This window comes from Phacochoerus africanus, chromosome 2, assembly GCF_016906955.1.
Source record: "Phacochoerus africanus isolate WHEZ1 chromosome 2, ROS_Pafr_v1, whole genome shotgun sequence".
NCBI lineage: Eukaryota > Metazoa > Chordata > Mammalia > Artiodactyla > Suidae > Phacochoerus > Phacochoerus africanus.
Window position 1 is genome coordinate 155,191,198 of NC_062545.1, and position 107,955 is coordinate 155,299,152.

Below are 107,955 nucleotides of genomic sequence, written 5' to 3' on the forward strand. Positions count from 1 at the left end.
CAGGCTCTGTGCCGCCATCACGGTACTGGGAACTGGACGCCCCACAGCTAGTCTGAGATGTATTGGGTTTGACCTCAGGTCTCTTTGCAAAGCCTACATTCTTCTGCTCACAGAGGAGTAACTTGCTCTCTTTCACTAACTAACCATGATGCAGAGGGAATATTATCAATAGCAGTAGCACAAAGTAATGTGGGATGCAGAGGAGAAAGGATGAGCTCTGTCAGGGAATGGCTGTGGGGAAGAGATAGTGATTATCTGCAGGCCCCCATCCATCCCTGGAGAGTGGCCATGTGTTGCTTCCTGGAGTCTTTAGAACAAATTCCCAAGGAAGAACTTAGTACTTACCCGGGCCCGAAGCTCAGGTCAGGAGTCCTGAGAATGTGTGTGCAAGTATGTATTTCCTTGAAAGCTTGAGGTCATCAGGAGAGGGGGAGGTTTATAAATGAAAGAGAAAGAAGACAGTGGCCAAAGGGAGTCCTGAGGGCAGCCTGCTGGGCCTGGCAATGCCAAACCAGGTGAGAAGAGGGAGTGGGCTCCCAGACTGTGTGGAACTTTTTAGAATGGATCATTCTCTGTCCTGTTTTTATGAGCGTATGTGTGTTGAAGAAAGTTCTTTAATTGGTATATTACAGATATTTTGAATGTCTAAATTTAGATCTGCATAACCATTGAGCAGCCAAAGGGCATCCCTACCTAAGGATTTAGCACAACTAATTGAGCCAGTCCACTAAGAAAGGCATGTAGATTGTTCTCAATTTTTATTCTTTGAAATCATGCTGTAGTAGATACTTACATATTTTAAAACACAGATCTTTGCTAAATTTGCTAAATTTATGGTTCTTTAGGATAAATATATTGAGGCCACCTTGCTGGGTCAGAGGATAAAATAAGTCATTGCTTAACTCTAACACATATCTGAAGTGTTAGAGCACATAACAGAAATGCATATCTATTTTTGTTTGTTTTTGCTTTTTAGGGCATATGGAAGTTCCTGAGCTAGGGGTCGAATTGGAGGTGCAGCTGCAAGCCTACTCCACAACCACAGCAATGCCAGATCCTTAACCCACTGAGTGAGGCCAGGGATCGAACCCACATTGTGGTGGATACTAGTCGGGTTCGTAACCCCCTATGCCACAATGGGAACTCTTGAAAATGCATACCTGTTTAAGCTTGCACTCACAGCACCTGGCATTTATGTTTCCATACACTCTTGTAAACAATGATCACTACCATTCCTTTCATTTATATAGTTACATATTTGACATGCAATAATTACTATGTCATTGTTTTAATTTTTATTTATTATAATTGGTGAGACTAAATAACTTTTTACATTTTTCTATTTATAGTCCTCCTGATGTGAATTGATGTTTAACCTCTATTGCTTGTTTTCTATTAGAGTATTTGTGGGATTTTTTGGTCATTGATTTTTAAGTATTTTGTACTTGGAAAACATACTTCTGTCTTGTAACTTTCATATATTCTTCTCCCAGTTGTCCTGCCTTTGGCTTTGTTAGTGTGTGAAATTTGCCATGCCACAGTTTTAAGGTTTTTTGGTAGAAAAACTGTCATATTTTCGCTGGCTTTGGTATATGTATATAAATATATACACACATTATATGTATCAATATATTTTGATATATGTTTGTAATATCCAAAATTTTTTATGTAAAACCAAAATCTACCTCCACTCTCAGGTTTATAAAACATATTCTCTCATTTTAGACTATTTTTCTTATTAAAATTATTATTATATTTGGAATGTGTGCTGCTGTAACCATTGAGTTATTGGTCAGGGTTCTTAATTCTAACTCTCCAATTACTTCTAAGTTGAGAATGAAGCAACTTAAAAGGATAATGGACAGGAGCAGGTCACAGAATGAATGGGTGTGAGTTGGGGTATATTTACCTACTGTATAGGCCGTAATGACAGAACACTTGCTCCACACGGGGTCTGGTGGAGAAATACACTGCATTACATGTGGCAGGAAGGTGTTGGTGTAAGAAGGACAGTGAGGGAAGGTCTCTCAGGTTCCCCAGAATCACATTCAGCACCATTTCCCAGCCTTCAGGGGCTGCCTGGGGATGAGGTTATGAGTGTTCTTTTTTATCTAGTTATATTCAAACCTTAACCCCTAAATATCTGTAATTCTTGGGGTCTGCTTCTGAATTTTCAATTCTTTCATGTTATTACTTTAAAATATATTTTAATATCTGGTAGTGCAAAGTGACTTACTCCATTTTTCTTCTTATAAAAAATGCACTTTTCTGTTATGCATTTAAACAAAGCTCTTGCTCAGTGAAAAAATTTTTGTTTTGTGAACAATCTTACACACAAACCACACTAAGCACTAAAAACAAAAGTAGCCACGTCTGCCTCCCATGGCCTTTGCCATCTCAAGGGTCTCCCCAGCTCGACCTGCTCAAGAATGTAAAAACTTATAAAATTCCAGGCAAATTTAAACATTTTTGAAATGTTTTCCTTAACTTGCTTCTGGCTATAGAGGAACATAGTGTGTTACTTTCATTTATTCGAGACTTATGTTATTTCCTTTCATTGAATTCACAGAGGTGTATAATTACTACAGATTCTTGAGGAACATTTCTATATATTCATCCATACATATGTATGTGCATAGACTTATATATGTGTACTTTTTGCTGCTCTTCTGGATATGACATAAAATAAAGCTATTGAGCCTTATAAAATATTTTGCTAGACATCTCATTTATTCTTTCATCAGTTTTTTTATTTGATTCTTTTGTGTTCTCTATACAATTGTTGATCATCTACAAGTAATAGTAAATTTATAATAACTCAAATATTTACAATTCCTACTCCTTTTTAAAATACTTGTAACATCAGTTAAAACTTCTAGAGCAATGTCATGTGGTGGCATTGGATAGTGGTCATCCTTGTCTTATTTATAAACTTAAGATTCTTCTATTTTTCTTATTCAAATTATTTATTTTATATATAGTATCTTACTATCAGGTTTTCCATTAGTTTCTAATCAATTTTTATTATGCTAATTAAATTTAAAAATCCCTCTTTTTATCAGGAAAACCTATTTAAAATTGTCAAGTGTGGGAGTTCCCGTCTTGGCCCAGTAGAAACGAATCTGACTAGCATCCATGAGGATGCAGGTTCCATCCCTGGCCTTGCTCAGTGGGTTAAGGATCTGGCGTTGCCATGAACTGTGGTGTAGTTTGCAGATGCAGCTTGGATCCTGCATTGCTGTGGCTGTGGCGTAGGCCAGCAGCTGCAGCTCCAATTTGACCCCTAGCTTGGGAACTTACATATGCCACAAGTGCAGACCTAAAAAGACAAAAAAATAAAAAATAAAATTGTCAAGTGCCTTTGGGGCATTTAATAGATTAAGTGATATTTTCTCATGTTAATCATAATTGCTGTTTATTTATTGACAACAACCTGAGACATTTGTTCTTTCCTATCTCTTGCTTTCCGTGTTCAATTCATTGCTTCCTCATGGTCCCTATCCTTCTATTCCCTGTATTTCCCAGACACCAGAGACTGGGCTGGATGCAGGCTCCATCACTTTGGTAAGAGTTCTTCCCAGGTGGTGCTATATTCCTTCTACTATGTCATATCTGGAGTCACCTCCTGTCTGGTTGCACTGTCTTAATGAGGTTAAGGTTGATCAGAGGGCTCTGCTATTGTCAATCACAAGTATATGTCTTTATAAATTTCCCATTAACCTTTCACCCAGTGCTTTAGCATCTGGTAACAATTGTCTCAATCTATCATTTTAATAGGGTTGCCAAATAGTGATTTGAAAATATCTATTTTTTTCCCCACTTTGTAGCAGAATTTTTCTATAAAGAAAAATTTAGGTCACCCTAAAATGCAAATTGTACAGGAAAGGCAGGATAAATGTTTGCTTTTCCCTTTACTTACTATTTGTTAGGATAATGAATTTGTGCCCTGGCCACCTTAGAGGAAAGAGGCAGGAAGTGGTTAGTCTAAGGCTCCATCCAACAATGTGATGATTTTAGCTGTGCTTTCTATTTCTGTCAACAAATAGTAATGTTAGGGAGTGTTTTTACTTTTAAACTGTTGAAAAGGCACTTAATAAGTGTCACTACAAAGCTTGGAGAGAGGACTTTTGTTTATCTCTCTGAGCAGTAGCTTCCCTTCATCCTGCCCCACTGATTTTCGTTGTCTTCACTCTTTTCCTTCTGGTTGGAACCCTTAGAACAACAATTCTCTTGAGGCAAAAGCCAGTTTCATTTGCTTAGGTTGTTATTATCGTTTGTTTTTTGGATTCATTGTTGATCATGTGATGTTTTAGCAATTCCCCTATTTGCTCAGGAAGATCAGGTAGACTCATGTTGAGAAGAACAATTTTGCCTTCCTGGGGCCAAAATATTGAGAAAGCTGTGTCACTTCAGGAGTAGGTGAAAAGCAGATTGTATCAGTTCTTTATATTACAAGCGTTCAAGAGCCCCAAGAAGAAGCTCAACATGGGCCCTACAGAGGAGCAATAAAAGCTGTATCCATCTTTCCTTCCTTAATAATAGCAAAAAATTGATTGTGGGATATGGGTGATGCTGAGGCTATTGATGATGATGTGTGTGTGTTTGCATGTAGATGAAGAATTAGGAATTGATGGTAAAAGAACAATTGAAAAGCCCCTAGTCTATATAAATACGGATTTTTTTTCATTTTAAAAAATTTCATTAAAGTATAATCAATTTACAATGTTGCATTAATTTATACCATATACCAAAGTGATTCAGTTACACACACATCCATTTTTTTCAGATTCTTTTCCCATATAGGTTATTGTAGATTATGGGGTAGAGTTCCCTGTGCTATATACAGCAGGTCCTCATTGACCATCCATTCCATATTCCACAGTATTTTTGCCACTTCCAACCTCGCAATCCATCCCTCCCTCACATTTCCCCTTTGGTAACCATAAGTTTGTTTTCAAAATCTGCCGGAGGCCAGCTCTGGCGGCCAGGGAGCGTACGCCTTTTCCCCGATAGGAGAGGGATGCAGCGTCAGCGAATGTACAATCACGCAGACAGCCTATTTGTCCCTTCTTTCAGGGTGCTGGACTGCTCAAATTTTATTGGCATAAGTGGTTGATTATATAGACAGCTTTTTGCTACAGATTACATCACAGTGTTAAAAGTACATTGGTCAACTATTACATGGTATAGCAGCCATACATCATGTTTTAAGATCTTTGTTTTAACTAAACTTAGTGGGTACAATTTAGGGGCAATTAGGTACAATACATCATGTTTTAAGATCTCTATCTTAACTAAACTTGTGAGTACAATTTAAGGGCAGTTAGGTACAATACATCATGGAAAGGAGGAGACAGTACAAATCGTCCCATGGCCAGCCAGTCTTTACAATTTGAAGAGTTCACAGACACAAGAATTCGGCATTCACAAATCTTGTTTTTAGACTGGTGCTTATCTTTAAAGCATTATGGCAGGGAGACAGTGTAAGAAAATATAAACCAACTTAACTAGATATCACTTAAAAGCTTCTATAACTCATACCTAGGTGTCTTTTGGTCAAGAATAATATATGTCTAACTTCTATGAACCTCATTAAAATCCTAATTCTAAAGTTTACTGTGTAACTAATTAATAGATAAACACTATGTTTTAACTAAGTTGGATTTAAATAGGGGAAAGTCCTTCAGGATGAAAGTCTTATTATATTATTGTTGTAATTTTGTTAAATCACAAATCACCACAGGAAAATAAGAATGGGAAATAAGAATGATAAGTAAATGATCAGGAAAGACTGAGAAAAACTGAATAACAAATGAAATAGCAGGAAATTCTAGGTCACCCAAGAAACAATCCATGTTTTCCAGTGCAAACATGGAAATTGCTTTCCCAGGAAAGCCTTAATTCTTCCCCATCAACATCACAGTAAGAGCTGTGTAACCTGAGGCCTGCACTCGGCTTGTACCATGCAGGTAGGCTTTCATCCTGACCAGAGGCCCACCTTTGCCATGCACCATTCAGGTGAGCTTTTTTCCTGACCAAAAGCTCACCTTCAGCTTGTACCGTTCAGGTGGGCTCCATTTCTTGGTTAAGAACCTGCCTTCAGGTTTTTCTGCCATCAGGCAAGGTCCTTTTTTGAGTCCTTGCATTTTCTCAGCTCCCCGCAAAAATCTGTGAGTTTCTTTCTGTTTTATAAATAAGTTCATTTGTATCATTTTTAAAATTCCACATATAAGTGTTCTCATAGAATGTTCATCTTTCCCTAGGTTACTTCACTTAATATGCTAATTTCCAGCTCCATCCATGTTGCTGCAAATGGCATTGTTTCATTCTTTTTTATGGCTGAGTAAATAGTCATATATATATATATATGTATATATATATATTCCATTATTATATATATAATAACACACACACATATACCATGTCTATTCATTCCTCTGTCAGTGGATATTTATGTTGCTTCCACATTTTAGCTATTGTAAATAATGCTGCAATGAACATTGGGGTGCATGTATCTTTTCAAATTATGGTCTTAAATGATACATTAGACCAGATGGACTAAATTGATATTTATAAAATGTTCCATCTAGGAGTACCAAAAATACACATTCTTCTCAAGTGCACATGGAACATTCTCCAGGATAGATCATATGCTGGGTCACAAATAAAGCTTCAGTAAATTTAAGAAAATTGAAATCATATCAAGCATCTTTTCCAACCACAATGCTATGAGACTAGAAAAAAAATGCAAAAAACACAAACATGTAGAGACTAAACAATATGCTACTAAACCACCAATGGATCGCTGAAGAAACAAAAGAGGAAATTAAATCAATACCTAGAGACAAGTGAAAATGAAAACACAAGGACCCAAAACATATGGGACACAACAAAAGAAGTTCTAAGAGGGATGTTTATAGCAATACAGGCTATAAACAGAAACTAAGAAAAATCCCCCCAAAACAACCTAATCTTACACCTAAAGCAACTAGAGAAAGAACAAACAAAACTCAGAATTTTGAAATCATAAAAAGGAAAGAAAAGAGAAAAGAAGGAAAGAAATCACAAAGATCAGAGCAGAAATAAAAATGAAGAAAACAATAGAAAAGATCAAAGAAACTAAAAGCTAATACTTTGAGTGGGATGGAAATCCTATAAAATTGGAGTGTGATGACCATTTTACACTTATAAATGTAATAAATTCATTGAGTAATAAAAAAATTAAAGCTAATACTCTGAAAAGATAAAGAAAATTGATAAACCTTTAGCTAGACCCATCAAGAAAAAAGGAAGAAAGCTCAAGTCAATCAAATTAGAAATGAAAAAAGGGAAATTACAGCTGCCATCAGAGACATATAAATGATCATAAAGGGCTACTATAAGCAACTATCTGCCAATAAAATGGACAGCCTAGAAGAAATAAACAAATTCTTGGAAAGGTACAATCTTCTAAGACTGAACCAGGAAGAAATAGAAAGTATGAACAGACTGACCAATCACAAGTACTGAAGTTGAAATTTGTATTTAAAGACTTCCAACAAGCAAAAGTTCAAGACTAGATGTCTTCACAGGTGAATTCTATCAAACATATAGAGAAGAGTTAATATCTACCCTTCAGGAATTTCCATGTGGTGCAATGGGTTAAGAATATGACTGCATTGGCTCAGGTTTTTGTGGAAGTGAGGATTCAATCCTCAGCCCAATGGGTTAAAGGATCTGGTGTTGCCATAGTTGTGGCATCAGTCACAGCTGTGGCATCAGTCACAGCTGAAGCTTAGATTCAGTCCCTAGCCCTGGAACTTGCATATGCTGCGAGTGTAGCCATAAAACAAAACAAAGCACCTAAACTTTTAAAACTATTCCAAAAAATTGTAGTGTAAAGGACATTCCCAAACTTATTCTATGAGGCCACCATCACCTTGATACCAAAACCAGAAAAGTCTGGATTTTGTGTCAGGAAAAACAGATTTTTAAACATAGACCCCATGGATGTAAATAGCACATACCATTACAATAGGCTGTGCCTTTTATGGAGAGGTGAGTTGTCTGGATAGATAAAGACAGTTTCAGCCAATATTTGAGGTTCAACTGAAGGATTACTGTGTCATTTTGAGAAAGAGTTGGCCCCAAAGGGGAAAGTTTGTCTTTGGGTTGATTGGATCAAGGCATTTTTGTGTCACTCATTGGAGAAATAGATGAGAAAAAAGGCAAAAAATATTTCACACATTGGACATGGGACAGACTCCAGATTGTAATTAGTGTTTAGATCACATGCTGTGAAACCTAACAGTAGTCATTGCTTCACTCGCATTGAACAAATTTTGATGGAACACCTACCACACACCAGGCACCATGCAAGGCTCTGCGGATGGAGCACTGGATGGGCCTTTATCCCCACCTTTAAGGAATTTATTTAGGTATCATAAGAATTGCAGCAAAAAAAATGGCAATTATAAGGATGTGATATGTTTCGGTCAGGATATAGCTGGGGTTCTTAGGGAACTCACAGGAAGATTACTGAGCCCATCTTGGGGATGCTCAGGGAGAGGACTTTATAAGGCATGTCTGAGCTGAGATGGACTGGAGGGCAGAGGAAGCCCATGTGCAAAGGTCCTGCCCTTCAGAATATCTTCCCCAAGGTCTAAATTATTAGGAAGGAGGATGCGGGTAAGCGAAGTTGTAAGATGTGAGACTGGGAAAAATGGCAGAGTTCAAGTGTGTCTGACCTTGTAAGTCAGTAAGAAGTTGGATGTTCTTTTGAGGATGGTGAGGCATTGAAGGGAGTGACATGAGGCAGGCGGGTGTTTTAGGAAACTTCTTCTGTGCCATAATTAAGTGCCTAAAAGATATTCATGTGATCAAAGGCAGCATTTCATGGTCTTTCCCAAGCTCTCAGGCATACATGTGGTCTGCAGAAGAGTCTGTGACTCAGAGTTCAATGTCCGGGGCAGGTTAGCCCCCAGCAAATGCCTTCTCTTCTGTTGGATGCCGTCTTTTCTCCCCAGTACGTTCATGAATTGCGTGAACTCAACCTTAGCCATAATCCTTCATGGTGGTTTAACCAATAGAGAACCTCTATTGTCTCATAAATTAAAAGAAAGGATTAGCCATAATCCTTCATGGTGGTTTAACCAATAGGGAACCTTTATTGTCTCATAAATTAAACGAAAAAATAAAACTAACTTTGCTGTCTTCTGGAACAATGTAGAAACGATTGTGTGTCTGAAACAAAGCTGACAGACTTGTGGGGACAGTTCTTAGGAAACCACCAACTTGTGTGCTTTTTGTATCATAGAAGAGTAGATTCAAAAATCAAAACTGAAAAGAGTATCTAGAAGGTAGGGTTGAAACATGCTTAGATATGGGCAGAGATAAGCTTCCTGCACTGAAGAGACTTCTGACTCTGAAAGGCTTTGGCAGGAACACAAATGGGGAAGAAAAGGCAAAGTAACCAATTTTGAGTTTTTTTGTGTGTAGTTTCAATTCAGAGTAAGAACATTCACAGTGAAAGTACATCCTTTCAAAATATAGAAGTTTAGAGGGGAAAAGAGAGGGACAGAACTGCATCTGAGTTTGGAATGAACCTGAGTAGCTAAAATGGTAGAGATACTTCTTCAAGAAGCAGGGACACTTCTTGAGTGATTTTAATCCTCCTTAGTGAAAAATTAGTGATTGACTTCAGCTCCGACCTGAGAGAGCTGTGGTGGAGACAGCAGCTCAAAGCCACGCCCTAGGTCTAATGCCCCAGCTTCTCCTGTGGTGCCAACATGGGGCGATTGCCTTGACCGAAAGGGGGTGAGGCAAAGAGGCCGTGATAAACAGGAAGTCCTTAACCAAGACACACACTGGGAAAGGAGCATCAGAGCAAGCAGAACTCTCACATCTCAAGGTTAGTAATCTTCTAGAAAAAAAGACTGGATGTGGCTGAGTTCACACTTTTAAAATTAATAATGTGCAGGGAATGGGGGCTGTTGCTACAACAGGACAACCAGATACATAAGAAGGAAAAGAGCCACGGGGGATAGCTGTAACTTAGCAGAATGTTTGATCACTATAGACCTGTAAGTTTAATGATGGGCATAGTTTAGTAAGAGTGTCACTTAGAGTTCTTTTCTCAGTCTGTTCTTAGGAAAATCTGATAGTATGGGTCTTCTGAATAAGAAAATTGAACTATTTTCCCAGTATCGGGCTATCAGGCTTAACCTGCCTCCCTCCTTCAGGAAAGTCTGAGCAAAGATGAGCTTCAATAATAAAGGTTTGCTATCCAAATATTTATAGCCCTAGGCCAGGGCTGGCAAACTGTTTCTACCAAGGGCCAGAGAGTTAATATTTTCGGTTCTGCAGGACATGTGGGCTCTGATGCAACTCGCCACTGTGGTACAGAAAGAGCCAGAGATGATATGAGGCAGATGGGTTTGTCTGGGTTCCCACTGAACTGTTTCCAAAGATGGGGCAGTGGGCTGGCTCGTTCTGGAGGCTACCACTGGAGCCCAACTGAAGTCTCTACTTTGAATGGAAGTGAGTTTTTATGGCCCCTCAAGAGGTAGTCGAACTCCTGGGGGCATGTCTCTGAAGGGGGCTTGCCCTTCTTTAGAAGGATTCTCTTAAAGAGACCATGGGAGGCACAGAGCAGAAACCTAGATCATGCTGCTCCCACTGGTCTTGCTGGAAGCAGGAGCCTCTGAGCACCTAGGACCTTCCACCAAGGTACCAGTCAGCTCCGGCCTCTGAAAAAAGAGAAGGAACAAAGACCACACAGCCATGACCTTCCCAGTCCCAGTCCCTTGTTCCCAAAGTTTAGTGCAGCCCTCTGATTCCCAGTCCTCTACTTCCCGCCATGTGGGTAGTTGTCTGAGCTGGTGAGGAGCAGGAAGGGACTCCCGTGCACAGGGAGTTTCAGTATGGGCTGAGGAACAGAGTGGAGGCTAGGACCCTCCCCATTTCAGTATTTGTGGATGTGAAGTGATTTCTCTGTGTGCCAGCATTTGGGGAGCACAACGTCTCACTGAGAGCAGAGCAGTGAGGCTAGGAGGTAGAGAAGCTCTTGTGGAATGGCTAGAAGGAAACGACTTGTCTAAAGATGGTCCCCCAGCCCAGATCACCTTGGGGCCCACAGTCAGAGGTGAACTTGTGAGATGAAGTCACACGTCTGTGGTCTGCTGGGATGTGTTCAGCAGCAGAGAAATCCAGAATATTTTGATTAATGCCATCCTTGAGAATGAAGCTCTTTTATACAGACAGCTCTATTAGGAAAAAAACCTCAGGCCAAAATCCCTCATAAATCATGCAGAAATGGCACCTCCACCACAAAAAGAGTTCTGGTGCAGTCTCTGTTTGCCTTGGTTAGATGTTGATAAATAGGGACCATCCTTAGCAAAGTTGCTATAAGCACTTGATCTTCAGCCCCAGGTCTTTTGGCATCTTTCATTCAAACCTGGTAGCTCCAGCTTCCTGAGTTCTGAATGCAGGTGCACTTCTGCTCTCTTCACCGCTTAGCTAGGGTGGCTTCAGATTCCCTGGGAATGCAGGAGTTACTGCAAGTTATTATCAGCAAACCCCCTTTCCCAGAAACCCTCCTACTCCTCCACCCTTGATTCCTTCCTCCCAGGGGAGGCACTTCACTCAGGGCCTGACAGTAGGAGCTGATGAGTAGAAGAGGCTATGTTACAGCTAATGCTGTTAGGGTCCACAATCAGTGACCAGTGTACCATAGCAGACATCTGATTTGGCCCTGTGTCTCCTACCTCTCCACCTGTACAACTTTACCCAGTCCTCACCCTCATTTTTTTCCTCCCCACTTCTCCCCTACCCCTCTCTCATTCACTTATTTTTCTTCCAGTTTTAATGAGATATAGTTGACATGTAGCACTATACAAGTTTAAGGTGTGCAGCATAATGATCTGACTTACATACCTCATGAAATATATCACGATAACCTGAGTGAACACGGATGAAATAGAAAAATAGAAACAGAAAAAGTTTTTTTTCCTTGTGAGATAACTCTTAGGATTTACTCTCTTAACAACTTTCATAGGTAACATAAATCAAGGTTAATTATAGTATCATGCTGTACTTTATATCCCTAGGACTTATTTATCTTATAAATGAAGTTTAAATTTTTTATGTTATAAATCATTTATCTGACAAGTTGGACTATGCTCTTCTGCATTATTTATTTCCAGCTGTTGTCAGAAAGTTGTGACTCAAAGACTGTGCCCCTGGACTCTGGTCTTAGAATATACCATGACACTGTGTATTTGCAGACGAGAGTGGCTGGGGGATTAAGTGATGCCAATAAATTTAAGGCCAACAGCAAAATGTGGGGGCTTCTTTAGTTGAAAAGGCCTGAGGTGAATTTGGACTCCTGCTTTCACTAGCAGTTAATGTTTATTTTTATTGAGGTGAAATTCATATAACATAAAATTAACTATTTTAAAGTATACAATTAAGTGGAAATTCGTACATCCACAGCGTTCTGCAGCTACTACCTTTATCAAGCCCCAAAACATTTTCATTATTCCCCACCAAAAAACCCCTTACATTAAGCAGTCACTTCCCATTTCTCCCTCCTACTACTCCCTGGCAACCAAGAATCTGCTTCCTGCCAATATGGACATACATATTCTGGATATTCCATGTAAATGGAATCCTGCAGTATGTGACCTTTTGTGTCTGCCTTCTTTCACTCAGCATCATGTCTTCAAGGTTCATTCACACTGTAGTGTTAATCAATACCTCATTCCTTCTTATGGCTGAATAATATACCATTGTGTGATTTACCACAATTTATCCAATCTTCTGTTGGTAGACATTTGGGTTGTTTCCACCTTCTGACTCTTGTGACACTATAAATATTGTTCTACAAGTATTTGTTTGAGTACTTATTTTAGTTCTTTTGGGCATAAACCTAGGAGTAAAATTGCTGGGTCACATGGTCATTCTGTTTGACTTTTTGAGGAATGCCAAACTGTTTTCCACAGCAGCTGTACCATTTTACATTTCCACCAGCCATGCATAAGGGTTTCAATTTCTCTAAATCCATGCCAACACTATTATTTTTCTTATATTTAAAATTTTAATTAAAGTATAGTTGATTTACAATATTGTCCCAATATTTGCTGTATAGCAAAGTGACTCAGCCTTATATTTATATACATTCTCTTTAATATTATTTATTTTTTATTATAGCTATCCTTGTGGATGTGAAGTGATTCCCCTGTGTGGTTTTGATTTTTCTTTTCTTTTCCTTTTTTTTTTTGCTTTTAAGGCCCACACTTGTGGCATATGGAAGTTCCCAGGCCAGGGGTCTAATCAGAGCTATAACTGCTGGCCTACACCACAGCCACAGCAATGCAGGATCCAAGCCACATCTGTGACCTGAGCTCACAGCAATGCCAGATCCCCAACCCACTGAGCAAGGCCAGGGATCGAACCCGCATCCTCATGGATACTAGTCGGATTTGTTTCCACTGCACCGCAACAGGAACTCCAAAAGTTTTTAATTTTGACAAAGTCAAATTTATTTTTCTTTTGTTGCTTATGCTTTTGGTGAAAACTAAGATTCCGTTGCTGAATCCAAGGTCATATGAAGTTCTACCCTTATGTCTTCTAAGAGTGTTACCATTTTAGCTCTTATATTTAGGTGCTGATCCATTTGAATTAATTTTATATGTGGTGTTAGCTAAGGGTCCAACTTTCTTTTGAGCATTACTATGTAGTTGTAGTTGTCCCAGCACCATTTATTGAAGAGGCTATTCTTTCCCCATTAAAGAGTTTTTGCACCCTGTTGAAAATCGATTGGCCGTAGATATACAGGTTTACTTCTTGATTCTCAATTCTATTCTCTTGGTCTATATGTCTGTCCTTATGCCAGCACCACATTGGTTTGATTACTGTAGCTTTGTACTCATTTGTGAAATAAAAATGTGTTAGTCCTTCAACTTTTTATTTTTTTCAAGTTACCTTTGTGATTTTATATGAATTTGAGGATCAGCTTGCCTCTTTCTTCAAAAAAGGCCATTGAAATTTTGATAAGGATTATATTGAACCTGTATATTGCTTTTTCCCTTGCAATTTGGATGCTTTTTAAATTCTTGCTTAATTGCTCTGGCTAAAAGTACCAGTACAATGTAAGTAGTGGCGGTGAATGGGGATCAGTTTTCTCACCTGTCATTTGCCTTTTTTTTTTTTTCTTGTGGGTCCATTCCTCGATCTTTTCTAGCAGACGTCTTTGGAAGGGCTTCATTTCCTCCATGGTCTCAACTTCAGTCAGGCAGCCTCCAAAATGAGCAGTCCTGGACCCTCATAGACCTTCTAACCTTAAGGGCAGAAATGGATTTCTCCTTATGCTCCTCTTTCACTTTTTTGCTCTCCTTTAACCCTCACTGGCAGTTTTTATTATAAAGTACCTTCTATTGAGCCAATGAGTATGGGCTTTATTTTCCTAACTGGACCTTGATTGGGACACCCATTTTCCTCTTCTTACTCCCAACAAAAACCTACATGGGTTTGGGTATCCACTTCTTCCACCTCACAGAGACATTATGACAAAACTTAGCCATTCCACTGACAACTATGGCTAATTTAGGGAGTGGAGGTGGAGAAACCAAGTGTAGACTGAGCAGACCCAATTAGTGTAAAGGAAATTATTTACATTCCATGTTAGGAAAACAGGTTTCCTTCCAACCCCCTCCCCTCTTTCTCTACCCTCTCCTCTCTCTCATCATGAGTGATATTCAGCTACCTTTCTAAGAATATAAATCAGATCATATAATTCTAGTGGCTAAAAGCCTCCAATAGCTTCCACTTGCTCTTAGAATTATATCAGAAAGTCGATGATGGCAAACATGATAACCTCACCACATCTATCTACACAATCTAATCTCTTTTCATTTTCTGTCCCTATTTCCCCATAATTGCTCCAGCTACAAGGATTTTTTTAAAAGTTCCTTCCAGAGCTATGAGTATTTACACCATAGACACTTGTCCCAGGAAACTGCTTGGTACTAGAGTAACATATAGAAGCAAGATGCCAAGTTTGAAGGCATCAAGGATGCCATTCAAGACACTTTCAATCCAGACCCAATTTCATTTTTGTCTTTCCCACTCCCTAGACTGCAGTAACATCATTTCTTGAAAATACCCCATGTTGTTGCATATTTATCTCCTCTTCCAATTTCTCTACTTGGAAAGTCTTATTCAGGTTGAAAGTGAACCAGGGTGTGGTGTGCTTTTCCTATGAAATCTTTCCCAAACCTGTTGGAAGGAACTGTTCCTCTCTAGGATATTGTAAAATTTGACCAAATGGCTTGCATAGAGATGATCTAGTTTTATTACAATAATTGTTCCTTTAATCTGCCTGGCCCAATACATTATGCATGACTAAAGAGCAAAGACCATGTCTTTCTCCTGTGCAAATTGTTTCATTGAATTACTTGCAAAACAAGTGAATGACAAAAAGAAATGACAGGTATCTCTTTTTTTTTTTTTTTCGTCTTTTTGCCATTTTCTTGGGCCACTCCCGCAGCATATGGAGGTTCCCAGGCTAGGGGTCGAGTCAGAGCTGTAGCCACCGGCCTACACCAGAGCCACAGCAACACAAGATCCAAGCCGCATCTGCGACCTATACCACAGCTCATGGCAACGCCGGATCCCCAACCCACTGAGAAAGGCCAGGGATCAAACCTGCAACTTCATGGTTCCTAGTCAGATTCGTTAACCACTGACCACGACGGGAACTCCGACAGGTATCGCTTTTGACTATATCACAAAGCCGTCACAGGCACAACTAATATAGATGTGAAAGGTTTTAGAAAATAGAATGCTATGTAAACATAAAGCAACACTGTATATTATTATATGGCCACATTATAATTTTGTTCTGATTGTCATTATTTTGTCTTTCTTTTTACAGCCACACCTGCAGCATGTGGAAGTTCGCAGGCTTGGGGATGAATCAGAGCTGCAGCTGAGGCCTGTGCCACAGCAACAGTAGCACCGGATCTGAGCTACATCTGTGATCTATGGCACAGCTTGTGGCAACTCTGGATCTTTAACCCACTGAGTGAGGCCAGGGATTGAACTCGAATTCTCAGACTATTTTGGGTCCTTAACCCACGGAGCCACAGTGGGAACTCCTGATCATCATTACATTTTTGATTCATACTTCATTTCATATCTCCTGATGAAATGCCCACACTGATACTAATGTTCAGGAACAGACACCTACTGATAAACTTTTGAATGAAATTACATAGGAGGTTCACAGTTGCATTAGGCAGAATTGTGGGAAGCAGTTCCCTTTTCTCAATTTTTACCCACCTTTTATTTCAATCCTCTCATCAGGAACCAAATGCATTCTTACAATCTCTTTTATTATAGAGGCAATTGAATATTTTTATGCTGACATGTTAATGTGTTTCCAGCAAGCTCTTAGGAAACAGAACTATTATTTTACAAGAGAGAGAAGGGAGCAATGAGGAACCTACTATAAGATGTAATCACTGGGGGAAACTGGGTGAAGGGTACACAGATCTTCTCTGTACTATTTTTGCAACTTCTTGTGACTCTATAGTTATTTCAAAATAAAAAGTTTTTTTTAAAAAGTAACAATAAGGAGTTCCCGTCATGGCTCAGTGGTTAAGGAATCCGAGTAGGAACCATGAGGTTGCGGGTTCGATCCCTGGCCTTGCTTAGTGGGCTAAGGATCCAGCCTTGCCTTGAGCTGTGGTGTAGGTCGAAGATGTGGCTCAGGTCCCACGTTGCTGTGGCTGTGGCATAGGCCGACGGCTACAGCTCCAATTAGACCCCTAGCTTGTGAACCTCCATACACCTTGGGTGTGGCCCTAGAAAAAGACAAAAATAAATAAATAAATAAATAAAATAAATTAAAAAAAATAACAATAATGGTAAATTTGTATATGCCCTGAGCCACAATACTTTGGTATCTGGAGGGCCTTCAATTGTCCTTTCATTACCCTGAAGCAAAGGCCTAAGGACAACAAAGAGGTAGAGGTCACAGGGAGGCCATGCCCTGTGGGCTGTCCATGCTGGTGGAGCCACGGGCCCCTACACATGGCCTTCCGACCCTGCTCCAATCTCACATGCTCAGGGAAGACTTCCCTGTTTTTCTGTCTAAGAGAAAACAAGCCACCCCTAGCCCTGTCCCCACTTCTCTGCTTTGTTTTTCTTCCTGCACTTACCACCAAACTATATTTTGTACCTCTTTATTTTAGTTTCTGTGTCCTCCCACTGGACTGTAAATTCCATTATAGCAAGAGTTTTTTTTGTTTGTTTGTTTGTTTTTAATTTACTGTTGTATCCTCATAGCCTAGAGCAGAGTTGGGCACAGAGCACACACTCAGAGAATGTTTTTTCGATGAATGAATCTCTGTGGAAGATGAAAGCTTGACAATAAGCTATTTCCCCGAGAGAGAAGAAATTTAAATCTGCCCATCCTTGTATGAGAATAAACCTGACTTTGAAGCTCAGACCCTTTTCCTGTGTTCATACTTCAGATAAAGAAGACACTGCTGATAGAATCTGAGAGGAAGGAAACATTGCATCGTGCCAGGCTCTGCATGTAACACGATAAAAATTGTCTTTCTATAGATCGGCCTCCCAAACAGGTTCCAAAGATGGATTATCTTACTTTCTTCTTGGTTATTCTTTATGTGTACAAAGGTAACGATAATGTCTTCTTTTAAAGAATTTATTCCTTTTTTAGTCTTACAGTGTGACATGTTCAGAATTTATAATGCTTTTAGTTGGCTTAGATAATTTCTTACTTGTTCAGAAAAACTACAAGTTGAAAATACCAATTATGAGCAGTGGAAGCCTTTATAGACTAAGGTAGAGACTGTTAGCCTTTAGCATGATCTCAGTTTGCTATCTTGCTAGGTCTTAGAAAGATTAGAATAAGCTTAAGATGTCTATTTGGTGTTTTAATCATCAAGTCTAATTGAATTAATGAGATGATGTTTTTTTCAGCTCTATGTGAAGAAGTATTTTGGGACACAACTGTTAAACTTGCTGAGAATATGACCCTAGAATGTGTGTATCCATCAATGAACACTTTAACCCAAATGGAGTGGTTCAAGATCAATATGATGGAGAGAGAGTCCATAGCCATTTTCAACCCTACTTACGGTGTGATTGTGAGAAAGCCCTATGCTGACAGGGTTTACTTTTCAAATTCAACCAATGCCTCTAATGATATGAGCCTGTCCTTTCATAATGCCTCTGAGGCAGATATTGGCTTCTATTCCTGCTCTCTTCATACTTTCCCTCACGGACCCTGGAAAAAGATGATACAGGTGGTTCCATCAGGTAAGTGAAAATGTTATTTAACTTTTTATCCATCTACAACAACTGTGAAATGCTTTATCATATTTTTGTACCATTTTAAATTCCATTTCTTGATTCTATAATATTGTTTCAATATATAATACTAAATAATACTGTGAATCAATTTCATTTTTCCTGAGGTGCTATCATTCTGATTAGAAGAAATGTATTGTGAAGTTGAGTGTCATGGGAGAAAGCACTATTGTCTTAACAATAACTTGAGCCTAGATTAAACTGATGTTGGCAATGTTTGGGCTCAGGAGCCAGACACATCCCTTTTTGTGCTCCATCTCAGCAATATAGTCCTATTTCATTTTGCTAGGCTCAGCGTCTCAACCCTGCATGTTCAGAGTCCTTTCTGTAACACCAAATCTAGATTTATTAGTGAATCCCGGGCAGGGTTCAAGCACTGGCTCCATTTTTTGCTTCATCCAAGTTTCACTAGAAAGGATGCTTCAAAAATTTCAAGCTGTCATTTCAAAAAGAATCAAATGATCTCTTGAGGTATTTTCTGCTATGTCTACCAGTGATTGTGGTTTGAGTTAGTCCTCTCAATAATAGCCACATGGATTGGATATGGTATGTTGGAAAAACTTGGGTTTTACAGCCTTTACTTCTTTCATAACCTCACATCAACTGCTCAATCCCTGGAATATCAGGTTCCTGAGTAGTAGATTGAGTTAATAATACTGTTCTCTTTGTTGAGTGGTTTAGGGATTATACAGATATAGAACTTAGCTCATGGTAGTTAGGGAATGGTAGGTATTATTAGTATTGTCACTATTATTATTTCCTATGATTTTGACACAAAATGACTAATGACAAAATTTTTAAATGTCAGAGAGTGTCTAGGGAAGGAAATAATTTGGAACTCTGTGTTTCTTATCTGGTGTTTCTCAAATTATATCCTAAGTAGACATCTAGCTGAGCACATTATATGCTACCTGATATAGCGCTTTTTCCATATTATAAAAGAACAATTTATAGTATTATATAAGGAGTATCTAATGGTCATGAGGTAAGAAAAATGTCCATGTGTTAGTTTTCCCATTCTCTTTAAGTGTAGCTAAGCTCAAGAATAATTTTGTATATACTGACTGGTGAGACTTAAGAGTGTTGATTAGCAAAATCTCTTTAAATATTTACATTTTAAAGATTCCATTTTGCCACTCAAGATCTCATTTGCTATTGTGTGCAGCCACCTGTCAAATGCTGTCTGCAGGTCTTTAGTAGGGAGTCCACTTTGGATTGGCCATAAAAGCGAAGGAGAGGATAGGCAATAGTCTTATGAATAAGCTATTCAACACATGTCCTGAGCACCATGGCCAGAACAAGATGGGCTTCCCTCCCTGCAAGCTTTTGTAGTTTGGGTCCCAAGTCAGGTATTCGGATCTCTGCCAAAGGACAACCAATTGAAAATAGGTAGAACAGGAATTCCCCTGGTGGCTCAGGGGTTGGCGAACCCGACTAGGACCCATGAGGATGGGGGTTCGATCCCTGCCTTGCTGAGTGGTTAAGGATCCAGTGTTGCCATGAGCTGTGGTGTAGGTTGCAGACGCGGCTTGGATCCCATGTTGCTATGGCTTTGGCGTAGGCCAGGGGCAACAGTTGCTATTGGACCCCTAGCCTTGGAACCTCCACATGCTGCTGGTGCGGCCCTAAAAGACAAAAAAAAAAAAAAAAAAAGAAGAGAAAGAAAGAAAGAAAGAAAGAAAGAAAGAAAGAAAGAAAGAAAGAAAGAAAGAAAGAAGAAAGAAAAGAAAAGAAAAGAAAGAAAGAAAGAAAACAGGTAGAACAGCGATTACCAGAGAGGTGAGATGGAGAACTGGGGATATAGATCTTGGTCAGAGTATAGAGTCGAAGTTATGTAGGATGAATCAGTCTAGAGACCCAATGTACAGCATGAAGGCCACAGTTAATAACATTGTATTGCATTTTTTCTTTTTTTTGTCTTTTTGCTATTTCTTTGGGCTGCTCCCGTGGCATATGGAGGTTCCCAGGCTAGGGGTCGAATCGGAGCTGTAGCCACTGGCCTACGCCAGAGCCACAGCAACGCAGGATCCGAGCCGCGTCTGCAACCTACACCACAGCTCAGGCAACGCCGGATCGTTAACCCACTGAGCAAGGGCAGGGACCGAACCCGCATCCTCATGGGTCCTAGTTGGATTAGTTAACCACTGCGCCATGACGGGAACTCCTGTATTGTATTATTACCAAGAGAGTAGATTTTTGGTTCTCTGATCACCAAAAAAACCAAAAAAAAACAAAAAAATGTGACTATATAAGAAAAGATGTATAAATTAGCTTGATTATAGTAATCATTCCACATATTGTTATGTTGTATATGCCTTAAATATGTACAATTTTTATTGGAAAAAAATGAAAACAGGTAGCTTGACCTCTTCTGAAAGTTCAGGAATGGACTTGGAAACCAGAACTTAATCTGCATAATAGATTGTGGGATCTTAAAAAAGATAAAAGAATTTAGGGTACTCTCTAAATATACTGATTTCTCCTCTTTACTGAAAGCTTGTAATGTGCGAGGAACTTGGTCAGTGTCTTACCTAAGTCTTTTCATTTAATCTCCCTGCACACTTGGATGTGGATGTAACCTTGATTTGCAGGTAAGGACACTGACGGGAAGTGAGTTCTAGTAATCTGTCTGAGTTCTACAACTTCATATGCTTCATATGTGTCCACTGGATAGAGTGACAGCTTGGGGGACAGAGGATTCATCTGGGGCTCTCACATGAGGAGATGTCAATCATTGTTTGTCCTTTTGGCTCTCCCTTACTCTTGAGTTTTCAGCGTAGAGTTGAAGAGCAATTGGACATCTTATTCTGGATAAATGATATTGTTAAGGCAACACTGTTAAAATGTGTGGAGCCAGCATTTCTTAATTAGTAACTAATTTAGAGCATTTAGTGGTAATAATGGGAAAATGTTCTGAGAAGGCTTGGAAGATAACATTGCAAAGGCAGCCCTTCCATGGCAGAGTGTGTGGCGGAAGTGGGGTGGTGAGGAGGTTACTGTAACCCATATGTCTCTGGCCTTACTAGTCAGTTAAAGCAAAGGAAATGCCCTCCCCACCATGGGCAGCCCACTCAAACACTCCACTGACTAACTTTTATTATGTGCCTACTGTGTATGAAGTAAATGCATGTCCTCTTGTTTAATACTTGTAAAACACTGGGCAGGTGGGGTGGGGGGCAGGTAGGGTATCATGTCAACTACTACTGAGCTGAAGAAACTGAAATTCAGGGTCATTAACCAACTCAAGGTTGCTAAGCTGCCAAGTCGTGGCACCAGATTGAAACCAGTCGATGTTTCCAAAAAGCCAGAAATGAGATGAAGGGGACCTTGACTCCAGCAGAGTGAACAAGAAGGCTCCAGGGAGGACCAGGTCATGCTGGACCTTGAAGACTTGGAAGGAATTTTTAAAGATAAACTGGGGTGAGGGAAGGAGAGAAAATGGAGAGAAAGGGCATCTCTGGGGGTGTTGATAGCATGGACAAGGGCACAGGGGAGTCTAAAATTCATGCAGGGGACAGAGAATGGCTCAGGTACTGAAAAATGATGCTTTCATGTAAAAACATGGGAAACTAGGAGACTAGCTTTGCTTGGAAGGGAGGAAATAAGTCCAATTTCAGATGCATTGAGTTGTAAAGTAACCTTTGATCAGCTAGTGGTTGAAATTATGGAATGGCAAACCAAAAGAAAGTTTAGGACTGAAAATATCAGTTTGGAGTAGTCTGGATGGTCAGAAGATGGTTAACTAAGAAAATACTTATGGACGGGACAGAAGCTGAGGCTGTAGCATTAGAGGATGCTCTCATTGAATTGGGGGAAGATTTGTGTTAAAGACTGGAGACGGCATAGGTGTGTGTGGGGAGACCTGAGATGCAGGACAGGTGTGTTATTGATGTGGGAGCAGCGGACGTGCTTCCTCTCTTAGCTCACGTGTATAGTAGAGGTCAGGTACCCAAACTCTCTGTGGTTAGGTGCTCTGTGTTGCTGTATCATATAGATCCTCACTCTTCAATCTTCCATGCTCCAGCCCCTATCTCAGCTTGGACATGGGATGTTCTTCACTCTCTCCTTGTAAAGGTTTCATTCTTTCTTGGGTGGGAGGAGGCTCCATCTTAGATGGCTTTTATCTCTACTCCTGTTAATGTCAATTTTTTGTTTTTCTCTTGCCACTTGCTTTTGTTCTAATATTGGCTTGATCTCAGGTTTTAAATTTTATTTAAAGCAAGAAAGGGGAAAGTAGCCCAGCTCTGGCTTGTAGAAATGCCTGTGCTAATTTGTGGGACCTGAATTCTCTTATCCATTAATTCCCTCATCAAGTCTTCACTGATAACCTACTATATTCAAAGTAATGTTTGTGGTGTGGAAGCTAGAAAGACATGGATCTTAGCTCTAAATGGTATGCAGAGTATTTGGGGAGATAAAAGTTGTGTACTGCAAACTAGTTTAAAACAAAAAATAAGTGCTATTACATTTCAGAGGATAGAATTTACTTTCAACCAGGAAATTCAGGACAGATTCAGTGAAAAGGGAGAATTTGAAGTTTACTTACCTTGAAGGAGGTAAGTCAGAATATTTAGACATGGAGATGAGTGAAGTAGGATTCATGAGAATTGCTTTAAATATATGGAAAAATAGAGAGCTTTGGCTCTATTTTAACCTACTTTGCTTGACTTAATGCTTTGAAAGGCATAGGAATCCATGTATTATGCAATTATATTTTATAATCTATGTTAAGATATCTTCATACTCTCATTTTGGCTTGGGTGTTACCTATGCCAAATTCAGAAGGAAGGGAGAAAACAAGGGAAGTGACACTGGCTTATGTATTAGTGACAGGTGAAAAGTGATGGATGGGGAAGACATCATCTAAAAGGCGTATTTGCCTGTCAAAGGAAATTCCAAAACAGGGCTAAGAGACCAAAGACTCTTTCTTACACTCCTGTTCTAAGGGTCACCAATACATACTGGCATGTTTTGTCCTTGCCAGATTCTTAGAGCTTTTTCCACAAGTAGCATTTCTCTTGTTGTTGTTGTTGTTGTTGTTGTTGTTGTTTTGTTTTGTTTTTTCTTTTTTTTCTTTTTAGGGCCACAGGGGATATGGAAGTTCCCAAGCTAGGGGTAAAAATGGAGCTGCAGCTGATGGCCTACGACACAGCCACAGCAACACAGTATCTGAGCTGCATCTGAAACCTATGCTGCAGCTTGTGGTAATTCAGGATCCTTAACCCACTAAGTGAGTCCAGGAATTGAACCTGTGTCCTCACGGACACTGTGTCAGGTTCTTAACCTGCTTAGCCACAACTGGAACTCCTGTTTTGTTTTTTTTAAGTGATGTAGAAAAATAAGAAAAAATTCTTTCACATCTACTGTTTAAAGATTTAATAAATAATTATTAATAGATAATAATAAATAATATTAATAAGTAATACACTCTCTTAACATCCATTCTGACAAGCTCAGAAACAAGTCATGCAAGTTTCCCCATCCATATAACTGTGTATATGAGTACACATGTATAGACACACACACAATATACATGTATGAGAATAAAGAAGGGTTCTGTGAAATGTTACATTTCAGCAGTTTGTCATTTAAGAAAAAGTATTAAATAGTATCTATAAGAATACTGTAGCCAATCCAGGAAAACAAAACATTTTAAAGGTTTGGAAATCTTACTCCTTAATGAAATAAAATAGCATGTAGAGAAGGCAGATGATAACATGCATTTTAAGACTCAAGGAAAGCAAGGTTATGGTCCCTGCACTTCTCAAGGGTGAAATTAATGGGAGTCTAAAAGTGGAATAGTTACCAGAACCTGGGTCAAGGTTGTTTTTATTGACTTGCTTTCCTTTTGCTAAGCCAGGGAGGAGATGCTTGAGAGCGCATATCACCATGAGATTCAGCTCTCAGGCTTTGGGGCAAAGCTCTGTAATCAAAAATCAAAGAGGAAGAAATAAAAAACAACTCTGAAACGAGGCAACACTGGATTTAGATACAAAATTAAATTCAACTGTTGAATGGCTGGTAAAGTTTAACCTACAGGCACAAATACACTTTCAGGTTTGAGGGAGTAGTTTTTTCTGTTTGTCCATCTCAGTGCACCAGCCTCTCTCCACTTTGCTTCCTCTATACCCTGTGAGGCCCCCACCCCACCCCCAGCCTCGCTCACTTCTCAGCCATGTAGACTTGGTGGAGATGCACTCAGGCCACCCAAAGCAGGGGATGAACCTGGCTGTGATCTTTGCCTGGGATCATTTTGTTTACTTACACAAAACCTGCCCTTCCTTGAGTTTTCTTTCCAAGATGACCATAGCATGGGGTGGGTTTGGGCCACCTGCTAGAGGATGAGCTACAGCTGAAGTGGGGACAGCTGCTCCCTGCGGCCTTGGAGGTGGTCTTAATGCGGCTGAGACGACACAGTTCTTGGTTTTCCTCCTTTAACCCTCAAGTGATCAAGACAACTCGCACCTCTCCTACTGCTCGTGACCACAGCCGTTCTCACCCCAGCGCCTCAGCGGCTGCCGACCACAATCTCTGGAACACGCTTCCTCTGCAGAGTGGGTGCTGCTGGTGTGTGGGTGCGAGTGAGGGTGGGGACTGTGGCTTCTGTGTGAGTCAGAGCCCTTCGGAATAACTGGAACCCGCCCCGCCCCCTCACGCTGATACACTTCCGTGGACTTTCTGGGCTTTTAGATTCTTAAAAAAAAAATTCCTCTCGTGGAAGGTTGAGAGCCACAGCATGGGAGCTGTGTTCACCAGCAGTTTTTCTTGAAACATCTCAGAGGGTTAGGGGTGGGTGTCAGAGACCTTCAAAGAGACCTTACGGGAATGTGCACCTTGACAGATCACCATAATGACTGAGTGTAAAATGGTATTTTTGCATTTTATAAAGCATGCAAAATGCTGGATTTTGCATGCTTTAAAACAAAGAATGAGAGGGAAAATAAATAACTGAAGAAAGAAGGCAAAAGGTCAAGCTTGCATGGCCAGAGGCTTGGGGGTCCCCAGGCTTCTTTCTCTTTGAGCCAGTGCTGTCCTGGGGCGGTATGCTCAGTGTTGATGGCAAGGATACTTGGTCTAAGCTCTGTTTTTGGTTGCTGGTTTTTGTTGTTGCTTGGTTTTATAGGGAGTGGAGATTGGAAGCAAAATGGCTTTTCTGTTCCTTCGAGAACATTTCTGAAGACATTTAAGATTTTGAAATCGTTAAGAATTTTAAGACTATCAGGTCCATCCTTCAGGGATCAATGCGAAATGATTCCCCCAGGCGCCATCTCTTCTACTTACTCCACAATAGTTTTAATTAAGTAACACAGCTGATGGGGCGTCTGGCACTTTCCTTGAGAGATTATTCACAATCCAATAAATCTCAATGTGGGAAAATTTTCCCTGACTTCAGCTATTTAACTAACATACATTAAAAAAAAAAAAAAATAAAGTCTTCATAATCTGCCCAGAGAGAGAGGCCTGTGTTCTATAAAAGATTGATATAGAAAGCTTTCTAAGGATGAGCTAAGATAACGCAATATTCACATTTAATAGCTCTGTAAATAGCCACCTGCGTCATACTTGCTGGTTTCAGTAGGGCCAATAAGATGAAGTGTAGGCATACATTTTGTAAGCATTTATGTGTACCGTTTAACTAGCAGAATACTTTAGAAACTTAACATTCTCGTTTCAGAAAATTACCTCTTAAGAACATACTTGCCTCATTTCTTGGCAGGCAACATGAAATCCTATATGCTATCAACACTGACATTTCCAGAATAGCTTACTGAAGGGTGTGTGTATGTGGAGGATAATTTCCTTCTTGACATATAAAGAAATCAAGACTTCAGAAAAATTTAGGTCATCTACCTAATTCATTCCACTAATGTAGGACATTTATTTCTCTTTACAAACTGTATGCTATGATTGAAAGTATGTATACCATTTTTCATCAGAGAAACAGCCAGGGAAGTTAATATTTGTCTCTGAGACAGAGCTCAGTAACATTAGTGTATGTCGTGAAATGAGATCATTTTGTCTGTCCCATTAGCTTGTGACACCACAATTCTCATGTTATGTCCTTGTTATCTTTTAAGAAACATAGTTGCATATTTAAATAAGTGAGTAAATATAAAGAACTGTTATTTAATTCAGTACTTGTTACTTCTCTTATTTTCCTTAAATCCTAGAAATGGTTCCTAAGAGAATGAACATTTAACAAGATAGAAACATTTCCAGTTACTGGTATTGTGTTTCTTCGAGCTGACACGATGTTTGAATTTTTATTCTTAACACAGTCTGACTATTATATTTTCAGTGAAAAGAGCAGAACTGAATCAAAGGGCAAGTTATTAAACCTTATTGTTCAAATGACACTTCCAGGTGTTAAAGGCTTTTATTGGATGAATGTTGATAACAGTAATTTAAAGAATTGTCAGCCCTTTCCAAATATATTGAGTAGGCATTTACTGTTTGCTGTAAGGAGAAGAAATGAGTAAGATCATTGTTGTCCAGAAGTCTATAATCTAAGAGGAGAGGTATGTACTGTACATTATGTAAACATGTGGATCAATTAACCATGATGCACGGTGGAACTGATAAGTAGCATAGAACAGCCTCAGTGGAGTTGAGAGGTGATGAGATTAATTCCAATTTGGAGGACCTTTAAAGGTGTCTGTACCTTAAAGGTGAAAAATCTGGGTATGAGTCTGGAAAAAAAATGCATCATGTAAAAACCCATAAAAGGGAAATGCATTTGAGGCAAATGAAAAATACATTTGGCCCCAGGCTTAGGGGAAGGGCAGTGGTGGAAGGTCTAGTTGTGAACTTCCTGGGTGGTTAGTAAAGTTTTTAAACAGTGGAAGATACATGTCGGTCAAGATTGCAGCCATTATTTGGAGTCTTTACTCTAGGCTGCATATGAGGTGATTTAGAAGCAGGAAAAAAGAAAGATGGGAGAGCAGGACAAAGTGCAAGGGAGCATGCAGTCCTGAAATGAAGTGGAGGCACTGCCTCCAGTGCCAAGTTCACCACTGCAACCTCCACAAAGTCTGTTTACCTCCCCAAATTATAAATAAAACTCCCCCTCCCTAAGTGCCTTCCTTTTCCATCTTTCATTCAATAGATAGTTACTGATGTCGGCTGTGTGCAGGGGGTCATGTGAGGTTGGGGGTACATATAGACACACACAGAGGTAAGCCAGTGTGAGGACACAGGAGAGCAGCCTCAGAGGGAACCAACCCTGCTGCCACCTTGACTGCAGACTCCCTATCTCCAGAATTGTGAGAATATACATATCTGTTGTTTAAGCCACCCAATCTGTGGGACTTTGCTATTGCTTGCCCTAGCAAACTAATACAGAGGCCCTGATAATAGGTCAGATGAGAGAGGAAAAACATTATACTGAGGCAATGTAAATCGGGATTGTGAAGAGAGGGGGTATATTCAGATAGAATTTCTTTCTGGTGTGCCTTTTGATTTCTTCCCCTCCCAAAGACTGAGAACTTGTATTTTTACAAAGTGTTAGAGCTGCTGGCCTTTGACTCGGAAGCTGCTGGAGCACTGCTCCTGTGCCTCCTGCTTTGTTGTGACCTTGTTCACTAGCCCTCCCTGGTCCTCATTATCTCTCCATCCTAAATCGTTCTTTTCAATGCACACCTTCCATCTCCCCAGAACTGTTTTATAATCGATGTCTGATATTCTTTTTTTTTTAAAGTCATATAGCCTTAACTGTGTACAGGCACTTTTTTTTGTTTGTTTTAATCATTTTTAATTTTTAAAAATCTTTTTAGTGCCACACCCATAGCATATGGAGGGTCCCAGGCCAGGGGACAAATCGGAGTTGCATCCACTGGCCTACACCACAGCCGCAGCAATGCAGGATCTGAGCCACATCTGCAACCTCCACCACAGCTCGTGGAAACGCTGGATCCTTAACCTACTGAAGTGATGCCAGAGATTGAACCTGGGTCCTCATGGATGCTACTCAGATTCGTTTCTGCTGAGCCACAATGGGAACTCCAATGTCTGATGTTCTATATATCAAATGACTCTATTTCTACCATTCATTTTCCTCCCTGCTGCTGATTCCTCCTCTTATTGCTTTATTTCCTTATGTTATTGGCTATTTTTGACTGTGTGCTTCTCACAGCTCTTCATAAGGCATTTCTGGTTGTTCTCTGAGGCACAGAATAAAGGGACCTTCATTCACAAAAGCATCGTCTTGGATTACTTTATGCTTGGGCTTTATGGGGCCCCCTATTATGGGAATTTAGAATAAAAATTCACGTGAATACAGACTTGTGCTTACAACTATTCAAGGATTTTCTTCCTTTCCATAGTCTCCTAAGGATGTGGATGAGAGCAGGTTTACTTCCAGTTCATCATTCCCATGAAGGTGTACCCATCATACATCTCAACAGAAGGGTCTTCTTGATTATCCACCACAGAGAGACCCTGAGCCTTGACACCCATTTCACTTGTTTTGCGTGTGGCTCAGAATCTCAATTCAAGCCTGCTTAGATTGGCCAGGTGGACTCAGGGCAAAAGTGGCTTGCTTCCATGTTCTTACCTCCCTAGTTTCTCTCTTTCTCTTAGATTTTTATTGGCATCTCCTATGTTGTCAGAAATGTGATGCTTTAAGACATTTTAAAACATTTAGCATACATATTTAGTTTTTAATAGGAGGTTTAGTGCTAATAATTGAACTATATATTTTATTAGAAATGGGAATATCTACATTTCTAAAATATAGATCCCACCCCCAAAAACTGTTCTGCTCCAAATCTTCTCATTTAAGTCAGTATCCCCACTTCTCAAAACCATAGACATGATCCTTTGTACCCCATTTCCTCTCATTCTTCTTATCTAAGTGGCTAGTCTTTCAAAGTAAATATCTCATCCATATCTCTCAGCCTATATTGCAAAGCACTTATTTGTCACCTCTGTATTTTTTTTAAAGTTTATTCATCATCTGGATGCTTTTGTGGGAAAGTCTGATCTGAGTAACATAACCCATCAACTTTTCAGAAAAACAATATCCAATGCCCCAGTGTTTGGACTCTGGGCCTGGTAGGACCATATTTCTAGTTATCTATGCTCTACATGCAGGTAAGGGGTACTTGACTTCTTTTGCTCTTGATCACCTCCAGATAAGACATGCAATTGGCTCAGCCTCCAAACTTCTAGGAATGAGCTCAGACAGTGGATGATAGAGGAGGAGAGTTGAGAAATGAAAATATTTCATTTATGCTGGATGTCATGTGTGAAGTAGAAGGAGGATTCAAGAGTGACACCAGGTTTTTACCTGGGGTCCTGGGCAGAGGATCCTGCAATCATTTCCTGAATTGGGGCATATGAGGTAAGAAGAAAGTCTGGATGGGGTTGAGGGGTTGAGTTATGGAATATCTACGGTATGTCAGTAGAGCCCAGCAGGAGGAATATTTGAGTCAGAGACCAAGAGAGAAACTGGGTTAGAGATGTAAACGTGGTGAAGTTATGAGTGTGCATGAGTTTACACACAGAGCTTGGCTGGTGATCTTTTACAGCAGTAACAGTGGTGTATTGAATGTTTACTATGAACCAACCCTGGGCAGGGTTCTAAAGGCTTCACCTGGATTATTTCATTTAATCCTCATGATACTCCTATGAAGTAGATGGTATTATTAATACGGAATTTTGAAAATACATTAAGACAGAGAGTGAAGGACAATCTATGGAGAGTGTAAGGAGGAAAGAGAATTTGGCGCCAAGGGGTTACCTGGTAATAGTGTTAAATGGACATGAAAAAAACTAAGATGACAGGGATGTTATTAGACTGGGAGATGCCTCACTATTTACACCAGAGCTTGCAAACTGGTGGCCCCTAAGACCCACTCCATCTGAGGAGCACATTTTTAGAAAATTGGAGACACTCATAAATATCTGAATGGACTGTTAATATTGACAGCATTTTCTAGGCTGCATTGTAGGTTGCCTTTTTGCAAAGAATACAATCTTAAATTCTTCACAATCCCCACTATTCCCTATTGTTCTACCTGCTGGCTTCAGTCATTTTTTATTACTGAAATTTTTAATGATAATATTTTTTTTTACTGATGATTTTCTATTATCTTCCTGGACTCTCTGGGAATCTGATGTTGCAATCCTCCTCTACTAAATTAAACCTCAATCTTCAAAGGTGCTATTTAAGGCCTTCTAAGATTTGGTCCTTGTGTATATCTCAAGCTTGTGCCTTTGTGCATCCTTGTTTTCAGCCAACATGGGTTAAATTTTAATTCCCTAGACATCATCTATATTTTTGAATTTGGTGTCTTTGTGCCTTTTATTTCCCTTAAATATTCTCTCACTCCATATACTACTCATCTTTCATGTGATGGCTAAAGAAACCTTGCCCCATCCCTAAAATGGAAAACCAATATTTCCTTCTTGACTCCCCCAGATGTTGCTTGTGATTACTTTTAAATTGACTGTATATCACTTTCTTTGTATTCCACCTAGTGGTTACCATGCCAGTTTCTCCACTGGCTCCTCACCCCAACCCCCAGATCCCACCATGAGGATCATACACCATCCCCCTCAATGATCCCATGAGACTTGGACACAGTGCTTTTGTACATAGGAGACTTGACTCAATAAAATATCAAAAAGAGGAGGACTGAAGGGAGGGGCATGGATACTCTCATAGAAAATCATTGGAATTGACCCTTGATGAGTACATATGAAGGGGGTTTATTCCAAACACACCTAAATGGAACAAAACGATCTCTTCTGAATGCCTTCCAGGAAGTGTAAAGTACTTTTCCTGGGTGATAAACAGAGGTTTATAGCTCATTACATATAAAATATAGTTTGAGGTATTTTGGGTGTAGTTTTTTTTCCTCTGAATAATTTAATTATTTATACCTAACTTCATTCTAAAAGATAAGTAGAAATTCTTTCCCACTAAATATATTCTTTCCATTGGGCATTTATTAAAATGTATGTAACAACTTTCCCATATATTTCATAGCTTGCTAAGACACCTTGATAATTCACCCCACTTGTTATTTCACCACAGAATGGTTTAGTGTGGATATATATTAGCACATTATTTGTGAATATATGGTGAGTTTAGTATACTATGTTCATAGAAGCATTATTCATAACACCCAAAAGGTGGAAGCATTGCAGGTCTCCGTCGAGGGATGAATGGATGAACAAATGTGGTAAAGGCCCAATAAATGCTGTTTAGTCTTCAAAAAGGAGGGAAATTTTTACACAGCGTATTATATGGATGAATCATGAGGATAGAATTATAAGTGAAATAACATGGAAAAGGACAAATACCACACAATTTCTCTTATATGAGCATGTAGAGCAGTCATATTCATAGAAGCAGAAAGTATGGTGGTGGTCGTTGGATGTGAGGAATGGGGGAATGGGGCTTATTTAATGGTATAACGTAGAGTTTTGGTTTTGCAAGATGAAAGATTTGGGGATTGGTTGCACAACGATGTGTCTGTACTTAACACTATAGAACTGTACACTTAAAAATGGTGAAGATGGTAAATTGTATGTTATGTATATTTTACAATTAAATATAAATATAAATATTAAATATATGAGTTTACTTATAGGATTAGTTCATGTGAGATTTAACTGGTAACAATTTTTATAAAAATTCTTGCTATCTTTTGTTTTGCTTTTTGTCTTCATGACGGTTAGAACAAAAACGGATTTGTTGACAGAGTACTTTGAGTTCTGGTCCTGCCCTTCCTCCTACTAGTCCTGTGACATGTGGAAAGTCCACCCCTTCATTTTTACTGAGTTTCAGTTTACTCAACTATAGAAATGGGAATAATCATATCTACAATGGAGTTCCCGTTGTGGCACAGTGAAAACGAATCTGACTAGGAATCATGAGGTTGCGGGTTTGATCCCTGGCCTTGTTGGGTGGGTTAAGGATCCAGCATTGCCGTGAGCTGTGGTGTAGGTCGCAGACCTGGCTTGGATCTGGTGTTGCTGTGGTTCTGGCGTAGGCCGGCAGCATCAGCTCCTATCAGACCCCTAGCTAGGGAACCTCCATGTGCCATGGGTGCGCCCTGTAAAGACAAAAGACAAAAAAAAAATCATATATACATTATAGGCAGGCTTGGGGATTACTGAAATAATGTCTGCCAAGCCCTGTGAGGGTACCTGGCACACAGCAAATGCAATGTACATGGTGGTTGCACTGGATTACCTTTCCACATTCCCTAAAATGTTGGACATGTATGTTCTGTGTCAAGACTATTTTCACACACACATAGTAAGCAGCTATCAGATACCAGGCACTCCATCAGGAAGCTGAGATATTACAAAAGGTGAGAGATATGGCTCCTGCCCTCATTCATATTATAGTAGGGGAGAAAAATAGATGTACTCTATCTTAGTATGACAGATTCTCTGGTGGGGAAAAAATGCCAAAGGGGGGCTATTAGAGCCCTTTTAATGACTGTTGTCTTTTCACATTGTTCAGCCTTTGGGCAGGGGTGTCTGACAATTAAGGAGAGATAGGAGTTGGCCAAAGAAGTAGCAGAGTAGGTGTGTCCTCTGCAGTAGGAATGGCGTGTGCAAAGCTCTGGAGAACAAAGAGAGTGTGAGGTATTTGAGGTGGGAGCCCATGATCCTGAAAGGTAAGATATCAGGTGGGGATGGGGATAGGTAAAAGGGAGAAGCAAGCCGGGGCCACACACTAAGCAGCTCTGTGCACCAGGGACAGGGAAGTAATTGAAGTGTTCAACCAGGGGAGAGGGTAGACTGACTACATTGTGGAGAGGAATTTGCATGGAGGGAGCCTGGGCTCCAAGAAGGCTATTTCTGTTAATAAGGGCAGTAGCAAGTGGTTTCTGGACTAGAACAGGGCAATGGGGAGAGAGAGCAGGGCACATGTTTGACAGATATGTAGAAGGTAGAACTGATTGCTTGAGTGGATATGGAGAGAAATTCAGAATGACACTGCATTTCTGAACAGTGGGGAGACTGGGAAGGAGCCAGTTTGGAAAGGGGACTAGGGCTTTGCAGTATCTGTGAATAGAAAGTGGAGAAAGAAGTTCTAGAAGTCTAAGATAGTTGTGTCCATCAACTCTCCACATCACTATCTACTTAGGAAATTCTAGAAGGTGAGTTAGGTGCTCTTTTTCTTTGCCAAGATCACTCTGCAGTGTCCTTTCTAGTTTGTAGCTGGTTCCAGCATATTTTCCCAGTTTTCTAGACAAGAGTGAGCCTCCATGGAGTTAATTTCTTGACCTACCTAGAGTTCCCCTTTTGAATGGTGCCCATTGGAAAGGTACTTGTTCTGAAGCATGGCAGCTGTTCATAAATATCAAATGAACATTTTGTCAAACAAACCAACATCTAGCATTTGCAGAGAAACTTGAATGGAGGCTCCCTGTTCCTGGGAAGCTCATTTTTTTCCAGTTCCTGAGTTAGGTCACATTCTCATCATTTCTTTAGAGTAACATGTCACCTCTCTATTTTAATGGGAAAATTTGGAAATTCCCTAATAGCTTGCTCCATAAAATGGAACCAAATAATTCTTTGTGTCCTTATTCTCATTCTCTTTTAATTCTCTGAAAACTTGTTTGGTATACTATTTTCAAGTGCTATCACATTTCTCTCACTCACTTTCTCTCTCTGATGTATTTTAAAACTTTTTGGCATTTATTTTGTAGTGTTTTGCAGAGATGTTTTGCAAGATGGTTTTCAGATACTCTTTTGGCCTTGTTACTCATTTGTACCTCTGGGCTCCATCACTCTCTCAGTTGAACAGCCTTTTGTTTTTTTGGTTAGATATTCATCCTACTGTGGCACTTTCATTTTGCCAATCTAGCCTTAAGGAGCTTTGTTTTAAGCACCCAGCCCTTTAAAGCTGCAGCACCTATTTTTTCCTGGACTTTCAAAAAGGTGTTTTCCAGTAGTTTTGGTTTCCCCCCCCCCTTTTGGCATTTTTACACTTTCAACTATACCATTAATCTTTTCAACCAGAAAATGTGCATTTTATTATCATTTTTACTTGTCATTATGAAAAATTTCCAATGATTTTTAAAATTTAAATTTTTTTTTTCTTTTTTGTCTTTTTAGGGTCATACCCACAGCATATGGAGGTTCCCAGGCTAGGGGTCAAATTGGAGCTGTAGCTGCTGGCCCACACCACAGCCACAGCAACGCCAGATCTGAGCCTCGTCTGCGACCTACACCACAGCTCACGGCAATGCTGGATCCTTAACCCACTGAGCAAGGCCAGGGATTGAACCTGCATCCTCAGGGATACTAGTCAGATTCGTTTCTGCTGAGCCATGACGGGAACTCCCCCAATGACTTTTTTTTTTTTTTTTTTAAGTTTCCTTTCTGGTTAAAACTGCCTTTAGTCGTTTTGATCACAACAGGTGCTCCATAGTGCTTAACACATATATCTATTAGATTTCACGAGATATAAATTTTTTCTTTTTTTTTTTTCTTTTGTCTTTTTGCCATTTCTTGGGCCGCTCCCGTGGCATATGGAGATTCCCAGGCTAGGGGTCCAGTCGGAGCTGTAGCTGCCAGCCTACACCAGAGCCACAGCAATGCGGGATCCAAGTCGCATCTGCGACCCACACCACAGCTCACGGCAATGCCGGGTCGTTAACCCACTGAGCAAGGGCAGGGATCGAACCGGCAACCTCATGGTTCATAGTCAGATTCGTTAACCACTGCGCCATGACGGAAACTCTGAGATATAAATTTCAATGTGTTTTTAGTTCCTGTAGATTCATGAACCAATTATATGTACAACCTAAATGCAGAGGGTTGATGATTTTCTCAGAGGAAGAATTTAAGATAGAATTCAAGATAGAATATAGATAAATTTAAGGAGTCCACCAGTTTAATTTCCAGTCTTCTCCATTTTGCCTACTATTTTCCTCTAAGTTTTATAATATTGGCCAGAAGGTCTAAAGAACAACCCAAGAAGCTAGCACCCATTTTGTAAAACTTTGACGTTTCTGTAGCAGTTTGCCTATTTAGATGATTTCTGTGTATGCTGTCCTTTTATAAATGATGCTCTATTTATCTTCTAGAAGCATTTTCTTTTGTCCAAAGGCACAATACTCTATTGATTTTTATTGATTAACCTCTTTCCACCCTGAATCAGATGTGTCACTTATATCAAGCTTGTCACTTTCCTGCAACTTTCCCATTAGTCCACTTAATTTTCTTAGTCCTCCAGGATACATGGAGATAAAGTTATGGATTTCTATTGGTCAGTTCCCAGATAAGGAGGGAGATGGAGACTTCACTAGGGAACAGCAAATTTTAGGAAGATCAGAGCTGCTGAGGCGAGGCAGGGAACATTTTGTCAGTGGTTGCTGAGAGATTTAAAAAATCATGTTTAGTGGGTTCTGATCAGTCAAAGCCAATTTCCTCCTTCGTCCTCCAATCCTGCCTTCCTGCAACCTGATCCCTCCTCTCCAACATATGCCATATTTTGCGGGTTTTTTTTTTTTTTTTTACCATTTTTCTGCTTCAAAACTACTCTCAATGCCTCTAACTCTACTATCTCTCATCTTAAAACTGTTCGAGGGTGGAGAAGGGGGTGCTGTGAAGGACTCTCTTCCCAGGCATTGGTTTTCAGCACCATGTGTTCTCAATTTGACCTGGGTCTGAGTGTTTGACTTCAGGAGGTTAGTGCAAAGAAGAGTGTGAGATTCTACTGAAGTCCAGCATTTTAAAATCAAGTCTTAGTCTTTCCAGCATGAATTGTTACTTTGACCTAGTCCATTTTTATGGTGTAAAACACTATAGACACTCAGCAAACACTCAAGGCCTTTCATGCTGACAATGAAATGATTGCTCATTCCTTATTAGGCTTGTATTAATATTTGAAAAATACTATCTATCCTTCTTACATCAAAATTTTAATTTTGCAATATATTTGTCACATCTCCAATGTTATTATAAAAACCTTCTGTCACTTTTCCAGCTTTGTATACACCTTAGTGCTTCATTTAGTAATGATAACTGGTCATTTATCATGGAGAATTCTCTCCCTTCCTTCTTTCCTTTCCTTCTTTCTTTCTTTCCTTCCTTCCTTCTTTCTTTCTTGGGCTGTACCTGCAGTGTATGCAAGTTCCCAGGCTAGGGTCAAATCGGAGCTGCAGCCGCCAGCCACAGCCACAGCCACATGGGATCTGAGCCATATCTGAGGCATACACCATAGCTCATGGCAATGCCAGATCCTTAACCCACTGAGCAAGGCCAGGGATCAAACCCGCATCCTCTTGGATACTAGTCAGGTTCTTTACCCACTGAGCCACAACGGGGACTCCAATTCTTAGTACTCTCTTGAGTGTCATCATCCAAAGATAGAAATAGGATCTTGTTTTTAATTTCCACACATACACACACACACGTGCACACATACACACGCACATATCCAAATCAAACCAAAATCAAAAAACCTAGAGGAAGGACCTCTCTAGGGTAATAAGAACGGAGAATATCATGGAGACAATTTATGGCAAACAGCAGCATTGGATAAAATTTAGAGTGTGTAGGGCATATAATGTTTGTGTCCTTCACTTTGATGTACAGTTCCTTAACTCAACTAATGAGCAGGCAGGTTATGTGAGGTCATATTCGAAAATAAGTTCTATTGAGGAAGGCCTCATGGGTCTCCCCACTGGGCACATGTTGTATTTGATGTTTTCATGGTGGCTCAGTCAGGAGGGAGGGGTCACATGCTTATTAGTGAAGTTGGATGGGGAAGGTGAAAACACTAGTGACCTCTCATCTGTTTGAAAAGCCACTCCTGTCCTGGAGAAGTTCACAGTCTAATGCACAAGATGGTGCATTAACTTCAACAGAGATGTCTAGACAGGACAAATAACAAGGTGAAAACTACCTGTGTGGTGAAGTTGGAGAAGGCTTTACAGATGATCACCGTGGAAGAGGTTTTCAGGGTGAATATAAGTTTTGAGGATTCTAGCAGACAGAGCAACCTGCATAAAGAGATGCAGAGTGTGGTGGACACATGAGGCTTTGAGGGGCCTTCTGAGCACAGAGATTAAGAGCCACAGGTGGACTTGGTGTGAGGTAATGAGGACAGAGAGGTAGAAGAACAGACTGCGCTGGCGCAGGATGTTGAAACTAGGTTTGTGTGGCAGAGAGGGTCACAGTCAGATTTACATTTGGGAAAGACTGCCGTCTCAGAAGAAAGGTGGGTATACATTTCCATATCCTCAGCATGAAAAGCAAAGGCATTTTCAGATTTCTGATTGCAGTGACTGATTGTATGTAGATAGGAAGAGGACAGATGCAGTTGATTCCCACGGCACACGAGAGGTAATGTTTTTATTTAAAGGGCTCCAGAATTGGTAGTTTGTAGACATCAAAATAGGAGCAATGATGTACTCCAAGATATGCCCACTATCCTGGTCCATAATGAGACTTTGCTTCTTTCTATTAAGAAACTGAATCACATTTTGGATTCAAATGGTGACTGTGGCTTCAGTAGCCACAACTTTGTTACCATATTTTTAAAGTGAGAAGGAGCCTAAAATGTAGGATGATTTTGAGATTTAGTGAAACACTTCCTGGAAAGTATTTGTCACTTTTTCACATCAAATTCTAAGTACTGCATACATGTTAAATATTTCATTAATTGAGCAAAATTACCACATCACAAAGAATGCACCGAAGTTGTTTCCTTTTGAAGAAGAAACATGAGTAGCGCTATATAGAGAGTGAGATACAGAGGACCTATATTTCATGAAAGTAAAAGAGAGAAGAGTCAAGATTTTTCAAATAATAGAAGAAAGTGATGCATTAGTAGGACAATAAGGCTGATTGTCTTCAGAGGGCATTCTTTTATCTTGTATCCAAATGGACATTTGAAAGCAATAGGGGTGTATTTTCTGTGGGAAATTCCTGTGTTTCAAAACACATGAAGTGAAGGTTCATAAATAGAACAGTGAAGGACAAAGAGATTTGGCCCCCTTTTATCAGAACCAGTGGAGGAAGGGAAATAAGTTCATTTGTCGTATCTTCCCTGAGGCAAGCAAGGCAGTTAAGATCCTCTTCTGTGTTTTCCAGTTTGGGGGTTGAGTTTATGAGGAAAGAGTGAGCTCAGTAGCAGGTGATGTCAGGGGATAGTTCATGTTCCTCGAGGTAACTACTGATTCTTTTGGGAAAGAACTTCATTTTTAAAGTCCTCATGGAATATCAGTATATTACCTATCTTGTTACTAGTACTTATGTACCAGTTAGGATAAACAGTTCTTTTTGTTAGGCTCAATGGTCCTGCCCTGCATTGTTGAGCAAAGTAAGATAAAAATATGCTTTGCAGAATGCCATTTACTTCACACAGAGATAATATGTTTTATCTCTTCACCATTTTTTTATTCTTAAATCTTAGATAATCTTCTTGCCTTCAGTTCTTTCAAAAAGTATAGTCATGGTGTTTCTTTTGCTACCAGACATTGTTTAAAGGGTTTTATCTACCTTCTGGACAATGCATTAAATATTGTGGTGAAAATGAAATGTTTTGTATTTTGGGATAAAATTCTCTGGTTCGTGTCTTCCTCAAAATATTTTAGATATTATATTTTAGTCATACGAAAGTTCGTTTTTTTCTCCTGTATTTGAAAACATTTCAACAGCTTTTCTGGAATATTTGAATTGCTTGAGTTTCCCCAATACTCTTCCTTGCCTTGAGCATGAGGGAAAAAACAAGGCCGCAGACAGCGTTGGGTCATCCTTGAGAAATGAAGAGGCAGATTAGCTGAGATGATGTTCTTTGATGCAGTGGTTGAAGCCTCTACCGTCAAAACATTTACTGTGTAAAGTTTCAACCAGTTTTGTATGTTTGTTCTTTTCTCTTGTTTTGGTTCCAGATCTCCCAGCAGCTACATGGTTTCCCAAGTGCTCCTTCATCTTTCAATTTCTAGGCTCTGGACAGGCTCTCTGCCACCTTCTGCCTCCTCCGATTGCTTCCTGTATCTACAGAGGACAGCAGTCCACTCATGACTTTTCCTCAGCATTGCATCTGCAAAATTAAGTGTAAGCATACATTAAGTGTTGCAGGCCATTTTCAAGATTTGAATCCAGGGCCTCTTGGCAATTAGCTCTCTTTTGCTTCTTTTTAGAGTGAATCCAAACTATTTTTTTTTTAATTTTTTTTTAACCTAAACTTCCCCCTGTGATTTCAAAGCATAGTGAGCAATGGATGAATTATCACACTGGAGACTCAGTCTTTGAACATTTTCAATGACTCTTTTTTGCCAATAAGTCATATAAGGAATTAAAGATATGTTTATATACAAAACTCAGGGCTTACCTGATGTTCTAAATGATGAAAGAGAGATGAAAACAACAATTTGGGAAGTTCCCACTGTGGCTCAGTGGGTTAAGAGCCCGACTAGTATCCAAGTATCTAAGAGGATGTGGGTTCAATCCCTGGCCTTTCTCAGTGGATTAAGGATCAGCATTGTCATGAGCTATGGTGTAGGTCACAGACACACCTCAGATCTGGCATTGCTATGGCTGTGGCTTAGGCTGGCAGTTGCAGCTCTGATTTGACCCCTAGCCTGAGAACTTCATATGCCGTGGGTGTGGCCCTAAAAAGAAAAAAAAATGAAACAATTTGGGAAAGTGTACTCAAACTATTAAGAAAAAATTGGTAAGAAAACATGTAAATCCTTCTGTTTTATTTTTAAAGTCAGCAGCTATATGCAGAGCATAGCTTAGAAGTAGCCCTGTGAAGGAAGAGGTAAATATAGGTTAAAACATGGGCATATGGGAGTTCCCGTTGCAGCTCAGCGGAAATGAATCTGACTAGCATCCTTGAGGACTCAGGCTTGATCCCTGGCCCTGCTCATTAGGTTAAGTATCCAGTGTTGCCAGTGAGCTGTGGTGTAGGTCGCAGATGAGGCTCAGATCTGTCGTTGCTATGGCTGTGGTGTAGGCCAGTGGCTACAGCTCTGATTCAAACCCTAGCCTGGGAACCTCCATATGCTGTGGATGTGGCCCTAAAAAGACAAATCTAGCAGAGGAGGAAGAGTCATACAGAAAAGCTCGCCGGAAGATTCCCCATAACTCTAGAGGCCAGAGGCAGCAGGCAGGGGAGGGATGGAAAGAAGGAAGATGCTGAGGGAGGGAGTAACCCCTCCTGGGGTTTATAGGCAAGACCAAGCCAGTGTGATAGACGTGGGGACCCAGAGTGAGCTCAGGGACCAGGCGAGCGGTGGACCAAAACTGAAGGTTGGCAAAACCCAGCCAACTCTATTAGGTCTTCTAACGTGTGCTCCGAAGTTTAAAGTTCACCACAAAGGCTTTGGGGATGCATTCAGAAATTTTAAACTGGGGATTTACAGGGCCAGACTTGTGTTTTACCAAGATTGTTCTGACTATGTGATGGGGAGATGGATGGAAGTGAGATGGGCGTGAACAGGGAGAGTAGGTCAGCTAGTGCTCTGACCCAGGGTAGCAGGAATAACAGGAGCAAGCACCACGAGGGAGATGCAGAGGAGGGAGCAGGTTTAAGGCTTCAAAGGAACAAGAGTGACAGAACTTGGAGGTGAGTTAGATGAGAGGGGCAGGCAGGGGAAAATTCAGTCAGGTTCCAGTCAGGCAAGATGGGGATGCATTTACCAAGATAGAGGCCGTCCGGAGGATCCTGTGTCATGAAGGCTCACAAGTTACATGCAGAAAGTCGTACTGTTATTTTAACATCTCTTAAAGCAAACTCCAGACACTAATAAGTGCTCATTGTGTACATGTATTGTGTGTGAAACCCTTCCCCGAGGTTCTCTACAGATGACTCATTAGAAAATATTATTTTGTTTGACTTTTGTCTACAAGTCAAGAAAATCTATTTTTGTATTACTCAATGAATCAAACATATCACTGTTTCTGGTTGAGATGGTAAATGTTTTGAGTTATGGCTTTCTGGAAGACATTTTATTTCATCCAGATTAGTCTGACAGCCTAATTTTTTCCTTTTATTTTTAATTTTTTCATAAGATGTATTTTATTTTTAGAGTTGAAATAATATTTGGGGAGAGGGAAAGTAGGGGTGGGTGAATGGTCAATGTCATACTTTATTATTCCCTAGACCTTGCATATTCTTAAAATTGGCTTTGGTTTATTTATCTCTGGCTTCGTAAGTAGCTATACACTAAATTAATCCTTTCCTGAAATATGCAGTGTGGTTTTGGGTTTATTTGTGGTAATCACAAACAACTCGCAAATCATCCCCTTGGTGGTTATTTCTGGTTGCTTAAGCTGCCAGCAACTTATTTACTTAGATGCCTAATTTAAGCCTATGAGTAAATTATTTTTTGTTGTTGAATACAATTGAATCTATTGACAGGCAAAAAAGATGCTTTATTCTCCTGTTGTTTTGCACAGTATACATCTGAAATGAAATAGCGTAACTGTGATAAACCTCACCTTGATTGAAGCACATTGGGATATATTAGTAATCACTACCACTGGCTCTGATTCAGATCCCCAAATTTTACAGCTTTTTGTTTTGTTTTGTTTTTAAAAGGCAAACCCATAAATGTGATAAATGTAACTCCAAGATAATGGAGTTAGGAAGCCATCACTGAAGGCAATTTTAGAGGAAAATGGAGAGTGTAAAATGATGACTTTAATATATTTAAAATTATGGAGGTGGAAATTAAATTGCAGACTTTGGAGAGAAGTGTGTATCGTGCAAGGAAAATAGAAGTCACCCCTAGTTTAGAGGAAGAGTTTATAGCAAGATAGAAAAGCCAGGGAGGTGGCAAATGCAGAGTTTAGATATAACCATTTCAATTAGTTTCTGCATTTAAAAAAATGACATAGCAATAGGACATACAAATTCATAAACAGCATATTTACCTGAGCTCTTCTCGCTTCAAACAGTGTCTTTGGGAACTAATTGTAATATGAAAAAGAATTTTGTTTCTTTTTCCCAGTTCATCTCTGCTTCTACTGTTGACAAGTTTAATGCAGCTCTGAGATGAATTCTAGCAAATGGGGAGCCAAGGCACAGCAGAAGGCACCCAAGGTCTGATTAGTGACGTCAACAGTGAATTCATGTATTAGATTAAAAATATATCACACAGGCTTTTTGGTCACTTACTAAAATGTCCATACATGTCTCTATATTTCACTTATTCTGCTACTAATAAATCGAAGCAGTGATTCTAAACCTTATTAGATTCAATGTTCTCTTTCATTATAAATCCCTTTAACAATTTTGAAATCATATACATAGATAATAAACCTACCTATGCATACACTTTCAAAGGAATAAAAATAATGCCTAATGTATAATTTCCAGAAGTAACATGGAATTAGTTTATAGTAAGATAGTCTATATTTTAACATATAGATTTTGGGGCTTTATTATGTGAGAAGGCAAAATAAAGTGATAAAATATGCCCACTTTATTTAGAATCACAATGAACTACAACTACACATGCCATAAAATGTGCAGTCGTCCTGAGTGTCAGTGTCACCATGATGCTGTTTTCAAAATGAACAACTCCTGGTGAAGTTCTGATATTTCAAGGTGAAATCTTTTCCGATTTAAACAGACCAGGAATAGAATTCCTAAAAAATCAGAAATATTTTGTGGGTCTTTTCTTGTATCAATGTATTTTCATATGAGTCAGGATCTCTTGCATTATTAATTTTAATTCCTTTGAAGGTTGTTAGGTTATGGCTCAGAACTCAAACATCACCTTAGTAGGTCCTCAGTTAATGCTTGTTTGTATGTTGGTTACTTTGGACCATGAACATTCCTATTTTATTGAGAGTAACAGAATGACAGTTGAATGCAATCTAAATGCTTTTGGTTGTCATTCTCAATTAGAAGAAGGGTCAAAAACCAAAAAACAACAATAAAAGAGGGTCAAAAACTATAGTCTATCTTGCCCTTCATTCTTTTTCTAATTTCTTTTGGTAGAAATGCTTTCTGAGGGAGCTCCCATCATGGTCAGCTGTAGCAAAACCAACTAGTATCCATGAGGACACAGGTTTGACCCTTGGCCTCGCTCAGTGGGTTGAGGATCTGGTGTTGCTGTGAGCTGTGGTATAAGCTGCAGATGCAGCTCAGATTCCACATTGCTGTGTCTGTGGCATAGGTCAGCAGCTGCAGCTCCAATTTAACCCCTAGCCTGGGAACTCCCATATGCTGCAGGTGTGGCCCCGAAAGGCAAAATAGCAAAAGAAAAGAAAAGAGAAAAAGAAATGTTCCCCTAAAAGAGCAATATGCAGGACCTGGTACAAATACTGGACTCTGCAGGTCTTCAGTGTGAAAATTTGGAGCCTGAAAGAGCCATTGCAAGGAACTCCCAACCACAGGTTCAAATCAGAATTAGAAAAGTAATATGTATTTCTGGGTCCATGAACATGATGTATATATTGATAAATTTATACATTGTGAGTTTCATTTTGATGGTAGTAATGAACTTAAATTAAGCTCATCTGGTTCTTCCCCTCATTGCCAATGGCACTAATATGAGGTGGTTGACTGGAAGCAAAGAAGATCTCATCAAACTCCTTGGAAGGCTCAGGTATGCAGTGGCTCTCAAGACATCTTAACACGTGCTCACTTAACACGCTAAGGGCCCTAGAGTTGTTTTGAGTGTGTTATACGGAATGTTTTTGTAGAAGTGTAGGATTTCAGAACCAGAAAACTTCTACTTCCTGACATAATATTTACAAGTCCAACTCTTGCACAGTATTATAATTTAGGGACAATTTTGATCATTGCTCCGAAATAATGCTAAGAAAATATGATCACAAAAAGACAGCTTTCAAATTTTGGAAATGTCTGTAAAAACAATGCTGTATTTTCCCCAACTTACTTTGTTTCCCGAAACTTCATTAGTAACACTAGGAATTATAGAGAAGGACTGGGATGCCAATTTCTTCTTCCCATGCTTTGAAAAGAAGCATTGTCTCTCCTTCCCTTTTCCTCCTATGAGGTAGACTACAACCTTCTAGTTCTTCTAGCCTGTCTGAGGTTTCTCCTGTTTCCCTTGGGCTGGTCCTTTGTTTGATGACAAAATTTGGCATCAGGCTCCTACCTGAGCCCTGGGAGAAGCATTCTGCATCCACAGTGGCTCTTCCTGCTTCCAAGATCTGTGTTGGCTAAGGGACCACAACCTTCTCCTTCTCAACTATCATTGGTGCTTACCCAACTCTTGGAATTTACTGGTCAGTGCTCTTAGGTTGTCATTCCAAAAGCAAGATAGATGTAGATTTGCCAGTTTTGCTCTAAGGTGATCTGTTTTTTAAAATATCTACTCTTTAATGTATAAGTTTAGATTAATGAAATTCCAGGTTTGCTTTAGGCAGTTTTCTCACTGTTATGGGCTTTATGTTGGCACTCGAATTAAACAACACCACACAATACTTGAAATTTAAGTATTCAAGTATTTAGACTTTAGAAATTTTGCTGTTATTTTCCAATTGTGGCCAAGCCAGTGTTTTTACCACTTTGGGAAATGAGAAATTTAAACAACAGCATAAATGATCTGTGACCTGTGACAACAATAAATCCTTTAAGCATATTTGTCTCCTCAATTAAGAACTTGTTTTTCATTCAAAGCTCTGCCACCCTATTTTCTAAAACGTTGCTACGTTAGTTTTTCTTTCTGTGATATCTTGGTAATTTTTCAGATCTCTCTCTCTGTAAGACAGGGAAGAGACCTTTCTGGATGTAAGTAAGATGTTGCTGATGGAAGCTGGGCCAACCATGAAGGCACATCTTCAGAGACAGCACGCACCTCCTCTGTGCAAGGGTCTTTGTCCATTAGGGGTAACCTTTTCCTCTGTTTCTTCTCCTAAGAAGAAACTCCCTTGGTCTGGGAGTACCCTGTCCTGTTCTGGTCGTAATAAGCTAGTGAATGGAACTCTTTTTTGAGATTAGTTCCTGAGGTGCTCTCCATCTGCTGGCTTCTGCTTGTGCTGTATGTGCTGACATGGACATATATTGCATTTGTGATACAAGTGATAAGTTCAATTCCTGCCTCTCCCTTACTTTTCTGGCCTTAGATTCATCATCTATAAGATGATGCTAATAATAAGGTGTGTGTGTGTATATATATATATATATATATGCATATATATACACATATATATATACACACACACATATATATATGCTATTGGATTGTTGTAAATGCTAAAAAGAAATAGTATACTTAGCACAGTGATAAACAAATAAATACTGTAGAAAATATGGCTATTATTATTATTATTATTAGCTCAGACCCAGAGATTAGATCATTACGTCCTTCTTGATAGGGCTCAGGAAATATGGCCAAAATGCTCAGAAAATCTGGCTGACAATTATAGCCTCAGTGGGGAGGATTTTTTTATTCAAAATTTTAAACTACATATTCTAGACATCTCAATCTCAAAATTTGTAGAGTTTTATTTACCCTTTTTTAGTACTAAAGGAACTGCTCTAAGCAGAAAAGGAAAAACCATAATTAGAAACAAGAATATTAAAAATGAAGATGCTCTCCATCTGCTGGCTTCTGGTAAAGGCAAAGATAATTTAAAAGTAGGAAATCACCCATTGACAAATATGATATCTAAACTAGCAAGCATGAGAAAAGGAGAGGACAAATGAAGAACATTGAAAGTGCATTTGAAATTAAGGAGACCACAAAGGGAAGGGAACCATAAAAAAAAAAGACAACTTACAGAATGGGAGAAAATAGTTTCAAATGATGCAACTGACAAGGGTTTAATCTTTAAAATATACAAACAACTTATACAACTCAATGGCAAAAAAGCCAACAACCCAATGGAAAAAATGGGCAAAAGACCTGAATAGACATTTTTCTAAGGAAGGTGTACAGATGGCCAACAAGCACATGAAAAAATGCTCAACATCACTAATTATTAGAGAAATGCAAATCAAAACTACTATGAGGTACCACTTCACACCAGTCAGAATGGCCATCATTCATAAGTCCACAAATAAATGCTGGAGGGGTGTGGAGAAAAGGGAACGGTCCTGCACTGTTGGTGGGAATGTAAATTTGTACAACCAGTATGGAAAACAGTATGGAAGTACCTTAGAAAAATATATTTAGAACTACCATATGACTCAGCAATCCCACTCTTGGGCATATATCCAAAGTGTTCTTTGAAAAAGACACATGTACCCACATGTTCATTGCAGCACTATTCACAATAGCCAAGACATGGAAACAACCCAAATGTCCATCAACAGATGAGTGGATTAAGAAGATGTGGCATATATGCACAATGGAATACTATTCAGCCATAAAAAGAACAAAATAATGCCATCTGCAGCAACATGGATAGAACTAGAGACTCTCATGCTGAGTGCAGTAAGTCAGAAAGAGAAAGACAAATGCCATATGACATCACTTATATCCGGAATCTATTATATGGCACAAATGAACATTTCCATAGAAAAGAAAATCATGGACATGGAGAACAGCCTTGTGGTTGCCAAGGGGGAGGGGGAGGGATGGACTGGGAATTTGGGGTTAATAGATGTAAACTATTGCCTTTGGAATGGATAATCAAAGAGAACTGGCTGTATAGCACTGGGAACTATATCTAGTCACTTATGATGGAGCATGATAATGTGAGAAAAAGGAATGTATACATGTATGTGTGACTGGGTCACCTTGCTATACAGTAGAAAATTGGCAGAACACTGTAAACCAACTATCAGGGAAAAAATGAAAATCATTATTAAAAAAAAAAAAGAAGAAGACCAGTGTTAAGACACAATCCACATATAGATGGATATACCAAAATTTAAGGGGAATCAATAGTCAAATAACTGTAATGGTTACATAAAAAAGAAAAACCAAGCCAAACATAACACTAAACATGGTCATCTGGAGTTCCCATTGTGGCATAGCAGAAACAAATCCGACTAGGAACCATGAGGTTGCAGGTTCGATCCCTGGCCTTGCTCAGTGGGTTAAGGATCCAGCGTTGCCGTGGCTGTGGTGTAAGCTGGCGGCTACAGAATTGATTGGACCCCCTAGCCTGGGAACCTCCATATGCCGTGGGTGCAGCCCTAAAAAGACAAAACTAACTAACTAACTAACTAACTAACTAAATAAATAAATAAATAAAAATAAACATGGTCAGCAAATTGCAAGAAAAGACAACAAGAAGAGGAAGGGAAGAAAAAAGACCCAAAATAGCAATCTCCCCAATTTTTTAAAAGTAAATGACAATAAATACATGCTTATCCATAGTTACATTGAATGTGAATGGATTAAATGCTCCAAGCAAAATAAAAAGACTAGCTGAGTAGATTCAAAAGCAAGACCTATATACATGCTGTCTACAAGAGAGCAACTTCAGGTCTAAGGACACATACAGACTTTAAGTGAGGGAAAGGAATAAAATATTACATGGAAATGAAAAGTATAGAAAAGCAAGAGTAACAATACTTATATCAGGAGCAGCACAATATATAAGACAACTACCTACAGCCATAAAAGTGGAAATTGACAGTAACACAATAATAGTGGGGGACATTAACACCCCATTTACAGCAATGGACAGACCATCCAGACAGAAAATCAACAAGGAAACATAGGCTTTAAATGATACACTAGACCAAATAGACTTAACTGATATCTATAAAACTTTTCACTCAAATGCAGCAGAATATACTTTCTTCTTAGGTGCACACAGAACATTCTCCAGGATACATCACATCTTGGGCCACAGATCAAGCCTTGATAAATATTTTTTTAAATTTTATTTTCCCACCGTACAGCAAGGGGATCAAGTTATCCTTACATGTATACATTACATTTACATTTTTTCCCCACCCGCCTTGATAAATATTAAAAAATTTGCAGTTCCTGTAGTGGCTCAGTGGTTAACAAATCCAACTAGGAACCATGAGGTTACGGGTTTCATCCCTGGCCTTGCTCAGTGGGTTAAGGATCCGGCGTTGCCGTGGGCTGTGGTGTAGGTCACAGATACAGCTTGGATCCCGTGTTGCTGTGGCTCTGGTGCAGGCTGGGGCTATAGCTCTGATTGGACCTCTGGCTTGGGAACCTCCATATACCACGGGTGTGGCCCCAGAAATAGCAAAAAGACAAAAAAAAATTGAAATTATTTCAAGCATTTTCTCCAATCACAATGCTATAAGACTGGAAATAAACTACAAGAAAAAAAAAAAACAGCAAAAAACACAAACTCTTGGAGGCTAAACCATATGCTACTAAACAACCAATGGGTGGCTGAAGAAATCAAAGAGGAAATTAAAAGCTACACAGAGACAAATGAAAATGAAGATACAACAATCCAAAATCTATGGGACACAGCAAAAGCAGCAGTTCTAAGAGGGAAGTTTATAGCAATATAATCTTATTTCAGGAAAGAAGAAAAAATGCAAATAAACAACCTAACCTTACACCTTAAACATCTAGAGAAGGAAGAACAGACAAAGTTCAAAATTAGTAGAAGGAAAGAAATCATACATATTAGAACAGATATTAATAACATAGAGACAAAGAAAACAATTGAGAAGATCAATGAAACCAAAAATTGGTTCTTTGAAAAGATCAACAAAATTGATAAACCATATGAGTCTTGATAAACCAGATTCACCAAAAAAAAGAGGCAGAGGTCTCAAATCAATAAAACTAAAAGTGAAAAAGGAGGTTATAGTTGACACTGCAGAAATACAAAGGATCATGAGAGACTACTATGAGAAACTCTATGTCAATAAAATGCACAACCTAGAAGAAATGGACAGATTCTACACAGGTACAACCTACCAAGACTGAACCAGGAAGAAATAGAAAATATGAATAGACCAATCACAAGTACTGAAACTGAAAATGTGATTTAAAAACTTCCAAAATACAAAAGTCCAGGACCTGATGGCTTCACATCTGAGTTCTACCAAACATTCAGAGAAGAGTTAACACCTCTTCTTCTGAAACTTTTCCAGAAAATTGCAGAGGAAAGAACATTCCCAAGCTCATTCTATGAAGCTACCATTACGCTGATACCAAAACCAGACAAAGATACCACCAAAAAAAAAAAAGGAAAATTAAAGGCCAATATCACTGATGAACATAGATGTGATAATCCTCAACAACATATTAGCAGACCACATACAAATATACATTAAAAAGATCATACACCATGATCAAGTAGGATTTATCCCAGGGATGCCAGTATTCTTCAATATCCACAAATCTATCAATGTGATGCACCACATCAACAAACTGAAAAATAAAACCATGTGATCATCTCAATAGATGCAGAAAAAGCTTTTGACAAAATGCAACACCCATTCCTGATAAAAACTCTCCAGAGAGTGGACATAGAGGGGAACTACCTCAATATAATAAAAGCCATTTATGACAAATCCACAACTAACATCATTCCCAATGGTGAAAAGCTGAAAGCATTTCCACTAAGTTCAGGACAAGACAAGGATGTCCTCTTTCACCAATGTTATTCGACATAGTCTTTGAAGTCCTAACTGTGGCAGTTGGAGAATAAAAAGAAATGAAAGGAATCTAGATTGGAAAAGAAGAAGGAAAACAGTATGGAGATTCTGTTAGAATAGAATCTAAATAGAATTTCCATTTGATCCAGCAATCCCTCTCCTGGGCATCTATCCAGGGAAAACCATGACTCAAAAAGATACACATACTCCAATGTTCATTGTAGCACTGTGTACAATAGCCAAGACATGGAAATGACCTAAATGTCCATCGACAGAGGAGTGGATAAAGAAGAAGTGGTACATATACACAATGAAATATTACTCAGCCATTAAAAGGAAAGAAATAATGGCATTTGCAGCAACATGGATGGACCTAGAAATTGTCATGCTAAGTGAAGTCAGATAGCAAGACACCAACATCATATGGTATCACTTACATGTGATATCTAAAACAAAGACACGATGAACTTCTTTGCAAAACAAATATTGCCTCACAGATTTGGAAAAACTTATGGTTTCCAAATGAGATGGGTTGGGGGGTGGGGGGATGTACTGGGTGTCTGGGGTGGAAATGCTATAGAATTGGGTTGTGTTGATCGTTGTACACCTATAAATGTAATAAAATTCACTGAGTAATAAAAAAAGTGATTTAAGAGACTTAAAAAAAAAACTATCACTGTTTGCAGATGATATGATTCTATACCTAGAAAATCCTAACAACACTACCAGAAAACTATTAGAGCTCATCAATGAATTTAGTAAAGTTGCAGGATACAAAATTAATAAACAGAAATTGATTGCATTTTTATATACTAACAAAGATCAGAAAGAGAAGTTAGGGAAACAATCCCATTTACCATTGCATCAAAAAGAATAAAATACCTAGGAATAAATCTACTTAAAGAGACAAAAGGCCTGTACTCTGGAAACTGTAAGACACTGATGAAAGAAATCAAAGAAGACACAAATAGATGGGAAAATAAACCATGCTCTTGGATTGGAATAATCAATATAGTCAAAATGATAATACTACCTAAGGACATCTACAGATTCAATGCAATCCCTATCAAATTACCAATGACATTCTTTACAGAACTGGAACAGAATATTTTAAAATTTGTATGGAAACACAATAGACCTTGAATAGCTAAAGCAATATTGAAAAGAAAAAACGGAACTGAAAGAATCAGGCTCCCTGACTTCAGGCTCTATTACAAATTTACAGTCATCAAAATGGTATGGTATTGTCACAAAAACAGAAATACCCATCAATGGAATAGGATATAAAGCCCAGAAATAAACACAAACACCTATGGTCAATTAGTCTGTGACAAAGGAGGACAGACTATACAGTGAAGGAAAGATAGTCTCTTCAATAAATAATGTTGGGAAAACTGGACAGCTGCACATAAGAGAATGAAATTATTACATTGTCTAATACCATACACAAACTCAAAATGGATTAAAGGCCTAAATGTAAGGCCAGACAATATAAAACTGCTAGAGGAAAACATAGGCAGAACATTCTTTGACATAAATCACAGGAACATCTTGTTCGATCCACCTCCTAGAATAAAGACAATAAAGACACGATTAAACCAATGCGACCTAATTAAACTCAAAAGCTTCTGCACAGCAGAGGAAATCATTAAAAACAAACAAAAAGACAACCCACAGAATGGAGAAAATTTTTGCAAATGACTCAACTGACAAAGGTTTAATCTCCAAAATACACAAACAACTCATACAGCTCAACAACAAAAAACAAACAACCCAATTGAAAAATGGGCAAAACCTAAATAGACATTTCACCAAAGAAGTCAGATGGCCAGAACTCACATGAAAAAATGCTCAACATCACTAATTTTTAGAGAAATGCAAATCAAAACTACAGTGAGGTACCCCTTCACACCAGTTAAAGTGGCCATCATTAACAAATCAACAAATAACAAATGCTGGAGAGGATATGGAGAAAAGGGAACCCTCCTACACTGTCAGTGTGAATGTAAATTGGAACAACAACTCTGAAAAACCGTATGGAAATACCTCAGAAAACTAAATGCAGAACTACCATATGATCCAGCAATCCCACTCCTGGGCAAACATCCAGACGAAAATTTCATTGAAAAAGATACATGCACCCATGTGTTCATCACTACACTATTCACAATAGCCAAGATATGTAAACAACCTAAATGCCCATCAAAGGATAAATGGATTAGGAAGATGTGGTACATATAAACAATAGAACACTACTCAACCATAAAAAAGGACAAAATAATGCTATTTGCAGCAGCATAGATGGAACTAGAGACTCTCATACTGAGTGAAGTAAGTCAGAAAGAGAAAGACACCATATGATACCACTTATATGTGGAATCTAAAATATGGCACAAATGATCTATCTACAAAACAGAAAAGATCCTGAATGTGTAGGACAGACTCATGTTTGCCAGTGGGAAGGGGGAGGGAGTGGAATAGATTGGGAAACGGATTAGAGGATGAAAACTCTTGCATTTAGAGTGGATGGGCAATGAGATCCTGGTGTATAGCACAGGGAACTATATATCTAATAACTTATGATGGAGGATAATGTGAGAAAAATAATGTATATTATGTATTGCTGGGTCACTGCTGTACAGCAGAAATTGACAGAACACTGTAAATCAATAATAATATAAATTTTAATAAAAAATGAAAAGTTTATGCCAAAGTTGTTGCCTCCTTATCTTAATCAATAAGTAATTAGGGGATAAATAAATGAAACCAGGAGACCAGGCAATCTGAGAAGCAGGTGAGGGTGGTGAGAAGAGCAGATGCCTTGGATGAGATAGAGCTGAGAATCCTGGCTTCATTTTGAGTGGCAATGGGTGATTTACCACACCTGCAAATTTATCTTTTATAACTATCCCAAATTTCCTTTTAAGTCCACAATAAATGACATGGGGACTCCTTGTTTCCCTCGTGCTACCAGTTCTGTCTCTTTCCTGCCGGCTTGCTTTTCTGGACACATCTGGTGATTTCAGCCACATTCACACTGGCTTTTCAGTATTGTTATATCTTTCATTTTAACTTCGTTACAGCTTGAACCAGGTCATTTCAGCCTCTCCTACCTTAGAAGGTTGTGAGAAATAGTGTCATTCTTGATGTGGTTGGAAAAACACCTGGAGCCCTTTGGAGAGAAGGTATGAAAGCTGTAAGTACCACAGGCTGGCTGGTCTCAGCCATGTGCCGGAAGCCATGGCTCCTGTGTGTGCTTCCACTTGTCAAACTTGGGAGTAAAGAGCCAAACTTATGAGCGACCTGGACTGCAAAATAGTACCTTAGCTTCCTGGGATCTTCCACTAAATTTATAATATGTTGGCCTCAGAGATGGTTTCGAATCCATTTATTCCATAGCATTTGTTGAGCATCTTCATGGGCCTGGCATTGTGCTGAGATCGAAGCATATTAAAGACACACTGTCTAAGGCATGGATAGTTTCAGAGGGCAGGAAGAAAGGACAACAAATAAAAGACAACACAATAGCAGATAGGGAAGTAAAACATAGGAGCATGTGGTTAGTTTATCTTATGGCGATCCTCCACTTAGATGGTGTCACAGTTGAGTTTTGCAGGATAAGTAGTGATTTTCCTGGAATGGGGTGGAAAGAGGGTGCTAAAGCCATTCCAGGAGAAGAGATGGACACTGGAAGATTGTAAAAGTGAATACTGTTCTGGGGCAACTAGAGAGTGTGACACATTCTAGCAGGAGATGAGACTGGAGACAAAGGCAGAGATAAATCATAAAGGATTTTGCTAGATAATGTGCATTTTGTCCTGTAGCAGCAGCAGGAAACACCTGAACCTTTTAAAGCAGAGATGTGGCATGACGTGCATTTTTAGCCACATAGGTTTGGATGCAGTGTAGATTGGAGGAAAAAAGGGCTAGGATGAGAGAGAGCTTTTCTGAATAATCCAGTTGAAGAAATACAAGGAACCCTCTGGCAAGTCTGTCTCATATTTTCATTCTACTTTTTTAAAAAGTCATTCTGTGGGGTGTGGGGGGATGTGCTTGGGCTGTGGGATGGAAATCCTGTGAAATCAGATTGTTATGATCATTATACAACTACACATGTGATAAATTCATTTGAGTAATTAAAAAAATGAAAAAAAATAAAAGTCATTCTGTTGTGCAGATTTCTTCAATAAAATGTTTTACTCCTATAGATGAAGTAAATAAATTACCAAGTATTTCTTGATTGTCAAATATGTATAACATACTTTTTTTATTACTCAATGAATTTATTACATTTGTAGTTGTACAATGATCATCACAATCCAATTTTATATGATTTCCATCCCATACCCCCAGTGCATCCCCCCACCCCCCAAACTGTCTCCTTTGGAAACCATAAGTTTTTCAAAGTCTGTCAGTCAGTACCTGTTCTTCAAAGAAGTTCATTGTGTCCTTTTTTCAGATTTCACATCAGTGATAACATGTGATGTTGATGTCTCATTGCCTGACTTGTAAGGTGTTTCCACAGATTAAAATAAGGATGATTTATAGTGAAATTACATTGAAAACTTTTGGAACCTGGTGGAGTAACGAACAACAAATATTTTAAAGGTGATTTCTGCTTCCAAGGGGCTCAGCATCATTGAGAAAAGCAAGACATATACACAAAAATAGGAAACACAGCAGTTTCTATCTTGCAAGTGTAGTAATTTGCTACTCTTTAAATAGACATGTGGAATGAGAGTAGGAGCTTTCGGACTCCGTGGCTGAGAGGTTGCTGTGGGGAGTGGTGAGCTGGCCCTTGAAGGGATGATAAAATCAAACAGCAGAAGAGTTTTTAATCAGCTCCAACTATGTTCCAGAAGAAGGCTTTTCCACAGTCTCCTCCCTGCACACTGGTATAAGCTCCAAGTAAAATTTGGTAAAGTTCCAGAATAGTGCTGTCCTAGGTTGCAGTCCCTGAGAAAGGATGGGTATGACATGTGAGGTAGTATTCCAAGGAGAGCCTATTAGGGGAACTGGGGTGGGACAGGAGGGCCAAGTCCAAGGATACTCACTTTAGTGCTTCTGGCCAAGCTGGCGAGGTTGTCCTGATGGGGTCAGAGGTCCTCACCCATGTCAGTCCCTGGGTAAGGGACCCTCTAGGTGTGTAGATTCCCAGGCAAAGTAGTTTCAGCCACCTGGGCAGTCCCCCAGGAATGGCAAGTACTGGGTGTTAGAGGGAATCACAAGGGGGTTGGTGCACACACAAAGATCAGAGGGGTCATGGGAGTCTGCATGGAACAATGACATCAGGTGCACATCAAGCACAGCCCCTTCTCAGCTTTACAAGGTCCGCTGCATTGCAAGGAATGTTCAGGGCTCATTACTTGGAGAGACCCAGGCAGAGGACCAGAACTTTCAATTCTTCCCCTTTATCATTTGCTTTTATCCCTTAGAGAGAACACAAACGCCTGAAAGTCTAAGGCCCCAGGAATCCCAAGCTTTCCCCAATGATAGGCAGATGCAGCTTAAGAGAGTTTTCCTGAGTAAAATAGAACTTATATTCATATTTTCAAAAGAGAGCTGTAAGAGTGAATTTTCAGCTTGCTTTTCTTTAAATGCTGTTATTAACTGGAGATTCTTGTAATGCCAAAGGACATAAAAGGGCAGTAAATTCCCCTTTCTTTATATAAAATGTCTTCTGTTTCATAGATGAAGGCTTCTGGATGTAAAATTTTGCAGAAATTACTTTCTAATTTCTCAGAGACATTTTAATTGGATAACAATCACATTGGTAACAATCATGAACCCCTGATTTTTCTGAGCAATATGTTTTAAAGACTTGGTTTTACAATTCAGTTAATTTTTTACATCTTTTCTCTTTATGGCAGTTGATGTAGAGAAGTCCTCATGCATGTGTTTATATAATGTGTGTGTGGTGCATTGCAGGAATGTGTGTGTTGTTTCTCCCCCTGCCCCCCGGCCTTTTTTGTCTTTTTAAGACTGCACCAGTGGCATATGGAGGTTCCCAGGCTAGGGGTCCAATCAGAGCTGTAGCTGGCAGACTACGCCACAGCCGCAGCAACTCGGGATCAAAGCCGTATCTGCGAGCTACACCACAGCTCACTGCAACACCAGATCCTTAACCCACTGATCAAGGCCAGGGATGGAACCTGCGTCTTCTTGGATCCTAGTCAGATTTGTTTCTGCTGAGCCACGGCAGGAAATCCTGCCCCCCGCCTTTTTTAACAATATATCAATTGCTTCTTAGCTACTTTTCATATGTCGTTCATCAGAATTCTTTTTTATTTTTTTCTCCACACAAAACCAACTGGAAATATTAAAGAAATGTAATGAAGTAGATACCAAAATAAATACTGCAAATAGTGACATGGCAGGAAGTGTGTGATGAGGAAGGAAACTGAACATGGGGCAGATGCTTTAAATTCATAAAGCTTAGTTAAATACTTTGCCTTCTGTGTCCTCAGATTTTCTTTGGACAAATAACTTTGCATTTATTTGGTCAAATAATCTTTGGCAGATCTAGGTGAGGCCAGACTCTGTCTTTAGAGAATGGCTTTCAGCAGGCTAGGAACCAAAATCATACTTTTCCATCCTGGGGTTCTATGGACATGGAGCTTGAATAGGCAATTTCTAGAGGCTATGTTTGTGCAGTGGTGTGGTTATGTGTCTCTCCACCCACTCAGAACTGTGCCTTATTTTTCTTTTTTAAAAATTGAAGTATAGTTGATTTACAATGTTGTATTAGTTTCTGATATACAGCAGAGTTATTCAGTTTTATATATATATGAAAGAATATATTCTTTTTCACGTTCTTTTTCATTATAGGGTTATTAATAGACATTGAATATAGTTCCCTGTGGTATACAGTAGATCCTTTTTGTTTACCTATTTTATACATAATAGTATGTATTTGTTAATCCCAGACTTTGAATTTATTCCTCTTCCCATCTTTTCCCCTTTGGTAACCATAGTTTGTTTTCTATTTCTGTAAGTCTGTTTCTGTTTTGTAAACAAGCTCATTTGTATAATTTTTTTTAAGATCCTGCATGTAAGCGATATCATATATTTGTATTTCTCTGCCGAGTTAGTTATGATAATTTTAGTATGATAATCTCTAGCTCCATCCATGTTGCTGCAAATAGCATTATTTCATTCTTTTTTATGGCTAATATCCCATTGTATATATGTACCATGCCTTCTTTATCCATTCATCTGTCAGTGGTTGCTTCCATATCTTGGCTATTGCAAATAGTGCTGCTATGAGTATTGGGGCACATGTATCTTTTGGAATTAGAGTTTTCATCTTTCCCAGATACATGCTCAGGAATGGGTTCACTGGATCATATGATAACTGTTTTTAGTTTTTAAAAGAACCTCCATACTGTTCTCCACAGTGGCTGTATCAATTTAGATTCCCATCAACAATGTTTCAGGGTTCCCTTTTGTCCACACCCTCTCCAGCATTCATTATTTGTAGACTTTTTGATGATGGCCCTTCTTACTGGTGCAAGGTGATACCTCATTGTGGTTTTTGATTGTATTTCTCTAATAATTAGTGATGTTGAGCATCTTTCCATTTACCTGTTGGCCATCTGTATGTCTTTTTTAGACAAATGTCTTCTTAGGTCTTCTGACCATTTTTTGAGTGTGGTGTTTGTTTTTTTGATGTTGATTTTTATGAACTGTTTGTATATTTCAGAAATTAAGTTCTTGTTGGTTGCATCATTTGCAAATATTTTCTCCCATCCATAGTTTGTCTTTTCATTTTATTTATGGTTTCCTTTGCTGTGCAAAACCTTATAAGTTAGATTAGGTCCCATTTGTTTATTTTTGCTTTTATGTCTTTTGCCTTGAGAGACTGACCTAAGGAAACTGCTACAATATATGTCAGAGAATGTTTTGCCTATGTTTTAAGAGTTTATGGTATCAAGGCTTATATTTGTCTTGAAGTTATATCAGTTTATTTTTGTATATGATGTGAGGGAGCATTCTAACTTTACTGATTTAGGTGCCTCATTTGTCTTTAAGGCAGTTATCTTTTTTGAATGAATAAATGAATGAATGAATGACAAAATAGGTAAAACATCATTGCCTCTCATTTATAATCTGTCATCCTGCCCACGTCTCCCAACACCCCTTCCCTTCACTTACAGGCACTCAGTTTCCTCTACCTTTTGCTCCCAGGGGAGCACAGTGCCCCGTGACAGGCTGGCCCCTGCTTCTCGGCTTCCTTTGCTGCAGCATGTCTGTTTGGGTTCACTCGCTTATGGGAACCTTCCTCCTTTCCTTCCACTGGGAAAACAATCTAATGGACGATTTCACACAAATGTATTGTGTCTGCCTGGAGCTGAGGTTGTTATGTGCATTTTAACAAGGACAAGTAAAGAAATTGATTTCTAATTATAGGATTTAAGGCATCATAAAACAAGATATTTAGAAACTGGAGCTTCCTAGAGCCTATTTTACGCCTGTGCAATCTAGCCCTGTTGCAATGTGGAAAGGAAAACTCTGAATATCACAAGTAGTCTCTTCCCAGAGATGAGAGCTGGGGTGGCAGTCCTGCTTTAGGCTGCTCCGTGAGCCTCTGCCCCGTGGACAGAGGGGACATCCTTCGGTGCCATCTGTCAGCTGGGAGACTCACCTCCCATTGTCAGTCTGAGGATCAATTGTGTTAGCAAATGTAATGCGTTTAACTCTTGCACATGGTAAGGACTCATTCAAGGTTTATTATTTTGCTTTCAAAATATGTTAACGTGTTTAAAGTACCTGAGACAAAATGATTTAATGTGGTCTAGACCATTCACTCACATGATCTATCCTCCAGTAGGAGGTAATTAAGCTTGGTGTTAGTCTTTTGATTCTTTTTCTGTAAAGCTCTTAAACATAAAAATCTGGGAGGTCAATAACTGACATTTTAGCAGAAGACAAGCCAATGCTCCTGAGCAGTATTGTCATCTTGGTTTTACAAGACCTCAGAACCAGACTGTTTAAAATTCTTATTGTAACCCCTGAGTCTTTTTTTTTTTTGTCTGGTTGGGAGAAATTGCAGAGTTTCCCCAAAATTAAATTTTTCCACAAACCTTATGGAATTGACTTAAATAAAAGGCATCATTCTCATTGTACCATGACAGAGAGATTGAAATGTGTTCTTTTAATAATAAAACCCATGAGGAAATGTTGCAGTGGGAAGAGGTGAAATGTGTTCTTTTAATAATAAAACCCATGAGGAAATGTTGCAGTGGGAAGACCTTCTCACATTGAGGAGCTGTGTGAAGGGCTGCCTGGGGCTTGGCCAGGGCCCAGAAGCCACAGCAGTTGCCTTGAATCCTGGATTTTTAATCACAGGTCCACCCAGGCTGAGGTGCAGACCTTTGACTCTCAGATGCTCAGATGAGGCTTTGAATTTTGGACACGATGCAAACCTTGTCTGTATTTTCTGAGTTGAGTCTCTGATTTGCCATCCAGGACATGCTTACCTGATTCTAGTTACTTCTTCCCTTTAAACAAATGATCTTGCTGGCCTGCCTCCCTGACGGCTTCCCTGGCTTGTGCTTTTATCTCTTGACACAGCTTTCATTTTCCCCACTTTATCTGTGCTTTTCTGTCAAGCCACCTTTTAGCTTTTTTTTTAATCTTGTTTGGTTCCTGTACCTCTTGTCTTAAATGAAGGACAGAAAATACATGGGGGTCGGGGGAGGCTGATTTGCCTAACTGGGTGGCATTGCTGCTTCTGATGAGTTCTGGTGAGATCCAGCTGGTCCCCAAAATGGCAGCAGATAAAGTCCTTACTCCTGAGGCCGGTCTGCTGGGGCTGTGGAACCAGGGAACAGGCTGGGCAGCCTCAAAGGAAAGTGTTATCTCACAGTCTGGATGCCGGATGGCTGAGATCAAGGTGTCTCGGGATTGATTCCCCCTGAGGCCCAGCTGGGCACATTCCAGGCCTCTCTCTGGTTTCTGGTGCTTTCTGGCAATGCTTGGCGTTGCTTAGCTTGTGGATACATCAGTCACCTTGATCTCTGCCTTCATCTTCTCCTTGTGTGTGTGTCCATGTCCCAATTTTCCCTTTTTTCATAAGGACATGGGTCCTGTTGGATTCAAGCCCACCCTACTTCAGCGTGATCTCAACTTATCTGTTACATCTGCGACAATCCTGTTGCCAAATAAGGTCACATTCTGAGGTGCTGAGGTGAGGACTTCAACATATGAATCTGGGAGGGTGCTGCAATTCAACACCCCAAACATCATCAGGGGCATTCCAGCTTTTTGGAGAAATGCTATCACTACTTTCATTTCTTTCTACGTTTGAAATGATGACACTACAGGAGTTTGTGGGGTGTTCGGATCGTGTAGTCCACACTGCTTACTGTGGCTGCTGTTGTGCTCTAGGTTACAGCTTCTGATGGCTCCTGTCTCTTTTCTGCTTAAAGCTCCTTGACACCTCAGTTCAGTGTTAACTTTGTGTCTGCCACAGGCAGAGAAGGGGGAGGCAAAGTCATAGGTGGGCAATTGAGCCCTGGGGTCTGTGCTCTCTTCAGCCCGAAGCAACCTCCCCACACTGCACACTCTGTGAGCCCCACGAGTCCACCGCTCTCCTTTCAGAACCTTGTTGCCTGCTTGTGGTGGGAATTTGTGTTTCTATTTCTTTTGCTTGCTTTTTGCCGCCTTATTTTTTGCTTTAACTAATCAATCTATTATTGAGATACAGTAGACCTGTAACATTGTATTCGCTTCAAGTGTACAGCACAATGACTTGATATTTATATACATGGCAATGGTCACCACAATAAGTCAAGTTCACATCTGTTACCCTGTGTGGTTAGAGAATTTTAAATTTTCTTGTGATCAGAACTAAGATCTACTCTCTTAGCAATTGCTTGCTTATTTTGAGAGCTTTATCTCAGGTCGCTTTAGAATGCTTCCATAGTCCCATGCAGTGAACATTTTATTTTGCATTTGTATGGAACACTTTTATATGGATGAGTTTTTAGAAAAATTCTCAACTGAATTCTCAACAGAGACATGGTATAGGCACCTTTGGGAATACTGCTCCTATTGCTCCTAATAGCTGGGATAAAAGCAGTGCTTCTTCAGAAAACTTGAGGCAACTCTGGATGCTTGGTTTTTTAGCTTGTTTTAAACTTCAGAATAAATTATTGTCTCCTGCTTTACCCCAGTGGGGAAGTCTGACTGAACAGGGGCCATTGATTTGGACTTCATCTGGAGAGCAGGAGGGACTTCCTGGGGATGGAGAGCAGAGAATGGGAAGCAGTGGAATCCTGAGGGAGCAACAGCATTGTAAAAGAGCAGCAGAGAAAGAGGGACCCCTAAAAGAGACCATGAGAGGTCATAAAGGAGAGGGGACAACCAGGAAAGTGCACTGTCACAGTAGCCAGGGGGTTTCCAGGAGGCTGAGGAGCCAGCACTGAATGTCAAGAACATTGGTGATGCTTGCAGGGCTGGACATAGTGTGAATGGTGCTCACTGCACTGACGTGCTTGTAAGAGTTGAGGAGGCAGCGTCAGAGGAGCAGCAGATTCCTGGCAAGATTCTGAATGGATGGGAAAAAGAGAGGGGTGGGTGGCAGCAGGACAGGGTCCAAAGTTGGTCTTCTGGTGTGGGAGAGTCCTGTTTAGTACTGGGGAGTTTTGAGCTTTCCATATTCCCACAGATTGCTTGCCAGGGTGTACTTTGACATATTTCTCTGCTCTTTGTTATTCTGCAAATGGGTAGAGACTTGATCAGAGTCAGGTTTGATCATTTGGGCGAGGCTACTGCTTCCAAGGAGGCTGTGTGGAGACTTGAGTGCCTTTTCGTGAAATGGCTGATGTTGATGGTTATTGCCCAGAGACATAAATCCATTTAGGCATTACAAATGTGACTTTAAACATATTCATTAATATTTTTAGTGGATTCACACTGCATATGGTCTGCCAAGGGAAATTGCAAAGTGATTTTTTTATTAGAAAAATATGGATCGAAGAAGAAACAGACTTTGAAAAATTTATGGTTACCAAAGGGGACAGGTTAGGGAGGTGGGATAGACTGGGGCTTTGGGATAGAAATGTTCTAAAATTAGGTTGGGAATTCCCATCGTGGATCAGCGGAAATGAGTCTGACTAGCATCCATGAGCACACAGATTCTATCCCTGGCCTTGGTCAATGGGTTAAGGATCTGGCATTGCCGTGAGCTGTGGTACAGGCTGCAGATGCAACTTGTATCATGTGACACTGTGGTTGTGGGGTAGGCCAGCAGCTACAGCTCCAATTCAACACCTAGCCTGGGAACCTCCATATGCTGCAGGTGCAGCCCTAAAAAAAGACAAAAAAAAATCAGGTTGTGAGGATGGTTGTACAACTATTAATATAATAAAATTCATTGAATTAAGAAAAATAATAGAGGCACAAAAACTCTCTAAAGCTTAATTTAGCATACATGACATATGTTTTACCCAAGGTGTTTATGTTTATTAGATATCTTATTTCTGATAGTCTAATTTAATCATATTTTTATTTTGTGTTCAAAAGATAGGTTTCGTTGGTAAGGCCACTGAATGCAGAGAGGAAGCTGTTTCATGTTGGGAACATATACCCTATGCAGTGCAGTACAGTGTTATATATATTTATCCCTTCCACAAATATTTGTTGAACCCCTTCCTTGTGACTCAAATAAAAAAATAATATATATATATATATATAAAGAAAAATATCATTCAATGTCTTAAGGACTGTTCTAGGTCCTAAGGGTAGATTGGTAAATAAAGGTCTATACAAAGGTCTGGGCTTATCAAGTTCATAGTAAAAAAGACCCCCCAAACAAACAAACAAACAAAGCCTTAGGGTTTTCTGAGGTTGATGAGTTTTTTTCGCAGAGCTGCTCAAACTGCATAAGGAGCCAATGAGCAGTGTGGATGGTAAGGGAGGACAGATTAGCCTCTGGGTATGATGGTGAGCTAGGAAAGGAGTGATGCACAGGTGTACCCAGGAATGTTTGGGGGTAACCAGGGACTGAATGGTGCTTGAAAAAGTCATGAAGCCCTGAAATAATGTTCAAATATGATCTATTCTTTTGCCAGAAAAATCACATATAAAGTACAGAGAATTTCATCATGTTATTCTGCAATAAAAATTATGTGAATACAACACACAGACAAACCTACTAGAGTGGCCAAAATCCAGAACACTGACAACGCCCAAAGCTGCCAAGAAAGTGCAACAATAGGAACACTCATTCTTTGCTGGTGGGAATGCAAAATTCTGCAGCCACTTTGGAAGACAGTTTGTCAGTTTCTAACACAAGTGAACATACACTTTCCATTCAATCCAACAATCATGCTTCTTGGTATTTGCCCCAAATAATCAAATACTTATGTCCACACAAAAACCTGCACGTGGTTGTTTATGGCAGCTTGATATATAAGTTTTAAAACTTGGAGGCAACTAAGATGTCCTTCAGTAGGTGAATGGTACTGTAGTACATTCAGATAATGAAATATTATTTAGTGCTCAAAAGAAATGAGCTACCAAACCAGGCAAGAACATGGGGGAAACTTAAATATATATCACTAAGTAAAAGAAGCCAATCTGAAAAGGCTGCAAACTGTATGATTACAATTATGTGACATTCTGGACAAGGCAAAACTGTAGAGGCAATAAAAAGATCAGTGGTTGCCCCAGGGATTGAGGGCGGGGAGAGGGATAATTAGGCAGAGCATGGAGGGTTCTAGGGCACTCTAAGGCAATGTCATTCATACTCTGTGACATCACAATGGTGCATACATGTCATTATACATTTGTCCAAACCCATAGAATGTGCAATACCAAGAGTTAACCCTAAGGTCAAGGATGGATTTTGTATGATCATGAGGTTTCAATGTAGGATTATCTTTGGTAAAAAATATATCATTCTAGTGTTTGATGTTGATAATAAGGGAGGCTGTGGGGGGGCAGGGAGGTGCCAGGTAAATTGCTGTACCTTCCTCTCAATTTTGTCATAAATTTGAAACTGTTCTAAAAATTAGTCTTTCAAATGAAACACAACACAGATTATTCTGTTTATGTTTTGAGTCAATACTAGATGGAAATATAAAATTAACTGGCTTTTATTATTTTTTTCTATTTTTACAATTAAATCCTCATCACAATTTTCCTTTCCTAAAAATGATGACATTTTGATGCCTATTTTAAGTAGATCCCCTTTCCAATTCTAAGCCTTCCAGATGCCAGGTCCTTGTGTGCATGTGGGGTCTCTCTGCTTGTTGTTTTTAGGGTCATTTCATGTTGCTATACATGTGCCAAGCAGGGGGATCAGGTGGTCTGAGCATCAACAAAGAACATGCAAGGCAGGCAGGTTCTGCAGACCTCATCTGTATTTTCAGAATCTGACACCAGTCAGCTATTCTGTTCATCAGGAGAGGTTAATTGGGGGCTACTCTGTGCTTCAGAACAACCTGCCTCTGGGGCAAGGGTCTGCCTCTTTCATTCCAATCTGTCTCTGCACAGGTGGGTTGGGTCCTTACATAGAGCCTGTGCTGTGAAAACCTCCCCAAGGGACAGCCTCACCCAAGACCCCAAGTGAGACACAGAGGAAAACCCAACCCAACCCAAACTGAACAAACAGGTATGTTGGCCCTGAAGACAAACATCAAAGCTATAGCAGAGGCCTTTTCCCAGTGTCTAGAGAATATTTGTTCCCCTCCTTTTTTTTTTTTTTGGTCTTATTTTTAGGGCCACACCTGCAGCATATGGAGGTTCCCAGGTTAGGGGTCGAATTGGAGCTACAGCTGCCAGCCTACACCACAGCCATAGCAATGGGAGGACTGAATCACATCTGTGACCTGCACCACAGCTCACAGCAATGTGGGATCCTTAACCCAATGAACAAGGCCAGGGATCGAAACCACATCCTCATGGATGCTAGTCAGATTCGTTTCCACTGAGCCACAACAGGAACTCCTGTTTCCCTTTGTTGTTGTTGTTGTTGTTGTTTTTAATGTAATGATTTTTATTTTTTTCCATTATAGCTGGTTTACAGTATTCTGTCAATTTTCTACTGTACAGCATGGTGACCCAGTTACACATACATGTATACATTCCTTTTTCTCACATTATCATGCTCCATCATAAGTGACTAGACATAGTTCCCATTGTTACACGGCAAGATCTCATTGCTGATCCATTCCAAAGACAATAGTATGCATCTATTAACCCCAAGTTCCTAATCCATCCCACTCCCTCCCCCTCCCCCTTGGCAACCACAAGGCTGTTCTCCAAGCCCATGATTTTCTTTTCTGTAGAAAAGTTCATTCATGCCATATATTAGATTCCATGTATAAGTGATATCATATGGTATTTGTTTTTCTCTTTCTTCTTCACTTAGTATGAGAATCTCTAGTTCCATCCATATTGCTGCAAATGGCATTATTTTTTCTTTTTTATGGCCGAGTAGTATTCCATTGTGTATACATACCACATCTTCCTAATCCAATCATCTGTCCATGTACATTTGGGTTGTTTCCGTGTCTTGGCTATTATGAATAGTGCTGCAATAAACATGCAGATTCATGTGTCTTTTTCATGGAAAGTTTGTCTGTATACATGCCCAAGAGTGGGATTGCTGGGTCATATGGTAGTTCTATGTATAGTTTTCTAAGGTACTGCCATGCTGTTCTCCATAGTGGTTGTACCAGCTTATACTCTCACCAATAATACAGGAGGGTTCCCTTTTCTCCACACCCCCTCCAGCATTATTCAACATAGTATTGGAAGTCCTAACCACAGCAATCAGACAAACAAAAGAAATAAAAGCCATCCAAATAGGAAGCGAAAAGGTAAAACTGTCACTGTATGCAGATGACATGATACTATACATTGAAAACCCTAAGGACTCGACTCCAAAGTTGAACTGATTGAACTAATTGAACTGATCAACGAATTCAGTGAAGTAGCAGGATATAAGATTAACATTCAGAAACCAGTCGCATTTCTGTATACTAACAATGAGATATTAGAAAAGGAATACAAAAATGCAATACCTTTTAAAATTGCACCTCGAAAAATCACATACCTGGGAATGCACCTGACCAAGGAATTGAAGGACTTATATGCCAAAAACGATAAAACACCAATCAAGGAAATTAAAGAAGATGTAAAAAAATGGAAAGATATCCCATGCTCCCGGGTTGGAAAAATTAATACCGTAAAAATGGCCACACTACCCAAAGCAATCTACAGATGCAATGCAATCCCTGTCCAATTACCCATGATATTTTCCACAGAACTAGAACAATCCACAAATTTATGTGGAACCACAAAAGACCCAGAATTGCCAAAGCAATCCTGAAAGACAAAAACCAAGCAGGAGGCATAATTCTCCCAGACTTCAAGCAATATTACAGAGCGACAGGAATCAAGACAGTGTGGTACTGTTACCAAAACAGACATACAGACCAATGGAACAGAATAGAGAACCCAGAAACAAACCCAGACACCTATAGTCAATTAATCTTTGACAAAGGAGGCAAGAAAATAAAATGGGAAAAAACAGTCTTTTCAGCAAGTATTGCTAGAAATCCATTTATTTTTAAAATTTTTCTTATACTCTTTCATTTTCCCAACACAGCATCCCAGATATGATTTAGCCTTTTATTTATATTGTCTCACATTTCTCTCCCTTTTCTCCTACCTTCCTTTCCCTGTCTTAATTTTAATTTCTCATATGTTTCCCTTAAGCTTTTATTTTCTTATTTTTTTCCATTTCTTTTTTTTAATTAGTCAAATGAATTTATCACATCTGTAGTTGTATAATGATCATAACAATCCAATTTCACAGGATTTCCATCCCACAGCCCAAGCACATCCCCCCACCCCCAAAACTGTCTCCTCCAGAGACCATAAGGTTTTCAATGTGTGTGAGTCAGCATCTGTTCTGCAAAGTTCAGTCTGTCCTTTTTTCAGATTCCACATGTCAGCGAAAGCATTAGATGTTGGTGTCTCATTGTATGGCTGACTTCACTTAGCACGATAGTTTCTAGGTCCATCCATGTTGCTAAAAATGCTGGTATTTCGTTCTTTTTGATGGCTGAGTAATGCTCCATTGTGTATATGTACCACTTCTTCTTGATCCACTCCTCTGTCAATGGACATTTAGGTTGTTTCCTTGTCTTGGCTATTGCAAATAGTGCTGCCATGAACATCGGAGTGCATGTGTCTTTGCGAGTCCTGGTTTTCTCTGGATAGATGCCCAGGAGTGGGATTGCTGGATCAAATGGTAGTTCTATGTTTAGTTTTCTGGGGCATCTCCATACTGCTTTCCACAGTGGTTGCACCAATGTACAATCCCACCAACAGTGTACTAGGGTTCCTTTTCTCCACACCCTCTCCAGCACTTCTTGTTTGTAGACTTTTGGATGATGGCCATTCTGGCTGGTGTTTTTGATTTGCATTTCTCTAATCATGAGTGACGCTGAACATCTTTTCATATGTTTTTTGGCGATCCGTATGTCTTCTTTGCAGAGTTGTCTGTTTAGGTCTTCTGCCCATTTTTTTGATGGGGTTGTTTGTTTTATTGGTATGGAGCTGCGGAAGGTGTTTATAAATTTTGGAGATAAATCCCTTGTCAGTTGATTCCCTTGCAAAGATTTTCTTCCATGCTGTGGGTTGCCTTTTCGTTTTGTTTAGGGTTTCCTCTGCTGTGCAGAAACTTTTAAGTTTGATTAGGTCCCACTTGTTATTTTTGTTTTTATTGTCAATACTCTAAGAGATGGATCTGAGAAGATATTGCTGTCGTTTCTGTCAGAGAGGGTTTGGCCTATGTTTTCCTCTAAGAGTTTGATAGTGGCTGGTCTTTAATCCATTTGGAGTTTATTTGTGTGTATGGTGTTAGGGAGTGTCCTAATTTCATTCTTTTCCATGTGGCTGTCCAGTTTTCCCAGCACCACTTATTGAACAAGCTGTCCTTTCTCCATTGTATCTTCTTGCCTCCATTGTCATAAATTAGTTGGCTGTAGGTGTGTGGGTTGAATTCTGGGCTTTCCATCCTGTTCCACTGATCTATGTTTCTGTCTTTGTGCCAGTACCATACGGTTTTGATGATTGTTGCTTTGTAGTATAGCTGGAAGCCCAGGAGCCTGATTCCTCCAGCTCCATTTTTCTTTTTCAGGATGCCTTTGGCTAGCCTGGGTCTTTTGTGCTTCCAAACAAACTTTAAAATATTTTGTTTGGAGTTCTGTGAAGAATGTCCTTGGTAATTTGATAGGGATTGCATTGAATCTGTAGATTGCCTTAGGTAGTAGTATAGTCATTTTGATAATATGAACTCTTCCAATCCACGAGCATGGTGTATCTTTCCACCTATGTGTGTCATCTTTGCTTTCTTTCGTCAGTGTCTTATAGTTTTCAGAGTACAGGTCTTTTGGCTCTTTAGGAAGGTTTACTCCTAGGTATTTTATTCTTTTGGATGCGATGGTGAACGGGATTGCTTCCCTAATTTCTCTTTCTGCTCTTTCATTGTTAGTGTATAGAAATGCCGTTGATTTCTGTGTATTAATTTTGTATCCTGCGACTTTGCCAGATTCATGGGTGAGCTCTAACAGTTTTCTGGTAGAGTCTTTAGGATTCTCTAGGTATAGTATCATGTCATTTTGCGAATAGGGATAGTTTTACTTTTTCCTTTCCAATTTGGATTTATTTTATTTCTTTTACTTCTCTGATTGCTGTGGCTTGGACTTTCAAAACTATGTTGAAGAATAGTGGTGAGAGCGGACATCCTTGTCTTGTTCCTGATCTCAGCGGGAATTCTTTTAGCTTTTCCCCATTGAGAATGATGTTCTCCCTTTCCTTCTTTTTTCTCCCCCCTGGTCTTGTGTCACTTTAGAGATAAACATTTAAACATTTAGGACGAAATATTTCCTGTGTGCTTGTTACATGGGGAAAGTGTTAATTTTGGTAAATAATTGTATGGTTACAGATTGTAAACTAGAGAGGACTGTGGTTTCTCTTTCTCTTATGTGGTGTATGTATATACCACATCTTCTTTATCCGTATTCATTTATCAATGAGCACTTCGGTGGCTTCCATATTTTGGCTAGTGTAAATAATGCTACAGTGAACATAGGGGGTGCATCTATCTTTTCAAATTAGCATTTTCATTTTGTCTGCATAGATACCCAAAAGTGGAACTGCTGGATCATATTGTTGTCACATTTTTAATTTTCCACAAAACCTCCATACTGTTTTCCACAATGGAAATTTACATTCCACATGTACCAATTTACATTCCCACCAACAGTGCACAAGTGTTCCCTTTTCCCACATCTTCTCCATGACTTGTTATTTCTTGTCTTTTTGATGATAGCCATTCTGACAGGTGTGACATGATCTCTTATTGTGGTCTTGATTTGCATTTCCCTGATGATTAGTGATACTGAGCATCTTTTCATGTGCCTGTTTGTCGTCTGTCTGTCTTTTTTGGAAAAATATCTATTCAGATCCTCTGCCAGTTTTTTAGTTGGGTTATTTGGTTTTGTGAAATTCAGTTGTGTGAATTCCTTAAATATTTTGGACATCAACACCTTATTGGATATATCATTTGCAATTATCTTCTCCCATTCAGTGGTTGCATTTTTGTCTTGTTGATGGTTTCCTTTGCTGTGTAAAAGCTTTTTAGTTTGATATAGTTCTATTTGTTTATATTTGCTTTTGTTGTCCTTCTCCTTTGCTTTTTAAATTGTAAGACTAGAAAGTGTCTGCTAGGCAAGACTTGAGCAAATTTGTAACACAGGTAGATGCTGTGACAGAAGCTCTCACCTTTCTGCATTTTTTGTCTAGTATCCCTCTGGTTTGTGACACCATTACTGTTCTTTTCTACTTAAACAATAGGTCAGAAGTCCTTGTTAGCTATCAGATTAAAACATATTAAACAACATATTAAAAACATATTAAAACATATTAAAAACATATTAAAAACTACTAAGTAAAACATATTAAAAACTACTAAGTAAATCAACATGTTACCACTCTGGGCTATCATAATTTTGAAAAAATAATTCATGAAAGTTATTCTCTAGATCAAATTCTTAAACTCTCTTAGGATCCCTTTATGCTCTTAATTTTTTTTATTATGGCAAGACCATTTACTATGGGATCTAAATTCTTAAAGGTTTTTTTTTTAAGTATACAAACTATTGTTACTTATATACACCATATTGTATAGCAGATCTCTGGAAATTATTAATCATATATAATGAAATTTAGTACCCATTGCTTAGCAACTCCCCATTTTCCCTTTCTCCCAGACAATGGAAACCACTCTTGTATTCTTTGCTTCTATGACCGGACTGTTTTAGATACTTCATTTAAGTGGAATCATGTAGTATATGTCCTTCTGTGAATGGTTTATTTCACTTAGCATAGTGTTCCAAGTTCATCCCTGTTGTTTCACATTGCACAATTTCCTTCTTTTTAAAGTTGAATAATATCCTGTTGTATTTTCTTTATCTACTTATCCATCAATGGACATTTAGGTTGTTTCCAGATCTTACCTGTTGTGAATAGTGTTGCAGTGAATATAGGAGTGCTAGTATCTCTTTTAGATCCTTATTGCAAATCTTCTGGATAAATACTCAAAAGTGGGACTGCTGAATTACATGGTAGTTGTATTTTCATTTTTATTTTGAAAAGAAACTCCATACTGTTTTACACAGAGACTGCACCATTTTACATTTCCACCAACAGTATATAAAAGTTCCAATTTCTCCACATTCTTGTCAACAACTAACTTTCTCACTCTTGCCCTTTCCTATCCTCTCTGCTTCCGTCCCTTTCTCTCTCTCTCTTCTCCTCCTTCTTTCTCCCCCCTCCCTCGCTTATTTCCTTCTTTCTTTTTAGTCAACCTAACAGGAGTAAGGTGATGTCTCATTGTGGTTTTGGTTTGCATTTCCCTGATGGTTAGTAACATTACATGTCTCATTACGTAAATATCTAATCAAGCCTTTGGTCCATTTTTTAAACTGGGTAATTAGTTTATTTTGCTGTTGAGTTATAGGAATTCCTTATATTTTTTGGAAATTAACCCTTATCAGATATAAGGTTTGCAAATATTTTCTCCCATTCTTTAGGTTGCTTTTTCTCTGTGTTGATTTTTTCCATTGCTGTGAAGAAGCCTTTTAGTTTGATGTAGTACTACTTGTCTATTTTTGTTCTTTTGCCTGTGCTTTTCATGTCATATCCAAGAAATCATTGCCAAGGGCAAGTTCATAATATATTTTCTTCAGAAATTTTGGAGTATCAGATTTTATATTTAAATCCCTAATCAGTTTTGAGTTGACTTTTATGAATAGTATAGAATATCTGTCCAATTTCATTCTTTCACAAAATATATGCCCAGTTATTCCAACATTTGTTGAAGAGACTATCCTTTCTCCACCGTGTATTCCTTGTATTCTTATTGAAGATCAGTTGAAAATATATATATGGATTTATTTCTGGGCTTTCTATTCTCTTCCACTGGTCTATATTTATGGCTTTATGTCAGTACCACACTATTTTAATTACTGTAGTATTTTAGTATAGTTTGAGATTATGAAGTGTAATGCCTCCAGATTTTTTCTTTTCCAAGATTGTTTTGGCTGTTTGTTGTCTTTTGTGGTTCCATATGAATTTTAGAGTTTTTTTTCCCTTTATTCTCTAAAAAATTATTGAGGACCCAAAGAGCTTTTATTTTTGTATGTTAGAACTGTAAGTATTTATTGTATTAAAAATTAAAATTGAGTAAACCTTCAAAGGCCAGAATTTATAAGCACATAGTCTATTAGCCATCAGAGCTTCTGAAAACATCTACTGTCTATTCTTACAGGAGTTGAAAAGGTAAATTAAATCTTAATATTATTGCTAAAGTAAATTCAACCTTGTAAGTCTCAGAGAGGGATATGCGAATTCCCTGGGGTCCTCTGACCACACTCAGAACTACTGATTTAGACAGCTGGTGATTATTTGCTGAGTACTCTGTGTTGGGTTGTCCACCAGTGGGTGGTAGGAGGGTGGGAAAATATTGGAAGGCTTTCTTCCTATCCAGGGATTTATATCAAATGTGGGTCCCTACTCCATCTAGGCATAAGACAATGCGTATATCTGAAAAGTGAGCATATGTATAATACATACAAATCAATGAAAATTATTTGGTATCTCTTTTATGACCATTATAACCTTAAGCAGTATGATTACAATTTGGGTATTTGATACTCAGCGTTTTTGGGTCACCAGCCCAGCTTTACCACAGAACAGTCTTTTCAAATTCAGCCTCTTGATATAATCACTACCAAGAAAAGCTCCAGGGGTTTCGATTATGTTTCTTTTTATATGGTTAACCAAGTAAAACTCGAGGGACTATGTGTGAACAATCATATCCTCCTTTCTATTTATGTTCTAGCCTCTTTCAAAAGCCTTCTTTTTTTTTTTTTTTTTTTTTGAGTTCCTGGCTTAGTGGGTAAATAACCCAACTAGTATCCAGTGAGTTAAGGATCTGGCACTGCCACAGATATGGCTCAGATCCCATGTTGCTGTCTCTCTGGTGTAGGCTGGCAGCTGCAGCTCTGATTTGACCCTTGGCCCAGGAACTTATGTATGTTGCAGATGTGCCCCTAAAAAGAAAAAAAAAGAGGCCTTTTTCTTACAAAAGTTGTAGTATTAAGATATCATTTACCAAGTCCATGATTTTCTTTTCTGTGGAAAAGTTCATTTGTGCCATATATTAGATTCCAGATATAAATGATATCATATGGTATTTGTCTTCCCACTGGGAACTATGTCTGGTCACTTATGATGGAGCATGATAATGTGAGAAAAAATAACGTATACATTATACATAATGTATGTGTAACTGGGTCACCATGCTGTACAGTAGAAAACTGAACAGAATACTGTAAACCAGCTATAATGGAAAAAAATAAAAATCATTATATAAAAATAAATAAAGAAGTTTAAAAAAAAGATAGCATTTACAATCAGTGAAACTATGTTAAATAACATCACCAATCATTTTGATAGAACTTTCTGGGTAGCTTCTGCCTTTGTACCCAAGAATTTGAGGCCCTAAGTATAATCACTTGTTTCTTTACAGACACTTTTGAGGTAGCTGTGCCATCAACTAGCCAGACAGTCTCAGAACTTGGAAAAAATGTCACGCTCACCTGTCAGCCTCAAATGAAGTGGCAGTTACAAGAAGTTACGTGGGAAAAGATCCAGCCTCATCAGATCGACCTCCTAACTAGCTGCAACTTGTCCCAGGGAAGTAGTTACACTTCAAAGTACCCAAGACAGATACTGAGCAACTGCCACCAGGGAATGAGAAGAACCTTCATCACCATGCCCCACGCAACCGCCTCTGACTCAGGGCTCTACCGCTGTTGTTTCAAAGCCAGCACAGGCGAAACTGAAACTTTCGTGATGAGACTGACTGTAACAGAGGGTGAGTAGGTGACAGAGGTCTTAACATCTCAAAAATGGAAAAAGCCAGCCACTGTGGATTGTTTTTTTTTTTGACTTTATTATTCAAAATATCTTTAATGATAGAATTTGGTAGTTGTCAGTTATTGAATGTTAGTATTTATCTTGCCAATCCTTCAATCACAGATTGTACAATACATCTTTCCCATTTTTTGATCTGCCACATTCCTAAAATTTTAAAAAAATTTCAATGAGTCTGAAAAATACATGGTATCAATGGCCTGTAATCTTAGCTGTGCAATTTTTCAGTTATGTTAAAGCTTTTTGATGGTAGTGATTAGGCATTATCATCTACCTGTATCCTCAGCAGTAACGAGGTACTAGATTGATATTTGTTGAATTGGTGCTGACTAAAACTTAATGAATGTGTAGTAATGTGATTGCCACTTTGCCAGACCAGTGCTTTGATTCCCTGAGTTGTTTTCAGACCTGGAAGCAGACACAAACTGGCTTTGAAGCTACTGAAACTGACCTTCAGGGCCTCTTGCCTGAGCAGCTCCTTCCTAGGCCAGTGCTGATTTTGTGTTAGTAATTTGTCTCCTGTGTCATAACAAAGCCCTAAAAGGGGTAAGCTTCAGGCCTGGCCCCCTCCAACCTGTGCGAGAGTAAGAAAAAGTGATTTTTCTTTTTCACTTCCTCAAGTGCAAACACGGAGAGAGCCATGCATAAGTCAGTATAGAATCTGTGTTACACTTGAGTGGGAGGGAGGCCCTCCCCTACTCCCAGTTCTGCCTCTGGGAAAGTTCTCTCACTACAGAAGGACCTGTAGGAGAAAGTAAATTCTTTTTACGGGGGGTGGGAATTTTATTTCACTTTATTCTCATTCTCTCCTTCCCTCCCTCTTCCCCTTCCTTCCTTCCACCCATCCACCCATTTCTCCTTCTCCCTTTCTTTCATATGCTTCCAGCTAATGTATGTGTCTTGGCCAGTGTGTAGACTTTTATAGCCAAGGCTTCCTAGGATGTGACTGCCCCTCCATAGACTCTGCTTATACTGCAGGGCAAGGCTCCTTCCTCCCTGGATAGGCTGTAGTTGGCAGCCTCCTCCTTCAGCGCCACAACAGCTGTGTGTGCTAAGGAGGACGTTTGTCAGAGGTTAGCAGCTCCTGGTACATAATCACCTTAGAACATATCAAAGCTTTCTTTGCTCCTCTTAATGAAGGTGGGAGCTTAGAACTTAGTGAAAAAGAGAGTGGATGGGGTATTTGGGGGAGAAAAATTAACAGAGGTTCTTCATTTTAAATTTTGACTCCATTCCTTCAGATATATAGAAAATATTTCTCAGCATTAAAAAAAAACAAAAACTTTTGCATTATAGAAGTGATTTTTAAGGCCTGGCCAGGAAAAAAGAAAGCATAAAATCAGTCACTAATTTCCTCTCAGAAACCAAGGCAAGAAAAAGCTCTATTCAGAAAATGTTGTAAGGAACCATTTTTGAACACATATAAAAGATCTTGTCCATTATATGTTGAAAAAGTTATTAAAAACATCTTAAATCATGGAGAAAATAGATTTTTAGGAAGCATAGTTATTTAACTCTTACTAATTAATAAAAATGTCTTTCACTTTTTCAGACATGGCTAAGTTTCTTGCCCAAAGCTATTTCTTTTCTTGGTTCATAACCTATAAACAGTGTTGAAAATGAGGGTGACAATGTAATGGTCAGTATTATTATTATTATTGTTTTTGCCTTTTAGGGCCGCATCCATGGCATATGGAGGTTCCCAGGCTAGGGGTCCAATTGGAGCTGTAGCTTCCGGCCTATACCACAGCCACAGAAACTTGGGATCCGAGCTGTGTCTGCGACCTACACCATAGTTCATGGCAACACCAGATCCTTAACCCACTGAGCGAGGCCAGGGATTGAACCTGCATCTTCAGGGATTCTAGTCAGATTCGTTTCCACTGAGCCACAATGGGAATGCCAAGAAATGGCTTTTTGACATTCAACTAACTCGGTCCATTAGTAAAAAGCTATAATTGACAGAAGATGACAGCTGTTTTCTGTATGTTTTGGTCTAATTCCCTTTTGAAAATAATTATAAATAAAGATTGAAGATTAAAAAAATCAGATGCAAAAATAGATCACTTATGTTTCTCCAACGTGATTTGATTATTTAAAATCTTGAGACTGGTCAAAAATCAGTGCAGGGATTAAAGCGGAGAGACAGGTACAAGATGTGGAGCCGACTTAATTTATTTCAACTGTCAGGGGAAAGGTGATTGTGACACAGATTTTATAAACTCCTGTGCATCCTTTTGTTAGCTGCTGTCAACTTCTTTTATAGGATCCAAAAGAGGGATTTTCAGGACTCATATTCTACACACACACACACACACACACACACACACACACACACATACACAGGCTTTTCTCCTGATTTTGCCTGCCTGCGTTCATCTTCAGACACATACGGTACTGAGTGGTTACCCCAAAGATGAAAGAATGTCAACCAATACATCGTATATCCAGGCCTTGACTTACTTGGAACAGGAGAAAATGGCAAAACCACAAGTCGAACCTGAATTTACAACTAACTTTCTTTGCTGAATGAAAAGAAATACTAGTCTACCCTTCTTTCCATTCGTGACCTGGGAAGTAGTATAAAATGTTTCCAGATTGAGTTTTCTGAATTTGAAGTTCATCTAGACTGTGGAGGACAAGAACAAAGGAAAACATTTGTATTCCGACAGTGACTAAAATCATTTAGGGCCCTTAATATCCTACGGATTTTCATTAGTCATGGGAAAAGTATTTTAGTTTTCACCAAAAAAATCTGTGGGGTCTTTTAATATTAACTAAATGACTACAGTTGTTTCACGTGAGCTTATTGAGTATAGCATGAGGATCAAAGAAATGAAATCAGCCCTCTGATAAAATTTCTGTTGAAGACTAGTTTTTTAAAATTTAATTTTATTGAAGTGTAGTTGATTTACAAGGTTGTGTTAATTTCTGCTGTACAGCAAAGTGATTCAGCCCTACACATACACATATCTATTCCCATATAGGTTATCACAGAACATTGAGAAGCATTCCCTGTGCTATGCAGTGGTTCCATGCCGACTATCCATTCCATATACAAAAGTGTGCACTTGCCAATCCCAAACCACCAATCCATCTCTCCCCCACACATTTACCCTTTGGTAACCATAAGTTTGTTTTCAAAATCTGTGAGTCTGTTTCTGTTTTGTAAATAAGTTCATTTGTACCATCTCTTTAGATTTAACATGTAAGTGATATCATATGATGCTTGTCTTTCTTTGCCTGACTTTCTTCACTTAGTAAGTAATCTCTAGGTCCACCCATGTTGCTGCAAATGGCATTATTTCATTCTTTTTATGGCTAAGTAATATTACATTGTACATATGTAACTCACCTTCTTTATCCAGTCCTCTGTTGATGGAAATTTAGGTTGCTTCCATGTCTTGGCTATTGTAAATAATGCTGTAGTGAACATCGGAATGCTTAAATCTTTTCAAACTATGGTTTTCTCTAGATATATACCCAGGAGTGGAATTGCTGGATGATATGGTTGTTCTATTTTTAGTTTTTTGAGGAACCTCCATACTACTTTCCATAGTGGTTATACCAATTTACATTCCCATCAACAGTGTAGGAGGGTTCCCTTTTCTCTGTACCCCCTCCAGCATTTATTGTTTGTAGACTTTCTGATGATGGCCATTCTGACTGGTGTGAGGTTATACCTCATTGTGGTTCTGATTTTCATTTCTCTAGTAATTAGTGATGTTAAACATCTTTTCATGTGCTTTTTGGACATCTGTAGTTTTTAACTGTACTGGTAAGTGAAGTTAGTCATGTCTTCTCTCATCTTCTTCCACCAATGAGGCTACTCAGCTGAACTTAAGTTTCACATAAGGCTTTGATGATCAGAGCAGAACAAAGATGCAAAACAGAATTGTGGAATAATTCAATATGCACAGGGTGGGAGAGGGGAGTTGTGTGTGTGGCTGCAATCAAATGATTAACTTGGCACTCAGATTCTGAGTTATGAGTTAATACATAAGAAGGTAGGCTCAATTAAATGATAACTTGGTGAAAGTCTGGATCTCATATAAGAGCAATGAAAGCCATTATAAATTCTGATCTAAGATGGCCAAAAGAAGTGTTCAGGGAAGTGTCAGTCAAATAGCAGAGTATAGAATAAAAAAGAGAAATCTGAGGCAGAGGAAATTAGTTGGTTGTGGTTGTTGGTATATGAATAATTGAACTCTCATACCAGCCTACCACTGCCACATAATTGGGTCTTTGAGCCACAAAAAGGAGTCCACTCCAGATAGACAAATTACAAATGGCAGACAAATTAGAAAAGTATGCTTCTTCCTCTACACAGATGCAGACTCAGGCCAATGTGCAGGCCTGGTGATAGACCACAGGCCCCTACCAACTTGGCTGGGCAAGAAAGGTAGTAGGGGAGAGAGATGTTGGTCAGATTGAAATGTCACTCACACTTTCCTACTTTCTCCTCTTCCTAATTTATTTACTAATTTTCACCATATTTACCTCCTTTGCTTTAGAGTTTCAGTCAGCTCTCACCATCTTCATGATTTTTTGCATTAGTTCAAACTGCTCCCCTGTCATCAAATCATTAAACATCTTAAATTTTTCAAACTTCTACAACTTGGAAACTGATCACACAAGTCTCTTAATAACTGCATCTATTTGCAATGGTCCAGACTCTTATATTAGAAATTACTTTAGATTAAGGATTATGACATCTCTGCTTAGAGTTGTCAAAGTATCTTTTCAGAATACACTTAGTAAGTCTTCTTGACTGATTCTGTGTATTTTAATGTTTGTGTATATTCTAGTAGAGACTATGTCTACTTTATTTTACAGTTTTCCAGCTGTATTATTTCTAGGTTTTCTTCATCAATACACATTTGAAGTTTAGTGATTGCTGATCAAAGAAACCTGAACTCTTGGATGATAAATTGCAATGTTTGTGAAGAAAATTTTCCATGAACTTTGAACACATATCTTTCCAAAAAGTCTATTTTCTTTTTTTTTTAACTTTAATTTTCTTGTTTTGCACATTTTATATAAGTAGTGTAACATTACTGGTCAACAGATGTGGTGGATGGGGTTTGTAAATAAAGATTACAGAAGTATTCACTAAGAAATCATGGGGCTATAGCTGAGAGAATCTTCCCATATATTCTGTGATATGGGGTTGACATAGGGGTGGCATAAAGGAACACACACTATAGGTTTTAAGTGTTGCCTGTTGTGGTTTGGTGAAGGTTACTGACCCTGAACTCTGCTTCTGAGTTGGACCAGGAGAATATTGAGAGAAAGATAAATTTCATTTCTTTCTTTGGCCTTATTTTCTGCTAAAATTCACTCAGTTTTCTCCCAGGCAATTTGGATTCCTAAACAGTTTGAAGTTGTAGACAAAATATTTTTTGAGGGATTTGTTAACCCATAATCTTCTGTCCCACCTCTTTGAATTTATAATAGAGGTGATTTTCATAGGCATGTGGGTTGTCTGAGCTGGTACTCACTGGGCATCCAGATATGCCCTTTCCTGTGACATTGTGTGATAAACCTCAGCCTTTTATCACATCTACTTACATAGATATAACGTTCATGACAGGTAATTTCTATGATAGGACCACAAGAGCAGAATCCCGAGCACTGGTGTCACTGCCTGCAAAGTTAAAATAGCCTCTACGAATATGGAGCTAACTACAATTTTTAGCCCAATTTAGTTATGTTTTTAAATTCTGCATGCTAACTGGATATCCAGATGAAATATACTGTTTCCAACATCACAAGTGAGTTGATTACTCCATCAGGGCCTATTGTGTCGTTGTATCTCTACTTTACAGTTGCCTCTGCCCATATCAGTTCTTGTATGAAACAGTGAATTAAAAAAAAAAAAAAGACAACCAGTCAGTCAGTCAGTTTTGTAAGCCCCACATGTTGATTTATTCATCCTTCCTAATGCACACAACCCTAGAATGTTTGCCTGCAGCCATTTTCCATACATATCATACCTGTATAGATAAACAAGATATTGAATTGAATAATAATAAGTTAACATCAGAGAGAAGGAAATGTTGAAAATCTCATGTTAAGTTGATATGATGATATTCTTCCATAAGGAGCATTGTTGAGAGTATATTGTTATCACTGTTATGAACAAAGTAAGTTGGTGGTATTAGAAAGCAGCTAATCCTAGGAACTGCATTTCTTTAAGTGGATTTATCTTCAGCCTGAATTTCAAACAATTTTTATAATGCTGGGTACTTAGAGTACTGGTAGGAATTCAAATTCAGACAGATGTACTGATTTTCTTCCCACTTAAAATCCATAACAACACTTATTTGAGAGTCCTGCCTAATAACTCCAACTGCAAAATTGCCATTTGTATTCTTATTTCATGTGTGTGATTTTTTAATTTTAAAGCATCTGGGAATTGTTGGAATTCCTGTGGTGGCTCAGTGATTAACGAATCCGACTAGGAACCATGAGGTTGAGGGTTCAATCCCTGAACTCGCTCAGTGGGTTAAGGATCCAGTGTTGCCATGAGTCATGCTGTAGGTCGCAGACGGATCCTACGCTCGGATCCTGTGTTGCTGTGGCTCTGGCATAGGCCGGCGGCTACAGCTTTGATTAGATCTCTAGCCTGGGAATCTCCATATGCCGTGGGAGCAGCCCTAGAAAAGGCAAAAAGACAAAAAAAAAAAAGGAGGAAAAAAGAAAGCATCTGGGAATTGTTAACAGCTTATAATTGTCTCTCACAGTCTTATAGGATCTGAACATAGATGTCTGTGAAGTTTTCCCCAAAGGAAAGTGAAAAATCACTTAAAATTGTTTATTAAAAATTACTTCTTAATATGACTAATAGTATTTCATTCTTAGCAATTCTAGTTTTAATTATTGCAATTCAATTAGTCAGACAACTACTTCCAACTTCAAATGAGGTATTTCAAACATGTACTGACCTGACTGTTGACAAATATTCAAAAGATGACCTAGTTGGTTTGCAGAGGACTATGTTATTTAAAAGAACAAGAGGTGGGAGTTCCCATTATGGCACAGTGGAAACAAATCAGACTAGTAACCATGAGGCTGCGGGTTCCATCCCTGGCCTCACTCAGTGGATTAGGGATCTAGCATTGCTGTGGCTATGGTGTAGGCCAGCGACTGTAGCTCCAATTCAACCCCCAACCTGGGAACCTTCATATGCCATGGGTGCGGCCCTAAAAAAAGGAAAAGAAAAGAACAAGAGGTGAAGAATAAACACTTGATAAGATCTGTCACTTGCAAAGATACATCTTTTGAGCCTCCATTTATATTTTAGTTACTTACTCTGAAATGATTCAGGGACTTTTAAAAGGTAGTATTTATTCAACAGAGATACGTTCTAGGATAACTTTAAAAAATAAATATTTTGCAATCCTTCTTGGTCACTCTAAGTTTTATTTACAGAATTAATTCAGTGTATTTCACTTTGGCTAAAACACAAAAGTAACTGTGATGTTCATAATCTTTTAAACATAAGAATGGTGTTTTATTTAATTAACCTGCAGGAAGAGATTCTTACTTTCAGGGATATAAGGTTGAACTGTTTAAAGCTCTCCATTACATTGGTGAGGAGTGACAAATGGCTTTAGCTAAGGTGAACAGTGAGTGAAATGAAAAATCCTTATCAACACAATGGTGGACAGGGGCAAGTGAAGAGTAGATATTGAGATTAGAAAACTACATTAATGAAGGATGGGATTTTTTTCTGTGGCTTCAAATCACGGAAATTCAAGGACATAATGGACGTGCAAATGACCCCCAAATAGGGTCCACATTGGAGGCAGGTTTACAAATATATAAAAAAAATACAGGTTTGCAAAGGATAATTAGTCTTCTGATGTCTTTCATGTTTTATATGGAGCACTGAGATAAATTCTTTATTTTAATTTGTATGTGTATATGCACATTTGTGAATTAAGATAACTATGAATTTTGGTTAGGAGGAGCAACCTGCCATTTGGTAAATATTCGATAAATACATATGATTGTGTGGAGGAATTTTACACTCATATGAAACACATATGCCAAGTTCCAAATACCTTAATCAAAACAGGTTGTTTTGCTTCTATATTGACTACCGTCTTCCTATTACAATGAGTAAAGGTGTTGCCCTTGAAATCCAATAATGCAATTCCTCTTTTTAATTATTGGCTATTTTAAAAATGGAGAGATCAGTTGGATAATTAAACACTAGAGCATAAAGCTGCAGGTTTTGAAATTATTACTAGAGCTCTTATTTTTTATAGGCAGGCATTGGCTTTCATATGTTTTATAAAGCACTTAGTAAACATTTTTTTAAAGTAAAAAGACTTACAGTTTGATAGAATATTTGGAGATCAATATTTAGCCCAAAGCTTGTTTTATAAAGGTATCTGTATGACATTTATAGAATATTTATATATAGGCCTTGATAAATGTCATGTAGTTTAAAGTTTTCTTAACCCAAGGGAAAAGTTATAGATAGCAGTTATAAGAATTAAGTGTCATAGGGCTTTGTCTTGGCCACTGTAAGACAAACTCACATATTATGCCAGTCACTCTAAGAATTTACTGATAATTATTCATAGGGTTGTCATAACAACTCTATTATCTAGATTTTATGGATGAGAAACCAAGGCTTGGAAAGGTTAAGTAACTTATCCTAAGCTCACAGCTAGTAAGGAGAGGGACTGGGATTGAAATCCAGGCAGACTGGCTTCAGAGTTCTTCTTTTTTTTCTTTTTTTTTTCCTTTTGTCTTTTTGTCCTTTCTAGGGCCACACCCATGGCACATGGAGGTTCCCAGGCTAGGGGTCTAATCAGAGCTGAGCTGCCGGCCTACACCGCAGCCATGGCAACACAGGCTCCAAGCTGCATCTGCAACCTACACCACAGCTCAAGGCAACACTAAATCCTTAACCCACTGAGCAAGGCCAGGGACTGAACCCGCATCCTCATGGTTCCTAGTCGGATTCTTTAACCACTGTGCCATGACAGGAACTCCTCAGAGTTCTTGTTCTTAACTAAGGCATTATATTGCTTCTCTAAGTGGAAGAAAAAAATCATTACTGTTATCACCAGAGGCATCACGAGAGAAGCTAGCTACTATAGAGGTCCATGGCCTTGTGTTCATCCTTTTGGGAGGTTTATAGGCACAAGAGGTTACTTACTAAACCAACACATAGAAAAGATGTAGGCAAAGGAATGGGAGTTTGATCTTCCACTGTTGTTAACTCTGTGTGCTTAAGTGTGTTTAGGTTATCCCTGTTGCTCTGTCTGTGGGTTCCCCACTGACTTGTCCCCTTTTCTGGGGCTTGTGGGGATTGTGAAGTCATGTGAGGGAGGGTGTTCACACAGTCATTTAAGGGATAAGCAAGCCAGGGAGCAGGGATTAGGGTCTGGAGGGGACTGCTAGTTGCTGATGAAGTCCAAGTCCACACAGGAACAAACTAGAGGAACTTCAGGAGTAGCCTCTGGGCAAAGGTGAATTAAGAACAGGCTTATTGGGTTTTCAAAGCCCCTGCCTCCAAGGTTTTCACTGGACCCACCCACTAAACTCCCCATCGTGGCAAAGCTCACTTCCTTGAGCAACTTCCCTGGAATGTGCCCCAAATTCCCAAGCACATGCACCCTTCCATCTGAAGTTCCTCTTTCTTATCCTTTCTCTCAAATCCTGCTCTCCCTCTAGTTCTTTAAGATAACTGAACCCAGAGCTGGAGTTATTAGCCATCGGAATAAGGACAGGGAGGTCTTAACCTTCAAAATCTCCCAAGAAAAGAAAGTTTGTTTCCTATATTAAAATGTTCTGAATAGTTATCTTCTGTCATATTTATGGACCTTTATATGAAACAGCTAAATACATAAAATATTTAAGGGATAGGTTATGCCTACTGTGTTTCATTGCATGGGGAAAATGTTCATCTTGATTTTAGTAGAGCAGTAAAAAAAATTTTCCTATTATATCCTGGTGGATAAGCATAACACTGCAAGGTAGAGTTACACTTGGTTAAACAACAGTAATAATAACAATGTGTTGGGGAATTACAATTAGAAACTATATCTCCTTCCTACTCAGAAAACTACTCCACAAGTGTAGAAGGGAAAGAAAACAATTTTATTATCGAATAAGCCTTAAACTGGAATTGTGTCATGTGTCATAGGCAGTATACAAAGAGATTTGCAAAACAGAAGGAAATCTCAGCTTTTTGTAGAGCCCAGCAGATACAACCCATTATATGCATGTTTTTTTAACACATCTGTAGTTGTATAATGATCATAACAATCCAATTTCACAGGATTTCCATCCCACAGCCCAAGCACATCCCCCCACCCCCAAAACTGTCTCCTCCAGAGACCATAAGGTTTTCAATGTGTGTGAGTCAGCATCTGTTCTGCAAAGTTCAGTCTGTCCTTTTTTCAGATTCCACATGTCAGCGAAAGCATTAGATGTTGGTGTCTCATTGTATGGCTGACTTCACTTAGCACGATAGTTTCTAGGTCCATCCATGTTGCTAAAAATGCTGGTATTTCGTTCTTTTTAATGGCTGAGTAATGCTCCATTGTGTATATGTACCACTTCTTCTCGATCCACTCCTCTGTCAATGGACATTTAGGTTGTTTCCTTGTCTTGGCTATTGCAAATAGTGCTGCCATGAACATCGGAGTGCATGTGTCTTTGCGAGTCCTGGTTTTCTCTGGATAGATGCCCAGGAGTGGGATTGCTGGATCAAATGGTAGTTCTATGTTTAGTTTTCTGGGGCATCTCCATACTGCTTTCCACAGTGGTTGCACCAATGTACAATCCCACCAACAGTGTACTAGGGTTCCTTTTCTCCACACCCTCTCCAGCACTTCTTGTTTGTAGACTTTTGGATGATGGCCATTCTGGCTGGTGTTTTTGATTTGCATTTCTCTAATCATGAGTGACGCTGAACATCTTTTCATATGTTTTTTGGCGATCCGTATGTCTTCTTTGCAGAGTTGTCTGTTTAGGTCTTCTGCCCATTTTTTTGATGGGGTTGTTTGTTTTATTGGTATGGAGCTGCAGAAGGTGTTTATAAATTTTGGAGATAAATCCCTTGTCAGTTGATTCCCTTGCAAAGATTTTCTTCCATGCTGTGGGTTGCCTTTTCGTTTTGTTTAGGGTTTCCTCTGCTGTGCAGAAACTTTTAAGTTTGATTAGGTCCCACTTGTTATTTTTGTTTTTATTGTCAATACTCTAAGAGATGGATCTGAGAAGATATTGCTGTCGTTTCTGTCAGAGAGGGTTTGGCCTATGTTTTCCTCTAAGAGTTGATAGTGGCTGGTCTTTAATCCATTTGGAGTTTATTTGTGTGTATGGTGTTAGGGAGTGTCCTAATTTCATTCTTTTCCATGTGGCTGTCCAGTTTTCCCAGCACCACTTATTGAACAAGCTGTCCTTTCTCCATTGTATCTTCTTGCCTCCATTGTCATAAATTAGTTGGCTGTAGGTGTGTGGGTTGAATTCTGGGCTTTCCATCCTGTTCCACTGATCTATGTTTCTGTCTTTGTGCCAGTACCATACGGTTTTGATGATTGTTGCTTTGTAGTATAGCTGGAAGCCCAGGAGCCTGATTCCTCCAGCTCCATTTTTCTTTTTCAGGATGCCTTTGGCTAGCCTGGGTCTTTTGTGCTTCCAAACAAACTTTAAAATATTTTGTTTGGAGTTCTGTGAAGAATGTCCTTGGTAATTTGATAGGGATTGCATTGAGTCTGTAGATTGCCTTAGGTAGTAGTATAGTCATTTTGATAATATGAACTCTTCCAATCCACGAGCATGGTGTATCTTTCCACCTATGTGTGTCATCTTTGCTTTCTTTCGTCAGTGTCTTATAGTTTTCAGAGTACAGGTCTTTTGGCTCTTTAGGAAGGTTTACTCCTAGGTATTTTATTCTTTTGGATGCGATGGTGAACGGGATTGCTTCCCTAATTTCTCTTTCTGCTCTTTCATTGTTAGTGTATAGAAATGCCGTTGATTTCTGTGTATTAATTTTGTATCCTGCGACTTTGCCAGATTCATGGGTGAGCTCTAACAGTTTTCTGGTAGAGTCTTTAGGATTCTCTAGGTATAGTATCATGTCATTTTGCGAATAGGGATAGTTTTACTTTTTCCTTTCCAATTTGGATTTATTTTATTTCTTTTACTTCTCTGATTGCTGTGGCTTGGACTTTCAAAACTATGTTGAAGAATAGTGGTGAGAGCGGACATCCTTGTCTTGTTCCTGATCTCAGCGGGAATTCTTTTAGCTTTTCCCCATTGAGAATGATGTTTGCTGTAGATTTGTCATATATTGCCTTTACCATGTTGAGGTAGGTTCCTGTTATGCCCACTTTCTGAAAGGTTTTTATCAGGAAAGGGTGTTGGATTTTGTCAAAGGCTTTTTACGCTTCTATTGAGAGGATCATATGGTTTTTATTCTTCAGTTTGTTAATGTGGTATATCACACTGATGGATTTGCAGATATTGAAGAATCCTTGCATCCCTGAGATAAATCCCACATGATCATGATGTACAATCCTTTTCATGTATTGTTGGATGCGGTTTGCTAGTATTTTGTTGAGGATCTTTGCATCTATGTTCATCAGTGAAATTGGCCTATAGTTTTCTTTTTTTGTGTGGCATGTTTTTCTTCTTTTGGTATCAGGGTGATGTTGGCCTCATTGAATGAGTTTGGGAGTATCCCTTCCTCTGCAATTTTTTGAAGTAGTTTCGGAAGGAGAGGTATTAGCTCTTCTCTAAATGTTTGATAGAATTCACCTGTGAAGCCATCTGGTCCTGGACTTTTGTTTGTTCGAAGTTTTTTAATCCCAGTTTAAATTTCAGTTCTTGTGATTGGTCCATTCATCTTTTCTATTTCATCTTGGTTTCGTCTCGGAAGATTGTACTTTTCCAAGAATTTGTCCATTTCTTCTAGGTTGTCCATTTTATTGGCATATAGTTGCATATAGTAGTCTCTTATGATCCTTTGTATTTCTGTGATGTCCATTGTTACTTTTTCTTTTTCATTTCTAATTTTATTTATTTGAGTTCTCTCTCTTTTTTTCTTGATAAGTCTGACTAGGGGTTTATCAATTTTGTTGATCTTTTCAAAGAACCAGCTTTTTATTTCATTGATCATTTCTACAGTTTTCTTTGTTTCTATTTCATTGATTTCTGCTCTGATCTTTATGATTTCTTTCCTTCTACTAACTTTAGGTCTTGTGTGTTCTTCTCTCTCCAGCTGCTTTAGATGTAAAGTTAGCTTGTTTATTTGAGCTTTTTCTTGTTTCCTGAGGTGGGCTTGTATTGCCATAAACTTTCCTCGTAGAACGGCTATTGCTGCATCCCATAGGTTTTAAAATGTCCTGTCTTCATTGTCATTTGCTTCTAGGTACCTTTTTATTTCCTCTTTGATTTCTTCAGTGATCCATTGATTGTTTAGTAGCATGTTGTTGAGGCTCCACATGTTTGTGTCTTTTGCAGATTTTTTTCTTGTTGTTAATTTCCAGTCGTATAGCATTGTGGTCAGAAAAGATGCTTGATGTGATTTCAATTTTCTTAAAGTTACTGAGTTTGGATTTGTAGCCCAGGATGTGATCAATCTTAGAGAATGTTCCATGTGCACTTGAGAAGAATGTATATTTTGTTGCTTTTGGATGGAATGTCCTATAAATATCTATTAAGTCCATCGTGTTTAATGCATCATTCAGGGCCTTTGTTTCCTTATTGATTTTCTGTCTGGTTGATCTGTCCATTGCTGTAATTGGGGTGTTAACGTCTCACACTATTTCTGTGATTTTGTAAATTTCTCCTTTTAAGGTTGTTAGCAGTTGTCTTATATATTGTAGTGAACCTATGTTAGGTGTGTAGATATTTAAAATTGTTACATCTTCTTCTTGGACTGATTCTTTGATCATTATGTAATGTCGTTCTTTGTCCCTTAAAATATTCTTCATTTTAAAGTCTATTTTGTCTTTAATCCAGCTTTCTTTTGATCCCTGTTTGTGTGAAAAATTTTCTTCCATCCTCTCACTTTCAATTTGTATGTGTCCTTAGAAGTGAAGTGGGTCTCTTGAAGACAGCATGTATATGGGTCTTGTTTTTGTATCCATTCAGGCAGTCTATGTCTTTTGGTTGGGGCGTTTAGTCCATTCACATTTAAGGTAATAATTGATATGTATGTTTTTATTGCCATTTTATTAGTTGCTTTGGATTTGTTTTTGTTGCTCTTCTTTCCTTCTTCTCTTGTTCTCTTCTGCCTAGAGAAGTTCCTTTAGTATTTGTTGTAAGACTGCTTTAGTGTTGCTGAATTCTCTCAACTTTTGCTTATCTGTGAAGGTTTTACTTTCTCCTTCAAATCTGAATGAGCCTTGCTGGGTAGAGTAATCTTGGTTGGACGTTTTTTCCTTTCATCATGTTAAGTATATCATGCCACTCCCTTCTGGCCTGCAGAGTTTCTGTGAAAAAATCTGCCGATAACCTTATTGGGGTTCCCTTGTATGTTACTTGTTTCTTTTCCCTAGCTGCTTTCAAGATTTTCTCTTTGTCTTTAATTTTGGTCAGTTTGATTATTATGTGTCTTGGTGTATTCCTCCTTGGGCTTATTTTATGTGGTACTCGTTGTGCTTCCTGGATTGGAGTGAGTGGTTCCTTTCCCATGTTAGGGAAGTTTTCAGCTATTATTTCTTGGAATATTTTTTCTGTCCCCTTCTCTCTCTCTTCTCCTTCTGGCACCCGTATAATACAGATGTTGGTGCGTTTCATGTTGTCCCAGAGTTCTCTGAGACTCTCTTCATTTGTTTTCAATCTTTTTTCTCTTTTCTGTTCCGCAAGTGTAATTTCCACTAATCTGTCCTCCTCCTCGCTTATTCGTTCTTCTGCCTCCTGTATTCTGCTGTTAGCTGCTTCTAGTGAGTTTTTTCATTTCAGTTATTGTATTTTGCCTCTCTTCTTGTTTAAGTTTTATATCTTGTGTCTCTTTGGTCAGTGTTTCCTGTAAGTTATCCATCTTTGCCTCCAGTTTATTTCCAATGTCTTGCATCATCTTCAGCATCAACAGACTAAAGTCTTTTTCCTGGAGGCTGAGAATCTCCTCATCGCTTAGCTGATTTTCTGGGGTTTTTCCTTTCTCCCTCATCTGAGTTATAGTTCTCTGTCTTTTCATTTTTGTCGGTTTTTGGTGTGGTGACCTTCTTACAGATAATAGAGTTGTAGCCTCTCCTACTTCTGATGTCTGCCCCTGTTGTGGCTGAAGTCGGTATGGGGGTTTGCTGTAGGCTTCCTGATGGGAGGGGCTGATGCCTGCCCACTGGTAGGTGGAGCTGATTTTAATCCCTCTGGTGGGTGGGGCTTAGTCTCTGGATGGGATTAGAGGCAGCTGTGTGCCTGAGGGATCTTTAGGTAGCCTGTTTACTGAGGGGCGGGGCTGTGATCCCACCTGGATTGTTCTTTGCCCTGGGGCTTCTCAGCACTGACTGACGGGTGGGGCCAGATTTTCCCAAAATGGCCACCTCCAGAGAAAGGCATGGCTGCTGAATATTCCCGAGAGCTTTGTTTTCAATGTCCCCTCCCTCACAACAAGCCACATTCACTCCTGTTTTCCCAGGATGTCCCCCAAGAACTGCAGTCAGGTTTGACCCAGATTCCTATGGGGACCTCGCTCTGCCCTGGGACCCAGTGCACGTGAAAGTCCGTGTGTGCCTTTTAAGAAAGGGGTCTCCATTTCCCCCAGTCCTGTGGAGCTCCTGCACACAAGCCCCAGTGGCCTTCAATGCCAGATACTCCAGGGGCTCTTTCTCCCAGTGCCAGAACCCCGCACATGAGGGTTCGATGTGGGGCTCAGAACTCTCACTCTTGTAGGTGAGTCTCTGTGAACCAGTTAGTTTTCAGTCTGTGGAGCTTCCCACCCCGGAGGTATGGGGTTGTTTATATTGCAAAATTGCCCCTCCTACCTCTTGATGTGGCCTCCTCTTTTTCTTCTGGAGTAGAGCATCTTTTTTAAGGTTTCCAGTCCATTTGGGTGAAGAATGCTCAGTCTTTAGTTGTGAATTTTATTGTTTTTAGGAGAGAAGTTGAGCTCCAGTCCTTCTATTCCACCATCTTAATCCCATCTCCTATATGCATGTTTTCAAGCTGAACAATAACTAGTCTTCAAGTAAGAGGACTTGATAACATCATTTGTCACACAGGGCTTATCCTATCTTCACCTGGAATTTGGGGTGACCATCTATGTTAGCTAACTGGCCTTATCCAACGGAAAAATTAGCTTCTTACATCTTCAAACCAGGAGGTAGTTTTGCACCTTGGAGTAAAGTGCTCCTGGAAGTTACGTGCCTACTCTCCCACAGATCTGGGAGATAAGGGCTTTCTCTTCCTGATGATTACATTCTAAATGGTGCCTTTGATTTATTACAGCAAAAGGATACCAAACAAAATCAGCAAATGGAAAAGATGCATGAGCCAGTTAGGAGGAGTGAGTCCCAGAAGGAAAGCAGGTGTTTAGCATAACCTAGTTATGGACGCAATAAACCACCAGGTAAAAAATGGTGGGAACCTGCCCTGAATCTAAATTCCCCCACACTAGCCAAGGGCTAACCTTGATAAGCAGGCCAATGGACAGCCAAGTTGGGGTTACTGTATCAACTCTTTTCTGCACAGTAATTCACTTTCGAAGTAGGCAAGATATGGGCAGGTCATGACATTCTGACTTGTGATGCATAAAATCAATCTCCTTTAAATAATACATGTTTATGAATGGAGAAACACTTCAAGAAATACAGCATAAGACTAAGAAACATGTTGGTAAAAAGGTGAGAGTTTAATATGATGGAAATTTTCTCAACCAATTACCAAATCAGAATATCTGCCATCCCTGTGCCTCATGTACTGACTTGGGTACACTCATATAAACCAATCACTTATAAAGCCTGATGACCCATAGCACAGCTAATGCACACAGTGACACCAGAAGGTGTAGCTAATGGCAGTCAGCCTATTGAGTAGGTAAACTTTACAGCCTATCTTAAACTTTGTGGAAAATTTTAAATTTTGATGTAAATTTTTTTTTGTTTTTTTTTTGTTTGTTTGTTTATTTTGTCTTTTTGCCTTTTCTAGGGCCGCTTCCCGCGGCATATGGAGGTTCCCAGGCTAGGGGTCCAATTGGAGCTGTAGTCACCGGCCTACGCCACAGCCACAGCAATGCAGGATCTGAGCCACATCTGCAATCTACACCACAGCTCATGGGAATGCCGGATCCTTAACCCACTGAGCAAGGCCAGGGATTGAACCTGCAACCTCATGTTTCCTAGTCAGATTTGTTAACCACTGCGCCACAACAGGAACTCCTGATGTAAAATTTTAAAGTGTTAAAGTCATTTGGAAAAAAACTATTTTCCAAGAAAGGCAAAACCACAGCAGCAAAACTTACACTTCAAGTTAGAAATTTACTTCCATCGTTTGCTTACTCTATAAATCACAGGACAGCTACTTAGGTTCTCTGTGCCTTATATTTCTCAGTTAAAATATTAAAATACTTTTATTTTAAGAAAGAGTAGTTGCTATGTACCCAGAAGAAAAATTAGAGGTTGATGTCATGGTCTTTTAATTCTTTGAAAGTAATATATTCCCTAGGAACTTCCTGCTATAAAACAGGGAAAGGTTCCTGAAATACAAAGGGTATAAAATTGATTTGCACAAAGAAAGTTGACCTTTGAAACTTGGAATCATATTACCATACCAGTATCCACTTGATGCATATTTCAGTAATATAGGAAAGTTCAACAAACTTAAGGATACCATTATTTCCAGGGATCCTCCAAAGCTGCAGTCATTTTATTTGTATTTATCAACACTACCTCTGCTTTTCCCCAGAAAGGTGAATCTGGTTACAGGAACTAGAAACCTTTGTTATATACATGACTGGTGCAACATAGAATTTCACATGAACAGAGTAGAAATTATTTATTTAACTCTAATTTTGAATGTGTCCATACAAAGCATAAGTACATTATTGATAATTTCCATTATGTGGTGCTTAAATGTATAAAGCACTTCTACCTATTTTATCTATAGCCCCATAGCCACCTTTTGGCTTGACTTTTATCATATTTTGTAGTTGCCAAATAAAGTGTCTGAGTGATCAAGTGTCTTTTGTTGAGATCTTCCAGGGAAAAGATTTAGAAGATAGAACTTAGGCCCAAGGTGTCCCTCCTCAATCTCTGTTTTCCCAGCAAATCAATGTCTAATGTGGGACAAAGGTTGGATATTTGCATTGCACAGTGAGTCAAAAATTGGAATCGACCTGATAATGGTGTAGGAGCTCACATACTGTGCGTATCCTATCTGTACACAGAATGAAATCAAATATTTCTCCTCCTCTTTTTAACAAGGTAGGACAGCAAGAATAACCTGTACTGGTATCTACCATGACCTATCCAGCACTGGCTAGAGGTCAGGATCTGTGACGTTTTCCCAGCGTGGTTTTTTTTTTTTTGGTCCAGATATGTACTGAGGTACTTTGTTTCCTCATTCCCTGACCCCATCCTAGACACTTTAATAAAGGATAAACAGTGGACATTAATGCTTGGTATTGCCCTCCTGACTCAGAGGGAAGGACCTGGCAGCATTTCTGTCCCATGCCTCTCTAAGGGTTTATAACTCAGCCATAAATACTTGTCACTGGCAGAAACGTAGCCTAGAGGGTTGCAGTCCTGGAGTAAATTATTCATTTATATATCTTACTGACACGCTTTAAATTGTTTTAACTGTATTTATCTTTTTTGACGGGAGGGAAAATAATAGCTTTACAGTTCATGACATTTTTGTCTTCCTATGAATCAACACAGCATTGGGATGAAGGCTTTAAAAAAAAAAAAACAGCAAAAAAAGCAGCTGCAGAGAAGAATCAATAATTCTTTCTTTACGAGAGGGGCTTGAGGGCTGACATTACTCAACCTAAGATCTATTAGCAGAATTTAGGAAAAAGTGAACATTGTGAACTATTGATTAGCTCCCTAAAGCATCACATCCATTTGCTTTCCCTTTTTGTTTCTGATTTTAGCCATACAGGGCCAGCAAGTTATATGGATACACCAGCCTGGACCAAGTCCTGATCCTTCACGTTAAAGGGGAAGAGGTGGGGGAGGCAGGGAACGAAGTGAAAAGTAGGATTGGCTACAAGCTAGGAGACTCAAGATTGTAACATCTCTGGGGTATGATTGAATCTCTTCCAGACTTCTTTGCTTTTTGATTTTACCCACCATCTCATCTATAATGCCAGGTACATAGAGTGCCTTGAAATACTATGTACTAAAAAGATGAGTAAATAAGATGGATCTGAGTCCACCAGGTCACCCATTGCTAGAGGAGGTTAAAGAGAGGCAATCTTTTTCACGTTAAAGAATGCATTTGAAATTTGGATTTTGGATTTGTAATTGAGCGGTGTGAAACAAATGATCATACTTTTCAGGGGTTTCTACTTAATACATATAATTTAGAGCCTAATAAAGAATGCCATCTTAATTCTTAAGGATTCTGAATATACTTCTGCAAAGAAACTTTCTACATCCTGCACTATAAATATAACCACTGAAAACTGGCAGAGTATTCTGTTTTAAAGCATGCAGACCTTTAAATTTTTATACTATTTTCTTTCTGATTATTAAAAGCAATATATCATTTAGTACATTGGGAAAATACCAAAAAACCTAAAGAAGCAATTTCTTTTAATTTCCACTCCCTGAAGATCATCACTTTAAAATTTTGGCATGTTGTTGCCTGGCAGGCTTTTTTCTCATAAGTTCTATACTTGATTGCAATATTCTAGCATGTGCAATTGTGAATTTTGGCTTTGAAATTTTTTACTTCTAGTCAGCAGTTTTCCATTTCATTGGAATTCTTTATACCCATCGTTCTAAAGTCTGTAGCCCTCTATAGCCATGATTCTCAAAGAGGTGGCCTCAGATCAGCATCACACAGGAGCTGCAAATTCTGGGACCCACCTAGACCTCTTGAGTCAGAAATTCGGCAGGGGATGGGGGGCGCTTAGCAATGTAGTTCAACAAAGTCCAGGTGATTCAATTACATTTCAGAACCTCAGTAGTCTTGTTTTAATCTATTGTTGGAAAGTAGGGATTTTCTTTTTGCTGTTGTAAATGTTTCACAAAACTCTTTGTGCACATTTCTGAGCATTTCTTTAGGAAACAAAATAATTAATCAAACGTGCAAGCAGCTCATGAAAGGATCTGCCACCGGAGAGCAATTTCTTCCCAGAGGCAGGTTGCAGCAGATTGATCTCCCCAAACAGAGCCTGAGGTCCTCCAGTCTCACCACTGTCTTTTCTTTTATGCAAACTTGCTCTCTTAGTGCTTGTGGTTAAGAAGTTGTTTTTATCTTCCTTATTGTTTTACATAGCTCTTTCTTAATAGCAAGATTTTGTTAAAGATAACAAACCAATTTTTTGTCTTTACATGTTGTTTGCAATGATTGTTACCTACAGATATTTTTCATTTTGACCTGGTCTGTCCTATGTATTTGTTTTGTATAAATTGGAAAGTTATTTTTCATTCCAGAGATTAAATAATACTCACTTATTTTTTCTTCTAATGTTCACATTTATAAATTTAGATCTCTGTAGTCTACCCAGATTGGTTTTTTTTTATTGTAATTAAGATCTAAATAGTATTTCAAAAAGTAGCTAAACAATTTTCCTAGAACACTGTCAATGAATTTTTTGATCATAACTTTCATTTTTTTCACCATGATCGCCTGTTTGACTTAACCTTAGCATCTACTATATTCAAATTATGTCAGTATAGCAATTGCAGCTACTATATTCAAATTATGTCAGTATAGCAATTGCAGCTACTATATTCAAATTATGTCAGTATAGCAATTGCAGCCCTTTTATAGGCCAGTGTTATAATGCAAAATAATTTCAGGTATTTTGCTTACTTTTAGTAATGTGCCAAGAGCTTAAAAATGTCAGTTTCTTATTTGATAGGGAGAAAATGTCCTTGTTCCTTTGGCAGTGGTTGTTCAATATATTTTTGTTCTGAATAAATTTAGCTTTTCCTTCTCCCCATCAGATTTGGACAAAACCCCATCCTAGATCCTACATACAAAGTCTTTAAAGTGTTCATGTATTTTTCTACCTTTATTCACCTTACAGGTTAAGCAAATTTAAAAAATAAAAATAATATTTTATTGTTGATTTAGTTTCTCTTTGCTGTAAAACTTACAAAAGAATGAGTGGAATAGACTTGGAGTCTTATCATGAAAAAAATCACAGCTAAATAGTGGGTCAGGAAGGAAGAAATCTCGGAGTGAACGACTGGAAAGAATCCTGTGAAAAGCATGGTTTTCAGTTGCTATAGGATTCCAGACAGTCAGGGTACAAACATTAGAGCTTTAATTTCAAGAGAGAGGGAAGTTTCACTGTTCTCTGCCATAGATGCCCCTTATCTGCAGGAGAGGAAGCCAAAAGCTTGCTGCCTAGGGAGATGGTGATAAAGATGTCTCCTTAGTTTCAATTCAATCCCATTTCCATCAGCAACAGATACGGATGGAGTTCCTTCTTCTCACCAGAAGCTCTGTGGGTGGGGAGAGGCAGGGAGGGAGTGTGCTGTGGGCAGGAGGACTTTTTTTTTTTTTTTTTTTTGTCTTTTTAGGGCCCCATCCTCAGCATGTGAAAGTTCCTGGGATAGGGGTTGAACCAGAGCTGCCGCTGCCAGCCTACACCACAGCCACAGCAACTCAGTATCTGAGCCAAGTCTGCAACCTGCACCACAACTCACAGCAAGGTGGATCCTTAACCCACTGAGCAAGGCCAGGGATCAAACCCACGTCCTCATGGATGCCAGTCAGGTTCGTTACTGCTGAGCCACAATGGCAACTCCAGGAAGATATTTTAAAGATGAAATTGTCTCTGGCTTCACTGGGGTTTCGCTCCAGAGGTGAACAAATGTAGTTCGTTTGAATATCGCCTCACTAGAATCTTACCACAACTCTGTGATGTAAATAGAAGTGTTGGCATCACTTGACAGATGAAGGAAGGCATGCAGAGAAGGCCAGGGATTTGCTGGAAGTCAAACAGCTAAGTTGTGAAAGAATCAGGATGAGAATTTCAGATTCTTTCCAGCTAAGTACTGAATTGGAGTAACATAATTTTCCTGATTATTTTTATCATTAACCTTAATTGAGTAGGCAGTATTTCTTAAACAAAATGCCACTTACAAACATTAGAGTTCCATACAGTTGTGTATTGGATGTATTTATTGTATCAGAACTAAGAAGTAATCTTCATTGATATACTATTTTGATAGTTTTTTCCCCTACAAAAGATTTGTATGAATGAAGTGATATCTGTCTTGAACAAATGCTTTCTATTCTTGTTCTTAAGGTGGCAAACTCAGCTGGACCAAAGAACTAATGAAAATCTGTGAAGAGTTAGAAATATTTAGGAGACTCTGAAAGAAAAAGTCTTTCCCACCATCTCATCCTATTTTTTTTTTTTTACTGGACTCTTTGTTTTACATTATTACTCTATGACAATTAATATCCCCTTTCTGAATTTTCCACCTTCCTTTCTTTTCTGGCTTTGGCTGAGTTCCTAATTCCTCCTATAATTTTTTTTCCTCCTAGGTAAAATCAATAACCATTATATCATCTTCATGATTGGAGGAGCAGCTTTGTTGTTGCTGTTGGTTCTCCTAATTACCATTGTCACTGTCATTTCTTATAAGAGGTGAGTATTGCAACTCCTCCTGGATCTGGTTTTCCCTGAGTAATTCAAATGTTAGAGTGTCTCCATTATTAACCCAGTAGTTGGTCAAGCTGTCTTAAGACTCATGTACAGTTTTTTTGAGTGCTGTTCTTAGATGTAAAGGAGGAGAAATGGTTGTGATATTTGAGGAGAAGGCTAGAGTAGTTTAGTTCATAATTAGTAGGAGTGGTCAGTCTGCCCCTGTGTTAACAACACTTTCATATTCTGGACTGCCAACTGCCTGATGCCTCTGCTCTGTCTGCTACTGCATCTATCTTCCTTCTCCTGCAAAGAGAAAAGGCTATCAGTCAGGTGAGGCAGAAGTGTGTGTGTGACAGAGAGCGAGCATGAGAGAGACATAGATCCTGGGGAGGAGAAGCTCAGAGTTGAATAGTAATTGTGCCTTCATTTATTCATTCATCAAATATTTATTGTGACAGTGGTAAACAAGAAGTAATGACATGCACATTCTAACAAGCAAATAGCCTGATTTTAAATGGTTGTATAACCTCTGAAACAAGTAATGTGGGTGCCTTATTACAAATTGTTGAGAAAGAAGGAGCTGGGAGGGGCTTCCTTGGAGAGCAGGTGGCCACAGGGTCTCTACTAAAGTTTCCTTTCTTTTACTGTCTTGTAGCACACTTTGGAATTTTCCAGGATGTTCTCAGTTTACTATTCCTTCCTAGCTGTCCTGTGTTCATCAACTCACTGGTCTAGGTATCTGTTGCAATCTTAGTTGTAGTCCTATTGAGTTGGAATTATTTCTTACACTTGTGATCCAACTAAAATGTTATCTTAAGGAAAGAAGGAACCAAATATTGATGTCTACACTTTGAATGTCTGACACACTGGAGACACTTACTCAGTATTTGTTGAGTGAATGAAGACGTCCATCTCCACTCTTTTCCCCCAGTAATATTTACACACACACACACACACACACACACACACACACACATGCTCGTGCATGATTATTGACAGGGTTTCCAGTAGGTTTCTCAGCTTGTCCCTCAAGGTGTGGGACACACATCGCCTCTGGGATGGCTTTGCTTCTTCAGCCCTGCAAATAGATTCACTGTCACCATCGGGGATTGCACTGCACTTTTCATCTGCTGCACCTCGCAGCCTGCTTTGTAGTTTAGTCATTTCCATGCTTGTCTTCCTTTCTATTTGTAATGGCAGGGATTGTGTTTCATTCATCTTTAGTGTTTGATGGCATTTAGTGCTAATCTTTCCAAATAATAGATAGAAGAAGCATTTGTCTAATTAAATTGAAACATGAAACTGTCATTATCCCTTTCTCTCTATCAAGTCTTTCCTTGATCAGAATCTGGCAAATTGAGGCAAGAACCCAGGATGTTAGTGACCCTGAGGATTTTTCTCCTGCTTCACCTTCATTGATACAAAATGCACGGAGGGCAGATATGACAGCAGGAGTGCATGGGAACACGGGGAACATGGCTAAGCGAGAATGAGTGACAGGACAGACCTCTGGAGGGTCACAGATGTTGGACATGATGGATTTAGCTTCATGAAAATGCATCACTTTTACATGAATAGCTAAATTGAACTGTAGACGATATTGTCCCACTTGGTTAAATGTGATAAAAAGATGATTAGTGGACTTGAATGCATAATTATAGAGAAACACCACAAAGCACAAAGCCCTTGTTCTTTCTACCTTGTCACTAGTAACAGTGGTGGTCATTACTTAGAATGGAAACATCTGGTAAAATGACCCAAGGGCTTAAGCAGTGACCTTCCGAACTCTGTCTGAGCAAGCATTTAAAAATCATCCTGCTACTTCAGCTTCAGATGTGTTGATGCAGAGAGAAGCCAAAATAAACCACAGTGTCCAGAAGGAAACAGATGTCTTCCTTCACACCCACCCCGAGGAGCCTGTGTGCCCCAGGCATTTGGAGACAACCCGTTTTGTTTCCAGTCAGAGACCAGAATGGCTAGAAGAGTTGCAAGCACTGGTTGATGAGACAGGCCAAAACAGTCTAGAGATTGACCCTTGAGTCTGTAGGAAGAAATTTAATATTTAGTGAGCAAATGTTAGGCACTTACTTTCATATTTGTTGTCAGCTTTGAGGTTTACAGCCAATAGAATGTCTGGGTTTGCCTGGGACCATCCCCATTTCAACACCGAACATTCTGCCTCCCTGGAAAATGCCTGAGTCAAGCAAACCAGAACCGGAATATGTTTACCATCTTTATTCCATAGGCGAGGGGAACTTTAGAGTTGCCTCTAACTAGTAAGTTGCAGAACACAAGTTAAACACACATCACCTGACTCTAAACTTCATCTTCTTGCTGTATCACAAATGTGTACCAGGGATGTAACATACAACCTGATAAGTATAATTAACACTGCCCTATGCTATATATGTAAGTTATTAAGAGAGTAAATTCTAGGAGTTCTTCTTATGAAAGGAAACATTTTTTTTCCTATTCTTTAATTTTGTATCATTCTTAATATTCTCTTGTCTATGTATTCCCAGAAGGAGAAGGAGACAGAAAAGAGGCCTATTTAAAGAGGACTGGGACACACCACATAAGGTACCTTTTCTCAGAATTGTCATTTCCCCCCTTTCATGCATAATAAATGTCTTGTAGAGTCAGTCCATTTTGCAGTTAGCAATCTTCTATTTTATTCTCCCTTCGGTAACCTAATCATGCAATTGTCTGTTCAAATATCAGCTAATTGATAAGTTATTTTCTGAACTATTCTATTATTGATACCCTTTGAAACTGTTTGTTCAACATAATAATCATGAACATGGCATATTACTAAAGTCTATATGAGTTTCCTAGGGCTGCAACAACAAAATTACCATAAAGTGGGTGGCTTGAAACAACAGAAATCTATTCCCTGACAGTTCTGGAGGGTTGGAATCCAAAATCAAGGTCTGGAGTTCCCGTCGTGGCGCAGTGGTTAACGAATCCGACTAGGAACCATGAGGTTGCGGGTTCGGTCCCTGCCCTCGCTCAGTGGGTTAACGATCTGGCGTTGCCGTGAGCTGTGGTGTAGGTTGCAGAAGCGGCTCAGATCCCGCGTTGCTGTGTCTCTGGCGTAGGCCAGTGGCTACAGCTCCGATTGGACCCCTAGCCTGGGAACCTCCATATGCCACAGGAGCGGCCCAAGTAATGGCAAAAAGACAAAAATAAATAAATAAATAAATAAATAAACAAAATCAATGTCTCAGCAGGATCAGTTCCCTCTTGGGGTGAGAATCTGTTGGAGCTTCTCTCCTAGCTTCTGGTGATGGTTGACAATCCCCAACATTCCTTGGATTGTAGATGCATCACTCCAACCTCTTTTTTTACTGTTTTCACATAGCATTCTTCCCTCTGTGTGTGTGTGTGTGTGTGTGTATGCATGTGCATGACTGTGTCCCTTCCCCAGTATGTTTTTTTTGTTTGTTTGTTTTTGTTTTTTGCTTTTTAGGGCTGCACTCGCAGCATATGGAGGTTCCCAGGCTAGGGGCTGAATCAGAGATAAACTGCCGGCCTAACCACAGCCACAGGAACACCAAATCCAAGCTGCATCTGAAACCTACACCACAGTTCACGGCAATGCCAGATCCTTAACCCATTGAGAAATGCGAGAGATCGAACCTGCAACCTCATGGATGCTAGCCAGATTCATTTCTGCTGCACCACGGTGAGAACTCCTCTTCCCTAGTCTTAAAAGGGCACCCATCACAAAGGGCCCACCTTATTTCAGTATGACCTCATCTTAATTAATTGCATTTGCAACAACCCTATTTCCAAATAATATCCCATTAATGAAGGTCTGGGAAAAACATAAATTTAGGGGGGGATTTTCTGATCCAGTACAGGGCACGATAATACTTTTGTCATGAGGTTATTGTGATGATTAAATTAAATAAAACTACATAAAAGTCTCAAAGCACAGCAAGCACATAGAAGGACACCATGCAGGATATTCATTATTGTTATGATTGGATTAATTTATTAAATAGTGTATTAATTAATGGATGTCGATATTATAAAGCTAAAGACATTAATTAATGGATCAATTATTGATTAATGTATTAATTATTAATTAATGGATTGATTATTAGTTAATGGATGTTGAGATTATAAAGCTAAAAGATGTTTCTGATGGGCTGCAGGAGTCTGATGAACTGGGATATTGTCCTCCTCACGCTACCCACTCCTGCCCCTGATTATTTAATTGAAAGAGGAAAAATTCCTTCTGGGCTTACAGATAAGAGAAATCCTTACTTTCATGCTCATTGTCTCCACTCTAGGTCAAATATTCTCCCTAACATGTATTATTCTATTTACAAATTTTACAATAAAACATTTTGCCGACTGTTATCTAAAATTACATCCATTTCTCTTCAAATTAATTATTTGCAATTGAATGCTACATGGTCAAAATGTTAAGGACTATAAAGTTTCTGAGAATCCAATATGTATGCTTCAAACTTCTTAATAATTTATCAGTTTAACTTTCTTCTGTTAAGTAGTTCTGCTTTGCAAAACATTTTTTTTTCCCCTGAATAACTCATGGTTTGCTTTTTGGCACCAAATACAAAGACTGGAGAAGTCTGGCCTTGCCTGATCTGCCACACTTGCATGCAAGGAAACAATGTCCTGTCATAGGTGGTTTTTGGATTTCTTCTCTGTCTCTAGCTGTTGTCCACTCAAGCCAACCCAAAGCCACATTTATTGCTGTGAATTTCAGAGGAGAAAGGCACTTTGCAACTTCCTAAACAAGATATTCAGTTCTTCCCGGCTTTTGCAGAATAATGACATTTGGAATGGGGATTAGAAATTTAGGGAGTTCCCATTGTGTCTCAGAGGTTACAAGCCCGTCTAGTATCCATGAGGATATGGGTTTGATCCCTGGCCTTGCTCAGCGAGTTAAGGATCTGGTGCTGCCGTGAGCTGTGGTGTAGCTCTCAGATGTGGCTGGGATTTGGCATTGCTGTGGCTGTGGCGTAGGCCAGCATCTCCAGCTCCAATTCGACCCCTTACCTGGGAATTTACATATGTTGCAGGTACAGCCATAAAAATTAAAAAAAAGAAAGTCAGTTAGTAAGCTGGTCTGTGAAAGATAAAGTAGTTAGATCTACTTGATTCGGGGGGAATTTTTTTAGATAAACTCTGTAGATAACCATGACACTTGAACTTTCCTTTTACTTTCTCCTTGGAAACACCAAAAACCACTCTAAAATTTCAAACCACTCACCCAAAGACCTCTCTCTCCCTCTTCTTTTCTTCCCTTTAGTCTCCCCCCCCCCCCCGCCACCCCGGCACTCTCTCCCTCCCTCTCCTCCCCTCTTATGCCTACATATTTTCTGTCACACACATACATACAGGTGGTCAACTTGATCCAATTAAGGTAGAGATGATAAATGATTGTATAACATCATATTGAAAATGAATGTCCATTTCTTTCTGTGTTTTTTAAATTGTGTTCAGTTGCTTACTTTTAAGCCAGGGCACTGTGTACTTTAAAAATGTTTCTTCAGTAATACATCCAACTCAACAGGAATTAATGATTATCCACTATGGGAAAATACTATATTAGACTTTCCCTATAAAAAAAATGAGAATACTTTTTCTCTTCAAAGTAACCTAACATCAGGAGAGGGAGTTTTACATCCAAACAGGTAATTTATTACATGATACATCAAGGGACAATCAGGATTAGGTTCGTTGTATCTCATTCAGAGTCCTGCAAATCAAGAATATAATTTCTTACAGAAGTTCAACACAATGAAGAGAATGTTTTATAAAATTAATTGTAATAGAAATTTGACCTACATTATGGTTGAGTTGAGGATAGATTTATGTTTTGAGTGTCTTTAGCTGCTGAAATGCAGTAAATTAATGATATCCTCTGTGTTTGTCTTTCTAGTCAGCCAACAACCTCAGAAGTCCAGTCCCAATCAATCAACCATCAGATGACACAGGGGAGGATGTTTATGTCAACTACCCAACCTTCTCTCGAAGACCAAAGACTAGAATCTAAGCTTTTTCTTTCATCTGAGAAAATTAATGATAGCCTCATGTACATGGATCTTTGTACAACTTCTTCCCACTACTTAGCGTTTACCTTGGATACCGCTTGACCGAATATATTTCATTTGAAAGGAAAAATACTGCATTACCTAGAGAGCATTCTTAACAGAAAAGCTTTAGAAAATCTGACTCTAATGAACTTACACATAAAAGGAAACCTATTGAATCATGTAATGGAACAATCCAGGGGAGGTCAAGCTTCAGGCAAAGGTTATTTACCAGGGCTTAAATATTACATCTAGAATTAATATGAATTTAAGACATTTCCTGGATCCCCTTTCACAGTATTGAATCCACTTCCTTGGTATTAGCCTAACTCTCATTCAGGCTTTTCCTTCCAAGAGGACGGCCAACAGCTTTTGGCAATTCCTAATCCTTGCTTCTGTCTGGTAGAGAGTTTGCTCCGATAGAACAAACACATTTGGTTATCTATCCATTATTAAGCAGTCATTCTGCTTAATAATGAAAGAATGAAATGGCTTAAGTCAATTGAGCTTTCATCTCTAGAGCCAGGTAGGAGTGGGGCCAAAGCACATTACTGGGACATTCAGAGTATTATTAGAGGAAGGACAGGGGAGCCTGAAAACTAGGTTGGTTGCCAACAAATGTGGACTGCAGTGACCTTCCACGGCATCTCTGTTAGCCAACTAAAAAGAATAAGAGGGCAGATCTAGGCTGGCTCTCCCTGTTCTCATTTCCAGAAAGCTGCTCAGTCAGCTTAGTCCAGGCAAATACTTAGTCCAGGCAGCAGAATGACTGAGTGATCAAGAGGAAAATGAATGTGACAGGGAAATCTCTACCTTTTTCTACTCTCAAATAAATTCATTCCTGATTCCATATCAAAATTTACTATCTCTGGTCTAGCCTTATGAGTAAGAGTAGTAGATGGTCCAATAATAATTTTTTATACAGTTTTTTTCTACTTTTGAGAATTATTTTTAATACATAAATTCTCTCAAAGAATCAGGCACTTAGATATCATTAGTTTTTAACAAAATGATTATGTGAAATGAAATATAATAAAAAGACTGATATTTGGAAATGGTGTATAGGGTGGTAAAGTAGAAAAGTGGGGGTGCAGGGGGGAGACATTGGGAGGTTATGGGACAGAGGGAAGAGGATTAAAGAAAAGGAATGTACAAAGAAACTTCTCTTATTTCCAAGTTTGGCCAAAGACACAGTTTGGCCTAATGATATAACTGAGCAGTTAGAAACTATACCTGTCACTGTCCAAATTCTAGATGGAAGCAAACCATGAAAAGTGTTTGTTGAACTCAGTAATGATGGTCATGGTCACCTTGAAATCACAATGGCTTGGTAATGAGCAAATACAGTGAACATTCATGTCTTAAAAGATCTTCATTTCTCAAAGATTCATCACAAAAGCTGCTGCATTTAGGTTTCAAAGTTGGAGACTTTCAAGATAATCCTGAGTGAACCCAAACCAAGTTCTCATATTGTCTGAAAAGATTCTAAAGCTGTAAATTAGAGTTTTAGCGAGTCGTGGATATTTTTTATGACTTTTATCTTTAAATCTTATGCATGCCAAATAGTGCAGTTATTCTGTAAATTATAGAAATTGTGAGTACTCCTACCTGTTTCAGAAGGAGAAAAATAAAAATGACCACTTACCAAGTTGTACTTATGTACATGCAAAGAGAAATCTCATTTTTGTTTTGTTTGCTTACTGACCTTTATATCTGGATTCAAAAAGTGTTTCCACAAATATACTTGTAACAAAGTTAGAAGGCAGCTTTACAAGAAAACCATCTATGGTTTTGTAACGAATCAGATTTTTGAAAATTTCTATGGCTGAATCTATCAGTTTGCATGGTGACACAAATTTAGCATCTTTAAAAGATAAATGAATGATTTCTTTTTCCTAAAAGTTAATAACAATATTTATTTCTGGAAGATTTTGATAATCAAATTCTCAATGACTAATATAGATGAGAAGTAAAATATTTCTACTCTTAGAATATGCAGAAATGTAAATCTCATTTTAACAGGGAAAATGATGACAGGGGATATGAATGGTAGAACCAAATGCCATTGTCCTGGGTGCTGTTTTGGGAGGGACACTTGCAGTGTATGGAAGTTCCCAGGCGAGGGGTCAAATTGAAGCTGAAGCTGCTGGGCCTACATCACAGCCACGGCAACGCCAAAACCCAGCCTCATCTGCAACCTACACTGTGGCTCATGGCAATGCCAATCCTTAATCCACTGAGTGGGGCCAGGGATCCAACGCACATCCTCACGGACACTAGTCAGGTTCATTACCACCGAGCCACAACGGGAATTCTGATGACTTTCATTCATGGTTCCAGGGAAGATTTTTGTGGAAAATCTCTTACATATTGCAAAGCCTTCAGAATATTTGAAACTTACCTCTTTTTTCCATGTACGTATTAATCTTTTTAAAATCTCTCACTCAAAATATTTATGAAAACTATTTATACTGTCCCTTCTTTTCTACAAATGCTTCCTCTTTGGAGTTCGGTATTTGAAATGTTCCTAAGTCCTGCTGAAATTTCTCTGATCTCCGCTGCTGATCCTCTACACTGTCAGCTATTAGGCTGATGAAATTCTGTTCATTCATTTTCTTAATTGTATGTCTTAACAAAGCACTTCGTCATAATGTCTTTAATATCATTCCTAAGTGACTAGAGTTGTGTGTGTATATATGTATGAAAAACTACACCCTTAAACTATATATATATATATATATATATATACAAAAAAACACGTGTAATACCATCTATACTATATATGGTATATATAGTATGTCTGTGTATATAGATGTACACACAAAATATGTTTTTTTCCTGTAATTTTTTGTATCTACTCTTCCAATTTTTACTAAGGAAACTGATTGAAACATTGACAGAATGAAAGGTCAGAATCGAATTAAATTATGTTTTAAATCTTTTTTGCAAGGTGCTATTTAGGAAGAACGATGCTTCCTAAACTTCTTTTTTATATCTATAATTTATATTGATATGTAATACATTAAATAAAAATCTGTTTCCTTTGAATGGCATTATTTTAATATTTACATTAAAGTAAAAATTGCGGGGAATTGCTATGTGATGACAAGGTAGGTAAGTTTGTTGAATGTCATTATAGAGTACACATTTTTGTCAGGGAAAGAATACATCTTACTAATCTACAATGATTAAGTATTGACTATATTATCATCAGAGAGACCTTAAAAAATTACCTGAGAGCCTTTATGTGTGCTGAAAAAATAGAATAGGGATTTCATTAACTTGTAATCATGGTTATGGATGGGAGGCAGATGGATGAGGTTATAATTTTTAGTTAGTAAATAGACATATTTATAGAATGTTTTAAGTAATTTAGTTTATTACTAAAATAGACATATACTACATTTATTGTCAATTTACAAGATAAAGTAAAATAAAAATAATTTTAGTAGGTTTACTTTTATTGTAAACATCCAGGTTATATATGTTTACATAAAACTATATTAAATAAAAACTACAGCTGCATTACAATAAGTTTCCAAATTGGTAGAGTTGACATTGTAATCAGAAATCACTGTAATCAAAATGTTTCTCCTTGAGTTTTGTCTTTTTTTCTCCTTGATTTTAATAATGTGCTGTATTTTATACTGCTTGTATGAAATTTCAGCAAGATTGAAGATATTGTAGAATACAGATGCTTATTGATGGACGTGCTGAATTGTGAGTGCAAGGTTTAGCTTCTTTCCACAATGGCGACAAGAAAATATCTTTGAAAAATATCAAACAGTATAAACATGTAACACCATTACTTTATTATCATCATTAGGCCACTCTTAGAATGTAGTGTCTAGAAAGTATTGACCTTCACTTTCAGACTTTTTGGATAAATTAGTATACTTTTCCACTGGTATGTTTATTGGATTATTCCAAGTCTTGAGGCTCTTATATATTTTTTTGAAAAGTAAACTGTGTTTTTTTTTTAAACACTTTACTATTGTTAGTGATCCAATAGGCAGAACTGTGGCTTCTAGATTTAACTGCATTGCTTTCTAAAAATTCACAGATCTTCGAGGCTGGTTTACATATTACATTTTTCCAGATTTAAAGCACTAACTGTGTTGTAAGGTGTTGTAAAGAAAAGATCTTGTTTAGGAGTATGGTTGATAAATGTCTGGAATCTTTCCCACTTATTTGTACTGTCCCTGTTTGAATGATGTTATATAGCCACCTTCTTTAGAACATTTTTTCAAGTTTTATGTGTAATTTCAGACACGGGTTTTGTAGGGCATGCAAATATTTACCTTGATGTACTGTTTTCTGTTGTTTGAATGAATAAAATGTAGAACTTCACAATCATTAGTTTCACTTATCACCAAGGAATATTAGGGGAAACGTCCTATAGAATAGTATTAACACGAAGAGTTAAATGCAGAAAAAAATCAAACCAGTGGCACTTGTAGCTTCTGTCTTAAGGCAGCATTCAGTAAGTACATGTAGTTCAAAGAGTCAAAGTGTGCTGTGCAAGGGTTTTGGTTTTTTTTTTTGACAAAAAATAGTAGTTGCATGTTTTTTTCATTTTCTCTCCTTTGAGACAACAAATTTCACTTCTGATTATTTTTTCTACTTTTTTGAATAGCATATTTATATCACTACTATTTTTTTTCAATTTTAGACATTCTTTATTGATTTAGATGTCTTCCTCTCCTCAAACTCACTGCACACACATACCTTTCTCAGAAGTCCATCTTTCAAAATATTTATCTTAAAATTTTGATTATTTCAATATTTTGTGTTTATTTTTAATAACTTTACCGATGCTCCTCTCAGTTGAATAACATGATAAAAATGATTGTACATTCTCTTCTACATAAGTTTTTTTTTCTACCAAGAAGTAATAATTTTATCTTTTTGTATTCACCATATATTTACCTCAAACTCTTCCCCAGTGATCTAACTGATCTCTCAGGATCCTCTGTGATAACAGTAGATATTTAGATAATCTCATTGTCCTAAGAAAGTTATCCTAGAACTTTGACAGTTTTTCTTTCCGAATAGCTGTTGTCCTGATGTCTCCCTTCATCCAGAAAAAAGTAGAGAGAGGACCATACAACCCAGAATCAATTCTAGAAATTTTCTCAGTATAAAAGGGTACGAGATTCCAGATTACAAGAATTTAAGCGGTGCCCAGAAAAAGGCACAGTAAGAAGCCTGTTACGTTTGGTTTGCGTCTATAAAAGTTAGAGATATTGATTATAAGCATTAGAAGTAGACACTATATTATAGAAAAAAGTTACTATGGGTGGATCATAGCAGTTTCAAGACACTGATGAAATAAGCTTGGAAAATGCATAAAAAGTGGCAACTCCAATGGTCCCCAGGCAATGGTCCAATTTGAGCTCTGACAACTTTCTTCACTTTTCCATATTTGATTGCCACTGATTTTGTATTTTTCTGAAAATTCATTCTTAAAATAGTCTTCTTATTTAATCACTTATTCATGCCAGCATTTATTCCAGGTATTTAAAATACTTATAGTGAATAAGACCATTATTCTTTAATCTGATAATTGGGTAAGACTGAACTCAATTTACTTTCAGTGTTATTAAATTTCTTGCTACGTTTTTTGATGTGCATTCAATTGAGCTAATTTATCTCATTTTTTAATTTTATCATTTCTAATGAAGATCATCAGAAGAAAATTTTGATTTTTTTAGCTCATATAATAAATGCACAAAGAAATGTAATGGCTTAATAGCTTCTAGATACATACAAGACTT

The 107,955-nt window shown here is 38.7% G+C and overlaps 1 protein-coding gene across 3 annotated transcripts; it reads left to right on the plus strand.

The window, feature by feature from the left end:
- Positions 1 to 332: 332 nt before the first annotated feature.
- CD226 (CD226 molecule) lies at positions 333 to 104,888 on the plus strand. Of its 3 annotated transcripts, none has more exons than XM_047766978.1 (7): positions 333 to 515; positions 17,517 to 17,682; positions 17,989 to 18,327; positions 72,954 to 73,301; positions 96,008 to 96,110; positions 98,633 to 98,690; positions 102,028 to 104,351. In XM_047766978.1, exons 2-7 carry the CDS (start codon positions 17,637 to 17,639, stop codon positions 102,139 to 102,141), a joined length of 1,008 nt encoding a protein of 335 aa, XP_047622934.1. In that variant the 5' UTR covers positions 333 to 515; positions 17,517 to 17,636; the 3' UTR covers positions 102,142 to 104,351. The 3 variants fall into 3 exon arrangements, with proteins under 3 accessions (XP_047622934.1, XP_047622935.1, XP_047622933.1); XM_047766977.1 differs by lacking the exon at positions 333 to 515 and adding an exon at positions 9,567 to 9,889; XM_047766979.1 differs by lacking the exons at positions 333 to 515; positions 17,517 to 17,682 and adding an exon at positions 9,566 to 9,889 and having other exon boundaries at positions 102,028 to 104,888.
- The last annotated feature ends 3,067 nt before the right edge of the window (positions 104,889 to 107,955 follow it).

Excerpts from the sequence above, each read along its gene's own strand:
- CD226 (XM_047766978.1), top strand. The coding sequence starts at position 17,637 with ATGGATTATCTTACTTTCTTCTTGGTTATTCTTTATGTGTACAAAG. Across the intron at positions 73,302-96,007 it reads GAGACTGACTGTAACAGAGG|GTAAAATCAATAACCATTAT; the intron begins GTGAGTAGGTGA and ends TTTTCCTCCTAG. Across the intron at positions 98,691-102,027 it reads ACTGGGACACACCACATAAG|TCAGCCAACAACCTCAGAAG; the intron begins GTACCTTTTCTC and ends TTGTCTTTCTAG.